Here is a 144179-nt window from a genome sequence, read left to right as displayed (position 1 = left end):
AGACATGGCGAAACTATAAGGGTTCCTAGTTGACTACGGAACCCTAATAAAAGAAAACGAGTGGTTAATACACTCGATTCTCAATTACGAGTAAAATCACTCGTATTTCAAAAACAGAATCGGACAGGCAATTTAAAAAATGAAATGTGTTGCCAATTGAGTGTCGTCCCTTTCAAGTCAACATATTTAATAAGAAAAGAGGATGACACTACAATGTTGTCAATTTTTAATTTAAACAATATTTTGCCAATCTGAAGCACTTCAAAATTTTATCGTTTTCTCCATGGAAATTAGAGAGACAAGACAACATTGAAAAATTACCCGACAGGAAATTGCTTTCATATGATGATGACATAAATGTTTCTTAAGCTACTACATACAAAAACAATTAAGTACCTTTAACCATGTTTTATTTCTGAAAATGGCTAGAAAAGGAAGATCTACTTCCAAGTATAACGTCCCAGCTAAGTATGTTTTAACTTTTTTTGGGTTTAATAAGTCGTCGTATACACCTGCCACCCCTGGCGGACTACTTTCCCTCCGCATATATTAGGCAGAGGCTTCACACTTGCACAAAGGATCTTTTAGCAGTTTTCTTTGTGTGCACTATATGAAGCATATCTTATACTTTTAAACGAGCAATTCTTGTATATTTATTTATTTATTTATTTGTTTATTTATATATATATTTATTTACACTGACGATCTCGGAAACCGCTCTAACGATTTCGCAGAAATTTGTTATGTGGGGGTTTTTGGGGGTGAAAAATCGGTCTAACTTATCCTTAGGTCCCGGAAAACGCGAATTTTCGAGTTTTCATGCGTTTTTCTTCGCGCGCCATCTCGTGTGCAGTAGTTGTACTGTTAAGACAGAATTCTTTCGGTTGATGTAAGTACTATTTATTGCAAACACTAGATGGCGACACAGGTCAAGGCTAAAACGAATAGAAAAATACACTATTTGAGTTTTTGTGGCGAAATGCGCGCCATCTCGTGTGGAGTAGTTGTGTTGTTAAGGCTGAGAATTCTTTCGCTCAATGTAGGTACTATTCATTTTTGAACTAGATGGCGACACATGTCAAGGATACGAAACAGAACCGAGCGAAGCTCGGTTGCCCAGATATTAAAGATAAAGCAACACATTTAAAACTACAGCATTGCTCGTCACTAATTTTCGTTACAATGATTAAGTTATATTGTGAATAAAAACAAATATAAAAATATAATTTTCGTTATGTGTATTCCATTCATTTTTAGGGTTCCGTAGTCAACTAGGAACCCTTATAGTTTCGCCATGTCTGTCTGTCCGTCCGTCCGTCCGTCCGTCCGTCCGTCCGTCCGTCCGTCCGTCCGTCCGTCCGTCCGTCCGTCCGTCCGCGGATAATCTCAGTAACCGTAAGCACTAGAAAGCTGAAATTTGGTACCGATATGTATATCAATCACGCCAACAAAGTGCAAAAATAAAAAATGGAAAAAAATGTTTTATTAGGGTACCCCCCCTACATGTAAAGTGGGGGCGGATATTTTTTTTTCATTCCAACCCCAACGTGTGACATATTGTTGGATAGGTATTTAAAAATGAAGAAGGGTTTACTAAGATCGTTTTTTAATAATATTAATATTTTCGGAAATAATCGCTTCTAAAGGAAAAAAAAGTGCGTCCCCCCTCTAACTTTTGAACCCTATGTTCAAAAAATATGAAATAAATCACAATAGTAGATCTTTATAAAAACTTTCTAGGAAAATTGTTTTGAACTTGATAGGTTCAGTAGTTTTTGAGAAAAATACGGAAAACTACGGAACCCTACACTGAGCGTGGCCCGACACGCTCTTGGCCGGTTTTTTAATGAAAACTGTCAATGTGCACAAGTCACTTTTGGATTGAAAACATAATTTTCAACTTGGATATTTCTTTGATGAACTTTTTTAGTGCACGGATATAGATTTTAGTTATATAAGTGTATAATAAATATTAAAATAATATGCAGATTCTGATTACAATTTTATATTAAAATACTTCTCCATAATGCATACGATTTTAGAATGTCAACTAAGAGATGGAAGTTACCCCATTTCTTTCAAGTAGTTAGAGAGTGAAAATGTTACCTTTCACGCGAGTTAATTACGTTATTTTTAATTTCGAATACGCTTAAAGTAAAATAAAAATGTACTTATTTTTTCTACATTTTATTTTAACGTTGTGATTTACCTCTGAAAAATATAATTTGTAAAATAAATCCATTTAGAACCACAATTTAAGCGCAATGTCTATATCAGAAACGTAAAAAATTCTGCACACTTCAGAACAACGACCAACTATCAGAGAATGAAAAAATAAAAGAAGTGTTTTACATATATACTATGTAGTACTAGATTGCTGAGAACAGCTGCCCAGGTCGTCGCCATAAGTCGATGACTTGTACATGCCAGAAATTAATAGGCAGCCAATGCGCCTAGTAGCCATTACAACCGCTTCAAGGTCTATTCTAGTTACCGCCACTTCGTATAAATTATATAAAATAAGCACATCTAGACAAGGACAGAGGTATAGTGATTGAGGTGGGGTAGACAGTGATGGGTGAAGTAAGGGCAGGTGTCACGACACATCTGCTGGCCGCACCGGCACGTGGCCAACCCTCTAAGCCGACCTCGCTGCTTCCAAGTGTGGAAAAAGTGAAGAAATCCTCATATCGTTAATTAATTCAAATGACCCTAGTGATTAGCTGCAAAACTATAAGTATTTCTTTGACCTTCACCTTTTTGAACATCAAGGAAAAACTAATTTAGCCAATCAAGAGAAATAGTTACAGGACGAAACTAATAGTAGAAAATAAATACCTAAGCATAATATTAAGTTACGTACATACCGGTCACATTTTTGGTGTACCCAAAATGAATTAACATGGCAACAGTTTTGTTTTGATTTTTTTAGTTACATTTAGGTAATTTAGTTTTTACTAGGTACCTATTTCATGCCACACCTTAAGTAACCGTAGCGTAGGCTACACCATGCTGTCATCATAATATCTTCGCAGGTACCTACCAGAGAACAACCATTATGAAACAATATCATAAGTACATCATTATGTACCCATGTCACTTATTTTTGCATTTATAACCCTTAATTGGGCAAGACAATGTCAAAATTTTGTCAATTTTGAACACTTTCAACAATGGATAAAGTTCAAATTAGGTTGGGAAACATACTCCTGAAGCCCAATTAAGGGATAAAAAAGACAAGTAGATACTCCGTAGATACTTACAGTAATTTAAAAAAAAAATTTAAACCTTCAAGTACATACAGGTATAAGAAATATGAAGGAGTGATAGATTTAGTGTAGCTTTTTCGATTAAAAATTACGAAAAAGAAATGGACACAACTATTTTACAAGTATGCATAACATCACCATATTGCACCATTACAATTTGCCAAGTATTGAATGTTGATCGATATTGTTAAAATCCAATTTAAATGCATGTAACATGGCGAGATACTGCATAAACTATGCCTGGTAAAAATTGATTGGCTATGAAAAATTCATGTGATATTATATTGTAAACAAGATTAAAAATATTAATAAACTAAACAGCTCTGCACAGCGGGAAGTCTCGGACTATAATGACAAAACTTACGTGAATATAGACATTTGAAATACCTAAATTTAAAAGGATCGCGGAATGTTTTCCAGGTTCCACCTATACGTAATTACGTATTAGAAGTAGACACTTATTAATAAGTGTCAACTTCTAATATATTTTTTACTTTGGCGATTTAGAAGTAATTTAAGAAAAACCGGCCAAGAGCGTGTCGGGCCACGCTCAGTGTAGGGTTCCGTAGTTTTCCGTATTTTTCTCAAAAACTACTGAACCTATCAAGTTCAAAACAATTTTCCTAGAAAGTCTTTATAAAGTTCTACTTTTGTGATTTTTTTCATATTTTTTAAACTTATGGTTCAAAAGTTAGAGAGGGGGGGACGCACTTTTTTTTCCTTTAGGAGCGATTATTTCCGAAAATATTAATATTATCAAAAAACGGTCTGAGTAAACCCGTATTCATTTTTAATTACCTATCCAACAATATATCACACGTTGGGGTTGGAATGAAAAAAAATATCAGCCCCCACTTTACATGTAGGGGGGGTACCCTAATAAAACATTTTTTTCCATTTTTTATTTTTGCACTTTGTTGGCGTGATTGATATACATATTGGTACCAAATTTCAGCTGTCTAGTGCTAACGGTTACTGAGATTATCCGCGGACGGACGGACGGACGGACGGACGGACGGACGGACGGACGGACGGACGGACGGACGGACGGACGGACAGACAGACATGGCGAAACTATAAGGGTTCCTAGTTGACTACGGAACCCTAAAAAAGGCAAAAACTTACCTCCCCCCCCCCTTATCTCCAAAACTACTTAACGTAAAATTTTCAAAAAAATACACGAGATAGCCCGCTACCTGTACATTACAGGCAAACCTAAGTAATCTACAGTCAAGCGTAAGTCGGACTTGAGAGAAAAAAACTCAAATTAAGATTTTCACTCACTGCCGCTGCAAGTACTTACTAAATGTTTTAAAATTTTGTCAGCGCGTTTGACAGGTAGAAAGAAATTCATTTCTGTTTAGAAATTGTTTAAAATTTCGATCATTTGCCAAAATGACTTAAGTTCCTACTCTAAAAGGAGGCGCTTACGACCATTTATAGGTTGACTGTCCAAATCGGTCCAAAAAAGGGTCTATATTTACGAAAACATAAAATTTGTGCCACCGAAAGCCCAAATCTGAAGTCCATTTTGCTCTATCTCTTATCGTGTAGCCGGCTAGTCAGCGGAGAAAATGAAACAAAGGTTCTTCAAGTAAACAATATAATATAAAAACTAATATATACAATAAAATGGGTACTATCTGTCAGTACGCGAGTAGGTATTTACAAGTAAATGATCGTCACTGGCCTCAACGTTCCTTCTGCTGGTCTTCGTCGAGCCGTATAACGTGGTTTGTCCGCGGGTGCCACTGCGCGAGTTGTACAGAAAGCAGGCTGAAGATGTTCCAGCGCTGAGTAGTATAGGTACATTTAACAAAGTTCTTAAATTTTAAAGTAGAAGAAAGGGCTGCAACAATCGTGCGTGCTTAGATTTGCAGTCGGAACCTAGCCCAAGCCTTATTCGCTTTCGCGAAACAGTGACGTACAATAAGACTTGGATTAGGTTTCAACATTAAACGAAACTTAGAACTATTTACACATTATACAATTATTATTATACAATTATAAGTACCTGCATAAGAGGCAGCCCAACACAAACACACTGTTTTTACAATCGAAGTATTTCACAAGTTTTAAATACCGCTACAATTAAATAAATAGCACTTGAAATGTATATCAGCCTTCCCCGGAAGAGAAAATTTTGTGCAAAAAAAACCGGCCAAGTGCGAGTCGGACTCGCCCACCGAGGGTTCCGTACAAACTTTTAATGGTCAAAATAATCTAATACTACTCATACTCATTTATTTGTAACGCCATTTTCACGCCAAGATTTGATTTAAAAAAATAATATTCATACAACAATAATACTTAGAAAATAAATAGACAGAAGATTGAAATTACAAAAAGTTAGGCAATATTCACATAAAAAATTAACAAAAATATTTTTCTAATTAGGTAATAAAAAAATTGTCATAAGTGTAGAACGGGTGCTCGACCAGCCAATTTTTTAAGCAATACTTAAAGTTCGACACTCTAGGTACTTCAACCACATATTGCGGCAATTTATTATAGACGGCAGGGTCCATCACATACATGTGTTAACTTGTTGGATTTCGCCAATATACGGTCGATACCTACTAACTTTCCGGCATTTAGAGTGTTGTACTTGGAACACATGTTGTTAGTGTTGTCACAGAATATATACAAGTACAGAAGGCTCACTCCTTTGATGTTCACAAAATACCGCCATTCTAAATTATTACCTTCATTAACAAACGGACCGTACGCGAGCAGCCAACATTGCATTTTATTTCGCCGCGCGAAGGTCGTCGCCAATGAATGGGCCGCGAACTCGCGGCCGCTGACATGTACTTGTAGCGCGGCGATAGAATCGCGGAGTCAGCCACCCCTGGTTTTGTATGCTTCCAAGTTCTCTCTTACATAAATGGCTACCCGCATGATAATTATTGCAGGCAGTCTCAGGATTCTTATTTTTTAAAGAGTTCTTTGGCCGGGGTGTCTACAGGTACCTGAGTAACGATCCTGATAGCTCGTTTCTTAAAGTGAAAGACCCTCTTCCATTCAGCACAACGCGCAACGTCCCCAGGGTGGCTAGCCGAATGGCACAATCGCTCACGAAACGCTCACGAAACGAAGCGCTAGTAGATATCTATCTCTATCGCGCTTGCGTATTGGCGCGACAGAGCCAGCGGCGTATCGCTTTCGTTTGGCGTCGGAGAAATGCCATTCGGCTACGGGGCCTGAGCTCCACACCGTACTGTATTAATGAATGGACAGTGGCGAAATAGGATGTCCAGGCTACTTCTGGAGCCACAGACTTTGCAACTCGACCTAAGGCAAAACACGCACTGCCCAGACTATCACACAGTTTATCTACTTGCTGGTCCCATTTTAAGCCGTGATCTGTAGTCGTGGATGCCATCTATAGTCCCGTCTGGCAGAAAACATGAAACTTGGCATGTATATAGCTTATAGGATTATAAGAAAAAAATGAAGTAGAAACACGCCGAGGTGTCAATGTTTCTCCTCCTCCCCACTTTTGTATCCCTGTTTTCAGTTTTTTTTATATTTCCATGAAAACCGTAAAAGCTACAACAATAACGTCTAAGAGAAGTATATTCTGTATAAAATTCTCTACAATACTGTCTTTGGAAGTATATAGCTAGAACTTATAATTTTCAAACTATGCTCATTTTACCTTTGCCATATTTGTGTTTGGTGACCAGTAGGATAAGTAAGGCCAGCGACTTTGCACTTTTGCCTGTGGCGATGCTGCTTGGCAAAATTGTTCCTTGGGTCAAACTGATCCGATTTATCCCAATAGTCATGAAATCGCACGTGACTACTCCCCACAAAGAGAAGGGGAAGGGGCCGGTTCCCTCGATGAAATCTATGCAATACTTCTTCTTACGCCGCGTCTTGCGTGAGCGACGAACCCGCGACGGCGACGCGATGCGATGCGACGAAATCAAACCTTCTATCTCTATGGACTTGTCTTAGGTGGGCGACGGAACGCGACGGCGATGCGACGCGACGAACTAGCGATGAACATGCGAATGTTAAGCGACGCGATGTGATCAAACCGCTGTGTTCATATGGGAGTGTCTTGCGTAAGCGACGGCCCGCGACGGCCCGCGACGGCGATGCGACGCGATGCGATGGCGATGGGCGCGCGATCAAGCTATTTGATTTTTAGAAGCAAATTCAATACGTAGAGAGGTCGGACTAGAGAAATAACGATTGATTACTAGTCTCACATTTCATTCTTTATATTTACTTATAATAAAAATTCAAAATATTCAAATTAACATAAGTTGACCAAAGGAGTAATGTGCCTAAAAAGTAAGGAAATTACAACTTTTGTAACTTGTATTGACAGCCTTTGATTATGTGCACGGTGATACTAGATTGTCTGCGTAAAATATTAAAATTTAAGTGTGAACTAAAAATATGAAACACTAGTGCGATGACCTTACGATATATGTACCTACTAGCACTTGACTTTGGTGAATAGGATCACAAAATTAACTGGTTATTACAACGGGCTCGTAGCCTAGCGGTTTCGACGTCTGGACGCCGCGCCAGCGGTGTGAGCTCGAACCTCGGCTGAGGCGTGCTTTTGCAGTTTTATTTTTGTTTCTTTTATTTTCTATTATTTGATTGTTTACTTTTTTCATTCTGTAAGAATCTACATTCTTATTTTTATTTTATTTTTAATAACTCCGGCTTTTATACTAACAAGGAAAGGTACCCATACAAAAAAATATAATTAGACTACTCTTTAAGGGGCGTTCATTGTAATTCCTGCGATTCCTGCATTTATTGTAACTCTTAAATAATAATATTATCCTAAACCAGAACTTCTTGTTGCCATATAAAAAAAAACATACATATAAGACATACCTTTGTGTCGATAGATATTTTTCAGTACAGATGGTGTTTTTTTACGCACTAGTGCGAGAAGTGGTTCATTATATGCCAGGTCGAAACTTCGAAGGCTCATCTGTACTGAAAAACGTCGTACGATACACGTGCGAAAAGGAAATTCGTAACTCGTGTCGATTTAAAACACTCCCTTCGGTCGTGTTTTAGTTTATCGACACTCGTTTCGAACTTCCTTTTTTACGTACTTGTATCGTAATGTACTATTATTTTAAAGCACATAAAATTCGAATAAAATACACTGCTGACACGGGCCCGCTCACTGCTCAGTTCAGTCTGCGCCCAGCGCTCATAGACAGTGGACCTACGCACGCTTCGATAGTCCGGCGCACCATGCTCTCGTAAGCGTAAGCAGCTAGATAGTTCTGAGAAGTGCTGTACCTATAGATACTGCGACTAAACAAATTTTGATCCTGTTGGTGGCAAACAGGCATACGGTCCGCCTGATTTTTACACATGCAATTTTATCCAAGAAATTTTACTTGAAATCTGATGAGAGTTTGAATTATTATTGTATTTCGGGACCAGGGGACCGATTTTTGAGTCTCACGCGTTCGAATTCAGAAACTTGTCACTGAAAATACTAAGCAATTCACTGTTTTCAACCGGTATTTTAGTGACAAATCCCATATGTGAGATTCAAAAACCGGCCCCCAGGATGAGGTTCTGGTTTTCATGGTGGAGTCAGGATATGGTCAACAAAACTGCTATTTTACTCATTATAACTCCACTATGTTTGGGCTTATTACATTTGGGCTGATGAGCAGCGTCGATCTCGATGATGTCCAAGGTCACATGATCGAGTCAGGAAATGAATAACAGAACTGGCCCCGTAGCCGAATGGCATTTCTCCGACGCCAAACGAAAGCGATACGGCGCTGGCTCTGTCGCGCCAATACGCAAGCGCGATAGAGATAGATATCTACTAGCGCTTCGTTTCGTGAGCGTTTCGTGAGCGATTGTGCCATTCGGCTAGCCACCCTGCTATTCTACTTATCGTAACTCGACCATGTTTGATCTCATTAGCCGGGCCAATAACACATGTAATTTTAACACATGTAGTTGCACACAGCTCAGCTCTTTGAAACTGTTTATTTTAAGTTACTTACAATTAGTAGGTACCATATAATAATAATATATTCTTATCTCTTGTAAACTTTACAAAAAAGTTAACACATGAAACCAAAAGAATTGTTACTAGCAATTAAATTCAAAACTATCAAGATCATTCTTGCCTGTGTGTTGCGTTACCGGTGGCTCGCGTACCGAGCGCCAACGCCATCTATCAATGGCTATTTCACGAAATTGATGAACGCTCTAAGGAATAAGGGCTCTTAGTGTAGTGGTTATGCCAGTCGACACTAGATGGCAGCATTAAAAAACACTGGGTTACACTGTATGACATTTTTTCATTTCATCATTAAGTAAATAGCATTCGTTATAAGTAAATAGTATACGTTAATTCGTCGCTCAGTTTTGCCGTGAAGGACGGGCAAATAAATAGACACACATACATTTTCCTGTTTATAATATTAGTATGGATTAAAATAAACATTAAGTTAATAAAAACAAAATGCAGTATTATTGTGTGCTACTTAAAACTTTCCTTGTTAGTATAAAACCCGGAGTTCTTAAAAAAAAAAAAAGAAAGTAGAATCTTAGAGAAAGAAATAAGCAGGTAAATAAAATCAAATAATCCATACTGATTAAACTGGAAAGTGTGTGTGTGTCTGTTTGTTTGTCCGTCTTTCAAGAGAAGCCGCGGGCAAAAGCTAGTAGAACATAAAAGAAAAAAGTAAATAAAAATGCAAAAAGATTGCGTGAGCCGAGATTCGAACTCACGACACTCATGGCGCAAACGATTCCACCTAGAAGTCAAACCCGCTAGACCATTTGCACATCAATTGTGAAAGACGGCGAATCTTCTGATTCTAATCACCAAATGCTAGTGCCGAAGTTTCGCGCGATGGATACGCGATGACCTTGAGCCATCGCCGTCGCATCGCGTCGCGTCGCCCGTCGCTCACGCAAGACAGAGCGTAAACTCATTGTTCCTGCCGGTGAGTAAGGCAGCCAGAGCTCAACGAGGGAGGACCTACGGAACTAATTAGGAGAATAGATTGTCCTTTGAGTCGTCGGCACCCAGGCCCCTTCTAAGTACCTACAGGTTTGTACAAGTTTCTAATGAGTCGGCAACGCACATGTGCCACTCCTTGAGTGGCAGGCGTCCATAGGTTACAGTGACCGCTTTCCATCAGGCAGACCGTATGCCTGTTTCCCACCTACGTGGTACAAAAAAAACTGTCGTCGAATTCACCTTAAACATTAAAAACTAAGTCAAAATCGATTGATTCGTTCGGGAGCTATGATGCCACAGACAGACATGTCAAGCGTCAAACCTTAAATTATTATAAAACACTCCGTCGTTTTTGCGTTGGTGGTTAAAAACAAGAAACTTCCTTCAAAACTATAATAAAACACAACTTTCTATGAAAATTGGTCAAGTGCGAGTCGGATTTCGACATTTCCATACAAACAGGTCATGAGCGCCTGACGAAATGTAATGGCAACGTACATTAAATTTCGTACTTAGATTTCGCGTATATTTCGGAAACGATAAGAGATAGAGCAAAATGGACTTCTGATTTTGGTTGTCGATGGCACAATTTTTTTGTTTTCGTATATATACACCTTTTTTGGACCTATGTGGGCAATATTATGGTCAGTGAAGTTCTAAACGGTCTTAAGCGCCTCTTTTTTAGTAGGAACTTAAGTCATTTTGGAAAATGATTTTTTCTTTTTAACAATTTCTATAACAAACGAAACCGAAATTAATTTCTTTATACCTGTCCAACGCGATTACAACATTTTAAGACGTTTAGTAACTACTTGCAGCGGCAGTGAGTGAAATTCGTAATCTGAGTTTTTTTCTCTTAAGTCCGACTTACGCTTGACTGTAGATTTCTAATAGGTTTTCCTGTAATCTACAAGTAGAGGGCTATCCTGTGTATTTTTTTGAAAATTTTACGCTAAGTAATTTCGGAGATAAGGGGGGGGGAATGGTCATTTTTTGCGTATTTTCTTAAATTACTTCTAAATTACCAAAATAAAAAAAAATAAAAAATATATACTTCAAATGCTTATAAAATGCTCTTTCATTTGATATGTAACACAATATAGTTTTAATAACTTTGATTTTTAATTTTCAATGTTACCCCCCAAAAGTGGCCCCTGTGATTAAATTTCATTTAATTAAATTACATGTCCGTCTTTGGGCCACAGGTTTACATATGTGTGCCAAATTTCAAGTAAATCGGTCCAGTACTTTCGGAGAAATCGGCTGTGACAGAGGGACAGACAGACACGCGAGTGATCCTATAAGGGTTCCGTTTTTCCTCTTTGAGGTACGGAACCCTAAAAAAACAAAAAACGCGCGATATGGCCGTACTTTTTCTTCTTAGCGGCCAGTGCGCACAGCGACTGCAAAAGTACGAAATTGAGTGTACTTTGCCATCACATATTTTAAGGCGCTCATGACCTTTTTGTATGGAAATGTCGAAATCCGACTCGCATTTGACCAATTTTCATAGAAAGTTGTGTTTTATTATAGTTTTGAAGGAGGTTTCTTGTTTTTAACCACCAACGCAAAAACGACGGAGTGTTATAATAATAATAGGTTTGACGCTTGACATGTCTGTCTGTGACATCATAGCTCCCGAACGAATCAATCGATTTTGATTTAGTTTTTAATGAGGTAATGAGTTCTTTGTACCGCGTAGGTCGCAAACAGGCATACGGTCCGCCTGATGGAAAGCGGTCACTGTAACCTATGGACGCCTGCCACTCAATGGGTGGCACATGTGCGTTGCCGACTCATTAGAAACTTGTACAAACCTGTACTTATTTCTAAGGAGGGTCCGGGGTGCCGACGACTTAATGAACAATAGACAATACTAATTAGTTCCGTAGGTCCTCCCGTCGTCAGCACACCGCACCCTCGTTGAGCTCTGGCAGCCTTATTCACCGACAGGAACACAACACTATGAGTCCCTACTCAGTGCTATTTGACTGCGGACTTTTGTAAGGCGGAGGTACTTCCCCAGTTAGACTCTGCTCTACCTTAGAGTATATTCAATTTAGTATGGTATAGAGTTATCAGTCAAGATATTCAAATGCAGCGCCATCTATTATTAGTTTCGACAACTTTTCATGTGACTTTCCATGCCTAAAGGTTCGCACAAGTCACAAGTCACGTAAATTACTTAGTAAATTTTGCCGAGAGATGGCGCTAAATACTATAATGCTCATTAGAGTACCTATACTTCTAGCACACCTCGGACACTGGCGATCAAATATATTGAAAGAGGCGCATCCCTAGCACACAGTCTTAGCTCGTGTAGGTGAACGCGTACTATGCTAGTATGAGTGAAATATGACAGGTCGACTGTTCGTGTTTTTGACAGGCGGTAACTGTTAGGTAACCGAGAGGGGGTGGGCGGCACTTTCAGCGGGGAGCGGGAGTGGCCATACTGTACGATAGTACTCTTTATTATACTGTAACGTGCTTCTAGACAAGTCTTATATGAGAACCATGAGATTATTTTAACCATTAAAAGTTTGTACGGAACCCTCGGTGAGCGAGTCCGACTCGCACTTGGCCGGTTTTTTTTTCTACTGATATACCTAATAATAATGTATATGTATACAATGGAGCAGAATTAAGACCTTGTTGAAATGTTTCATGAATAGAAATTTTATTACCTACTAAAATTGCAGGGTTGCAGGATTGATATTATTGACGCGAATGGTGACAAGAAAATATAAAACCAGATAAGGTGTACCAACATGTAGAACACTATGTTCCCTTCAATAGACATCTAAGTAATATTGCAAAATACTGTTCATTAGCTAATGACATTCATCAAATTGTAATTGTAGAAAGGTCACGCGCGGTATGATAATTAAATGAAAAAAGAAATGGAATCAATACTTAAAGTTATATTTAGCAAACCTTTTAAACACTTTCACAACCACCTTATCATTAACATATTCACTCTTCGGCCGCTGGTTCGCGGTCTCTCTCTAGGTTCGCGCAAAAGCGGGTTTTAAATACTGACAATCTGAGGGTAAAAGCGCCAACCGGAAGTTCATCAGCAGTAACGCGTTTATAAAATTATCACCCTGCCTGCTAAGCCGCAGTCCCGGGTTCGAATCCCGGTAAGGGCATTTATTTGTGTGATGAACACAGATATTTGTTCCTGAGCCATGGATGTTTTCTATGTATATAAGTATGTTAATTATCTATATAAGCATGTATACTGTCGCCTAGCACCCATAGTACAAGCTTTGCTTAGTTTGGGGCTAGGTTGATCTGTGTAAGATGTCCCCCAATATATATGTATATAAAATCTTGAACACACTATTAGTGACTAATATTACAGGAGGTATTTAGGTTTAATAATATTATTCATAATAGACGCTTAAAATATAACAGGCACATTTAAAGCGAACTTCCGTTATTGGCGCCACATAATGTATTATCGAAGGTGGTCAATCAAAATGGCGCCAACCGGAAGTTCGCTTTTAGTACAAGATTATGAATCGGTAGTTCATCAAATAAACATTTGGTATACTAAAATTGTACTAAACAAACATCTGATAATACCTACAGTTTTAAACAAACATATTATACACCTACATAAGATTGTTTTGAAAATCCAGTTTTTATTTAGCTTTTTTATTTATCTGATAATATTTTTGCGACATGTAGTGACTTGGTGATATTCGGAAAACGTATGCTTCCTCAATTTTAAGATAATGAACATGCTGGTTTAGAAAATATGAATTTGCAAAACGAAACAGACTGCCACCGATTGACGATTGGCGCCTAACATATTTCTATAGGCAATGTTGCGTCTGAATATTGGTGTAAAATGAAAGCAGTAGGCCAACCACTGCAACTCACTTCTTTGCCTTGGAGTATGTGTCAATGGCTGTATTGGTTGTGTTGTGATAACAATATGGCTTGATTAGAAAGTTTGAGTTAGTGTTGACAATATTTCATATTTTTGAGTACTACTTTTTATTGTTTGATGTTGTTATTGTTTGTACTTAATGCTGTTAATAAAATAATTTCCCAGCGGTTGTACGATTACAATACAGATCTGCCACTGTCAAATGAGAAATGTCATTCAATGTGTGGACACGAGTAATTTATATATTCAGAAATCCCGTTATGACAATATTATATTATCTGACATTTTCAATCAAATAAGGAATTTTCGATTGTCGATAACATCGATTTCTTATTGAAGATTTATTAAATAACGCTTTTGTGACAACCGACTGTAAGTAGTTATGAGTTATGACTGCAAATGACACATTTCAATTTCATAATCTGAAACTATTATTGATTTAACTTTTTTAGTACCTCAAAAGTGACAAATTGAAACATAGTTTCAAAATATCAAGATAAATCACGTATCAAATCCAAATCACTTCCCTAGCTAAGTATTTCGGATAATTCTAAACCTAAACTTAAATGTGACAGTAAAATCTATTATAAGCAGGCACTTGCTATTTTTTACAACATAAGTTATTTGTATTCTAAGGGGGTAAAGTTGTTGTTTAACCACACTTGCCAATATTAATGCCTAGCAAGCGAAATATTCCAATATTGAATCGCATTGAACACACTTGAATATTATTAGAAGTTATAAAATAACGGGAATAAATAGTCAAAATCAGCTCAAAACAATCTTAAAGTTCGAAGAGTGTCGTTCATTTTTAAAAATAATTCCTATTTCCATTGGCTCAATAAATCAATATATATGCAATAAATCGATCAAAGTTATATATATATCCGACAATTGCTCTGATTTTACGATCAGGCACATTTTAATTATTGTTTTGATTAATAATTATAATAGAGCTAGTTATTATAACATGGCAAAGGTGGAGTTAGCCAACACATCTTATAATGGAAGGTAAATCTTATTTTATTGATTCCCTTAATTACATAAATACTTAGTTAAATTTTATTATAAATGTTGATAGACAGAACACCACCGGGGTGAAGGTAATCAAATTTAAATAGCGCTTGTGTTTGCACTACTGTCGCTTCGCTAATAAATTATGCACAATGTGACGTACCATAAATTATGATTGAGTTTTAACAATATTTTACTGAATGCTGATGGCAGTTAAGGCGCAGTGATTATTTCACTTGCCCTAAGTGCGCTTTCACATTATCCGATCCGATATCGGATGTCGGACCGATATTCCATACATTACAGGCGCCATCTTCGATTTTTTCAATTGAAATGCTTCCGACATCCGATATCGGATCGGATAATGTGAAAACGGACTAAGAGTGATCGTGACGACTGTGCCTGCCTGGGATCGCGAATAAAATAGACGTGATTTTATTTTTATTTTAAGCTAGTCTGGTATAGGCAAGGAAAAAACGATGTTCAAAAATTCATTAAAATGTATTTTTTCCGGTTGGTACATATTTGTCGTTTTATTTCATACATTTAACAAGCTAAAAATAGTAAGAAATCCTGGTGGGTTAATTTAATTAAGAAGGTATAGTAAATACATTTACTCAAAGACAAAAACGTCCGAGTTGCGCATTTCAGATTAGCTTGCCTTTATTTTACAATACTTACCAAATATGACCATGCAAATATGACCACGTGTCTCACTTCCGTTCTCAGCTCAAATGGCTCCCTATTCGTCGCCGCCGGGACTCTCATATACTCGCCCTTCTTTTTGGCATTCTCTTTAACCCTGCTACTCCGCCTTATCTCAAAGAGCGTTTCAAGTTTCTCTCTTCTATCAGATGTTCTCAAACTCATATTCTTGCTCCCCCACCATCTACTTCTAAATTCTATAGCAACTCTTTTACCTTCCGGGCTGTACGGTTGTGGAATTCCTTACCAGTAGAATTAAGACTAGCAAAATCTCTTCCAATTTTTAAAAATCAGCTTAAATTATACTATCTATCTCTATCTTAAGTTGCCATTTTTATTTATTGTATTTATGTATGTATGTATGTATGTATGTATGTATATGTATGTACCTATGTATGTATTATGTGTATGTAAGGTATATTTATTTATGTATTCGGTATATTTATGTATGTGTGTTTGTGTTGGTTTTCTCTATATTTTTTGTTCTTGCACTGCCTGTTAACTTTTGTTTCTGTTCCGTTTTTCCAGCTACCCTAAGGTTGTCTGGAAGAGATCGCTTTTTAGCGATAAGACCGCCTGTTGTTACCTAGTTATACTCTCACTAAACATTCTGTATACATATAACATGTAAATTGGTGCAATAAAGAATATTTACTTACTTACTTACTTACTTACTTACTTACCTATTAGGAATTCTGTCAGACACTATGGATATAAAAGTAAGCTCAACAACCTTTGGTTACCACGAATGCGATACAAAACTTTTTCGCAAATTATAAATGCAGACATCAATCGCAATGAAAAAATCAACAGTGATCGACTCTGGCCAACGTGGGACTCGAACCCACATCCTTGGATTGCCGGTCCAATGCGTTACCAATTGCGCCAGCCGACCATCCGTCCATGACTGCGAATTTAACTATTGCGACTGTGATGCACGACTACGTCACCGTGACGCAGTCATGCATCACCAGCGACATCTACATTTCAAGGTTTACAACCCTAGCCAACCCTGAGGACTAGCATCGGCGCAAGACTAACCTCCCGACCACACCACACATAGTAGTGTTAGGCCGGCTGGAGAGATGGCGTTATTAACTTAATGTTAATAATCCATATGTTTTTTTAAATATAAACATATAGATTTTTTTCCTTTTTTATTGTGGAACGTACCACTTTATAAATCGCAAATTATAAATGCAGACATCAATCGCAATGAAAAAATCAACAGTGATCGGACTCTGGTCAACGTGGGACTCGAACCCACATCCTTGGATTGCCGGTCCAATGTGTTACCAATTGCGCCAGCCGACCATCCGTCCATGACTGCGAATTTAACCATTGCGACTGTGATGCACGACTACGTCACCGTGACGCAGTCATGCATCACCAGCGACATCTACATTTCAAGGTTTACAACCCTAGCCAACCCTGAGGACTTGCATCGGCGCAAGACTAACCTCCCGACCACACCACACATAGTAGTGTTAGGCCGGCTGGAGAGATGGCGTTATTAACTTAATGTTAATAATCCATATGTTTTTTTAAATATAAACATATAGATTAAGAAAGGAAAAAATCTATATGTTGATGTCTGCATTTATAATTTGCGATTTATAAAGTGGTACGTTCCATAATAAAAAAGGAAAAAAATCTATATGTTTATATTTAAAAAAACATATGGATTATTAACATTAAGTTAATAACGCCATCTCTCCAGCCGGCCTAACACTACTATGTGTGGTGTGGTCGGGAGGTTAGTCTTGCGCCGATGCAAGTCCTCAGGGTTGGCTAGGGTTGTAAACCTTGAAATGTAGATGTCGCTGGTGATGCATGACTGCGTCACGGTGACGTAGTCGTGCATCATAGTCGCAATGATTAAATTCGCAGTCATGGACGGATGGTCGGCTGGCGCAATTGGTAACGCATTGGACCGGCAATCCAAGGATGTGGGTTCGAGTCCCACGTTGGCCAGAGTCGATCACTATTGATTTTTTCATTGCGATTGATGTCTGCATTTATAATTTGCGATTTATAAAGTGGTACGTTCCACAATAAAAAAGGAAAAAAATCTATATGTTTATATTTAAAAAAACATATGGATTATTAACAAAACTTTTTATTAGACACCTATTAAAAATGTGAAAATGTAGTACGCTAAATTTAATTGGTCAAGTCAAAGCTATAAATTTTTTGACGTCAAAAAGTATCAACAGCACAAGATTTACGATGTTGATAATTAAAAACATTTGATTCGTCGCCGGGCACATTTAATGCGGATTTTATTATCAGCCTATAATAAAACCATAACGATCCCATTCAGCCTCCGATGATTATTGGTAGATTTATAGTTTTTGTAACTTTGTACTTATTATTCAACTCGAAATTTCACTTTTAAATCCTTAAATGTCAATATTGTTAAAATAAAGGGTCTCGAGCAATAGTTAATTAGATACGAGTAGATTAGATACCTATCTAATTTTTTTTTGTCAAGTGTAAGAAAATGGTAATCTTTTTATATATACTATCAATATTAAATACTTGTACTTCTTTACAGTATCTATGTGGTACTTTCTTGCACTAGTGCGAGAATGGGCAATTTTGTGCCCAAGTCAAAATATGTACAAACTGTAAAACGTACTAAATTTAAAATACTTTTTTCTTTTAGTTAAAAATAGGTTTATTTAGAAGCAACCCGATTCCACCACCAAAATTAAGCACATGGATAAAGAAAATTATTAAAGAGAACAAATAATCTTTTTTCAGTCGTACAGTTTTTGCGATTGATTTCTGTAGCTAATTTAATTTTGAAAGAAGAACTTTTAATCATAATTGGTACCCGTTAATTTCAAAAGATCCTGGGACCGGAATTTCAGACATCTGGTTTTTCTTGGATACAAATCAGCAATCTGAGATTAAATCAGGTGCGAGCAAAAAATAAAAAGTCCTGTTTGATTAGAAAGCAGATGATGAGGCTTAATGAGTCTAATGGTGGATACCTTTATACGAATGCAATGAAATATGTTGCGGTGAGTTTCTACCTATAAATCAACAACAAAGTAGGTAAGTACATAAGTACGCAGGTAATGCAAATGCCTGCTTACGCCGTGGCTTGCGTGGGCGACATTCGCGCGATGGTCGCGCGACGTCGATGCGACGCATACGAAATCAAACCTTATCGATATGGAAGTATGAGACGCGACGGCGACGGTCGCGCGACCGTCGCCCACGCAAGACACGGCGTTAGTGTTGTAGAGACGGACAAGTCGGACAAGATGTTGGTAGAGTGTGGGTATAAAACTAGAATGTACTGAAAGATGTTTCAAATTGGAAATGTGTATGAGTAAAGTGAATGATAAGGACGATTTTAACTCTGTGGGGAAAGAGAAGAGTCGTGAATTCTACGAGAATCATTACATTCTATTTACTTTTCGCAAAAATTCGTTGATATGTATAAGATTACTTCAACTTAACTTCTTTCGTACTTTAAATGTCACAAATTTAATTTCTATTCACAGTAAGTAATCACACTTACTAATTATATTTTGCTTCCGTGCGAATCTGTTAATAATCACTGGTTGGAAATAGCCGCGTTTCCAATTTAGGCCCAAACCACCAGACCGCTGGCCACAGATTGCAGATAGATCCATCTCCTTACACGCGTAACACGGTTAAATAATGGCATGTGTAATAGGTTCTACGTAATGTGGACGCAAAAATCTATTACACAGAATACACACACAATTGTAATACACAAATTATGAATAAATGTAAAAACTAAATATTTTATGACGTACCTATTCTGTTTTATGCTTTTTTATAGAATATTATTGCCATTATTTTTGAATGCTAATTTATATACAGTTACAAAAAGTAGTCTTCACCGTCATCAAGCAAGCATATTTAGATGTGTGTTAAGTACCGCCCGCAGCCGCACCATTATCATGTACTTAATGTATTTAGGAGTAAGACTCTTGGTCTTGATGGTGGGTGGTGGTGGAATTTAATAGCGACTCTTGGCGTTCCGTTCATGTTTTTGTTAGGTTAGCGCACGATACACGATATGACGATAATAGCATTTCACTTCTATTGAAATATTACAAAAGCCTCAAAATGTAACAACAAGAACTAGAAAGAGTATTTTTTTCAAATTAGTTTATTTTATAAATCCTTTATTCCATCCTATTATGTAGATGTTTAACAAGTCTACAAAGCTTCTTAAAAAATGAATAGCAGGATAGCTATAAAATCGGAGGAAGAGAAGAAACAGAAATTGGAAACGTGAGAAAAATCTTCCATTTTTATCTTTGTACACTAGCCTAGATGCACCGCATCGCATGCACGTCATACATACCAAATAATTAAACTTGCTTAATACTTAATAGTTTCTTCCTGCATACTGTTGAAACTTTTGGGTGGATTGTTGCTGTTGAAACTGGTTAGGGGAAAGGAGCTGCACTACACGCAAGTCTAATAGAAGCAGGGTACTTAGGGGGGTTTATAATTACCTGCTAAGCCGCGGTCCTGGGAGCCGATTTTTGAGTCTCACGGCGTTCGAATTCAGAAAATTGTCACTGAAAATAATAGGCAATTCACCGTTTTCAACCGGTATTTTAGTGACAGTGAGACTCAAAAATCGGCCCCCTGGGTTCGAATCCTGGTAAGGGCATTTATTTGTGTGATGAGCACAGATATTTGTTCCTGAGTCATGGATGTTTTCTATGTATTTAAGTATGTATTTATCTATTTATGTATGTATATCGTCACTTAGCACCCATAGTATAAGTTTTGCTTAGTTTGGGACTAGGTTTATCTGTGTAAGGTGTCCCCAATTTATGGCGTATGAGGCCCCGTAACCTGGGAGGAGTTTTAATCATTTTTCAGTACAGATGGTGTTTTTTTTACGCACTAGTGCGAGAAGTGGTTCATTATATGCCAGGTCGAAACTTCGGAGGGCCATCTGTACTGAAAAACGTCGTACGATACACGTGCGTAAAGGAAATTCGTAACTCGTGTCGATTTAAAACACTCCCTTCGGTCGTGTTTTAATTTATCGCCACTCGTTTCGAACCTTTTTTACGCACTTGTATCGTAATGAACTATTATATGCTAACATGGTACGTTTTTAAATAACTTTGGGGCATGTTTATATCAACCTAAAACAGATAAGTTGTCACATAACAACATTAGGTTAAGTAGGTAGCCGTGATAAAAAAATACAAAAGTGTCACTCTGTGATGCAACTTTTGCATATTATATGGTTTCCGGTCAATTGCCAGGTCGCAGCTTTAATTTTATTGCTTTAAATATTGATGAGGTGCATTAATTATTTCCTAACATATACCATAATTAATTAACTATAACTTTTTACTTTTAAAAATGTGTTAGGATAGGTTAGTTACTACATAGTTCATACTTCGTAATCGTATAGTCAGAAACTGTTAAAAGGTATAACCTATTGTACCTATATACAAATATGTGTATGCCTTTTATTATATATACATATATATATATATATATATATATATATATATGTTGGAGGCTCGGAGACCAAAAATATTTTAAAGAATGCAGTGCAGTTGACTGCGATACTTTCCAATTCAAATCTAACTGACTGTTCCTCTCAGGATGCCAACTCACCACGTCTGTCATTAATGTCATCTTAACCAGCCAGTAACATGTTGCGACATATATATATATATATATATATTTATAAAATTACCTAAATTATACTTGACGCGGGCTATCAGGAGCAGGACTTAAAACTAATTTAAAGATTATGTTATGACATTGGTTTTTACAGTTTACTTCATTGTTAAATTTCTGTATGAATGAACATGTTATTAGTTACAAAAACGAACTGTCATACGGATCAATATTGCCCGCCATAAGTTTAGTATAGCTTTACATGGCTAACTGTGCATTTATGTGCAAGTTATTTTCGGCATCAGTTTTCATCCTAGGCAAACGGAACTACTAGGTAAGGTACAGCGGGCCAAATCTCGACTGGGGGGCAATTGTAACTAATCCATTTTTTCCATTATTACACTATGATGTTGAGTTTTACAGGTATCCACTGAACACGCCTACCATATATAACCGGTGGACACTCTTTAATAATGCAAACATTGTAAAACATGCAAAAAATGGACCAGTTACATTTACCCCCCAGTCGAGATTTGCCCCGTTGTACCTTACATTAGTATGTTGTGTGAAAAGTAGTTTTATTTATAAATATTGATTATATCTTTGGAGGTGTTGGTATCCGGTCATTTGCTAACCCAAAGCGTCCGCAATTATTTAGCTACAATTATAAATATTTGCATCAGACAGGCGAGTAGCAAAACAATAGCACAGGGACCTTATGTTTTGGTTCTGAGTTTGGTTCAAATTGAACCCTAGGACCTACCTAGTAAGGCCCTTAGGCAACTCCTCACAGAAGCGACCCTCATTAGTCCCCAGGGTTTCAATCCCAAACACCGCAAATATGTAGTTACTGGCCAGGGTGACATACTTGCGACGTTTGGTGGCCTCGGTCAAGAATGCACCAACATTAGGACCAGTTATAGTGATTGGAAAAATGGACGGCGCCGAACCATACTCCAAGGTCATTCCATGAGGCCTCTTGCCCTCAACCCCGGTCAATCCGTGAGTTTCCAGCACGGCCGGCACCATTTCCATTAGGCTACTGGTGGCCAAGACTATTCACCGCCGCACAGGCGCCGATGTTGATGCCCCGATTACTAATGACAACATCGTCGAGAGATGAACGTAGAATCTATGCTGCTATATGCTTATTGGTATACTTACTTACTTCTACGCAAGTCTTAAGCATATAAGAGCAACATGAGATAGGTAATTTTAAAAATTGAAAGTTTGTACAGATGGGCAATTTAAATTTCTGTTTTTTTTAAATTTCTTTTTGTAAAATACATAATCGCTAGTCCGTTACTAAAAAAGTTAACTTCGTTAATCGTTAAAGCGATACATTTCAACAAATTTAACGGAAGTTAAAGTTAATCGATAATCCGTTAATCGTGATAAAAAATAATTTTACTGTAGCCAGTTGCATCAGTTATCAACTATTAAGTTTTTGGGTAAGTTTATTATGTTACTGTAAAAGACCGAAGATCGCCAAAATCTCTTGAAAAATCCCAGCTGCAAAATGGTAAAAGCGAAATGTTAGTAAATATTGTTCTCTTTGGACTTATACCGACGTTGTTTCGGTAAGTCCTAGGTTTTACCTTAGACCCGTAGGTATTGGGTCATTCATGCGGTCGTAGTCATGGTGGGTAGGTTCCTCGGATTGAGACACCTCTAATCGAAGTTGTGATCCACGGTAACTTGGTAGATAGCGCGGCCCGCCGAACTCTGGCTTGATGTGTCGGTTGTGCGATTTATGTGCCATGCGTCGTGCCTGATGATTCACATTATGTTTCGCAGTTAGTGATGGGTGCAGTAGGACTAATAAACTTTAGCAGGTCTCGAACAAGTGATCCAAATCATCCAAAGGCACCAATTGATATGTAGACTGTGAATTTTCGGGAAAATCCTAGGTTTCGCCGTACTCCGGGCTTTTACAGTAGCAGTCAGAGCAAGTTTTACTCGGCGCGTGCGGAACTAGATTAACGATTAACGGACTCGAAGAAATTTAACGGAAGTTAACGAATCCGTTAACATTTTTTAAAGTTAACTTAAAAGTTAATGCGTTAACCAAAATGTTAACTTCGTTAATTAACGATTAACGGATTAACGAGTTAATTCCCAGCTATGGTAAAATATTAGACTTGACAAAACAATTGACAGTTCCTGTACGTAATTATCGATTTATCATGCAATGGTCCTTTGTTATTCTCGATATTTATTACCAATCCGTCCTTGAGTTTAAATTTCTTCGCGCTAACACTAACCGATGTAATTATAGACTTGTAGTTATCGTAAAACATAGCGAAGACATTCAGTTACGAAACCGCTCCACTTGTGAAAAATCGTGTGTTATACGTACGTACACGCCCAAACTAGTTTTAAGTATATAGAGTAAAGGTGCCAGTAGCTGAAATACTTCATAATTCCTTATTAAATTATTTCAATACGAAATTGGACATACTTAAAACGAAAATGTTTAGTGATAAATATTTTTCACCATGATATACAGCAGTTTAAATCGTTTTTTTTTTTTAAGTTTATTGATGAATGTCAAGCGTTTTAGAGACTAAAGAATACCGTATTATGCGTATGCGTTTCTCTTTTTAGGGTTCCGTAGTCAACTAGGAACCCTTATAGTTTCGCCATGTCTGTCTGTCCGTCCGTCCGTCCGTCCGTCCGCGGATAATCTCAGTAACCGTTAGCACTAGAAAGCTGAAATTTGGTATCAATCACGCCAACAAAGTGCAAAAATAAAAAATGGAAAAAAATGTTTTATTAAGGTACCCCCCCTACATGTAAAGTGGGGGCTGATATTTTTTTTCATTCCAACCCCAACGTGTGATATATTGTTGGATAGGTATTTCAAAATGAATAAGGGTTTACTAAGATCGTTTTTTGATAATATTAATATTTTCGGAAATAATCGCTCCTAAAGGAAAAAAAAGTGCGTCCCCCCCTCTAACTTTTGAACCATAAGTTTAAAAAATATGAAAAAAATCACAAAAGTAGAACTTTATAAAGACTTTCTAGGAAAATTGTTTTGAACTTGATAGGTTTAGTAGTTTTTGAGAAATATACTGAAAACTACGGAACCCTACACTGAGCGTGGCCCGACACGCTCTTGGCCGGTTTTTTTATATTTATTGTGACTTAAACCAATTTTATAAATATAAGTAGATAATTCGTTTTAGTTATCAAAATGCAAATATTGGTCATATAAAAACTCGACAAATCATTTTATTGGATGACCCAATATATACATATTTTGATAGTCATTGTTCAACCAGCCGACGCTTTCAAATGTCAATTAACCAGGAAGGAACAAGTCAATAATAAATATAAAAATAATAATATAAATTCCTTTAATATAAAAATGTTTAGAATCGTTAGCAGACGTTTCTGCTTAATAAAAATTAAGGAAGGAACAAGTCAATAATAAATGCCTATGTTTATAAAAGACAAAAAAGTACGGTAAAACCGAGAATGGTCGAGCTTTACCTGTCGGCACGCTTAGGTTTTACCATATCGGGTTTTTACTGTAACAGATAAGTACAACAATTTATAAAGTTGGAGAAACGAAAGGCATGCAAGGAAAACCGAAAAGTGCATCTTTTTTCCTCGAATGAAGTCATAACACTTAAAAGTGTTTAATAAAGATGCTCGCAATTAGCAATAGTTATTTGTTTTACAAGGGGGCAAAATCGTTGCTCAAACACGTGTGCCCATTGATACCTGAGCAAGCGAAAAATTCCAATATTGAACCGAGAGTGTAGCGAGTCTTTGTGGTAAGAGCACAGAAACTAACAACAGAAATGATGCCACTACATACTTTTTATCAGGGGTCCATTTCTCAAAACTGAAAATTACAAGTTACAAGCGTTAGTCTCTTTCCAACTTGTCATATTAGATATTGACACCCACTAGTAAATTGTAACTTGTAACTTTGAGAAATGGGTCCCAGGTCCCAGGTAGGTGAAAGGTAATCTGTGATTCCAGATTTCAATGGTGTGCCAGTAGGCGTCGGTAATAGCAACAAAAAAACCTTCAAGTGTGACATGTGCGACCATCATTACAGAGTTTTGTTTGGATTTTGGTTATAAATGGTTTCTAGTAGATCTTCCTTTCACATGAATGTTATGTAGCCATAACCGTATCAACAACTATTCTATTCGATAAATGTTTACGTCCAAAACAAGGCAGTTTTACCTCAGTAAGGGTATCGTGCTATCAGTTATCAGTGCACATGCCGAAATACCCGTCACGTACTTGACTTCATTATCCATAGTTCACTTTACTTGTATTGTTTGCATATTTGTGCAATAACGGTGCACTGATAAGACTAACCCGATTTCACTTATAATAATTATTTCTAACTTAACGATCACAATAAAATTTAGGGGTATGAAATTAGAGCCAGAGTAGAATGTTTCTACACTAAAAATGAGGAAACGCTGTACTGTAAGTACATCTCGTGCGCAGAGTGCTGGCTAGTTCCAGCAGCATCTTGAGGGCGTTGACGGAGAGGTTTGACTGCCAGTATCTGAACCATTGTCACATGATTCACATGCTGGTGGCAAAGTCCTCTGGACTATTGTAAATTTAATTAAGTTAATCTTATAAATTGACATAGATACCATACACTAAAGAAATAGCGATCAAGCCCACTGGTGGCGAAGCCGGGAATCGAACCCGGGTCTCCAGCTAACGCGGCTGACGTGATAAACCGCTACACCACCCCGACCGCCGAGGTACCCGTCGAAATTTCTCTAGTGTATGTTATCTCTGAAGGCTAGGCGCCTTTGACCAACTCTAAGGGCGAGCAATTTGTGCTTGCACCTCCTATATGAATCCTTTTGCAGGATTACGATATAGCGAGAGAGATGGTGCTGCCATCTATCGATGTAGGGAACAAATCAAATTATTTTATTAAATATTTTTTGATTTGTTTTTTTTTTAAGTAGTAACACTACTATATATAATTTATAAATTGAAATAGATACCATACACTAAAGAAATAGCGATCAAGCCCACTGGTGGCGAAGCCGGGAATCTAATAAGTTAATCTTAATTATGATAATTATAATTTAGATCCACTTGTATTTTAATTTTTAATTAATTAAATTATTATTTTAACTCTAATCTAGTGGTAATGTTATTGTAATATAATTATGATCCTATGATCATCGCAGAATAAATGAAACGAAATGAAAATTAAATTAAAAGGTCAAACGTGTTTCCTACGCTAATTTTCAAACTTACACGCTAGATTTCTCTAGATCTTTGTACTTACAAAAGGGCTGTAATTGGTATATGGGAGCGGAAGATAACATTCAGCCGAGCTGACTATCGTCGCGATTCTAACTTGGAGAGAACATAATAATAATAATTCTAGTTTTATCAAACTAAAACGTCACTTTTGGTATCCGTTCCACATCGTATTTAGGACAAATATTTGATGTACAAACAATACCATTTGAAAGTTTCACGCCTCTCATTGGTGTTTTTGGGTATAACATAACGACCGCAGCCCAACGCGTTGATCCGACCAAATAAGAAAATCGCTATCCGTCAAGGTCCACGGAAAACTGTCATCTGGAGTCATGTGGTCCTCCTACCTGGATGTCACGACCCTCAGCAGTGAGGAGAGCGAAGTAAAAAGGCGAAGCTGTAACGGGTCGATAGAGGAATCTGTCATCCGTAATCATGTGGTTCATGTATGAGGTACGATTCTGAGCATTGAGGAGAGCGATGCAAAGAGAGGGGAGGTTGTAACGTGTCGACAGCAACGTGCTGATGTTTTAAGTGCATTACAATCATCAATCACTACGCCGAAACCACTTGGTTACCAACGGGATCTTCGCGGCGTGAGCTCCAACGAACCGTGCCATGATGCTCAAGCGATTATGTTGAATTATGTTAGCAATACTTACATTTATTTCAAATCAATTCAATTATTAGACAAAAACCTTAAAAATACATTACAGCAATAAAAAAAATGTTTACGATATTTAGATTGTATGTTCTAAAGTACTTTTAAAAATACGCGGATTTATATTAGGTATATAAATCCGCGTAAATTACTTTCGAGTTTCTGAACCTGATTATGCTAATTATTTAAACAAAAATTGAAAAATATTTTTCATGCTTGAAATCAAATGTCGAACTTGATTTACCATTGCACCGTTTGTATCAAATCGTCACTACTTTGAAAAAATCTCGTATCTCACGCTGCTCCTCAAAGTTAAAACGCAGTAAGTCTATATGCATTCCATACATACTTACTTACTACAATTTTCTTTTCATTGACAGACGAAGATACAAGTTTTTTTAAAAGTAGTGACGAAATGTAACATGCGATTTTATGCAAGGGCTGCGGAATCATTTTAAATAAACATGAGTAAATTTAATTTTCTTCGAGGAATCAATTGGACACATAATCGGGAACTCGCACCCTGCACGGGTGTCGTGCGTAAGTTTTGGCTGAACGCAGGAATCGTTCGTGCTTGTATTCAGTTCAACTATTCGCACGAATTAATTTTATAGGTATACGCTAATATTGCGTTTAAAGAACACGGGTACACCAGTTTAGAGTATAAAATCAAAAATGTGGTGACATATTAATTAACTAGTTTTTGTACAACATAATAGGCTAGTTTCCTATACTTAAAATAAAATATTTTTTAATACAGTTGCTCAAAAAGTGCCTGTTTAGCGTGCGAGAAGTTGTATTTTACGAACTAGTGCGTAAAAAGTATATACGTTCCATTTTACGACTACTTACCGAGCTGTTTTCATATTAGTCTAGTTTACTAAGACAGAATAAAACTATAAACATACTATTAAGTGATTAATATTTAAAACGTTAATATTTCATATGTAATTGTTTACTTTTAGTCATACTAAACATAATTTATAAAATGGTTTATACTTTGAAAAATCGGTCATAATGAGTCGTGTAAACAGAACATGATTGGAACGAAACGCGTCTTCTACTGTCAAAGTAGAGGCGTCTACCATGTTTTAACTTAATGCACGTTCAAAAACCTCAATATGTTACGCAATTTGTCATAATTATTTTACGTTATTTGCAATACGTCGGGGCATAAATGGATCGATTAAATTAAAATGTAGTTGTATATTAAACAATCGTCCCAAATCGTAAATGTTTATGTTTTTATGGCACCCAATGAAATAAATTATGTTAGATGAATAGCAAACTCGAAAATATGCACGCAAGTTTAAAAGCTTCAAAAATACGCCTTTGAATTGTCAAATAATCCGTCAATGTCCATGGGAAAATTGATAGTTCGGATTGTTTTATTTCGTAGTAAGTAGTAGTGTTTTTTCGCAACTGCATTAAAAAACGTCGTTCGTCACACGTGCGAGAATGTCATTCTTCTCGCACTTATAACGAAATGTACTATTATGCAGTGCACAAAATAAAGCACCACATAATTAGAAGAAAAATATGGACAGTAGTTATTTTTAAACATAATTTATATTTAATAAGTCAAATAGAAAGATATAAAGTAAATGAATTGACCGTGACGTCACTCCTCAGTATTTCATAGTAATTCCATATTAGCAAATCGTTTTGACAGTTCTTAAAAAGAAGCTGATTTGACTAGTAGGAAACTAGCCTATTAGGTACATATTTAAAATCAAGTGTAGGCCGTTTTAAATAACTATTTGGTCTTGTACATACAGTATGTCCGTCATGTAGATATTACAAGTAAGTATGCATGGCTTTCAATGTCGCACCATAAATTATTGACACCATGAGCGATTACATTCGCTCTCGTTGATTATCAAACGCAAATGTTGTTTGTTGCCAAGCTTCTAAATGGTGGGCTTAAGAAATAAATTGACATGTCGTTGCCTAACACTAATATTTCATAAAGTGTGTAATGTAACCTTAAAATCGGAATTAAAAAAATAAGATAAGAAAAGTGTATTAAATAATACGTATCAGCTCACAGGGATAATACCTAAATACATTTTCATTTGTCATCTCTAGGTATTTACAAAGCCTAAAATTACTATTGGACAACTTAATACATCAGGTCGAACTAGTCTAATCTAGCCAAATATAATTATATGCGATTCAATTGTACAGAAAAATCTTGGATGTTATAAAGACTTGATGCCATCCAATACACTTGAACCGCCTTATTTGACAGATAATGGTTTGTTATACACCCTGTTTTAATTGAATTCCGTTAACTTTAAGAGAAGGTTCTTAAGATCAGCGGCGGCGTGGAGCCGAGAGTTACGCGTGGCGATGTAGAGCACTCGGGCGCTGACGCGGCCGCGGCGTTTGCATCTCACTTCGCCTCCGTTTTTCTACGCGAGGAACCAGTTCTGGATCCAAAGGTCGCCAGTGAAAGCCTACCTGTCGATGCTAGGAGCATTGACATTCGAGGCTTTACAGAGAGCGACGTGAGGAGAGCAGTAAAGAAATTAAAATCTAGATCGGCGCCTGGACCTGATGCGATACCGGCTTATGTGATCAAGGAGTGTATCGATAGTCTTGTGGGTCCGATAGAGTTTATTTTCAACCTCATTCTTCATTCGGGGGTGTACCCAACAGACTGGAAAGAATCTAGAGTGACGCCGATCCCGAAGAAGGGATCTAGACTTAAGGTTGAGAACTATCGTCCCGTTGCGATTCTGAACGTCCTGGCTAAAGTCTTTGAGTCGGCGACACATTGCAAACTACTACCGCAATGTCAGTCGTACATCACCAGTACGCAGCATGAATTTCTTCCCAGAAGATCAGTAGCTACAAACCTGCTAACTTTGACCCACACTCTGTCAAGAGAGCTAGACGGGAAAGCTCAGGTGGACGTAGTTTACCTAGACTTTCAAAAAGCATTCGATCGGGTAGATAATGACGTTTTGCTGTTAAAACTTGGAGCCATGGGGTTCACACCCAGGCTCCTAAATCTTTTCGCGAATTATCTATCCGGCCGGAAGCAGTACGTAAAGTATGGTCCGTACGTTTCTGAAAGTTACCCCACGAGATCTGGCATCAGTCAAGGATCTAACTTGGGGCCTTTTCTTTTCGTGCTGCTGATAAATCGTCGGGTGACAAGCAAAAGTCACTAAGTACCAAATTGACACAAGGGAGATAATCAATGTTTAGATATTTTTCGACTTAATAAATCCGTATATTACTTAAATCAAGTGTAATGCATTTTTTTCAGTATTTAAAAATGTGGCAAATATATGATAATGCAAATATTAATAATATCATCTGTAGTTTAATAGTTATTATGCATAATGAGTTTTTGCTGCCGCAGTTTTGAAAAATCAGTGTATATAGTGAAACATTTGTATGAACAGCGGTGACCTTTATTAAAACTTTACACCAACTCGGTAATAGAAAAAAATAGTTTATCTTGGCAATTAAAAGTACTTATATCTCAGTCTCGGCTTCGGAATCACTTCTTTCCGATTCGTCGTAATTTGGCTCCGGCAAGCGATTTTGGAGCGATTTCACCGTTTTAAGATTCTTATACCACGGAGCGAATTCTTCTGGTATGCTTAGCTTTAACTAGCTTGATGAGATCTGCCTTTCTCTGTTCTGAAATAGGTTGCAAGTTTTTGTACGGTGCTTTTAGTGCTACCGGTAATGTCCGTTGATGACCTTTACCCCTGATATTTATCTTTTTGTAGTCGGAGGTATGGTCATAACCGTAAAATATTACCGCGGGGAGTTGCTTTTCAAATTTGAGGCATTTTATTTTAAGCCATGATACTACAGCTCCAGTTTCGTCTTTATTCCTGTTTTTTATTGTTTTTTTTTGCCAGGTCATGTAAATCGTAAAAATCTTTAAAATTTAGAAGATGTGTTATATAGGGCCCGTTAGATTTTCTTTCTTTCTGTGTTCGGGCAGATTTAAATCGTCACTACTTTTAAAAAGTCTCGTATCTCACGTTGTTCCTCAATGTTAAAACGCAGTAAGTATATATGCACTCCATACATACTTACTACAATTTTCTTTTCATTGACAGACGAAGATACAATTTTTTTTAAAGTAGTGACGAAATATGTCCACTCAATCATGCATAGTATAAGCACATCTGTACTTTTTTGTAGACTCAAATCATTAACTGCGAGCAACTTGCAAACTTTAGGCAGGACAAACTCATTAAATGAAACAGTGAGTTTTTGCTGCCGAGTGTTATTATAGCGTTAGTATTTAATGATTTTTTGTAAATCGTAAGATAGTTTTAAATTGTTTTTATGGCATTAATGTGTTTGCCATTAGCAAATAGACGAAAAAATATTACATTGTACCCAAAAAAAATGGCTTTTTTTAAAAAGTGTACTTAGTGACTTTTGCTTGTCACCCGACGAAATGATCTTCCGGATGACGTGCATCACTGCACAGTACTAATGTTCGCGGATGATGTAAAGCTGATTAAACCGATTCGGAGGCGGGGGGATTGTGAAGAGCTGCAACGGGACTTAGAGGCAGTCCATCGCTGGAGTGTTGAAAATAAGCTCTGTTTTAATGCCAGTAAATGCGAAATGATGTCATTCACCCGGGCTCGCACAGTACAAATGTTTAATTATACCATAGGCGGCGTTGATGTGTCGCGTTCGGAACAGGTACGCGATTTAGGGGTTCTTTTTGACTCAAATATCACGTTTCGTGAGCATGTCCAGGCCGTGACCAACACTGCGTACAGAAGATTGGGCTTCGTCCTGCGCAATTCCGCGCCTCTGACAGTGGAAGCCACACGCGTGTTATATGTGGCACTCGTGCGTAGTATACTCGAAACGAACGCAGTGGTATGGAGTCCGCATGAGAGTAAATATATCCTCATGCTGGAACAAGTCCAAAAGGCGTATCTCAGAGCATTATACAAAAAAATACACACGTGCTATCCGTATATGTACCCCACTTTGTTTTTGCAGGGACATCTGGGATACGACTCGCTTCAGTTACGGAGGTTACTCTCTCTGGCGAAATTTACGATCGGGGTTATTAGAAGCACAATAGATAGCGTGGATCTGGTCGAAGCCTTCATCTGCTTATTTGTGCCTAACCAGTACACTCGCGCGCGGCGCCATCCGCTGCTGGCGGAGGGCGCCACGCGCACACGGGCGCACGCGCAGGCGCCGGTCGCGCGCGCGCACGCACTGCTCAACTCCGTGCTAGAAGCATACCCGGAGTGTGATTTGTTCGCTAGTGCAATTGGACGATTGATGATTGAATGTAAGAAGGTGATTGAGAGAGAGATGCCTGTAAGTAGTATCACTATTAATTAAGATAATTTTGTAAAATATACTTGTGTACTGGATGTATAAGTATTATCGATAACAATTTGTGCCGCTGTGGCCTTAGCTGTTAAGGTACAATTGTATACTGTAAGTAAATAAATAAATAAATAAATAGATCAAATACAATTAATTTCTCTAAGAAACTAGCATCTTAACTCTTATGGTTATCGAGTTATTAAAAAAATAAAGATAATTACTGAACACGTGTACCTACACACCTTTACCAATTCCTAATGTTATTTGTTTTGACATGTCCCGTCAATCACTTGACACTTACTTGAATGTTATTCTTAAGGGTCTCTCTCACTAATATATTCATTTATTATGTATGAAAATGATGAAAAAAATTTTTTTGGGAATTTAATTAAAAATTATTTACGTAGGTACAGGGTGGTCCCTGATAATGAACCTCTAGCTGCGTGTCGAATGTAACGGAAAACAAAAAAAACACGGTGTATAACAACTAGAAGAATCGTCCGCGCGTCGTATGTACAGTCTAAATCTTGTTAGCTCTGCTATTCAAGCCTAAACGGTCTTGACTTGACCACAGACAAATTTCCAAACATTTTGATAAATTATTAATTCATTAACCTTCGCAGTTGACACAGCGCTGATGTAGTGGTTACCGGCCTTACAACAAAGGAAAATCTTAGGTCCGGTCACGTTTTTTTCGCACAATTAAGCATCCGGCATGTGGACGGCCTGTCGCAAGAAACAAACGATAAACTAGATTTATACAACAACTGCGAAAATCAAAATTTGTTAATTGAGGTTTTTCCCTTTTTTTCGGACATCATGAGATTCATAAGGGTATAGGGAACAAATCAAATTATTTTTTTAAATATTTTTTGATTTGTTTTTTAAGTAGTAACACTACTAAGTATATATAAATTATAAACTGAAATAGGTATGGTATCTATTTCAGTTTATAATTCATAAGGATGACTGAGAATGACGCTCCAAAATTTTCTATTTTATGTACGTCGGTGACAACAAATATAGGGCCCACCTGATGGTAAGTAATCTCCGTAACCTATGGACGCCTGCAACTCCCGAGGTGTGACATGCGCGTTGCCGGCCCTAATAGTCCGCACCCTCCTTAAGTTCTCCCGGTCTTCCAGGTATTTTATAGCCCTTTAAACAAAGATGTTTATTTGGTTAGACGCCTTTAAGTGCGGGTACTAATAAAGACTTGTGAGATACACAATGTGTTCCAAATTTCATAAACGCATCTCAAACCGTTTTTTAGATTTTAAAGACCAAAAATAGTCATCGTTGTCTGATCTAAACTGTTATAAATAAATTTCAGGACTGAACTTGGCACTCATTTATTTAGATCTCACTTCGTTTGTTGTTGAAGTCAACAACTAAGACATAACTTCAACTTGGCTCTCTTTTCACATTTGTGTTTTTGATGGATATTAAGAACAAAAGTTATTATGAATAAGTTCGATTGTGCGTACAGGTCATTCATACTTAATCCATACTAATAATTATTATAAATGGGAAAGTGTGTGTGTCTGTTTGTTTGTCCGTCCTTCATGGCAAAACGGAGCGACAAATGAATTGTCATGATTTTTTAAGTGGAGATAGTTGATAGTTAAATTCGAAAATTGCGGAATGCTCCACACAAACTTCCACCCCCCATTTTAGGGAAGTGGGGGGTTAGAAAGAGACATAAGTAGCCTATATATATCTCCATACTTTCAACTATCTCCACTTAAAAAAAAAAGGCCTTTCGTCGCTCCATTTTGCCGTGAAAGACGGACAAACAAACAGACACACACATTTTCCCATTTATAATAAAGACTGTATCGTTAAGTATGAGGACAACTTTAAGTAGCCGTATTTATTTGCTATTATATTTTTTTCTTAAAACAAGACATAGGCTTGATAAGGCACATAATAAGGTTCACATTTTGTCCTAGAAACTCGACGTGAAGCAAGTGGTTTAGACAGTATTGACTTAATCCTCCCGAGTAACAATTACGATTCCGGACAAATGCTACTAGAAAATTCACAAAGTGCGTAAAAAACGATACGATTGCGAAAAAAAATTGTACTGTGTGAACCTCAACGACATATGATCCACAAAGCAGAATATCTGGACATAGTCTAGCCATAGTTATTTTTAAGAAATAAAGTTCAGGATCTGTGTATGGCGGCCATTTAGAGAATGTGGCATGGTGCTTCCTCTAACTCCGACTTTGATGTCGAATTTAACTATCATACACTGTTTATATCGATTTGGTTTAGGCACTGCACTGTTCAAACACCGTGAATGTCAGTTAGACTTTGGCCTATGGCTAATTTTTTTATCTGTTTCTCTCATCCTGCTTGCATCAAAAATTTACGACAATCCGGAACGTTGCTCAAAATAGCGTTTTTTTTAGGGTTCCGTAGCCAACTAGGAACCCTTATAGTTTCGCCATGTCTGTCTGTCCGTCCGTCCGTCCGTCCGTCCGTCCGCGGATAATCTCAGTAACCGTAAGCACTAGAAAGCTGAAATTTGGTACCAATATGTATATCAATCACGCCAACAAAGTGCAAAAATAAAAAATGGAAAAAAATGTTTTATTAGGGTACCCCCCCCTACATGTAAAGTGGGGGCTGATTTTTTTTTTCATTTCAACCCCAACGTGTGATATATTATTGGATAGGTATTTAAAAATGAATAAGGGTTTACTAAGATCGTTTTTTGATAATATTAATATCTTCGGAAATAATCGCTCCTAAAGGAAAAAAAAGTGCGTCCCCCCCCTCTAACTTTTGAACCATATGTTTAAAAAATATGAAAAAAATCACAAAAGTAGAACTTTATAAAGACTTTCTAGGAAAATTGTTTTGAACTTGATAGGTTCAGTAGTTATTGAGAAAAATACGAAAAACTACGGAACCCTACACTGAGCGTGGCCCGACACGCTCTTGGCCGGTTTTTAATTATATAAATTCACCGCATTTATTCTGCAAGCACCCAATTGAAAAACCATGAAGAGGACTCTTAAAGAATATATTTTGGCAGCATATTAACCTTTGTTTGTTGAAATCGTACAAACAGTCATTGAAATATTCTCAAATTAAGCCAGATAGGGGTTGTCCAAAATTTATTTGCTAGACCTTAATGAAAGTACCATAAAGTCTCTAAAATAAAAAAAAAATTGACCTTCTTATATCAAATAGTGCTTACCAATACCTTCAGATCATACTCTCGGAACATAATAATATAAAATTATGCACATGTCAACATTTAGACGAGGTTTGTTTTGTCCTTATACTTATCGATACAGTCCTTATTAGTATGGATCATTTGTAGATTGCATATTTTACTACCTAGTATTTTTGTACAAACTCATGTTGACAACTGCAATTTAATTTAAGTAGTGAATTACAATATTAGGCACAAAACATAAAAAAAAAACATTCAGTCGAATTGAGAACCTCCTCCTTTTTTTGAAGTCGGTTAAAAAGAGTTTTACTACTCAGATTACGCCTTCAAGAAAAGGCCTATATGAAAACATTATTCATTCGGCGGGATGTTTTTATGGCTAGCACACAAGCCTTTTTTGACGGAGTGGGAATACTGGGAATGCAGTTACGCACGATGTGTGGGACTTGCCGTTTCTTTTTTAGCCCTACCAGGACCTACCCACTAAAACTACTCCACTACATATGGACATAAGCATCTAAAAAACACGATATACATATATAAAATATAACTCCGAGTTCCCTAGGTACTGACTGCAAAAGCGTGACGGTAAAGCCTACGGTAAATTCTACGCGATGTAGCGGGATTTCAATAACATACAGTGTAGTTTGTTCTATTTATAGTCTATTTTTTTATAGTAAATTGAAATGTCACCACATACCTACATACCTACATAAGTTTAATATAGCCCTCTTGTCAGAGTTCATATAGCTAGGTCAGGCTTTTTTTTTATTTACATATTGAATTAACCTAATGTTTCTCACATATTTCATAATCTTAAGTTTGAATAGTTGACAGACGGGATCAACAAACCACTGTAATGTTGGCGTGATTACAACTCAACGATATGGAAAATATACGAAAGGAGACCTTCAAGTGAGCGTGACACAGTAAGCCATAAAACTCAAAAACACAACTTATAATTACCTACTCATGACATGTCATGTTCTAATGCTTACTTAGTAAATTAACAAATGTATTCTGTTAAGGTTACTAGTTTTGGTCATGTTTTTTCTTCACTTAACGGTGAAATTAGGACATGTAAAAAAAAACAAATGAAAGTTGAAGAAATGAAAATTTTATTACCTAACTTTCATTTTTAAAACAAAGAGGAGTGTTATAAATTTCACTCGTTTAACATAATTGCCTATATTTCTTTTCAATTTAATAATAGACGGTATGTGTAGGTGCCATTATTTTTGTGACACAACTCTAAAAATACACAAATATCTTTATCATAACAATATCAAAGTTGTATGTAAGAATGTGTGTGAACACTCACAAACACACACACGTGTGGTGTGTGATGTCCTAAACGTCATCGTCGCAGCTTTGCTACCGGAAAATGTCTAATATAAACTTTGATGGTCCGTTTATGTAATTGATATATTTTGCAGCAAAATACCGAAAACTTTAACGTCGGATGTGCTTTAAATGTTAAGTCATTCAAAACCATATATTTAACAAACATAAAACGGAAATTGACGAATCATTGTAGGTATTAAATTTGTGTGAAATATCTCTGTGGTATGTCGATACGGTGCATCTGATGGTGTTTCCTCATCGCGCACTATGAGCAGATTTCCAGCATTGTATACCTATTTCTTAGTTCGTCAATGATAATACAGTAAACTAGGTAGTATTACGTTCCATACATTTCACGACACTTCTGTTTCCGAACAGTATCTAAAGATTTGTGATAATTGATACTATTGGTAGCGAAACACCGCGTGTAACTGTCAAATTTTAAAAAGTGACCTCAATCAGGGTGATAATTTATGTCACTTTCAATTAAATTTCCTAGTAAAGTAAAAAATTGACCTCGCCTCCGGCTTGTATCTTAATCACCACTTATATTTGAATAAGTAAGTACAATTATAACCTTATAAATTCCATTAATGTTCAGCCAAAACGATAGATGAAATAGATAAGTAGTTTAGTGACTTTAGTAGTTCAGTTGTTACATAACAAGTTCTTATCTGCTACTAATAATTATATTTTTACGCGGATTAAAGTTGTTAGAAGCAGTGAAAGCTGCAACATCTAAATCTATTTATCAACAAACCTAGTGGTTGACAGTGACACCCACATTTTGGCACAAAAAAACAAGTATAGCCTATGGCTAAGAAACAAGTGTAAGCTAACATGCTGTTGGCCACGAACCCAAGATCACATTCGACCCGGAATTATGCAATGAGCTTCTATTAGGCCTAATTTTTGAAGAGCTTTAAATCTTGTAGACATGACTTCTATTATTACTATTATTAGCTAGAACCAGTGTAGCATGTACGATCATTATTTTTTTCGCGCATGAGCATAAGTAATTATAATTATATGTCGAATCTGTTTTCTCTTATTTTATTTATTTGAAGGTTCTCAATGTCAAACAACAGGATTATTATTATTTGCTTACCGACCCACAGAACATAACAAATAATAAGGAAAATTTTGAATTCACAAATAATGTTTGACACAACTTCTCAGATTGCCATCTGCTAAGTATTACTAAATAGGTTACTAAATCCTAAGATTCTTCTTTAGTATCCTGCAAAGTTAAAAATCGGCTACATATTAGCCGCCAAATACATACTCTTGTAGGAATACAAGTAGCATTCTAAACTTTTAATTAACCACCAGACAGGTCTATAGATTCGCTGGACTACGTTCGCGTACTCGCGGTGTCTGTTGGTAGGAGTCTTGCAAACTTTTATATTGATGAGGCTAGTGGATCGAACCCCTAGTCCACCTCCAGCTCTCGTGTGTATCGTGTCTTTGGATGCCAGTCTGAAATATGTACGTAACAATTTATTATATTTAAAGTATACACAAATATTATGTGTTGATCGATTACGCCTATGGAAGTGCCCGATTAGAGTGAGTGCTAAAACGGAAGAACTGATTAAAGTTGTCGGCGATATCCTAATAGTGGTATGGATGGAAGTGTGTTAAGAAATTTATTCGTTTTTCTTTACAAGTTGTTTTGACCTTTGTTCAACCTAATTAAAAAGCAGACGGGCATTTCCTTTAATTATGACAATTATGCAATTAATATCAAACGGTACAAATTGTATTTACGTTAGTCTATGTAAAATCATAATACGAAATTTGGTTTAGAAACAACGAGGCGTTATCATAAAGTATTTGTTTTACAAAGGTTTTGTGGGATCGCACTATTATTTTTGTCTCTAATTTATGTTATATCAGTAAGCTAAGTGCGAAGGAGACAAAATCTACTTTTTGACATAAACTGATTACCTATCCTGTTACTTACGGCCTACTGACATCGGATGCTTAATAACAAGGTCGCACTGTTACTTAAAAACACTAAATACTAATAGAAATATTGACTTATTTCTAATTTTCCCCCTAACGACAGTAGTGAAGTTTTTATAGTTTCATTAATCATTATTAGTTGAATTATAATCCATACTAATAGTACAAATGGGGAAGTGTGTGTGTCTGATTGTTTGTCCGCCTTTCACGGCAAAACGGAGCGACGAATTGACGTGATTTTTTAGGTGGAGATAGTTGAAGGGATGGAGAGTGACATAGGCTACTTTTTGTCTCTTTCTAAGGCGAGCGAAGCCGCGGGTAAAAGCTAGTATGATATACCTACGAATGATTATTTATCTATTTTATTTATTCGAAAACGTTTAATGACATTACAAATAAGTCCAATGTGTCATGAACGACTTAAATTTAAACACCACCATCAAGTACCTACTTAAGATTTGTTGACAGAATTAACTAGGAATAAACTTCATCCTAAAACTTATCATGTCTTTAAAAATATCGCTTATTACTTAGTTTTCAGGAGCGATTATCTTATAAATACAATGAAATGTTCTATGAATATATGGTAAATTGTCTACCTTTTGTTACAAAGTACATACATATAATCACGCCTGTATCCCACAAAGGGGTAGGCAGAGCACATGAACTACTAAGTTTCAGTGCCACTCTAGGCAAAAAGGGGTTGAAAGAAATCCAAATTGTGATATGACATTAACACAATTGTAACACAATTTAACCCACATCCCACAGTCGACTTCTACGACACCCACCGGATGAAAGGGGTGGTGAAATTCTTTATTCGTCATCACACGGGGCTACAAAATATGGCGTCTATACCGAAATATACGGAATCATAAATATCATAACGGACACTACTGTTTATAATTGATGACAAGTGTAGGTTTCTTGTGCAGCGATAAGGAGTAAATCACTGCCATTACAGGTTTTCATGTAAGACTCCCAGTTATTGGAGGCCAAGCAAGCCGGTTCTATAGCTCAACGATCCAGTGATTGTGTACAATACCGCACGTCATTATTGCACACACTTCCATTAATCCTACATTGTTTTTATAGGCACATGAAATATGGGTACAAGTGAGGAATTAATTATGTAATTATAATTATTACGTTTTGTTTTGAAGTATAAAACGTTTGGAGGCAAGTATACAATTAAAAGGCGCTTCCTGTATTTAATATTTCAAGAAAATTTATATATTACGTCGAATGAGAAAATAATATGTCGCGATATCAAAAGATAAGTATCTGACACAAACATTTATTCAGTTCAGTTTTTAAAATTAAATGGCTTCAGTCCATTGGGACTATTTCGCCAGTGTCAAGGTGATATGAGCTAATATTAGTAATTTTTGTACGGTAAGTACGACATTGTACGGTGACTTAGCACTTGTAAATTTATAGCTAGATTTTACAAGAGTACGTAGACTACCGGCCGTTTACGACAAAAAAGAGGCCAAACGCGTTTCGAAAACAATTCTTCATCAGCTTCTCACTACACCATTAGTTTACTGCATAATACGCTATCAATATTACACTTTAAACAACATTAATGAGTAAAGGAAAAATAAAGTATTCACGACACGAAACCGCTATGATGGCGTCCCAACCGGAAGCCCAAACATTTATTGTGAAAGTCCCCCGCTGCATCTGTCTGTTTATACGCGGAAAACTCAGAAACTGTGAACGGATTTTCATTATATTTTGACCTATAGATTTATTAAAGTCATGTTTAACCCTACAAAGCCAGGGCGAGTAGTTTTTTTGAAAATAAAAATTAATTTAATTTTTTTTTCCACAGAGCAAAATGTCGGCACAGTTTTTCATACTGTGCGCATTGGTTTCCATTGCGTCGGCCGCAGTGAAACTTCAGGAGCTGTATGCCTGGAACGCTCTGGACTGGAACTATCCAGATGATTACACCAAACAACAAGCCATACAAACGGGCGCTCTGATCCCTGAGAATGCACTGCCCGTGGGCATCGAGAGGTGGAGAAATAAGCTATTCGTCAGTGTTCCCAGATGGTTTGCAGGTATGGCTTTATTATAATACAAGCTTTTGCCCGCAGCTTCGCTCTCGTTAGAGAGAGACATAAGGTAGCCCATCCCTTCAATTATCTTGAAAAATCACGTCAATTCGTCGCTCCGTTTTGCCGTGAAAGACGGACAAACAAACAAACAGACACACACACTTTCCCATTTATAATATTAGTATGGATATGTAAATTATATTTTTCATAACAACTAATTTTCATAGTTTGAAATGAAAACTAGTAGAAATTGATAAATTTGCACCTCCAGCAGGACTCGAACCTGCGACGGTATTGGATGGGGCCGTTGTTTAAAGAGGTTGCAAACAGCTAGAGGCGCATTGTTTTCTATTTTTCTTTTAGTTAAAAAAAACTGTATGTAATGAATAATAAAATATCGCTAGAAGATATTTCGGTTACAAAAATGTTTAATTAAATAAATATTTGGGACACCTTAGGCTCCTTATACAGATCAGCCCAGCCCCAAACTAAGCAAAGCTTGTACTATGGGTACTAGGCGACGATAGATACATATTTGTAGGTATAGATAAATACATACCTACTTAAATACCTACATAGAGGACATCCATAACTCAAGAAAAAATATCTGTACTCATCACACAAATAAATGCCCTTACCGGGGTTCGAACCCAGGGCTTTAGCCGGCAGGGTCACTACCGACTAGTCCAGGCCCCGTAGCCGAATGGCATTTCTCCGACGCCAAACGAAAGCGATACGCCGCTGGCTCTGTCGCGCCAATACGCAAGCGCGATAGAGATAGATATCTACTAGCGCTTCGTTTCGTGAGCGTTTCGTGAGCGATTGTGCCATTCGGCTAGCCACCCAGACCGGTCGTCAAACGTCAAATTAACGATGATCTAATCTTAATACACGGACTGGTATAATGTTGCATAAGCAAAACTTTAAACATAAACGTGACATTAACCTAGTCAGGTAGATGAAACTATAAAGTGACATAATTAGAAACATAGAAAGTGAATAATTAAATGCCATCCTTATAGGCTATAAAAACCGGTCTTAGTTTAGTATCCGTTCCTGACGTCTCGGATAAATATTATTAAAATTGGTAACATGATGCTCTCCAGCATGCGTTTTTTTTAAGGATTTACTTAAAATAATTTTCCCAGTTAACATGTATGCAATTAATTACAAACATACGTACACACATGTAAATAATATACGTAACTAATCAACAACTTGTCCAATGAAGTGTGGTAACACCGTAGCACAAATACCCGGCCTATTATAGTCGGTCTTATCACGCATGACATACATCATCATCATATCGAAGCTGTATTGTATTATATCGAGTGATAGTGATAGCACAAGACAGCCGAGTAAAAGAATGCCCCCGACTCCTTATGCGGCATCGACGCTGGGCAACACGGCGTTACCTCTCTGTACTGTCAGCAACATACGCTGGGAGAGGTAAACCTCAACTCTATGTCTTCCAATGCGTCGATTACCCGTGTGGACAAAAGGCCTCCATAAATTCTTTCATGCGCCGGCCAAGGTCCCCTTGTATCCACTCCTGGCGTCGCAAAATCATAGTTTTGCAGTAAAGACGAGTTTTTGCCCTTGTATAGTCATGCCTGGTCGGCTACATTACCGGCCAAAGTATGTGCACGGGTAGTATGGGACCTGGGACTCCGCAAAGATATCCACGCATGTGGCCTTCCACACCCACACTAGAGGCCTACCTAGCTTAAAACTAAGTCATTAATATATTGATATGTATTTAAGTCACTTGTAAGTAAACATAATATTTCGTAACTAGTAAATAAAACCGGAAATATTATATTCGTAATGGCACTGATGGAGTAGGCGAATTACGAAGGCATTTCCACACGTGGGTAGATACACTAACTCACTATGTACCAGTGGCGGCGCGTGAATATATTTGGAAGGCAACACAGAGCAAAAAATTAAAACCGGCCAAGAGCGTGTCGGGCCACGCTCAGTGTAGGGTTCCGTAGTTTTCCGTATTTTTCTCAAAAACTACTGAACCTATCAAGTTCAAAACAATCTTCCTAGAAATTCTTTATAAAGTTCTACTTTTATGATTTTTTTCATATTTTTTAAACATATGGTTCAAAAGTTAGAGGGGGGGGGGGCGCACATTTTTCCTTTAGGAGCGATTATTTCCGAAAATATAAATATTATCAAAAAACGATCTTAGTAAACCCTTATTCATTTTTAAATACCTATCCAACAATATATCACACGTTGGGGTTGGAATGAAAAAAAATATCAGCCCCCACTTTAAATGTAGGGGGGGGTACCCTAATAAAACATTTTTTTCCATTTTTTATTTTTGCACTTTGTTGGCGTGATTGATATACATATTGGTATCAAATTTCAGCTTTCTAGTGCTAACCGTTACTGAGATTATCCGCGGACGGATGGACGGACGGACGGACAGACAGACATGGCGAAACTATATGGGTTCCTAGTTGACTACGGATACGGAACCCTAAAAACCGCAACCTACCTTAATATTAGGTACCATAGGCGCCCATCCAAGTGCATTTATCATACAGTCCGCTATGAAAGCGCTTAAAAAAGCCATCTCTCCGCTTATAACTTATATTTAACTCTGGACGATCACGGCCTCGCGTGACAATACTTTCTTTATTTCAAATGTTTGCGTCGAAAAACGTGTTGATTCATTTAGTAAGTAATCTATTATACAACATCAACAGTCATTACTAAACAAACCAAAGAAAGTCCTAACTATCTCTTAAAAACAGGTAGTATCTAACCTTGAAACTCTGGCTTGCACTGTCACTAAAACACGACACCGAAACACTCCAAATCATTTAAATTTCACTGATATATTGCACGTAATGAGCAAGTTAATAAAAAAACTGAGAGCATAACACAAAACATTTGAAAGCACACGAAACCTCGGTAACAAGCGGGACGCAAGTGTTGCAGTGATATTATTCCATTTTCACCCACGAATTTAAAAACCTTTTCATACAAAGTATATCTGATGAAGAAACGTTCATTATCACATTACTAAACTTAAATTAAATAAGATTCTCGGTTTTTTAATAGAAACTATCAATATTTAAAGGCTTTTATTTAAAATAAATTTATGTGCGATAACAAAACACAATAAAATTTTACCCATTAATACATTTATAATTTTAGTATGGCAATATTTAGCATGCAATTATTACACTGTGATATCAATCTTATTTGTTTCACTCGAAGCTTTAAATTCAAATGAACAAGTGCGAGCCATCGAATGTTGTGCGCTTGTCTGTTTATGTGTTCGCAAATGGCCGTCACCCTTCTCTGTCATCTCAATCCTGCTATGAGTAGAGTAAAAGAGATAGTTGCGCCCAAATTACGTACATAGGAGTTCGCGATAGGCAAACACTCACACGCGCGGACTTTGTGAATGTGTATGTGCGTGTTTTCAAATATAAACCTTATAACACATTGTTTACGGTTTTTATTCAAATGAATAACTCGATAAGAAGCCGAGTTGCTTTGGAGTTTAGTTGAGCGGGCTGTCTTTATCAGCGTGTGCGTGATTTTTGTATCTGTGTGGAGTGACCATGAATGAATATGAAAGCTTAGGCATAAGTAGCTTCACTTCGCGTTCGCGCGCCCGATAATTTTAGGTACATATTTGAATTTAAGCAAATGGTGTTATTATTTGTGAGGCAATACGTAATGTTTTAATTATAAGTATGTTTTTTTTATTTCAATGGTGGTTTGTAACTTTGGTATTTGTTGCGGAACATCTAGGGCAACTCGGTGGGAATTGGATTGTATGAGCGCGCCGCCACTGCTATGTACACATAGTAAGTGTGCACTACGGAGTAGCGACCATGCATTATTTAAATTAGAAGCTAATCGGTTATTGCACTGGTAGCGTGCAGAGAAATGCATATTATTATTCGCATGCATCCAGCGAGGTAATCTCTACGTAGTAAGAAGGACTGAGGTGTTACGGTTGCGTTATTACTTAATCAGAAAAGCCAAGTGACAAGCTACGACCTCCAAGTAATCCTTACTTACCATAATTTAGTCTTGCGGATTATACTTAAAATAAATTAGATGCAATACTTCAATACCTACTTAATCTTTAATTTCATAGAAATAACAAACAGGTTTAGAATATTAGATTAGCGCGTATCAAGGATCATTTAAGTATATAGGATTTACAGTCTCATACTAAGAATCGTACCTCATTTAGTGCCACCTATAAAATACTATCACAACTACACTAGAATAGAATAGAATATTTGTTTATTTCATTCACCACAAAAAAAATTAATTTACATTAATTTTATATTAGCTAAAATTAATCAAATACATAATTAAATTTGATTTGTGGTGAAGTCCGGTGCCCGAACTAGAATAAACCTGTGTGTCAGTCTGTGTGACACTGATGATGCCTACAATTTTTTTTTTCCCTCACTAACTCGGAAACACGTGTTTTGTCCTTTAATACCAGCGGGTAAAAACACATTTTATCCACTAGTGGGTAAAGTAATTTGACCTTGAATAAAGTCAAATTAACTGCTTTAAAATTGATACAAGTAGGTGAATCTAGTAATAAAGATGATTTACCACCTGTGGAACTACTGGAAGCAGTGATAAACGCATTTTTTGCGTTGTAGTTTCCTCGCTATAGTGAGGGGAAAAGTTTTGTGTTACACTCGGGTGCAAATGTATTTTACTTCTCGTGTGTTAAAAAACTCGCAAGTTCGGGATTCTATTCTCGAACCACTCGCTTCGCTCGTGGTTCAACTATAGAATCCTTTCACTTGCTCGTTTTTTAATTCCACACTCGACGTTAAAATACAACTTTGCCCCCTTGTATAAAAAAATAATTGACGTGATATCATGATATTAAAATAATGAAGCATGTCATTTATTCTTATAAAGAGTAAAAACACGCAAAAATATTAAGGGAAAATATATTTTTGGCCACTTCCAGCCTGCGAAACAGCGCCATCTAGTTTTAAGCCCAAAAGGCCCATACATTTCAGGGGTACGCTTTTTTTTTATGGGCTTTATCTGTCCCGTATAATTACCTATTACTAAACATTACTCAAATAATGAATTATGTATAAGTATTCATAGATCGTTTAATTTATGAAACCGTGCCCTGGTTCGTTATGTCATACTGTTAAGGTTATATTTGCCTTGCCAAATCTGTACGTCATCATGAATGACTAATTAATGATAGTAATGATGTACTATGAACGCCTTGCGTTTGACATAAATTCGCCAACGTAAGGCTACATTGCGCAGGAGCGGGCCTAGGCACTTAAAATAATCAATCTACATTTATCAATTGGAGCGATCGATAAACTAACTGCGCCTACTCAAGGTTTGCTCAAGGCCCAAAGCCTACTTAAGCCAAACATTGTATTGGGCGCGGTGCAAGTGTTACTGAGTAGAAACATATCCAAGAGTTTTGAATGGTATAGGGACCTGTTTATAAATATAATAAGTACTTTTATCGGTAACTCTTATTTTTTCATCGAAAAATAAACCTGCTCGGACGTTTCTTTTAAATTACTGTTCATTTGCATTATTTCATAATGATATCTATATTTTACACGAAAGAAATGTAGGTTGATGTACATAATTAATATAATTATCATGTATTTGCATTACTGTTAGTGAGAGCATAAGGGCCGTCAAAACGCCATACAGGGGGCCGATTTCTGAATCTCACTTTCACTAAAATACCGGTTGAAAACGGTGAATTGCCAATAGGAAAATAATAATATTCTGTGACAATTTTCTGAATTCGAACGCCGTGAGACTCAAAAATCGGCCCCCAGTTTATAAATTAGAACTTACGTGTATCGGGTAGGTAGTGTTGACCAACAGGGTGGCTAGCCGAATGGCACAATCGCTCACGAAACGCTCACGAAACGAAGCGCTAGTAGATATCTATCTCCTAGCGCTTCGTTTCGTGAGCGTTTCGTGAGCGATTGTGCCATTCGGCTAGCCACCCTGATCAGTGTGCGTAGCCGAATGCACAAACGCTCACGAAACGCTCACGATAATATCTCTTTCGTAGCTATCTATCTCTATCGCTCTTGCGTATTGGCGCGACAGAGCCAGACTACATTTCTGCGGCGTTTCGATGGCGATTCGTTTCGCAGAAATGCCATTCGGCTACGGGGCCTGATCTGAGTTCAGAATTATCAAAGTATTGTAGATGACTAATGATATAGAATATTAAACACAAGTTAACCCAATTGACTCCCGATAATTTTTAAACATTTATCTAAATAACAATATGACGACAACTCACACGAAACTAATCTTGTCACTTGATATAATAATATATTTGCATATAATCGGAAGCCTCCAGTAATATACAAACAGTACCCCCCTTATTCATAAACGTACTCTTAAGTTATTAAGCCGATAAAGTTCGTCTGTCCTTTTCTATCACACTAATACGTCGGATAGGGACAAACGAACTTTATCGGTAACTATAATAACATAACTTTAGAGTACGTTTATGAATAAGGGGGTACATGTTTACATGATTCTTTATAACAAGACTTCGTAAATTTTCCAACAATTTCGGTATTGAGGAATAAGTTAGGGAAGAGTTGTAACTCCATACATCAGTAAATGCGAGTTATTTCTATAGGCATAGTTATAGTGACATCTAGCGACAATCACGCGTCAATCACGCGTCAGCCAGCTTAAATTACCAGTACTCCTACTTGTCAATAGATGTCGCGACGAACGAAGAGTCTAATGCTCACCAATTTTTAGCTAATATTGCAATAGTAGATATTACAATACAATACAATACAATACTCTTTATTGCACACCTCACATAGTTTACAAGTAATACACAAGAAACAAAACAAATTAAACAGAGGTAACAACAGGCGGTCTTATCGCTGAAGAGCGATCTCTTCCAGACAACCTTTGGGTACTGGAGTTAATATAATCAGAATATATGGTAGGTGGCTCTAAAAATATGAGAAGTAGAATTTAAATACAACCAAACAACACAAAACACTCATTCAAATAGACATACATAAATAAGTATAACCATAAACATACATAAACATACACACATAAATATATATATAAAAAGGTTTATATTCATAGAGAAACAAACAACAGTGTCATTCATAAAATCTAAGGTAGGGAAAGATAGTATTCTTTAAGGTTTGATTTAAACGAGGCAATAGATTGAGAACGTCTTAACTCAACAGGGAGAGAGTTCCACAGTCGAATAGCTTGGAAAGTAAATGAACGATTATAACATTTGGAAGATGAAGATGGCACAGATAGAAGGAAATTTTGAGAGGATCTAATTGAATTAAGATAAGAGAAACGCTCCTTGAGATAGCGGGGAGTTGCTGGATTAAAAAGTATAGAATAAAGAAGAGAAATTATGTGAGAATTCCGACGACGACGGATGGGGAGCCATTTTAGTTGAGATCGAAAACTGGAAACATGGTCGTATTTGCGCAGCCCAAATATGAACCGAATGCAGACATTTTGAATACGTTCAAGCTTACTTAGCTGATTACTTAGATATTAATCAGTATTCTGTTTTCAATTCCTTCTGCTTGTAATTTATAAATTTTAAACTGTTCTAATATTATTTTTTTGGCAGACGAGACACTGTTGACACCTAGTATCGAGTAGTGGTACTGATAATTCACGCTATTTGACGCGTGATTGACGTGTGATTGTCGCTAGATGACACTATTATAATTATGCCTATACAAATAACTCGCATTTACTGATGTATGGAGTTACAACTCTTACCTTACAGCATAGTAGAAATAAAGGAGTATAAATTATACAAACATTTTCTAGGCAGTCGTTCCTATTTGTAATATGTTATTTACAGTGATCGGTTTTTTGGATTCACCCTCGCGGGATATCAAGTAGAAAAGTTAATATTGATACGACGAAATTATCTCTAAGGAACTTTTTACTCTTACATGGCAACCAGTTGAGACAAAAACTTCTATTCTTTTCCTAATCTCTACACTCTATTAAGCAAAATATATTAGAACCTCCACAAAGTATTTCCTTATGGAAAAAATACTTCAAAATCTTGACTTTGACATTTCATTATTAGCTAAAGAGTTCACATTTTTAAATTGTTGGAGAGATTTATAGTGGTTATGAAATCGCATGTTAGTAAGGCCTATTACGTTATGTACTATTTTTAGTTTAAGTTTATAATGTTAATGTTGTTGCTTTATATTTTTGGTTGAGCAATAAAACCATTTGGCATTGTGGATATTGTACATATTTTTTTGCCTTTTCTAACAACATTAAGTCCGGATTCCCGGGGCATATCCATACTAACATAATGATTGAGGTCGTTCACCCCATGTCGAATCCAAAAAACCGATCACTGGTTATTTATTGCTATTGTAACTGCTATTTTTGGTACATGAATATTTTTTTTATAATACAGTGTCGAGATACCTACTCATAATTATCTAATATGTCAATATTATATTCGGGCAAAGGGTCATAAGTACCTGACTTCAAAATATGTTTTTTTTTCCAGGTGTCCCTGCGACTTTGAACTACATCCCATTGGATGCGCCTTACGAACCATCACCAAAACTCAACCCCTACCCGAATTGGGCAGGCAATGCGCTCGGCGACTGTGAAAATGGCCTCAACACTGTCTACAGGATCAAAGCCGACAAGTGCGACAGACTTTGGGTGTTGGATGTCGGCACCTATGGATATGGTAAGTGCAATATACAAAGTATAAAACATAATTCATCATGATTAGGATAGGACGCAACTGACTGCACGAGCACATTCTGTTCAACCTTAGAGTTGGCAGAAGCTAAAATAAATAAATAAAAATAAATATAGGGGGACACCTTACACAGATCAACTTAGCCCCAAACTAAGCAAAGCTTGTACTATGGGTGCTAAGCGACGATATACATACTTAAATAGATAAATGCATACTTATATACATAGAAAACATCCATCACGGGAAGCATGGTCGCGCGATAGACGATAAAATATCAGGCCGTCCCTATCGCACTTACTAATAGTGCGATAGGGACGGCCTGCTATTTTATCGTCTATCGCGCGACCATGTTTCCCGTGCATGACTCAGGAACAAATATCTGTGCTCAGCACACAAATAAACGCCCTTACCGGGATTCGAACCCCGGACGGCGGCTCAGCAGGCAGGGTCACCCACCACCGACTGAGCCAGACCGGTCGTCAGCTACCTTAGTTATTAGATTATTACACAAGTATCATTCAAATTTTGACTGATTTAAGAATGACTGTAGTGCTAGCCAAACCTAACCTTCTGTGCAGTACCATTTCTTGACTGTAATGAGAATCAGTGCGAAAAATTGGTTGGAGCCATGTATCTTATTTTATTTATTGCAAAATTTTAACTATAAAGTTAAATTTTAACAGCGTCAAGGAATTTTCTCTATTTAAACATACAATAAACCGACATAAAAGATTAAAGGCAGCAAGATTTATCTTTTCTGATAAGGTGGTTTTAACTTGACTCGTGGACTGATGTTATTTTCCAACACTAAATCATGATACCTACTACATTATATAGTTTAGAATGAACGAAAAGATAAGTATCTACTTACTTCTAAAAACCAAAAGGTATTTGTTAGAATTATTCTGTGATTTGATGTTGGAAACTTTTTTATTGGAATATTTGGAACGTGATTTCCGAAAGAAAATGCACAAGAGATCCATGAAATTGGGGAAAAGAAATCTATTATTACGGACAACCGCTCTGAAATAACAAAATACATTCCTATTAAATCCTGATATTTTACTGGAGGGTCTTAACTAATAGGAAATAAAGGAAGATCTAATAAGGACGAACCACAACGTTGAAAGGTAGACGGTGCCCCCCACCTGTCGTCTACTGACCCACTCAAACTCCCTCACTTATTTCAACTAAATATGTAAGTAAAGCGGACCGTGCCACAGTATTCAATATAATACATTTGCTTTCTTTACAGATCCAAACGTTACAAACCTCTGCCCGTACAGCATTAATGTTTATGACCTCAACACCGACCAGCGAATCCGACGTTACGTGTTTCGACCTGATGACATCGTGCCTACCACTTTCATTGCCAACATAGCACTCGACGAAGGTCCTACCTGTGACGACACCTTCGCATACTTCTCCGATGAACTCGGATACGGACTCATCGCTTATTCCTGGAGACTGAACAGATCCTGGCGATTCAGTCACAGCTACTTTTATCCCGACCCACTCCTTGGTGACTACAATATTGCGGGTCTCAATTTCCAATGGGGAGCCGAAGGAATTTTTGGGATCAGTGCGTCTGCTGCCGGTGCAGATGGTTTCAGAACTCTTTATTTCAGTCCTCTCTCAAGTCATACTGAATTCGCCGTCTCTACTCGTATACTGAGAGACGAATCGAAAGTCAGTGATTCATATCACGATTTCAAAGTGGTCGGGAACCGTGGCCCCAACGGCCACACAACTGCCAAGGTTATGGACGAGAGCGGCGTGCAACTCTTTAATCTGATCGATCAGAACGCAATTGGATGTTGGAATACTTTCCGGTCATTGAAGCCAGAAAACGTGGCCGTCGTGGATAAAGATGACGTGGGTTTAGTTTTCCCCAGTGACGTGAAAATTGATGCAGAACGCAACGTGTGGGTTTTGTCGGACAGGATGGCGGTGTTCTTAGAATCGCAGCTAGATTACAGCGACATCAATTTCAGAATTTATACGGCACCTTTAGACAAACTGCTCGATGGAACGGCATGTCAGTTGCCATTGCAGTATTATAATAACCAAAATACTCAGCTAACAAATTATTATGATCCTTTATCGAACCCGAACCCCCAACCGTTGTTCCCTTATGTAGCGCCCGCGATGCTTCAGAACAAGAACCGACTGTCTATTCATCGTCAGATAACGCAAAATATAGTTCCTGAAGTTTCAACATTCATCCCATACGTCAACACTCCCGTTCTATCACAGATCCCTAACAAATCACCTAAACTGAATAGATGGTGGCAAAGAAATTATGATGTATATGAAAACTCTAATTAATAAGTTACAGGTTAGCTTGGATGATAACTGATAAAGATGCATGCACTAACTAATTCCTATAATTTAAAATGAGAATGATAGTGTGATTATATTTTTAAGTGTCAGATGTGTGTTTGGGTGTGTTGCTTTGATTTGAAACAATGTGCGATGTAATAATCTTATAAGTAAAAAATACAATAACTAGATATTATATTATAATAAATTTATGTTGAATGATGTAGAAATATAGACGTCCGCGGCATCAATTTAAATTAACCACCTCTACTTATGTATAAAACAGTAATAGTATGCTGTTTGCTGATATATAACTATAGGTACTTACATATCTGTTATATGTATACCTGTTGGCATAATTTGATTGTCATGTTTTATTTTAAAACTTGAAAATAATTAAGAGTAACATATCTTATGACAATAAATATATGTGGCTTTATTATTTTATTTATACTTACTCACCCGGTATACAGAAAAATTGTCGGATACGACATCGACATAGAGGAGTACTATAATTGCAATAGTGTACATAATAATCATAACTACTCATATAATAACTACGCCTGTGGAAGTAAACATCAACTCAGTAAATTAGCATGAATAATTTGACAGTTTGCACAAGTGATTCAAGTTACCTACTCGTAATAATATCGCTCATACTTGCAAGACTAAGTGAGTATCAAAATTATTTTTGACTTTGAATGTGATCAAATGTAAGAGCAGGCACGGACTGCGCAGTCGGAGCGCAGTAAATAAGCGGATACCATAATTGCAGTCGAGGTGCAGTCAAGATGACAATCGCTTCACCTACCGTCCGATCGCCCGGTAGGCGCGAAAACCTAAGACAGCCTACCTATTCAATTATTATTTATCCAGGTTTAAATTTAAAGTAGATATCAATAATTCCTAAGTTATTTATATGGTCATCGGCAGGCAAGCATGGTCGCGCTATAAATGATAAAAACATCAGGCCGTCCCTATCGCACTATTTGTAAGTGCGATAGTGACGGCCAGATGTTTTATCATTTTTTCTACTCCCGTACTGTTATTCGTGAGTTACAAGGTCATGCATAGAACTTTAAAACCCTACATAAAATATGTCAGGATAAGTCTATCTAGTCTATACCCTGAAAACATTTGTAGCAGTAGCACGTTATAGCTGTTAAAGTTCTGTAATTTCATTGCTACCAACTTAACAAACCAATCACTTCATCGTAGAAAATTAAAATATTGTATGAAATACATTGTTGCCAACCTTAGAATGTCAGATAAAGCCTGGCATTCGCAGAGTCGAGTCTCCTTCGTTTTCTGCTGCGTTCATTGGCGACGCGTCGAATCGCATTCAAATGTATGGGAACTCGATTCGACGCGGCTCGATTCGTCTTAAGTATTAGTGGCCAGGCTTCAGAGAACCATACCATAGACAGTTTTATATTCATGTTTGCACTCAAACTGCATATTCAAAATGGTAGGTGGTCCACTACAAAGATAACTAAGATGACTGAAAGTAGGTATTTGTTGAATTTATAATTTTCTTTCAAAGTAAGTGCTTGGTCGTAGAAAAAGTATTGTATGCAACGGTGTTTAACTGAGTCAAAAAATATTCGTGGCGTCTTTATTATCGGACCGGTAAATGACATGCACCAAATAAATAAATACGTGAATGGAAAAGACGGCACAACGAACTAAAATAAAATTACTTAGTTTTAATTGTAGATCTATAACACGTTCTGTTGACTGTGTTAGGTCGTTGTGTGGACAGGCGGACATTATCGCACTACAGGAGACTTGGCTGACACCTGAAACTATATCATTTTTAGGTGATATTGATATGAACTTTGCCTATTTCGGGAAGTCGGCGGTAGACACGGGAGCCGGCCTTTTGCGAGGAAGACCGTACGGGGGCGTCGCGCTGCTGTGGCGTAAGAGCTTGTTTACATCTGTTGTGGTAGTGCCGTGTAAAAGTGTGAGGATATCGGCTATTAAAATAGTACTGCCGGAGCGAGCTCTTTTAGTGTTTTCAGTGTACATGCCTACCGACTCGGCGGAAACATTAAATGAGTTTACCGAGTGTTTAGGTGAGATAGCCGCGGTAATAGAAGAGTGTCAAATAGACTCCGTGTTCATACTTGGAGACTTTAATGCGCATCCTGGAAGACGATTTGGCAATGAACTCGATTATTTTTGTGTCGATCAAAGTTGGAAATGTGCAGATATAGAGACACTGGGTTACGATTCGGACTCATATACGTATCTTAGTGACGTTAATGGTGCTAAAAGCTGGTTAGATCACTGCGTAGTGACTGAAGCGGCATGGAAAACAGTGTCAGATGTTAAGATTCTTTATAATGTTTATTGGTCCGACCATCATCCATTAGAAATAACATGTAATTTAGAACTAATTATTACCAAAAATGATATAGACTGTAATATGAATAATAATAATAATTTTGTGGGGGACTAGAACACCTGATCAGGTGACATTATTTAATAATTATTGTAATGATAGGCTCAAGTTAATTGATTTTCCGAATGATCTTATAAATTGTACAGATGTAATTTGCACTACTTTAAACCATAGACTAATAATTGACAGGTTGTATTACAATATAGTAAATACTTTGAGAGACGCAGCAATTTTCAGTTCCCATAAAGCGGTTTCTAGGCGGAAAAAGCCAGTCGTAGGATGGAATAGACACGTTCGACAGTCTCATGGAGAGGCGAGACTGGCATTCCAAAATTGGGTTGCCTGTGGTAGACCTAGGGCTGGTGCCATGTATAACGCAATGGTTGAAGCTAGGAAAGTCTTTAAGCGGAAGCTCAAGTGGTGCCAAAGTAATGCTGAACAAATAAAAATGGATATTATAGCAACCCATCACTTTAACAAGGACTTTCCTAGTTTCTGGAAACAGACTAGTAAGCTGAATCCCAGGGCTGCTCTCCCGGTGAGTGTCGAGGGTGTTAGTGACCCCTTTCAGGTTGCCGAGCTTTTTAGAAACCGCTTTCAGGTTCGGTCAGAAACAGGTACTGGCGTTGAGGAGCCTCACGTGACGCGGGCAACGGAAGGCCTTCGTGTGAGAGTCACAGCGGACGATGTAGCAGCAATTGTGAAAGGCATGCGGCGCGGTAAGTCTCCGGGACATGATTCTCTTAGTATTGAGCACTTGCAGAATGCCGGAGCGCATATGTCCAGAGTGCTAGCCATGCTTTTCACCGTCTGCTTGAGCCATACATACCTACCTGACGACATGATGAAAACCGTGGTGGTGCCAATAGTCAAGAATCGAACGGGAGATGTCGCTAGCATAAACAATTATAGACCCATTTCTTTGGCTACCATTGTGTCGAAAGTGCTGGACGGTGTTTTAGACAGGGAACTGGAAAGGCATTTGATGCTGCATGATGCACAATTTGGATTTAGAGCCGGTCTATCTACAGAGACAGCAGTTCTCTGTCTGAAACACACTGTGCGGTACTACACAGACAGGGAAACACCTGTATATGCATGTTTCCTTGATCTGTCCAAAGCCTTCGATTTGGTATGCTACGACAAACTTTGGCAGAAACTATATAATGATACGCGCTTACCCGGTGAGTTGATTGAATTATTTAAATATTGGTACAGCTATCAGAGAAATGTTGTCAGGTGGGCTAATTCGCTGTCAGTCTCATACAGGCTGGAATGCGGTGTCAGACAGGGAGGCTTGTCGTCGCCCAGGCTCTTTAGCCTGTACGTTGATGGGTTGATTAGGGAGCTTAGTGGTACCATGGTAGGATGCTCTGTGGATGGCACTTTTGTGAATAACATTAGTTATGCAGACGACATGGTGCTACTGGCCCCTTCGATCAGCGCTCTCAACAAGATGCTCAGTGTCTGTGAACAGTATGCGAAATCACACGGGCTTAAGTACAATACATCTAAGAGTGTTATGCTGATTTTTAAGGCAGGTACAAAATATTATCCACGCGTGCCGCCGGTAAAGCTGTACAACACACCTCTTAGTATTGTTAAGGAATTTAAATACCTGGGACACTGGGTCACGGAGAGTCTGAGCGACGATAAAGATGTGGAAAGGGAGCGTAGGGCGCTTGCAGTAAGGAGTAATATGTTGATTCGTAGGTTTGCAAGGTGTACTAAAGAAGCTAAGGTTACCCTTTTTAAGGCGTTCTGTCAATCATTTTACACTTGCAGCCTATGGATTAACTATACACAGAGAGCTCTTAGCGCCCTACGCGTCCAATATAATAATAGTTTTAGGATGCTGTTGGGGCTGCCGCGTCATTGCAGTGCATCAGGGATGTTTTGCGAGAGACGTACGGACGGCTTTCATGCCATAATGCGCAAGCGCGTTGCGTCCTTGGTGAGGCGCCTGCGCGGCAGCCCGAACAGCCTCCTTCAGACGGTGGCAGAGCGCCTGGACGGTCCTTTCCAGCTTCACTGGGATAGGCTGCATAGGACGTCTAACTGACGGTTTGTGATATTTTATTTTGTTTGTTAGATTACTTATTTATTTATCGATGTAATTAGTGTTTAATTTTAGTGTATTATTCGTTTTTGTGTGTCATGTCTCAATTATTTTGTTCTTTGTTGTTTAAGTGTATTATGGATTATTAATCTGAAATAAATGAATTATTATTATTATTATTATTATTTATTAACAATTTTCGGCTTCGCCTCAAATTGTTACCCACGCCACTCACCTTTTTTGACCTCTTTTAACCACCAGTTGCATAAAATACTATATCGCGCGACCATGCTTATACGCCTGTTATCACGATATATCTAAAAGGCAACATATTGCTCCACGTTTGTAACCGTAAATAGTACTTGACTACTGATATAATTACGCTGCGTTCCATATTACAAATCCCACCTAAGTCACCCTAAGTGCATAATTATCCCAGAAAGCGATGCACACATAGACAGCACCTGCCTATAGATAACTATATCAATTATATAATATTTAGATAACTATTATTGCCCTTTACAATTACTACTAATTCAATAAATTAGACATATTAATTCAATAAATCTCTCATCTCGGACGGAGTTGATAAAAAAAAGGAAAAACGGAACCCTTATAGGATCACTCGTGCGTCTGTCTGTTCGTCTGTCACAGCCAATTTTCTCCGAAACTACTGAACCGATTAACTTGAAATTTGGCACGCATGTGTAAAACTGTGACCCCAAAGACGGACATGTAATTTAAATTAAGAAATTTTAATTATAGAAGCCACTTTTGGGGGGTAAAAGTGAAAATTAAAAATCAAAGTTTCTATGATCATGACATGACATATCAAATGAAAGAGGTTTTTATAAGTATTTCAAAAATATTTTTTTAATAATTTTTAGTAAGCTAATTTTCAAGTTATTTAAGAAAATAGGCAAAAAATTACCCCCCCCCTTATCTCTGAAACTACTAAGCGTAAAATTAAAAAAAAAATACACGAGATACTTTTTAATCTATAGATTACAGGAAAACCTATTAGAAATCTACAGTAAAGCGTAAGTCGGACTTAAAAGAAAAAAACTCAAATTTGAATTACACTCACTGCCACTGCAAGGAGTTACCAAATCTCTTGAAATTGTGTGAGCGCGTTTGAATATTACATAATTATAAACTCATTTCTGTTTCGTTTTGTTCAAAATATCGATTGTTCGCAAAAATTACTTATGTTTCTACTAAAAAGGAGGCGCTTAAGCCCTTCTTGTAGTGTACAGAACCCTTACAACGCGAGTACAACCCGCACTTGGCCGGTTTTTTATTTATAATGAATTATATCACATTTTAATGGAGGGCAAATTGCATTACAGAAATTCATACGTAAACTAAATTAGAGTACGAGTTACCTATATTTCCCTGGGCAGATTTTAAAATAAACCAAAGAAAAAAAAGTTCAAAGCACCTCAGCTATAAAGAATGAGCATACGATAACTTCTGCAAATATGCAGCGTTGACACTCACTAACTTGTGGTATAATGGTAACTCAACAATCAACATTGTTACGATATAACATGTAACTCGAACAAATACCTTTTTCTATAGAGCTATTTCATTCTATACATGAAAATTCGGTAAATAGTCATACTACCCATATAACCATAATCGGTCGCCGTTCCTACGCAAATCCTCCTATTTTGTGTACACACAGGTCTTCGGGTCTCAATGCTTAGTCGCAGTACGGTCGACGTTTAGTCGCGGCGACCCAAATGGGGACGATTGGTAACAGGCACAAATGGTCACAGAAGTGACAGAAGTGTGCACTACGCGTGCACACATTGTTACCGTTTGGCGACTACTTTCCCAAAATCATTCGTTCATTTCATTCTTTTCAAATGGCGACTGTCAGAAACGTCAAAGTAAAAAAGAAATAAAATCATTTGACATTAAAATGTAATGGCGTAAGAATTTGTTAAAGATAAATATTATTATTATTATTATTATTTGTATGTCTTACCATATCTCGGGACCATGGGGTCCCGGACTTTTGGGAGGCATGTGTGGGGCCGAAGCCAACAGCACAGAGGCCCTTTTAGACACTTTAATCTAAAGGCAAGGGATACACCTGGCGGATACCATCCCCGAGCGCACAATATGATACATCCGGAGATGGTCCCCGCCAGGTGTAAAGACTATTTCAGTGCAGCACTTTTGTGTTGCGATGGGAACTAAGGTCATAGGCTATTGTTGTGCAAGTTGGATGGACTGGATAATGGTCTATGGGGGGAGACTATCGGACACCTGCCATGACAACTAGTCTCAAGATTGTAAAAGACAGGCGGTGACTCGCCAACTCATTGAGTGGGCCCTGCAAAACGGCCGCACGCATGGTGCGACAACAGAGCAACACTTGAAGAGTGGCTGAAAGGATGTCGAGAGGTGAGACTGCGGTAGCCAGATCCCGGTGATCCGTTCAGCAGGCCGCCGGCGTTATGACATTTTACACTTCCAACCTGGAGCATAGGTCCCGCTCTTGCGAATCCACTCTGGCCGGCCGGTTAAGGCAAGCACAGAGGCGAGGGCTAGATGGAAGTGCCCTCTGGAATAGGGGTCCGCGGTGTCGCCACTCACCGTCAGCTCGCCACAAGCTGCCCCTGCGGGCTTATTATTATTATTATTATTTATTTGATACACTAGCAGCTCTTCGAGCTGATGCGTGTATATCACTGCACTTGTGTTTATTTTGCACTCTTCAAAGTTCTAATATAATTGTCCAGTCTATTTTTGAAACAGTTCACTGACGGCGCGCTAATAACAGTTTCTGGTATTGTTTGCATTTGTAATATAATGTGGGCTAATTACCATGGCCAATTAAATTGCTCGAGTGATTTCATAAAATAAGTCTAAATTTATCAACGCGCCATCAATTTACCTCAGTTTAATAAATAATAATAAAATAAAAAATAAAATAAAAAAGCCTTTTATTTCTTGCATACAAGTGACTAAATTTTTACTTAATAAACTATATACCTATTTAATTTTATTATTATTTATTTTTTTAAATTGGTTTTGCAAGAACCCCTCTGCAGGTAAAGGCCTCCTCCAAAGTTAGCCAGTCTTCCCTTATTTGGGCTGTTTGTAGCCAGTTTCTTCCTGCTGTTTTTATGATCTCGTCTTCCCATCTTGCGCAAGGTCGTGCCTGTTTTCTTTTCCCTGACGGGCCTTTCCATTTTGTCAGAATTTTCGTCCATCTTAGGTCTCTGATACGTGATACGTGGCCTGCCCATTTCCATTTCAATGACAATGCTTGCTCCAGAGCGTCTTTTGCTTTTGTAATATCTCTAATCTTTGTATGTCTAATTTTCTGTATTTTATTTATACTTAGCATGCTTCGCTCTATTGCTCGCTGACATGTGATTAATTTATTTCTAACTTTATTGTCATATTTCCATGTTTGACAGGCGTATGTTAGGCATGGTATAATACATGAGTTGAATAATCCATTTACATTCATTCATTCATTCATTTATTTATTGATAAAATAATATATTTTACATGTCAGTGTTCTTACTTAACTTAATTTTAATTAAGTTTAAAATAGGCACTTATTATTATTATTAGTGTTTTACATAAATAAGTAGGTAGATACATTATAATATTCTAGTTTTAGGTCATCGACCGCTATCAACAAATTCATCTACGTCGTAGCACGCGAGGTTTGTTAAAAATGATTTAAGTTTGTTTGCAAACAGTCTATCGCTCTGTATTTCTAATATTTCGGGTGGAATTGAGTCGTATAATTTGGCCCCAATGACACTGAAATACTTCCGAGACTTGGCGAGTTTACATTTTGGGATCAATAAACGATCACGCCTACGAGTACTTCTGGTGTGAGCGCGCGACGCGGTATAGTTATGTAAATTGGCGCGGACGTATTTACAAGCAGATAAGATGTATACTCCCGGCAGTGTAAGTATCTTTGAATCTCTAAACAAGTCTTTAGCGGGGTGGTCGTAGGGTTTTCGGGTAATTATTCTTATGGCACGTTTTTGCATTTTGAATGCTTTTTCACGGTCAGCCGCTGTTCCCCACAGATCAATCACTTGGATGAGCAAGGCATGAAAATAACCATAATATGCCTTTTTCAGGTTTTCAAATGATAATGTTTTTGCAAGTCTTGAAAGTGCAAAGCACGCAGATGCCAACTTATCACACAGTGACTGGATATGAGGGGTCCATGTTAGGCCAGAGTCTATTATACAACCCAAATACTGAACCTGATCTACTTGTGTAACGTTGATTCCGTTAGTTGATATATTTAGAGTATTTGTATTTGCTCTTAACTTGAAATGCATGATGTTTGTCTTGTCTATGTTTAATTTCATACCATTAACAGAAAACCAATTTGACAAGTCATACATTGCCTTCTTGAGTCTGTGCTCTAAGGCGTCATAGTTATCGGCGTCCACCAGTACACATGTATCATCGGCAAAAGTTATGAATTCAAGGTCAGGGCAAGCCATGGGTATGTCATTTATTAATATTAAAAATAGAATATTTCCCATTGATGATCCTTGGGGGACAGATCGGTTGCCGATTTGTTCAAGATCCGATAACGTATCAAGGACATATGTACACTGCCTTCTATTATTTAGAAATGATTCTATCATTTTGTGAAATCCTGCCGCCACTCCGTATTCCGATAACTTCTTTAGAAGAAGCGTGTGGTCGACCATTTCGAAGGCACGCGACAAGTCGCAGAAAATTGCTGCGACCTGTCGCCCGCCCTCGAGATGCGACAACACGCGCGTCACGACGTCGCGACATGCGTCCGCCGTCGACCGGCCCGGCTGGTATGCGTACTGTTGGCCATTTAGTAGGTTATTACCTACTAAATAACCCATAAGTCTTGAACCGATTAAATTTTCAAATAATTTAGAAATAACGGGTATTAGGGATATGGGGCGATAGCATTTCTCTAAGCTCATTTCACCTTTACCCTTGTAAACTGGTAAAACTTTAATTAATTTTAAATTATCGGGATATACTCCATTTATAATGCACTGGTTAAATAGTAAAAGGAGAATTGATATGACTACAGGTGGTAAATAATCAAGTAAATGAGTCGACATGTCATTAATGTCTTTTGATTCTTTTCTCTTTATAGTTTTAATTGCTTTTATTATTTCTGTAAGAGTAAATGGTACAAATTGAAGGGTGGGCCTGTCAAGCGGTAAGTATCGAAATAAATAATCGAGCGCGGACTGTACGCACGGCTGTTTATCAGTGACATTTGTACTCACGTAATACCGGTTTAGCCGGGACGCAGCGCTGCCCGCGCGCTCCTTATCGCAGTTACCAGCTGATTGTGACATAAATATGTTGATTGCACTATTTTTGATGTTATTATTTCTACAGGTCTCAGAAGATATAACCCGCCAAACACTTCGACACATATTTATATTTGGTTGTGAAATTTGACTGTTGATATAATCAGTACGTTGGTTTTTTAACATAGACCAATAATCTATTTCCAATTTTTGCAAACTGAGAAGTACTTCGCCGTCACTGGGGTGTTTGATATTGACAAGTCGTGTCTTTAGTTTACGTATTTTATCGCGTAGTTGCTTGATAGCGTCGCTGACCCAAATAGCTACCGGTTTTTTTAACAATACTTTCTTTACAGGAAAACATATATCGAAATAATGTTTGATTACATTTATTACTAACCCTAATTTGTCACCTGGACATACACATTTCGATAGCACACTATTCCAATCGTAACCGTCCAGGTTTGACATGAAGTTAGTTATATTGTTTTTAGTGAACTTTCGTCTTGGTACATGGCAGGTTAAATTATAGTTCTTGTGAATAGCTACACTAACATTTATACATAAATGATCCGCGAGATTGAGGTCAACGCACGAGATGTTAACTATGTTAGATTTAGGTATATTTGAGAATGCATGGTCAATACATGTACTTGTGGAGTTGGTTATTCTTGTAGGCGTATTTATTAGTTGTTTAAATCCAAATTGCTTTAGAGTATTGTTAAGATTTTTACATAAGTTACAGTTTTCTAGTAAATTTATATTTATATCACCTATTATTAATACCTGATTGTTTTGTATTACGTTTAAGCTTAATAGTTCTATGAGTTTCGTAATATATAGTTGTAAGTCACCACTTGGAGGTCTGTATATGCATACTACAATTACATTTAGGTTTATACACTCAATCGCGCAAAGTTCAAAGTGCATTTCGATGGACAACTGTGTAATTTCCGGTCGCTCAATGGTCACCATATCAGATCTAGTATAGATGCAGGCCCCGCCACCTCGTCGCGTAGACCTGGAGTAGTGGGCACGCAGATTGTAATTTAGAATGTTGACTGATAGCAATTGGTATGATTGTAGCCAGTGTTCAGTTAGGCACAGGATTTGTGGTGGTTGGTCACACTGTTGCATTTCAGCTTCTAGTTTGTGAGTTTTGTTTTCGAGGCGGTTTATGTTTTGATGCATTATGTGTAATCGCGTCGGGGTCGGGTGAGCTATTTTGTTCTCGTCAGGTACTTTTTTCTTCGGGGACCTTGTTTTCCCTGGGCCGAAGAAAGGGCTGCCATTTTGATATGCTCGTATTTACAGGCCACACTGACGCATCCATGAATTTTTCATACGTTGTCGCTGGAATACCAATTTTGAAGGATCTGTAGTGGTCATGTTTTGACGGTATCATTTCCACTTCATATTTTTGACCACTGCACGTCATTTCTAGGTGTTTTATGAGATCTTCACAGGTGGTCTCTTTTTTGAAGAAACATCCATGTAGGTATTTTATATTGTTGGTAGGTTCTGCACCTTCCAAGGCCGTGTTTGTTGCCGAGCCTTTTATGACTTGAGATGTTTTGTGATTGTTTCGTCGTCGTTGACGGTTTTGGGCTATTTGCCATGGTTGGTAAGTGTTTATAGTGTCAGCACTTTCATCGATTTCGGTATCGTGATCGTTACTTGGTTTGTTTACATCACTCGTCGGTGGCAGTGTAGTGTAACTGGTGTCATTTCTACTTACATTCGTTGGACATTCTTTTTTATTTGTCACATTGGATTTATTTGTGGTTGCGGCGGCCGTTATTTTTTTTGAATTATTCGATTGCAGGTTGTGTATTTTTGATTTAGAGTGTGACGCCATCTTCTCTTTCGCACGCATTGCCGTTACCCGCTTCGTGCGGGCTGGCTCGGTAGAGGGAGCGGGATGGCATGTTGGCGTTGACGTTGCACTGGAAGCGCTCGCGATTGGCGTAGATAGCGCGCTTTTGTCACTAACCGGATTTGCTGAACACTCTGGGTTTTGCACCGATTTGCATGATTTTATTTTATGTAATTCCACTAATATCACGTCAATTTTGTCCGATAAAGCATTGACTTTCACTTCAATTGGTTCTATTAATGTTTTTAACAGGATTTGGAGTTCATCACGGTCCTTTTTTAACATTTTTGTTATATTTCACACACAACGCGATGGGTATATCGTCAGTGATCTTTTTAGAATTATAGATGAGAATAGTTTATATATAGTTGGTAACAGGCTAATTGGTCTATAATTACTGATGTCGTTTGGATCTCCCTTCTTATAAATGAGGATAATATTCGATTCTGACCATTGATATGGTGTTACCCCCGTGCTTATTATCAGGTTAAAAAGATTTGTTAGCGGCAGGACTAGATTCCCAATAGCAAGTTTTAAGACGTCTGTTGTGATACTATCTGACCCCGGGCTTTTCCCCAATTTCAGCTTTTTCAGTGTTTCTATAACTTCTTTAGGTTCGACTACTGGTATTTTTATGATGTTTTTCTCAATAGTAGTTTCCTGATTCCTGTTGTTCTCCTTTGCCCCATCTCTACTTGTGTATAGTTCCTTGTAGAACTCAGTAGCTATTGTGATTATGTCTCTTCGGTTACTTTTTCTTTTATCTCTTTGCGTTAGACTATCAATCCAGGGTTTATTTGTTGCCAGCTCTTTGAAAGCCTTTTTTGTGCTTCCAGTTTCCAATAAATGTCTTTCAATGGTGTTGTTTCTATAATTGTTGTAGTCTTTTTTAATATTTTTACTTATTAGTTTGTAGAGGGCTGAAATTTCATTTTTGATAGCTCTAGTTTTATTTTTTATTCGATGTAGTTCCTGTCTTCTCTTTATTAGTCTCATTGTGTACTCGGAGAGAATTTTTTTATTGTTCAGCGATTTTTCTGTATTTCTGGTACTAAGGCTGTTTGTAATAATTTTGACAAGATTGTCATAATATTCTTGTACTGATGAAGTTATTTTTAAGTCCAAGAGGCCTGAGGATACATAAGAATCAAGGTTTTGCTGGAATTTTGTAATGTCTTCTTTGTTCTCGAGTGTTATATTTTTATAGTTGTGAAATTGTGTTCGGCTTCTTTTTTTGGGCGCAAGTGTGATGGTTGCTCGTACCGGTCTATGGTCTGAAGGATATATTATGTTTAATACTTCTATATTTTGTACCTTATGTGATTTGTTTGTGAGTATGAAATCAATCTCGTTCTTATGTTTCCAGTCGGGTGATCTCCAAGTCCATTTTTTAACACTTTTTTTCTTGAAAAATGTGTTTAGTATTACTAGTTTATTCTCTGCTGCGAAATCTATTAATTTCTGTCCTCTGGCATTTCTTTGACCATATCCATTTGGTTTCATAACCAGATATTCTTCAGGTTTGGGTATTCCGATTTTTGCGTTAAAATCTCCCATCAACACATATTCTTTGTGTGATAGTTCTAAAGCTTTCTGCACAGTCTGATAGAAGTCATTAATTTTTTCTTCACTTGCATTTTCTGTTGGTGCATAAACTTGTATGATAGACAGATATTTTTCTTCAAATTTCAAATTTAATATTGCTACTCTTTCTGTCAGGCCTATATAACTTTCTATTTTATTTTTGTGTGATTTGTGTATTAAAAACCCAACTCCATACAATCCGGCCGTTTGGCCAGTGTGGCACAGTATGAAATTTTCATATTCTTGTATCTGGTTCCCAGTTAGTCTAGTTTCCGCTAGTCCTATTATATCATACTTCACACCTTCAAGCGCTGTTGTCAACTCGATAAGTCGCTCATATGTGGATAGTGTTCTGACATTATAAGTTAATATGTAGAATTTTCTTGGCAGACTTGTTTCTTCATTTTCATTTTTGTTTTGATTCTTTGGAGGGTGGTGGTCATAATCCTCCTCGGTGACCAGCCGGCTTGGAGGATGTGTTTTTAAGTTATTGCTTTTCACATATGCTTGTTTTGAGAGGGGTGCGGCTCGTTGCTATACAGATTGAATAATTTTGTCTTCGTCTTGATTTCCATTATTTGTTTGTTTATTCACCAAGAATTGAAGTATACCTGGTTTGACCACTCCTTCTGTTGCATTTGATGTACTACTAGATGTTGTGCGTGGTGCATATGTCTTGTTCTTTTTTGTTGCTTGAACATTGTGTGGACTTTTAACACTTTTACTACCGCAATTTAAGTTGTTTGGTGGTGAGACGGAAAGGTTTCTTTTCCTGTTGTCGGTTGTAGCTTCTTCTGTCTTCTTTTCTAATACTATCAGCTGGTCATATTTGATTAGTACTTTATTTCCTTTCTCTTTCTCTATATTCGCTAGTTTTTGTAGTTCCTTTCTTTTTTCCAATACATGATGAGGATAGTCTTCTTTGATGTAGTGTGTGGTGTCGTTTAACAAGTTTTTTTGTTTTAAAATACTAATCTTTAAACCCAGTGTAGTGAATGTCACTGTTATTGGTCGAGGTTTATCTGATTTTTTACCAATCCTTCTAACTTCCTGTATATCAATATTGTTTAATTTCATTGAGAAATGACAGTTTATGAAGTTGATTAAGTTTGTTTCTAACTGTGAATAAGATGTTTCGCTTTCTTCAATGCCAAAGAACACTAAATTTCTCTGTCGTGCTTGTCTCTCTAATGTATGTAGGCGTTGTTCCTGGTTATCTAGTTTTTGACGCAGTTTTTCTTGACTATCTTCCCATGATATTATTTTTGAGTCTAAGATTTTATCAATATTTTCTGTAACTTGTTGTGTCACTTTTTTGCAATTGTTTTCAATGGCCATTTTTTGCTCGTCCAAGTCCATTTGGATCTTGTTTAGTGCGTCTAGTATTTTGTCCATTATTTTTCTATTTGCGGGCGTTAATAGATAAAATTTAATAATCTCGGTTTATAAATTCCAGTTGCGATTTGTTTATATCAGGTCTCTCAGTCGGTAAAGCAGGTTAAACGTCAAAATCACGCGTTTCCTGCGCCCTCTATTGATGAGTAGCGAGACTAGTTGGTGGAACAGTGACACAATGAATTTGCACTTTCCTAGGTTATAATTTTGGATTTTCGTTTAATTTTTTCACTTGTTGTGTACTCAATATTAACAAATCGTTCGATTTTGTGCTTAGTGTCCGCTGAAAGTGCTATTTTTTCACTAGATCCGTTTGTTTTCACTCGGATCGTCACTATCACTGTCGTAGTTTTTGATGCAGTTTTGGCACAAAATCCTCACTTTTTATTTAAAACCACAGTTGCTTTTAGCGTTTTATCCATTCCACTTGCGTCCACACTGATTTTTAATGTAAAACACTTATTCTTTGTATTTTTATTTGCGAATATATACGGAGAACGATGTTACCAGCGGCTTAGCAGCGCCCTCTACCTCAGTTTAACCAGTAATAATATTATTGACTACTCGGTGTTTGCGTGTTATGTATATTGATTGGTGAAGTTTTAGTGCTCTGTACCGTTACCATGGGCTGCCCAAGTGAGAGCCGTATTACTTTACTTAGAAAGTGAGTGAGTTTACGTTTGTATACATTATATTGTACCTAACTTCACTCCAAAGAAGCTGCTTCTGTCCCTTTCTAAGTTTATGAATAAACGGAGAAAGAACTATAGACGAATGCTACGCCTCTGGTGTTTACGCGATGGAACTAAAATCATAAGTAAATGTAATTTACCCAGGGAGAATAGAGGTAAGGAGGAAAATCTGTCGAAGTAGAACAGTCGCAAAAATGACCGGCTGATGCCTTGTAATTGAGGTTACAAATCTCTCATGTCTTGCTCAATGATCAGCGACGTGACATGACATTAGACGTTCTATTCTCTAGGCTGATTTCGTTATACCGAACGATGTAGTCCCGTGGTAGTGTGCTGACTTCGTATGCAGATGTTCTCAGGTTCGATCTTGACAGCGTTCTTTTTGATTTTTTTTTATTTTCATTCTTAGGTAATGTTGTAAGTCTTGCGAATGAAATTTCGAAAAGTTGTAACAAAACAAAATATTTTTTGATATTAAAATTATAAAATATGCCGTGTGGTGATGGGTTAAGAATTTCATCACCCCCTTTCTTCCCGTGGGTGTCGTAGAAGGCGACAGTGGGATATGGGTTAAATTGTGGCGTAGGCGAGAGGCTGGCAACCTGTCACTGAAATGTCACAATTTCGTTTTCATTCAACCCCTTATTTGCCAAAAGTGACACTGGAACTTGAGTAGTTTCATGTGCTCTGCCTACCCCTTCATGGGATACTGGCGTGATTGTATGTATGTATGTATGTAAAAATATAACATAATCCAGGAAAAGATATTATGTAGTAGAAAAAAATAAAAAAGCTCTTATCAGGATTTGCACCCGGGACCTCTTGCTCCGTAGGCGGGGTCACTACCGAGAAGGCTAAGAGATTGTCAAACCCTTATGTACCTGCTATTCCAGTGCCACCTATCTTTTCTTTTATATGTGCACTTCTGATACTTAAAGCTTTCGCTCCTTACCTCTAATCTCCATAAATTTACCTATCGAAATCTGTCAATATAGGGTCTACTGCGAATTCCGAAACATACGCATTGTGGGACTCTTCCTCTTTCACTTCATACTGATAAGAGTAAAAGAGACGCATGCCCACATTTCGATAACTTCTGTATTCGGTAGTAGGCCTCAAACCATAGGCCAAGTTATTCTGACGTGACATTTCTGTCAACTTAAGTATACAAAAATCACACGGAATTTCCACGATTATTTTTGCAGTTTAAATAAAATTATGACTAACATATTGTATTAATTTATAATATTACGTGAAATTCATCATAAACCAGTAAACAAATCAAATAAGGTAATGAGTTATTTTTGGCCATAATTTTGTACTATTTACAGTTGAGATGATTATATTGCTCAAAGCAGTTTTTGGTTTCAGAAAGATGATGGAGGCTATTATTGAAATCAACATTTCCGAACAAACCCGTATGGTATTCAGTCAACATGGAAGATAGTTCAATTAATATGAATACTGTGGCACTGTGGCAGATACGCTACTCATTACCTTCGGAAGCAGTACCAATTTATATGTGTTTTTGTTCCGCGATGCACTTAATGGTATTATTGGCCATGACCATCACAGGTATATGTATAGAAGTGCTCCAATAAAGGAAGGAACCTCAACTCCAAAAAAATAATCCTGTTACTAAAATAAAGTATTTCATTAATTGACTTTGTTTATTTGTGATGTTCTCGAGTAGTAAAGAAATAGAAATATTTTATTTGCAGAAAAAGGGTACATAGCATCATATATAGAATTAGCTTTTGCCGGCGGCTTCGCCCGCGTAATAAAAGAATCCTTATTCAAACATGTACAAAAAATAAAATTTTCATTTGGATCCGTAGGTTTCTATGCATACGTTTGTCTGCGTTTTTTTCGATTACTCATATTACTATTGTCTTTAAAAAAATGCTTGCAATGATTGTAGAAATGTTACACAGCGACCACAGCGTAGGTAGTAGGTACGAGTAGATATGTATTCTATATGCACTGGGGAAACTACATACAACAGAACTCACATAGCCCGTATCTCGACACTATTGTCGGTGGGTAAAAAGTACTTTCTCGCATTATCGCTTACAATTACCGCTTGCCGACCGATTACCCCTATCCCTATCCCTATCCCTATCCCTAACCCTATCCCTATCCCTATCCCTATCCCTATCCCTATCCCTATCCCTATCCCTATCCCTATCCCTATCCCTATCCCTATCCCTATCCCTATCCCTATCCCTATCCCTATCCCTATCCCTATCCCTATCCCTATCCCTATCCCTATCCCTATCCCTATCCCTATCCCTATCCCTATCCCTATCCCTATCCCTATCCCTATCCCTATCCCTATCCCTATCCCTATCCCTATCCCTATCCCTATCCCTATCCCTATCCCTATCCCTATCCCTATCCCTATCCCTATCCCTATCCCTATCCCTATCCCTATCCCTATCCCTATCCCTATCCCTATCCCTATCCCTATCCCTATCCCTATCCCTATCCCTATCCCTATCCCTATTAGAGTTTGCTCCCGGGAAATACCGGTACCTACCGAAAATACCGAGAATTCCCGGAATTTTCAGCCAAGAAAAGAACCGGGAAATCAACTTGAAGGCTCTTTTAAAATATCCAAAATTATACCCTGTAATTTATGAATTTATTATGCACACTATTGGCGCTTTGTAAATAATTTAGTAATTGTTCAAAAATACTTCTTTTCATTCATAAAACATTGTTTTGTGTAGTTACTAAATAGTCATAAGTTTAGCATTTCAATATGTGCAATTATTACTTTTATGTTAAACATGGTAATTGTTATTCCTGTTATTTGTATGTTGTATTAAATATTGTATGTTTGAGCTGATGGCCAAGTTGCCAATGCTCCCAATAAATTAAAAAAAATTAGCTTTGACAATTTTGACACAAGGACTTAGCTGAAATGTCAATCGTTGACGCTAGACGCCGATCGAAATTCAGTCTAGCTCTGTCACGTCAATACGGAAAAGTGATAGAGATAGCTAAGCTACGATAACGATGTTATCATAATCGTTTGTGCATTTGGCTACGTGCCCCGCCAAAAAATGGGATATAATTTTTACTTGTTTCAAAATTCTTTTCACTATGCTCTCACTTTTGTATCAAATTATAATCTTCATATACATTACATAATGGCCTTCAAAAGTTCCATACCTTACCTTAGACTTTGTCGCTATGTCGATGTCGTTGTAATTGATGTTTGATATGTACGGAAACGCTGAATTTTAGGTTTTAAGTTTTCGTTTCACGTCAATTTATTAAATACTTAGCCTGTTACTCAAGAATATCACAAAATAAACAAAGTCACAGAATGATAATAATATACTTTATTTCAGTAATAGGATAATTTTTTTGAAGTTTTTTCCTTTGGTTCACTTCTAATTATGTATAGGTACCCACGAGATATGGTGTTATGGTGACTATGGATGGGTACACGTATTGTGCATTGAGGAACAAAAATGCCTATGAACTGGTACTGCCTGCTGCTGTAGGTAATCAGTTGATTCGTAACTGCCTCATTCCTTATCAATTTGAACAATCTTCTACGTTGGGTTTGCTGAATACCATACGGCTTGCATGAAAATATTGTTTTCAATAATAACTTCTTTTTCTGAAAGCAAGCAATATAATCATCTCAACTGTAGCTAAACAGTACAAAATGATGAATAAATATAACTCATTACCTTTGTAAAAGTATCAAACACTGGTTTCATCACTGGTTTATCTTTTTATCGAACTACTGGCTCTTAAATGTAGCAACATTTAAGAGCGTTATAACATTTCGGCGTCGGGCGAAATTAGGTATTTTACCCGCCGCGCGAGCCCAATATGCCGACCCTTTCTAGCACGTCTTATCACTCGCTCGCACTACAATAATGGACAAAATAATCTTGATCCTTCCTATGGAATTTTGATAACAACCACAATCTACTATCTCGATACAAACTTTTATTTTTTAAACATTATTTTGTACGAAAATACTGGAATATAGCGCAAAATAATATTAATTATGTTAAAATTTATTTAAAAATTTAAAGTAATAATTATAAACTGTGGTGTACCCCTTACATTTCATTAAAGTGTCGAAAGGGCCTCTACGTGTTGGCTTCGGCCTCGCGCACGCCTCCCAAAGGTCCGGAATACCATTGTTCCGTGATGGGAAAGACATACAAATAAACTGTGATCATATTTAAGTAGATCCCATTCCAAATATTTGCTTTTGTTATATGATAAGTATTAGAGTAAAGTATATATTAATATGATGATAAGTCAAATACAATTCTAATTACTTTAAGGTGGTACTCAGGGTCTGATGATGGAGTCAGATGGTGCATGGTCACCTGTACCAATGAACCATGTAACTAAACCACTTCGTGTTTAGGCTCGTTGGGTTCATCTCAACAAGACCTTTGACAAGAGGTGGTACTCAGGGTCTGATGATGGAGACAGATGGTGGTCACCAGTACCAATGAACCATATGACTAAACCACTTCGTGTTTAGGCTCAATGGGGTCGTCTCAATAAGACCTTTGACAAGAGGTGGTACTCAGGGTCTGATGATGGAGACAGATGGTGGTCACCAGTACCAATGAACCATATGACTAAACCACTTCGTGTTTAGGCTCAATGGGGTCGTCTCAATAAGACCTTTGACAAGAGGTGGTACTCAGGGTCTGATGATGGAGACAGATGGTGGTCACCAGTACCAATGAACCATATGACTAAACCACTTCGTGTTTAGGCTCAATGGGGTCGTCTCAATAAGACCTTTGACAAGAGGTGGTACTCAGGGTCTGATGATGGAGACAGATGGTGGTCACCACATCAGACCCTGAGTACATGGTGGTCACAATGAGTCCAAACACGAAGTGGTATAGTCATATGGTTCATTGGTACTGGTGACCACCATCTGGCTCCATCATCAGACCCTGAGTACCACCTCTTGTCAAAGGTCTTGTTGAGACGAACCCAACGAGCCTAAACACGATGTGGTTTACTTACATGGTTCACTGGTACTGGTGACTGGTGACCACCTTCTGGCTCCATCATCAGATCCCGAGTACCATCTTGATGTGTCTTATCATCTTGACCGTATTGTAATTTTCACATATTTATCATCATAACGTTGTAATACTTTAACATTCAAACATAACAAAATATTACAAAAGCAAATATTTACGGATCTAGGATCAAATTCGTTGGTCGCTGTTTACACACACACAATGCGAGGATAGCCCGTGTATAAACAAGGCGTCCGACCCACACAACAATAAATATTCTCGTCGTTCGCGATCAAACTCGGAGAGCGGAGTGACATACGTCTTACCTTCACGAGCTCCGACGCGGTACTGAAATCGCGAGCGTCCGTCACCGGTAAAATAGCGACAGGAAGGCTAGTTTTCAAAAAATTGCCAAAAAATCATTATACAATATTATAACGACAAATGAATAACAGCAATTTAAGCAGATTGTGCAGATTATTTATACTAAAATAACTTCGATGACATGTACGAGTAGATTTTCGGAGAAATGATCGCTTGTTTCGATGTATTTTCAAGACAAAATTGAGTTCGTTTTACTTTCAATTTCTCAATTTCAAAGTATTAAATGATAAATATTGTTTAATGCGACTAAAATACAAGATATTAGGAACTTAAATTTACCGCATTTATGGGAGTGAGCTTATCAAATTGTACATAATAGGAGCTCCGAAATCTGTGCTTCACGCGGTTTTTTCTAAACGAGGATCAGAAAAAAAATCATTACTAATTGGAAAAGCTTTTTCTTCCTTATGTTTTTTAATTAACCGACAGTTAATAAGATGTTCTAACTGAAACAAGTACTTTTACTGTCTTTTAGTATGAGTAAAGTGTACAATTTTGTCGATAAATATTGTGCATTTTACAATATATCGCCTTTTTTTGTCATAGCGCTCTTAAGCTGTTCTTGAATTTCACGTAATATTATAAATTAATACATATTAGTCATAATTGTATTTAAAATTGCAAATATAATCGTGAAAATGTTGTGGGATTGTTATATAATTTGACAGTAATGACACATCACAGTGAATTGGTGGTTTACTTTTACGCTAGTGACTGTCAATGATTACTCACGTAAAGTATTGAGTTTTCACTAGAGACTGTCAAATAGTTCTGGTTCTATTGACTTCATACAGTTAGAAAGAGAGCGCCTTAGCTGTAAAGTTAGGCACGTATTGAAAACTCGGAGTAAACACGTTAATAACTTATGGTACCGATGAAAATTTTAGTACGTGAGCGTTTCCGCTTGGAGCGCTGTTCAGTTTTTCCATACATTTTCCGTAACTCTCACTGAAAACGTAACGTATTTTTTAACTCAAAAAAGTCATGGTAAGGCTACTGGTGCATATACTATACTGAAATAATAAAAATAATGCCTAGAAAACCAATAAAGTTGTTAAAATATGGATTAAGACGGTAATATTCCATGAAAAAAACAGTCGCCAAACGGTCACCAAACGGTCAACAAACGGTCGCAAAATGGACGCAGCGTACACGCGTGACCGAAAGCAGAATGGCTTCTTGTATTCATTTTTTTCAGGTATCCTCAAACTTTATAAACAATTAAATATGCCGTCGTACTCAGTTGCCCTCACTAAAGAAGATTAAAAAAAAATTGTAACGTGCGTACCGAGCTGCTGGGTTGTAAAGGATCGGGGATCATATTATTATGGTCTTCTATAGAGCAACTAGTATTGTGCGGCATTTCACAATTGACACTTGTTGAAGTAGTCTTCATTAATATTACTATCAACATTCATTTCAGCGATCTGTACTTCTTTTGTCAAGATTTTTGTATAGATAAGTGTCTACAAATTTGTAATGTTAAAGAGACATAAATAAAACGTAGTAGAGTAAATAATGTGTTTTTTTTGTAACCCAAACAAAATAAATTAAAACCGAAATATTTTCAATAGATTATAATTTAACTTGTGTTCATTAGAACCAAACAAAATACTTGTAGATACGAGTGCGGAAAAGAGGAAAATCGATACGAGTAGCAATAAACTAATACACGAACGAAGGGAGTGTTTTAAATCGACACGAGTTGTGAATGTCCTTTTCGCACGTGTATCGTACGACGATTTTCAGTACCTAAATCTAAGCTAAGAGTTTCGACCAGACAAGAAATGAATCATTGCTTGATTTGCTCGCACTACTGCGTTAAAAAAAGCAGCATCTGTACTGAAAAAAACTATCATTGCGCAACAGAAATTCTATTAATATCACAGTAAATACTCTATTTCATTTGATTCCTACTTTTATTGTGTAAAGCAACACTACACTTCATTTTTATTAATAAGAATTAAAAAGTATATATTTAATACATTAAGTAACTATAAAGTGCTTATCTATTTGTATTATCATTCTGCACTTTTCTTAACTTTCCCACATTTCTATAAAATGTCGAAGAGTGCTTAAATGGTCGTCGTCGTTTATTATTATTTAATTCGCTCATATTTAAATGATTCAAAGCAACCAGTCCACAACTTCACAAGACAGTTTGAGAAACCTTCGTATTTCAGATTGTCATTTGCGGATACAGTGGTTTAGGAGCAGTTCGGTAATCAGACCTACACATGTGTGTACAAATTCTGTCAATGTCACTGTCAGAAACCGTTCTGACAGTGACAATGACAGCCACAAATTCGTCCACATGTTGTTACCGTTATGTGTGCAAACGTCGACTAATAAAGTGTCGTTAAAAGTCATTCTGACAGTGACATTGACAGCCACAAATTCGTACACATTTTGTTACCGTAACGAGTGCACACGACGACTACATTTTGTTATTGTATCAATACGGTCGCATTGTTTGCACGCCGTTACCACGCGTTATGTCACATTTGACAGTTAGTTACTGATTTGAAGATTTTGCGACTGAAATGGTTGTATGGGTAGTTATGAAAAAAAAGCTGCACTTTTGGATGGAAGCAAGCCGCTTTGCATGGTGATAGTAGACATCATAGTAAACGATTTTTTCCGAGGATATCGAAATTTCATCCCTTAGGAAGCCGAGCGTAGCGAGGTGTTTTATGAAAATTAAAAAAAATCTATCTTTTTATTGTATCGTCCGATTTTGACAAAACGTATCTCAAATGAATGGTATTGATTTGTGTAATTTAAAAAAAATACAAAGAAAAAAAAATTTGAAAAAAAGTAAGAAAAAAATAAAAAAAGTAAATTTACGTCTCGCACTGAATAACTTCAAAGAATGACAGACAAAATGTACAATGTCGATATACGAGTTTTTTTAAATCGAAGACAAATAAATTTTTAGTTGAAAACTGAAGACCGCATCGAAATCAGATGAGCATTTTTTAAGATACAAGTTGCCAAAGTTGGGAAAGATCGCTTTATATGGCCACTTTGAAATTCCTTTGCCAGAAAGTCAGAAATAATATGTTTTTCTGACACAGAAAAATACATAGTAACAGTACACATCAAAATAAAATTAAAAATTTCGAGGATATTATAATTTCATCCCTTAGAACGACGAGCGTAGCGAGGTCGGTTACGAAAACCGAAAAAAAAATCTCATTTTTTTGTACGTCGTCCGATTTTAACAAAACATGATTCATTTGAAAGGTATTGCTCTATGTAACTTAAAAAAAATATTTGATAAAAATTGGAAAAAAAATGTAAGATTTTTTTAAAAAAAAACCTTAATTTTCGTATCACACTGAATAACCGCAATCCTTTATTTCTGACTTTCTGGCAAAGGAATTTCGAAGTGGCCATATAAAGCGATCTTTCCCAACTTTGGCAACTTGTATCTTAAAAAATGCTCATCTGATTTCGATGCGGTCTTCAGTTTTCAACTAAAAATTTATCTGTCTTCGATTTAAAAAAACTCGTATATCGACATTGTACATTTTGTCTGTCATTCTTTGAAGTTATTCAGTGCGAGACGTAAATTTACTTTTTTTATTTTTTTCTTACTTTTTTTTCAAATTTTTTTTTCTTTGTATTTTTTTTAAATTACACAAATCAATACCATTCATTTGAGATACGTTTTGTCAAAATCGGACGATACAATAAAAAGATAGAATTTTTTTAATTTTCATAAAACACCTCGCTACGCTCGGCTTACTAAGGGATGAAATTTCGATATCCTCGGAAAAAATCGTTTACTATGATGTCTACTATCACCATGCAAAGCGGCTTGCTTCCATCCAAAAGTGCAGCTTTTGGCCAAAAATTCTCCATAACAAGTATGACTAAAAGAGTGACGTCAATACTCCATCTATAATACTACTTAGGTACTTAATTAGTGCCGCTTTAAACATTGTTTGCCCATTCAATGTCAAAATATGTTTTCTGACTTATACTTACCTCACCACTGCTTACTGCAAAACACAGTTGCTTGCGACCCATGACTCACGCAGGTTATTTTTTACAAAAATATTAATATAATTCTATGTTAACAGTGGTTCCATAAAATAATGCCTTATCAGTATTATCTTGTTGATGCAAGATTTTCTCTTTAGGTACTTGTAGATTAATTTACTCATAAAACCTTTCAAGAATATTGAGTTGAGAGTGAGGCCGCGCTGAATGGCTCAACAGTTGTAAACCCGTGATAGTCTTGTATTGTCATCGTTATTACTATGATTATAGTAGTTAGTTCCACATACAAATCGGACTTTAATAACTGTTGAAGTGGTTTCCGCGGTTTACTGTGAGTTGTTGATTTAGACCATAGCTCGGAATCTGTCCATGCAGTATGAACGTGGTAAAGGCGGAACACAACAAAGACGATAAAGGGGGGCCTATAGAGCAGTACAACCCCTTCGAACATCGGAAAGTCGAAAAGCCTAATTCGTAAGTAACCGAACATATTTCGATTGTTTAACTTTCAATTTAGAATAAATAAATTAAAATTTTATAGGACATTCTTACACAGATTTACTGAGTCCCACGGTAAGCTCAAGAAGGCTTGTGTTGTGGGTACTCAGACAACGATATATATAAATTATATAATATACATAGAAAACATCCATGACTCGCGAACAAATATCTGTGCTCAGCACACAAATAAATGTTATATTTCTTCTGCGAAATTTGCAGCTCTTCGAGCTTCTAAAATCGCAAAAAGAGGGGTAAATTCTCCATAAAAACGCTCTCGACTATTTCCTCTCCGTTTTTTAAATCTAGAGCAATGACTTCTTCAACACAGACCAAGTATTATTATTTTTAGGCTATTATTTAAATGAGCACCAAAAAAAACTGCGACCCACACACAAACGAACTGCTACCAAAAAGTAGGTTAGGTTAGGTTAGAACTGCGACCCACACACTAACGAACTGCTACCAAAAAGTGGGTTAGGTTAGGTTAGAACTGCGACCCACACACAAACGAACTGCTACCAAAAAGTGGTTAGGTTAGGTCAGAACTGCGACCCACACACAAACGAACTGCTACCAAAAAGTGGTAGGTTATGTTAGAACTGCGACCCACAAACAAACGAACTGCTTCCAAAAAGTCGGTTAGGTTAGAACTGCAACCCACACATAGAGGAACTGCTACCAACAAGTGGGTTAGGTTAGGTCAGAACTGCGACCGACAGCACACAGACAATATTTAGGCCTACAGTATCCGAGTATCATTTTGTATTAAAATGCGGCAGCAATATTGGTGCTCATTAACGATTATTTTGGGTGTTATGTACTTTAATAGGACGGCAAGATGTTAAAATTTTGGTTTCCATTTCACATTAAAATGGTGTTTCAATATTGGTGAACATTTACAATTTTTGGGTAATGAATTATTATTTCTTTAGCAAAAGTTACCATATTTGGTTACCATTTTTCATTAAATTGGTACACTTATTTTGGTGCTCATTTACTAAAATTGGTGCTAAAATGTATTTTAAGTATTTGGTGTGAAATGTTACTAAATTTGGGGCTCAGTTAAACATGAGCCTTATTTTTATCTGTGGCGGACTATTCAGTTTTTTTGATATTCTTATTCTTATTTTTCAAGGCGCTAGCATACGGCTTAATTAAAAATAAATAGCCAACATAACTAAATAGTCCAACACAGATTATTTAGTTGTTTTTTAGATTCTCTCATTCCTATTAAAGTTTTGGAGGACGAAACAAAAAAGCAGAATTTAGGAGGGGGTTCCTCTCCATTTTCACTCCTGTGGCGTCATCAAGGTCTCACAGCTTTACCTACACATTGTCTAACTATATGTATCATTATATTGTACTCGTTTTATAGTAAGCATTGTATGGAATAATGTTCTAGATCAAAACATCGTTAATTTTATCCTACACCAATCATTTATGTGGTAACACAATATATACCCCGGAAACATCGTCTCCATGTCACGTTTTTAAATTTAATTTCACAGATATTTCTCTATAGCATAAATTTCACAGAAAATAACATTAAGTCCCATACACATAATTAACAGTTTCGTCAAGGAGATTAACATCAAAAAGACAATATATTTATGTAGAGGCTAGAAAATGTGTCAGACAATCATATCATATACGCACACCACTGTGAAACTACGTATAGGTAGATGGTTAAAGATTTAGACATATAACGTATATGTAGGTATTGTTTGAGAAATATTTAACTTGTTTCCGTCATCTTTTGACTCCGTCCTTACGTTACAAGGGTTCTTTGTATTTTAAGTATTGGTAGTTTCTTACATGTCAATTTTAATATTCTGACAGGCCCAAGGCTCAGTGATTCCTACTCTAATCTTGACTTTGTGTTGTAACAACAATGTTAACTGCCCTATACCGATAACGATAGTACTCTTTATTATACTGTGCCTATACCTACTAATAGGTAAGATACAGCGGGACAAATCTCGACGGGGGGCCAAATGTAACTGGTCCATATTTTCAATGTTTTACAATGTTTGAATTATTAAATAGAGTGTCCACCGGATATATATGGTAGGCGCGTTCAGTGGATACATGTAGGACTCAACATTATGGAAAAATTGGATTAGTTACAATTTCCCCCAATCGAGATTTGCCCCGCCGCACCTTAATTAGATATAATAATTAGATATGTCTCGTTTATTTCGAAAGGACATGACATGAAGGTACAGCGTTGAAATTGAAACTATATAGAGACTCAACTTGTCAGTCTTTATAGGTAAAATAAAAGATGTAAAAAAAGTTAACGTGAAAAATAAGGTATACCTAATTTGATAACTTCGACACTCCTCAGGAAATCATCTAGTTACTTGTGGTTAAATGGTGCATGTAACATTCCACATTATTTTATCAAGATTACTTACATCGCACATTATCAAATATTTAAACTGCATAAATAAACGATATACGTAACCAACTTAGCCTAACATTTTATGATAATATACTATTTTTGTTCATTTCACTCTTATGTCATTTACATAATAGATCTGTCTGCACTGCTTGTAGTTTCCATGTAGTTTTTAACTACCTACGATTTTTTGAGGAGTGTATTTTCATGTAGGTATTTAAGTAGACAGTAACATTGTGTATAAACTATCAAAGTTGAGACTAATTAATTGGGTACCTACTTAATAAAAAAAAAACTCGAAATTTCTGAATAATTTCTGGTTTGATATTAAGAGGTTTCACATGAATGCATTTTTTTTTTTCAGAGACATAAGATCAACGGCTAACTTGATCAAAGCTTCCCTAGGTTCCGGCCTGCTAGCGGGACCGCTGGCTTTCTCCAACGCAGGATGGGGCATAGGAATTCTTGGAACTATACTAGTAGGAATTATATGCGGACACTGCATACACATTCTGGTAAGTTCCACATTTCTGAGATTATATAATTAGGTCAGGAAATTAATACCCAAAAAAGGATATAAACACAAGTGTAGTTTGGATTCGGACTAGCTAAAGTTAAGTTTTGCAATGTTGGGGTTGCTAATTCAGTATAACTTTTTTTTACACTCCGTTAATTATTGATTATTGAAGATCTCTAAATATACATCCTATATTATAAACTTCTATTGTGAGTATGTAATACATGAGATTGTATAGTCAGGAATTTGCACTTTGTGATAATAAATTACAGGTGAAAACATCGCGGGGGTGTTGTATTGCCGAAAGAAAACCTCTACTGGGATATGCAGAGACGTGTAAATCAGTTTTCAAAAACGGGCCTAAGCGTGCTAGACCATTTGCCACCACTGCAAGGTAAGTTAGAAATATTACAACAATCATTTCCAATCTTGACTTTTCACTTATTTATTATTATTAATAGTCTACTTACATAGTGTCCCATTGATGGGCAATTGCCTCCCCCTGAGCAATCTCTGGGCAGTCGGTAACATAGGCATCCAGATCGTCCCGCCATCTCCGCCTGGGTCTGCCAGATCCTCGCCCGTCTTGCGGCACCCAAATCGTGGTTATTTTTGCCCACCTTATCATAATTTTTGCGTGATGATATTTATTAAATTTTGGTTTAGCGTGACGTACCTAAGTGAGTCTTTATGAATCATGTGACAAGAACCTTTTCTTCAGAAATTCGACCAGATGCTGCAGCTGCCGGGTCAATCCAAGAAACTGTGTAAATACTAAAGTTGATTCTTGATCTTCTTATCTTTTTCTTTTTCAGCATATTTGCGGAGTTTTCGCTGATGTGCACGTATGTGGGTGTATGCTGCATATACACGGTACTAATAGGAGATTCCATTAAACAGGTAAGTTACTAGCAAAACTAGTGGAAATAGCTGTAATAGCCCAGAACATACCTATACTATCTAGTGCGCCTCGCAACTCTGTCTAGTAGGATCCATTATCCCTATCCGCCAGTGTATACCAGGATGAAGCTCACTGAGATCCACCAATAAGCTGGATGGATCCTGAGGTATCTATTAATATACTCCACCAGTAGATCGAACAGGTTCCTTTTGTACCCAGTGATATAATTCATATACAGCGTCCATCCGGGAGCTAGATTACGTAAGTGTTTTTTGGAAAGTGACCTTACTAATTGTACTGGTTGGTCGAGATAGTGAATTCCACTGGACAGCTTTACAAAGGACAACATCTTTAGGAAGTTTTAGACGTTATGCTATGAATTAAAGTTGTATTCGCCCTGTACAATTTATTGAATAATGCTAAATCTCAATTTATTTCAGCTTTTTGACAAATATGTGCCTTCAGTGGTCTTACCAGTAGAGTATTACTGCCTGATCATCCTGATACCACTGTGTCTGATGTGCCAAATAAAGTATCTCAAGTGGTTGGCCATTTTCTCAATATTGGCCAATATTCTGCTTTTCGTGACATATCTCCTCTGTTTATATTATATCTTCAATGGAGAAATGAACTTTAGTGACAAAAAGGCTGTTGGAAATCCTGCGAGATACCCCGCATTTTTATCGTAAGTTAATACCTACGTCTCCATACCGATCTTTAGTGGTAGATAAATAATTAGAGATGCACCGAATATTCGGTTACTATTCGGTATCCAGCCTATTCGGCCCTTATTTTAATATTCGGCCGGATACCGGATAGTGAAGTACTATCCGGACGGATACCGAATGTGCAATTTTTTATTGAATGATTTTGGGGTAAACAAATTAAATGTAAAAAAGTTACGACTATAATACTTATAATCATAGCCCTTTATTATTAAAAAAATAAACATTTACTTAAACAAAAACGGACTCCGCGCGAAGTTCACTACGAAACAAGTCAAAACCTGCACCACGCGACGCGCCCGCTCCCTGCTTAAATTGTAGGTATTGTAGGTAAAATTCAGCTGCTGAATATTCGGCGGCCGGATACCGAATATTCGGCCGATGGTTGGGCCGAATATTCGGTATCCGGTATCCGGCCAAACAACTATTCGTTGCATCTCTATAAATAATATACAATTTTACTGTAATGACGAAACACAAATACGATTATTACATCAAATGACATAAATATCGGTTATATAATTAACGATAACCATCTGTACTACAATTTTGTAATTTCCTGAATCCAAGTCCATGTTGCCCCTAATGCATTATACGTATAATTAAAGTTACCGGTGTTTTCTAGGACAGTTATTTTCGCAATGGAAGGTATCGGAGTTGTTATGCCAGTGGAAAATGCTATGAAGAAACCGAAGCATTTCCTTGGTTTCCCTAGCGTGCTCGTTGTTGCGATGGGGGTGATTGTGTTTCTCTACGCCTCTTTGGGACTTTTTGGTTACTTCCGCTATGGTGATGTTCTCAGAGGATCTATAACACTAAATCTGCCAATGGATGAGTGGTAAGTTGATTTGACATCATAGGAAACAAAGAATAAAACATCCATTATAGACAAAAATGAGATGGTTAACTAGGTATTTATTCACGTTTTCGTATCTGTTAAAAAACATCGTCCTTATCCCGGCATGCGCCACGGCTCATGGGAGCCTGGGGTCCACTATTGACAACGTATAAAACATTACATAAACGTCAATAGTATGTTTCTGGAGGTGGCAGTAGTAGCTGTGTTTATATATGTATATGTATGTATTTTGAAAATATACATGTAGGTTTATGTATATTATGTATATTTATTATGTAACTTTTTTTTTTTATGTAACTTATGTAGGTACTTATGTAAAGTTTTGGTAGTATCACCGCCCACAATATCTCTGATTTGCCTAAAGGTTGACTGGTAGATAATGCTGTCTGGCATTAAGTCCGCCTTTTGTACTATAAGTTTTTCTTTCTTTGTGTAAAATAAAGATTAAATAGATAAATAAATAAATAGTATATTTATTTATATCCGAACTCATAATATGATTTTGTATTACAGGCCAGCGATATGCGCAAAGGTGTCCATAGCGCTATCTATTTTCTTCACTTTCCCGCTTCAGTTCTACGTCGTGATCGACATATACACCAAGTACACTGATACGCACGTAAATCAGAAGTATAAGATTGTTACACAGGTAGCTGCACGTGTCATCGGAGTATGTTGTTGTGGTTAGTATTACTATAGGTACTCTGTCATTTTACGTACTTAAACAAACGTAAACAAATAATTTGCACATTTTCTGAGTGCTTTGGGGTAACTTTGACATATTTTTGGGTGAGTGTAGAGTATGTAAGGGTTTGAGCTCGTAAGTCACAATCTAAGAAGTATGCTTTCGAAGTAGTGAAATCTTTGCGAAATTACATATATTCACCAACGGTTTCTCATACGTTGGTATAATAAGTTACTTTATTTCGGGAGAAAAATGTCAGTAAAAAGTGAAAAACTTTTGAATGCCATTTTTTAAGGTAGGGATAAATTCGAAACCCAGTGGGGTAATGTCGAAAGTCGGTAGAAATGATTCTAATGCAATATATGCGTTTAAGGATCAAATTTATTTTTCGTTCTAATTTAACCCCCCTTAAAATCGCGCTGATAAATGGTACAAATGACAGGAATTAAAAAAACGCACAATCTATAATAATAAGCGTAGACATTGTTCCCAGTTTAGTAGAAATTTGGTATTTTAGAATGTTCCCCAAATTCGAATTTACCCCAAAGCTAATTACAACTTTTCACGGCTACCAATACCAACCAAATGCAAAATCTCACTCAGCGACTCAGATCTCTCACTAAGCGACCTCTCACTCTCACTCACTAAGTGGCTTAAGGAGTATTTTGAGGATGGATTTTGTTTTCATTTATTTAAATACCTAAATATAGAATCATAGTAATCTTTAGCTTTGCAAACTATGTTATGCCGTTTAGAGGTCATCCCCAAATGTTAAAAAATAGTATAATGTTTTAACTTACCCTCAAGTGGCTTAACGAGCTCTTTGAGGGTAGATTTTGTTTACATTTATTTAAGTACTTTAAGATACAGACTATATATTAACACCAAGTTTTTCACTATGTGGCTCCAACTTTAGACACAATAAGCCCCTTAATCATAAACGTACACTAAAGTTAACAAGCTGATAAAGTTCGTTTGACCCTTCCGACGTGTGATAGGGACAAACTAACTATATCCGCTTGATAGCGTTAGTGAACGTTTATGAATATAAGGGGGTAAGTGTTTTTATTTTTATATTTAATGAACATTTTTTTTTAAATTCTAAATGGGCTTTTTAACTATAAAACTCCCGTGAGACTCATACATATTTAAAATATTTTAAGCGGGTTACTCACGTATTAAGTCGATATAGCGTTCGACATGTTTCGGTTCAATTTCGAGAACCTTTCTCAAGAGTAGCGACCCCGCCTTTACATGTCGAGAGCGCGACGCATACGTGAGTAACCCGCTTAAAATATTTTTTTTTTAAATATCTAAATGGGCTTATTTATGGCCACAGACAGTCGCGTCTAAGACGTGGTCAACGACGGAGCGAGCTCGCCCAGAACGTGCCTGTTCAGCCTTGATTTGAAGGTTGCTGGGTTACATGAGCTGGGAAATATAGACGCCGGCAAGGAATTCCACTCCTTGGTAGTGGTTATAAGATAAGAAAAGAAGAAGCTTATTTTGAGCTAACTTGATACCATGTAATAATTAATTAAATCGTTGAATTTACTACTAAATCATATACTAAAACAATACATTTATAAGTGCATCTTACTTAATACAATACAATAAAAACACCCTTTATTGCACACCTCAATACAGAAGCAATACAGGTAGTATTACACAGCAACAGAAGAGGTAAACCAGCCGGCTCAATAGGTAATACATACATACAATCACGCCTGTATCCCATAAAGGGGTAGGCAGATCACATGAAACTACTAAAGCTTCGGTGCCACTCTTGGCAAATAAGGGGGGGGGAACGAAACTGTGACATTGCAGTGACAGGTTGCCAGCCTCTCGGCTACGCCACAATTTAACTCATACCATATCTCACAGTCAATAGGTAATGTACTAATATTATTCAATCCAAGCCGCCGCCCGTGGTAAAGAGGGACTAGGCAGGGCACATTTGCCGAAAGCACCCAGGACACTGCCACAGAATGGGTCCCAGAGTATGGATCCCGATGCAGAGAAATGCATTACATCTTAAAAGTTTATACGTATAGAGTCCAATAATATGTCAGTTTCAAGTAGTTCAAATTTAGAAGTATTATAATTTTAGATATTTTTAACCAATTACCAACGTATTTTCACAACTATACCGCCATGCCGAAAGCACCCAGGACACTGCCACAGAATGGGTCCCAGAGTATGGATCCCGATGCAGAGAAATGCATTACATCTTAAAAGTTTATACGTATAGAGTCCAATAATATGTCAGTTTCAAAAAGTTCAAATTTAGAAGTTAATTATAATTTTAGATATTTTTAACCAAGTACCTACGTATTTTCACAACTATACCATACTAGCCTTTGCCCGCGGCTTCGCTCGCGTTAGAAAGAGACAAAAAGTAGCCTATGTCACTCTCCATCCCTTCAACTATCTCCACCTAAAAAGTCACGTCAATTCGTTGCTCTGTTTTGCCGTGAAAAACGGACAAACTAACAGACACACACATACTTTCCCATTTATAATATTAGTATGGATTTTAAATTGCATCTAAACTTGGCAGTGGATTGGATTTCAACCCTTTATGTTTGTTCTGGTTACACGTGAGTATTTCAAGTAGTTACCTAATGTAGGTAATTTATAAGTATTGAATCTGATAGTTCTGGTTTATCTATATAAATACAACGCCCAAATGTAATGTGAATTGAAAGCTCTCGTGATTCTTTAAAAACATGAGAAAGTTATATTTGCCACAAGAGTCCAAAATCTATCCATGTGCTATTGTTTGCGTGTTCTTTTTCTAGTATTATGACGAAAATAACCTTAACAGAATATTGTCTTCGGTTACCGCGATAGTTACTTAGTTAGTTAGTTGACCACGAACGCTGTAAAGAGTTCGAAACGTCGGGATGAATTTTAAATTCATTATACGCGATTTAATCCGTTTCCATAGTTTTATTTCATAACCTTAACAGGCCGGCAATCGGCCATAACTGAAACCATAACCGGTTACCAAATTTTGTCGATAATCGCATTCCCTAGGGTAAAATAAAACATTCGTCATTCTTTTTTAGGGTTCCGTAGTCAACTAGGAACCCTTATAGTTTCGCCATGTCTGTCTGTCCGTCCGTCCGTCCGTCCGCGGATAATCTCAGTAACCGTTAGCACTAGAAAGTTGAAATTTGGTACCAATATGTATATCAATCACGCCGACAAAGTGCAAAAATAAAAAATGGAAAAAAATGTTTTATTAGGGTACCCCCCTACATGTAAAGTGGAGGCTGATATTTTTTTTCATTCCAACCCCAACGTGTGATATATTGTTGGATAGGTATTTAAAAATGAATAAGGGTTTACTAAGATCGTGTTTTGATAATATTGATATTTTCGGAAATAATCGCTTATAAAGGAAAAAAAAGTGCATCCCCCCCCTCTAACTATTGAACCATATGGTTAAAAAATATGAAAAAAATCACAAAAGTAGAACTTTATAAAGACTTTCTAGGAAAATTATTTTGAACTTGATAGGTTCAGTAGTTTTTGAGAAAAATACGGAAAACTACGGAACCCTACACTGAGCGTGGCCCGTCACGCTCTTGGCCGGTTTTTGAAGTATCAAGAGGGCCTCTTTACCAGCAAGAAAAATCAATCATACAAATCTGTTTTCGCAGGGTTAGCACATGATTGCCGCGAGAGTATATCGCCGCAAGATAGATGCCACGTCTTCTTCTAACTGTATGGATGACATAAGGACGGGTAGTCTATCTCGCGGCGACATACTCTCGCGGCAATCATGTGCTAACCCAGCGAAAACAGATTTGTATGATTGATTTTTCTTTCTATCGAGTTTTTTATACGGGGTGCCTAATATATTATGCAATATATAAATATTTAAAAACCTACTTTTTTTTAATGTAAAAAAAACTCCGCTAACTAATCCTATGATAAATAAACGGTAGGCCGATAGCAAAAACCTGTAAAAAGAGCAAAGAATATTTCCACGACTTTTCAGTTAGTGATAAGAACTGCCATACAAAGTGCCAGCCGATGGGCACGTTGCCAGTGTACGGCGATTTGGGGCAAGTCTTTTATTTATAGTTTATTTATAAGTTTAGATTTTAGTTTTAGTTTGTAGTTTTATTTAAGGACTACGTTATTAGGACTATTTTATTTTTTTATTATTATGTATTTATAATGTAATTTTATATTATGAAATAAAGAAAAAAAAAATACAACGATAAGAACTTATTTGCAGTAATGATTATGAAAGTCGTTGATCTTTGCATTTTTACCTAAGCCCATTTCGTTGTCCTACAGTAACTATCTTTATTTATAGATATAAGTCTAAATTAAAAAATATATAAATATTGCATAATATTACACACGAACAATTAATTCTTCATATACATGTGGGGTATAAAATCAATGCTTTCGGGTCTGATCTATAGTCCCACAAGGCAGAGAACTATTTCTACCAATGAACACAGTCTAAGTTATCCATCTACATATTTATTAGGTACTCACCTATTGTACGATATCACTCTTTATTATACTGTGGTAGAAGTTAGGAGCAAAAAAAATATTTCGTACAAATTATTTTTATAATAATTTAATAATATTGAAATTCTCCTAATTACATCATACAAATAAAATTCTAAAAGAAATATCAAACGTAGCATATACATATTAAAATCTACAGCTGCACCTTATATAAATTGGAACTGTTTTGTCCTCAGTTGGTATCGGCATAGCTCTTCCTCTTCTAGAGCAGATCATCAACATCGTCGGCGCAGCATTCTACTCAATCCTGGGCCTCATCATCCCGGCCACCATTGAAACAGTTTTCCGGTGGAACGACCTCGGAAAATGCAACTGGGTGTTGTGGAAGAATTGTTTCATAATTTTATTCGGACTGTTTTGCTTAATCTCTGGATGTACGGTTACAATTTTAGATATAATCAAAATTCAAAATAGTAAAACTATGTAGATTGCTTCCAATTTTGAATCATACAAGCAAAAAGAATCCATTTATATGGCATGGCGACAAAAGTATTTTCAGCATAAAACACGAAACGAATGTTATACTTACCTATATGCTGTCTTCTTTTCTTAGAATATGTATTTATTGATATTTTTAATGTGGAATAATTTAACTAGGAGTGTAAAACTAAAGTTGACTATATAGCTCTACAATAAAATTGATTTAGAAACATATTGTATAAAAAACTTCATTCTAAACATTTTATCGGTCTAATTCGAACAACAATATACATCGTAATTAACTATATGTTTTGCTTATATGTAGATATATTATAATAGTAAATATTAACATACGTTAAAAATTCTAATTAGGCCTAATTATTCAGGAAGCAGAACCTTTAAGGAATTTATCACGAAACGGTTCTTAGACTGACATGTTTAATGTTAAAATGTATGAAATGAATGTGACTAATGTGAAATAATTAGCAGAAATGTATGTGTTTAGGTCAATAAAAGTAACATAATGATTGATGTACGGTATATCTCTTAAAAATAGCCAAACGTACCTAAAACGAAATATTACTTAAAGTATTTATGTTATATTTTAATGAAATAAACGATGACATGAACGAACTGTTTTATTTGCCATGTAGGATAAGGATAATCTAAGCTATGTAATAAACTGTGATTAATAACCGAGTAGACTTAAATAGCTTAGTTTTAGTATAGAAACACAAACAGTTAACAGATTACTAACTTCTCCAGGTTAAACAAAACCTACCAACCAAAACATGTTAACACCCATATCAAATGGCTGCAAGAAATTTAACGATTCGAAGTCAAATCAGGCTCATTATAAGAGTAATAGTGTTCATAGAAAGTGATACGTTTCCGCACAATTTTAATAAATATTCCATATTTTATGCGTATGTTTGTTTACGAGCATGTGGTTATACAAACAAATATTTCAAATCGATAGCATAGTATTGCAGTCAATTGCGAAAATATGTATCGAAAATATTGACTCTTAAATACGGTTCTACTTATTACACCGGACTAAGATGCTATGGGACATATTTTTACACTTGACTGTACTTCACTGGATATTTATTTATGTGACAGACAGACGGACAGAGTCGCACCATAAGGGTTTCTTTTTGTACCGTTTGGTACGGAACCCCAAAAACCAATCCGCCAAGCTAATACCTACCTCAAAATAAATAATTAAATGACGCATAGTTACACTGTTGGCAAAGGTGCATATACCTGTATCTACGTTTAATTCAATGCTAACTAATTTACTTTATCTTAATTTTATCAAGACTGCCGCCTCAAGGAGAAAAACCATAACTGACAAAAAGTAAGTTTCGAGAAAAAGCCAAAAAACTTTGCCCTCTTTTTAAAATAGGATAGATTCAAAAGACAAAGTTGAAACTTTTGTGTATTAACGTAGCAATAGGGCACATATTTTCTGCTTTGTGAATAATTCGAATATCTATTTATTTAAATTAATTATTTAGAAAAAACTGTTTCTGCCTCGTAACATAAAATAATAAAAAATATATTTACTATTATAAAAGACACAAGTGCACACTTATGCTTTTCGTATTCATTTTACACTGCGATATCTAAGAAATAAAAACACAAGTGCACAGTTGTGGCTCTGTCAGTGATCGACCTCGAAGCTGAAAAAGCACAATTGGGTAAGTTGTGTTTTTTTCTCTTCGTTAAAGTTTGGTTCATCTCGTTATAGGGATTGATAAAGAACATATATATATAATTATTCAAAATTATAATATAAATCTCATCTCATCTCTTCGTGCATGGAATTATAACACAAAACTAAAATTAACCACATTTAGATTGCACTTACTTATAAAATAATAATCAAAAGGCAAGTACAGGTTGTAACGGGTGTACTTACAGGCCATTACGGGGTGAAACTAATCTAGGCTGATTGTCGTACGTGTAGCAAAGAAAAAGGGAATGTTAGATAGCTAAAGAGAGAATGTTATGCCCTCAGCAGACAAAGTGTAAAGAATTTTAGAGCAGGTTACCTGGGACCAAAAGGAATTCAGAACTAGTCATGACCCTCATCATTTAACATGATCGAGAAGCTCTCGAACAGCTGAAAAATCTTAAGATTCTAGGGGATAATTGCATAGAAGATCCTCATTGGTCAAAAAGTATCCGAAATAAACCCCACAGATATAAACTAAAAGAAAACACCTCACTGATCTCACTGAATAATAAAAATTGAACCGTACCAAGATTGCCCTGCCGCATCATTTTCATTATTTTTTATCATCCGTTTGGTAGTATAATTATATAACAAACTATATATTTTTGTAAACGACATAAATGTGGCTTTTTGCTGCTGTGTTGTGTGGCTGTTGCACATAAAGAAAAAGATAAGATATTTGACAAAAAAGTATCCCCTTTTTTATTGCGGTAATTTGTTTACGTTTAGAATAGGTACAATAAGTCCTTAATTTATGCGAAAATTATAACTTTATTACTTGCAAAGGCTCTCGATGCCTCCCGGTTCGAATCTACGCAAAACTATAACGCTACAGTCCCGGGTTCGAATCCCGGTAAGGGCATTTATTTGTGTGATGATATTAGTTCATAGTTCATAGTTATTTATTCATTAACAAAATGATTGTGTATGAAACAAATACTTATACAAAAGAAAATCACATACAATATTTACATTACTTAACAATAAAATATCTGAAGATTATTCATATTTACAATTCCATTAATATTATACATAATGTCAAAATAATTATAAATCGTGATAAAGAATCGTGTAATTTAAACAATTTAATTATTAAACTAAAAATTATTAAATTATTATTTCTTCCTGAGTCATGGGTGTTTTCTATGTATATGTATAAGCGTATATATTATACATATAGTTGCCTGCCCACAAGACAATCTATCTTGGGCTTACCGTGGGACTCCATCAATCTTTGTAAGAATGTCCTATAATATTTATTATTTTATTTTATTTTTTTCTATTTTAACACCAACCAAAGAACAACTATGCCAAGTTTCAGAGCTTAATAAAAAGTGCTTTGCAATAGCATCCCTACTAATACGAAGCAGACAGGAGTAATAAATACGTGCGACGTACGCGCTACTTACTCCAGACGAAAGTAATCGATCGAGCCTCGCGCGCCGAAAAATCCGACCAAAATCTGCACTTGAGGGGCGCGGAGGGGGCTCCCTACTAGCCTGATAAAGCATAAATGACTGTCGCTTTTAAGAAATAAACCACAACTTCCCGTTTTTGAAACCGTCGCTAAGCAGGAAAAGCATAAAAAAGAGTCAAACGAGTTAGAAAAGACATAACGTGCAAGTTGTGTTTTTTTACATTCCGAGAGGTAAATACAATTCTAATGTAATACTAACTTTAATAAACACATAATGTACATTTACGGCTTTTTTGCATAGAAATTGAATAAAACGACAATATATGGTTTTTCTTCTTCTGAATTGAACGTTGGACTTGAGAGTAAGGTATGAGTAAAATAGCACAAGAGCATTACTTAGTACCTTTCTGTCTATGAATATACACTTATGCTTTTTCTTTGCCAAAAATCAGGTAGTTTTAACGAAATAGCATGCAGTTATGCTTGTCTAAATCGTGATTGGTTAGAGATATCGCTACAGCGACTAGATAGAAAAATCACATTTCTCTTCCTGATGTCAAGGGTGTCAATAACTCAATTTCGTAAAAAATGTCAGTTATGGTTTTTCTCCTTCAGACGGCAGAGTAAATTTTCCTATATTTTGGTTTCTGTACTGTATAGAAAGGACAAGTACAAAATGTGCAGTAAAATGCGAAGTTTTACTATTGCATTCATTTTAATTACTTATGTAAAAGACAGTAAGTAATAATAGTTATTTGTTATACAAGGGGGCAAAGTTGTATTTTAACGCCGAGTGTGGAATTGAAAAACGAGCAAGTGAAAGGATTCTATAGTTGAACCACGAGCGAAGCGAGTGGTTCGAGAATAGAATCCTGAACTTGCGAGTTTTTTAACGCACGAGAAGTAAAATACATTTGCACCCGAGTATAACACAAAACTTTTCCCCTCACTATAATAGCGAGGAAACTACAACGCAAAAATGCGTTTATCACTGCTTCCAGTAGTTCCACAGGTGGTAAATCATCTTTATTACTAGATTCACCTACTTTTATCAATTTTAAAACAGTTAATTTGACTTTATTCAAGGTCAAATTACTTTACCCACTAGTGGATAAAATGCGTTTTTACCCGCTGGTATTAAAGGACAAAACACGTGTTTCCGAGCTAGTGAGGGGAAAAATAACTATTCGTAGTATATGAGTATGTTTTGACTTATGGATAGGTTACAGATTGTTCCTATTTAGCGATTTGAGTAATTGGTCTTATTATTATTTTCTTATAATTTTATCTTGCTACTGGAGATGACGACTAAATCAAAAGTACGAAATATCTCTTTAATACTACATGAGTACTTCATTAGTGGTTACTTCTCCAGCCAAGTGTATACCTACCATGTATGTAACTCCAGATGTACCTAATTTCAAACTGGGATTTACAGTTCCAGACTGCGCCTATCGAGAATTAACACCCCTGTTTAGCTATCCTTACACGTTTACCAATACATTAACCAATTTGTCTAGTCTATACCGGAAAAAGACCTTGTTTGAGGAGGCGATGGTCCTGGGTTCGAATCCCAGTAAGGCCATTTGTTTATGAAGCTGATAGTCTGTGCCTATCTCACAAATAAATGCTTGGGAACATAAATAGGTCCCCAAATCATTCTTTATAAAGTATTTGTATTTTATATTTCGTTGTCTGAGCCTGTGCCTGAACTTACACATACCACAAGCTTTCTTTGGCTTACTGTGGGACTTAAGTTTATGTACGAATATCCGAGTAATATGTAAATACTTATATTTACAGAGATGGCAGAGCCCTCGCCAATCTCCTCAAGGCGTCGCTGGGGTCTGGCCTGCTGGCCATGCCCGTGGCATTTGCCAATGCTGGTTGGGCGGTTGGCATCGTTGGCACGATCATCATTGCTTTCATTTGTGGTCACTGTGTTCACATATTTGTAAGTACCTATAGTACGTAATGCCAATAAAAAATAAAAAATGATGGAAACATAGACATTTTTTGCTAGCATTTGACATGTATCCTTAATTATACCTACACGAAACACCGATATATATATTATATATTATAGCCTTTTTATTCCTTAAAAATTTTACACATTCTTACACGTAGTTACATGCTTTGCTTACATAATTTTCATTTTTCATTATTAACGAAACACCGATACTTTTACTTATTTATTGCATGTTCATATTTTAATAATATACTTAAAAGTTCAAAGTTCTAAGTTGTTTATTAGCTTCATTCTGTTAACTGTTGCGGTTCTCAGTTCACTGCTGTTAAAAATATTTGAACCAAAATTATTGAAAACAGTTTTTGAATATAACCTTGTTTCGTCACTTGTAATTCCAGGTGGACACTTCCCGGGGTTGCTGTAAGGCGGAACGGAAACCTCTCCTCAACTACGCCGAGACCTGCAGAGCTGCATTCGCTAATGGTCCTAAAAGTGTTAGACGATATGCTAAAGCTGCAAGGTATGTTGGTAGATAAAATAGTCATTTTCACCACATCAACTGGTAAAAGTTCTCCTGATGCTTCAAAAACGAATAACAAAATTACATTTAATTATTCTGAATCATGCGCTACACTTCCGTATTGGAATATTTCGATTGCTCGGGTATCAATATCGGAACAATAACTTACCCTCACTCGCTACGCTCGCGGTTCAAATGTGAAACCTTGAACGTTGCGAGGGTTTCAAGGTCAAACTTATGTGAGGTTAAACAAGTTTTGCCACCGAGTTTTGCCACACTACATTTTTCACCACGCGAGGAAAATATTAAATGTTCAAACTAATTCAAATTAAGTATGCAATTTCTTTAACGTTTATAATTCAAAATCATCATTTACATGTCAATTTTATTGCTGTCGGCAGTGTCGGCATCAATTTCGAATTTGTATGAAATTACTTTGTACTGTTGTGGAAAGAAAAGAGAAGTAGCAAGAGAGCCTTGACCGTTGGTGTGGTGAGAAATTAATTATTTTTCATCAGTCTTGAACATTATGAGAGGCTTTCTTAGTGTGTGATGTAAAATCTCTACTTCTTATCAGTTTATCGAAGAAATTAAACGGATAGATATCACAGCTCGGCCTTTACTTTCCACAATACGAAAGAATGCCTTTTGATTATGAAGAGCAAACATGCAAACTTTTGCTTTGTTGCAGTAAAGTAACACCGACACAAGACAACACGGATGACCATTACAATTTCTTCAAAAAATACGTGACATGTCGCACTGACATTTAAAATTGTAATAATAAAGATTATCGCTTTAAAGAAGAAAAAATATGACTAGTTAAATATGTAGTTACTCAGAGTACGCCTGTGTCTTGGTTTGTGTTATAATACTTATAATTTCCAGCCAATTTTATTAGGCTAAACAATATTCTCAGACAGACAAAAATTTCTTAATCTTAGTGTAAAAATTTGGTACCAAGCAAATTTTCATCAAAATGATTACCCAGCAGTATTTTACTGGAATCTAAATATTTTGATGCTTGATCCTACTAGTCAAATCAGCTTCTTTTTAAGAACTGTCAAAACGATTTTCTAGTAGGTATGGAAATAATATGAAATCATAAGGAGTGACGTCACGGTCAATTATTTATTTATTTATTTATCTTTCTCTTTGACTAATTAAATAGGTAAAAATTACGTTTAATAATAACAACTGTTAATATTTCCCTTCTTCGGTGCTTTATTTCGTGCACTGCATAAAATATTTTATTTTAATTGTAGGAAACTAGCCTATTATCTCACCAAAAACTATTTGATCCTGTCTTACCTAATCCTTTACATAGAAATATATCAGGCATATACCTATCTGACCTCACTCTTTAATAAACCACCTCGTATTTTTCTTTACAGTGTTTTTGCAGAGTTATCTTTACTTTGCACATATATTGGTGTCTGCTGCATATTTACGGTACTGATAGCGGAAAATATTAAACAGGTTAGTTAGTTGTGGTGTCCTATTATTCATAAAACATAAATGGGATGCGTTTCACATGAAGCTGCAGCTTTATAGAATACTGTACCTACGCAGTCAAATAAAATTGGGCACCTAGGTACAGAGAACCGTACATACAACAACTCGTACCGATTTATTCGATAAACTACCAAACGATCGACTACAATAAGCTCCTCCGGATCACAAATCCTAATATTCAAGCATTATTGAGATTACTATACAAGATCTAATTGTGTAGGTATTAATTATAATGTGTTCAGGTGCCGTAGCCGAATGGCATTTCTGCGACGTCAAACGAAAACGAAACGCCGCGAAAGTAGTCTGGCTCTGTCGCGCCAATACGCAGGAGCGATAGAAATAGATATCTACAAGCGTTTCGATTCGTGAACGTTTGTGCCATTCAGCTACGCACTCTGATTCTGACATGGGTGCATAAATAGTAATTGTTATACAAGGGGGCAAAGTTGTTTTTTAACACACGAGAAGTAAAATACATTTGCACCCGAGTGTAACACAAAACTTTTCCCCTCACTATAGCGAGGAAACTACAACGCAAAAACTACGTTTATCACTGCTTCCAGTAGTTTCACAGGTGGTAAATCATCTTTATTACTAGATTCAACTACTTTTATCAATTTTAAAGCAGTTAATTCGACTTTATTCAAGGTCAAATTACTTTACTCACTAGTGGATAAAATGCGTTTTTACTCACTGGTATTAAAGGACAAAACACGTGTTTCCGAGCTAGTGAGGGGAAAATTTAATTATCTTATTTTTTATTTTCTTTTCAGCTCTTGGACACATATTATCCTGTCGTAACACTTTCAGTGTCATATTACTGCCTTATCTTACTAGTACCCTTAAGTATTATGACACAAATAAGACATCTCAAGTGGCTGGCGCCCTTTTCCTTCCTAGCGAACGTATTATTGGTCCTTACATTCGCAATATGTCTATATTACATATTCAAAGATCCGATATCTATCGAAGGTGTAAGCGCTGTGGGACACATATCGAGATTCCCTGCATTTCTGTCGTAAGTATATTATGCTGACAAGTTACTGTTTATCGTTACTAATATTATAAATGGGAAAGTGTGTGTCTGTTTGTTTGTCCGCCTTTCACGGCAAACGGTGGATATAGTTGAAGGGATGGAGAGTGACATAGGCTACTTTTTGTCTCTTTCTAACGCGAGCAAAGCCGCGAGCAAAAGCTAGTATCTTTTATATTTTTAGATATTAGAAGCATACAACAAAATAACCTCAATAGTTAATTTTCAAATTATTGTTGCCGCTTAGCCACAGAACAACCTTCAAGCTTTAGTTACTTAAAATTGTTTTTTTTATGGACCATACAAAGCAGTTAGGTTTGGTAAAATAAGTCTTATGCATTTATGTCTGTTTAAGGAATTCAAGATGGTTTATACCCCCTTATTCATAAACGTACTTTAAAGTTCCCGGCTTCGGCTTGATCGCTTTTTCTTTAGTGTATGGTATCTAAATATTTCAGTTTATAATTTATATATAGTAGTGTTACTACTAAAAAAAAAAAAAAAAAAACAAATCAAAAAAATATTTAATTAATAAAATAATTTGATTTGTTCCCTACGTCGGTACTTCAAAGTTATCAAAACAATAAAGTTCGTTTGTCCCTTTTCGACGTATTGGTGTGATAGAAAAGGACAAACGAACTTTATCGGCTTGATAACTTTAGAGTGCGTTTATGAATAAGAGGATTTGCCTATACCCCTTTTTAAAATACTAATTAAAACATGTTTACTTTTTACAGGACAGTAATCTTCGCAATGGAAGGCATAGGAGTTGTGATGCCAGTAGAGAATGCGATGAAGAAGCCCGAACACTTCCTCGGATGCCCGAGTGTCCTAGTAATAGCTATGAGCTTTATTATGGTGCTGTATACCATACTGGGTCTGTTCGGCTACTTTAGATATGGCGATTCTGTGATGGCCACTATAACGCTCAATTTGCCTGTCGATGATTGGTTCGTATAATTCACACTTGCACTTCGAATGTAATTCTTGAGATATAACGTACTTCACTTTTTTTCTCATTAACGCGTTTAGACGCATGGCATATTCTAGGTTTAAAAAATCAATAATTTAATTTTTTGTTTGTTTCAGGCCTGCAATATGTGCGAAAGCGTTCATAGCATTATCGATTTTCTTCACGTATCCTCTTCACTTCTTCGTAGTGGTAGACATTTTGACAAAATACATCGACCCATACGTCAAGAAACAATACAAGAACATTACTCAGATTTGCATGAGAATTTTTGTCGTTTGGTTTTGTGGTATGTATTCTGTTTACTGTGTTCTGTTTCTTGTGGAGGTCGAACCATAGGTACTGTTCTACCTTAGAGTTGGCAAAGAGCCCCACAAGCCTTCGAAAATTGTTATATACTTGGAATTTTCGACCCTTGCCACCGTGACCCGATGGCCGAGCAATTTAGGTATCTGTCCGGTAAACGGAGGACGCTGGTTCGAATCCAGCTCGGGGCACTTGGAGGCCTTGGTCACTTTTTTTTGTACTCGTGTATTACATTAAAATTTCAGTAACTTTTATAAATTTCTATGTATGTCATATCTACTAGTTTCTAATACATAATAATTTTGCATTTCAGGTGCGATTGGTATAGCTTTACCGATGTTAGAGCAAATCATCAACATTGTCGGTGCTCTATTTTACTCAATCTTAGGCCTCATTATTCCGGGTATCATCGACACCATTTTTCGTTGGCCTGATGTAGGGAAGTATCAACATATTCTCTGGAAGAACTTTCTCATAGTGCTGTTTGGATTCATTTGTTTGATTTCCGGGTGTGCTGTAACCATAGGAGATATTATACAGAATTTGCGTGAACAAAGCACGGAGTGAAAAACAAAACACTGGTATTATGGGATTCAAAAATAATAACGCCAAGATCTTAAGTTATACTGGCAATAATATGGATTCCGCAACGAGTAAGGTTGGAGCCTCTGCCCTTCTCAACTTCTTGCCAGACATATTTAAGGGTGATAACTGATAACAGTTAGAAAATCAAATCCAGGCGTAGTTTATAAACTCTTTCAAAGTCAAAAGTCTCATTTGTAAAATACGATGCATCTTTTAGGATTGACGTGATGCCAAGTAACTATTACAGTTCTTACTCGTACTTAATTTGTATAATTAATTTATTATTGTTTTTGTCAGCGTTTTAGCGTCAAATAAATAAACAGAATTTAAAAGAAGTTTTCATTAATTACAAATAATCATTTATTAGAGCCGATTTTAAGTCCCGTAGCTACATGTCTAGTTAGTATTAAGAGGAAGTCGTGGAAGAGGAAGAATAAGGAATAATCAATTGATAAAATAATATAAAACAGGGGTACCTACGTTCGATCGAACGAGAAAATTTAAGCTTCTATACCCCGTTTTTTTAGCATAAGAGAGAACGTAAAAGCACGAAGCACGAGGTCTTTTATATTATGAGACATTTTTGCCACAACTGTCATTCATCAACTGTCAGTATCATAAACAGACATTTTAATAAAATACTCTATTGTTTTCTACACTTAAATTATAAAAGTGTCTTAAAAAATTATAAAAGTACCGTTATATATAAATAATACTTAGAATTATACATTTAATTAGAAAGTATTTGTTTTAATCTGTATTATTTTAAATTTCCTAATTTAGTTCTGGAAAGGTTGCATATTAAAAAACCTAAAGAAGCAGACATTTGGAACTATCGGTTCATTTTATGTTACGTTATTTTATATAATTTTATGATACGAGCACTTATTTTATTTCTTTATTATTAATATTCTATTTTGTGCTGTGTGTTTGGTGGCATTCGACTGTGATCACTGCAATGGATCAGCCAGAGGCAGGCCCAAGTGGCTTCCAAAAACACCGTCACGTAGTCCTCTGAATGTTAGTTTTTCGAATATAATCACTCCAATTTTGCTTCGCAAATAATCAAATGATGCGGTTGATATACCTACGAGTGCAATTAAAAAAAAATCTAAAAATACCTAATATTGACCCCTGTTATGTTCTCGTTCTGGTTAAAATTGTTAACATTTAATATTTGTCCTAAGAAGATAGGTTGACGACGACTGCTTCTTTGCTTACCAAATTTCTAATTCTAAAAACAAACGAGGTATATGTTAACGTAAATAAAAATACACTCCTATCAAAAGTAAAATAAAATGTAGGTAGTAGGTACTACTCGTAATGGCACATAATAATGTCTTACACTATAAATACAGAGAGAATAAAAGTATGTAGTTAAATATTGGGTTGGTAAGAAAGTAATGAGCGAATCATAACCAATATTGTAATTTTTATTTAATTTATTATTTTAATCATTTATCAAAAATATAACGGCCTTCGTTATCTACTACTTGTCTCCATCGTTCTGGTAAAGAATGAATAGCATCGGCGAAGAAGTTTTTAGGTTTAGATTCAAAAAACTCAGCTATGTACTGTCGTAGATGGGCTTGATCATCGAACTTTTTTTCATTCAAGGCATTGCTTAGCGATCTGAACAATGCGTAATCCGTAGGTGCCAAGTCTGGAGAGTACGGTGGATGAGGTATCACTTTCCAACCTAGCTCCAATAGCTTTAGCCGAGTCACTTTTGCAATGTGTGGGCGAGCATTGTCGTGTAAGAAAAAAACTTTAGCATGCTGTGGACGATTCTGACAGATTTTTTGGTTTAAATTTTCAAGCTGATTACAGTATACTGATGCGGTAACAGTCATTCCACTTGGTAGGAGTTCCCAGTGAATAATACCATGAATATCCCACCAAACGGACAGCTTTAACTTTTTTCGGGTGAGGCTCTCTTTTTGGTGCCTCTATTCCTTTTTCGTTTGGAGCTAGCCACTGACGTTTGCGTGTGTGATTTATATATAAGACCCATTTTTCATCTCAAGTGATAAGATGGTCCAACCAGTTGAATGTGCGGCGAAATGACAGAAGTTGTATGCAGATATCGGCACGGCGGTTTAGTTGATCTCTATCAAGTTCGTGCGGTATCCAAACACTGTATTTGTAATTTTTTCCCAACTCGTATAAATGTGTTTCTATGGTGACATGAGAGCAGCCTAACTCGGTAGCAAGAGTACGACTCGTTAGCCTCGGATCTCCTTCAATTAAGGTTTTTAATTTGGCTACATCAATCTTCACCGGTCGACCAGACTTAGGTTGATCTGATAATGAAAAGTCGCCACTACGAAACCGCTGGAACCATCGTTTCGCCGTGGCCTCAGACACAACTTCAGGAGCAACACGCTGACATATATTACGCACTGCTTCGGCGGCTGAATGGCCAGACTGAAATTCATATAGTAAGCAATGCCTTACATGCACTTTTAATTCGTCCATTTTCTTCCTTATATTAGCTCGACGACAGCTAGTGAATGACTGACGAGAAACTGTGCGACTCGCCCTTTATATACTTTCGACCATAGAAGATTCTAGAACTCTCTCAAAAATTTTATGTGGAATTCAATCGATCGCTCATTACTTTCTTACCAACCCAATAATTGAGGATGTACATTGTCCAGAAACGTCGGTGTGAGAGTGTGAATCGCGCTTAACAGGTTTCTCCATACGTCTGGTGGTTAAATGGTGCATGTAAGTTTATCAAGCATTTATCAAGCATAAATGATAATTTGATAAACGATAAGTTAATGTTATTAACCTAGCCTTATTAAGCCAATATACTCACTACTTGTGTCGCTTAACTTCAAAACTGGGTAAATTCATTCAACTATTATAAGGTTGATTATCTTTCATATCATATTATATTTTTTACATATTCAACCTTAAAGCAGAATGGATTTACCCAGGTTTGAAGTTAAGCGACTCACTTTTTGTATGATTTCACTCCTTTATGACTTTTACGTAATGATGATGGAATGAATCAATAATAACCAACTAGGTATGTTGCTAACGAAATTATTTTTATGATTATTACCTATGCTTATTTCTTTTTCTTTCGAGAATTTGTTTTATAATTTTATATATGTAGCGTTTTATTTGTAAATACGGTTGTTATTATTTTTAAGAATCTCTGCTAGCTAATACCTACCTATACTTAATTACCATTATTTTAAGTTTTACCTAAAAATTCAAGAATTTGTGTATATGTCTCGCAGAAAGCTGAAATGTGGGTAACAAGTGCTGTATTTACACATTCTCGCATATCATGCAAGTGCAATGTAATGTACAATATGTACATACCTAGTTAATTAGATCTTAGCAGAATTAATATTTTACAACGTAGCGATACGACGGCGTGGCGTCTACGTGCACGCGCACTTACAAGTAAAGTCTAGGTAGCGATATGCCGTTTCCGAAATTTTCCGAGAACAGAGAAATCTATCGGGAACGTTCTCAGAAATTTCTGGAAATGATTTATCAGCAACTTTCTTTTCACAAACTCGACAAATACATACAACATACAATCACGCCTGTATTCCCATAAAGGGGTAGGCAGAACACATGAAACTACTAAAGCTTCAGTGCCACTCTTGGCAAATAAGGGATTGAAAGAAAACGAAACTCGACAAATACTTATGTTTAATCACTTAGTGAAATATAAGACAAATGCCAATAGAAACCGACTATGTAATTTTCGTTAAAGAAATATAGTGATTGAAAAATGTCATTATTAGGTTTTTTACATCTTTACAGGATTTAAGCAGCGTCTCTGATCGAGCGACAGCGCCGTTTGTGGATATACCCCGATTTGTGATCGGCATGATCTACCATAATTATCTGTCACAAATAAAACTACTAAACTAAACTACACTAAACACTACTCATTACTAAACTAAACTTAGGGTCCTCACGAGTGCTATCGTTATAACCTATCCTTAACATCAGCAAGTAGGTAATACTAAGCTGAGCGTTGGCCTATCTCAATTTATCAACTACTCTCGTCCAGTTCCTGACAATAATTTTGCGAAGACTATCAGTATATAATGATATCAGTAGGTATACATACAATTTAATAATTAATTTACACCTAGTGATACTGTTCGCAAACACGCATATACAGTCACGTCCATAAATATCTATACATATCGAAACTTATTACTCGGGAAGGAGGTTCAAAATTTAATACAGGTGTATACATTTTATGTAGCTCACCGTACATAATTATACTGTAGGTAGTTAGGTACCCACGTTTTACATTGATGACATTTCATATTTACTGTCAACTCATTCATTTTATCTTAATTATCAAGAAGATAAACGGGATTATGATCATAAAATGTTTTAACTAATTTGAAACAAGACATATGTAAATAGCTTAGTCACTTTAAAACATAATTCATTTAAATAATGTAGCACTCTGATACTGCCAATTTTATTAAGAAAAGTACAAAAAACTTTATAAACGCAATCTTTAAATAATAGTGTTTTGGAAGTACGACAACTACAAAATAAAGTATTGATTAACAGGCCATCTGTTCCAAATATATTGATTTTGATATGGTTGAGCCTGGTAGATATTGTAAGTAGATGTATAGTCTAATACATATATTACACGTAGTTAATAGACACTTAAAACAGTTCACTGTATCAGGACTACTGACTTGATTATATTTAATATCTTGATATCCTGAGCTTAGCTTGCACTTGTGTTTAGGCGTCGTGGAAAACCAAAGTTAATCGCCTACCAGGAACAATAGCAAGGACTGAACTACATTAGAGTGTTATATTTTAATAGTAAATTATATAGTTAAATAAATAAATTATAAGTATGAAAATGAACGGAGACCCAGTCGAAAAAGCGGAAAAAGATTACAACCCCTTTGAGCACAGAAAAGTGGAAAAGCCTAATTCGTAAGTATATTTTCCTATTCTTAGTTTCTGCACTGTATTGGAAAATAAAAGCTTAAAAGTGTAATACATAAATGTATCGTTTATCGTTTTTTTTTTTTCCTTTTCTAAGGCAACGTCAAAATGTTGCATTTATTTTAAATACTTGTGCCAAAAGGATATCTGCTTGTGAGATAGGCGCAGAAACTGTTCAAGGTCCACTTGCACCAACCACTTAACTCAGAGTTAGTGGGCTATCATCTGTCAAATTCCATATAAAATGGTGGGTTAACCCTCGGATTAACCTCCATTTTCGTTTGTGCAAGTGGTCCCAAGAGTCATAATTATTTAAGTATTTGTACCTATTATTTTATGATTCGTTGTCTTCACCGTTGTACTTAATGTATGTAGTTAACACATTCCCTACATTTTATATAATATATTTACAGAGATGCCAGAGCCCTCGCAAATGTTCTCAAGGCCTCACTGGGGTCTGGCCTGCTGGCTATGCCCGTGGCATTTGCCAATGCTGGTTGGTCGGTTGGCATCGTTGGCACGATCATCATTGCTTTTATTTGTGGCCACTGCGTTCACATATTTGTAAGTATACCTACCAATCGTATACTGAATATATTTGAAGACTGCATGGTCTGGACTGACCTATTGTCTGGTGACGGGCTAAGAATTGCATCACCCCCTTATCTCGCGTGGTTAACGTAAAAATTGATTTTGAGATTTGGGATAGGCTAACCGACGGGTTAGCCTATTCTAAATCTCAATAAGATCTCGATTTCGGGTTAAGGACATTTATTTTTCTCAAAATAAATATACATTTCACTTATTGAGACTTACAAACTAGTATTTACATACATGCCATGCAGTTTTTCCCGTGAGCGCTGAGTTTATACATAAGTATATTAAAGGTACGTTATTTTATTAGGTACATTTACATTAAAACTTATAGTAAAAAAAAATGAGATTTGGTGTAGGCTAACCCGTCACTGCAATATCAATATCTGTTTCTTTCAACCCGTTAATTTCTAAGAGTGGCAATGAAACGAGCAGTTTCATGTGCTCTGTATATCCTTTTGGGAAAGAAATCAACGCAGTATTACTGCAGGTTAATATTTTCAGAAAAAAACTTGTTTCGCCATTCCAGGTGGACACTTCCCGGAGCTGCTGTAAGGCGGAACGGAAACCTCTCCTCAACTACGCCGAGACCTGCAGAGCTGCATTCGCTAATGGTCCTAAAAGTGTTAGACGATATGCTAAAGCTGCAAGGTATTTTTGTTTTTTACATGGGGCAAAGTTGTTGATCCTGTCATGTCGTGCTGACTTGACACCAGAGCAGACGTGGCGCGCGAAGATTCTGCCTACAAGCGTGCAAACGATTCCAAAAGAGGAATAGAGTTTCGAGAGTTTCAAGGCACTATTTTGCTCCTAAGTGAAACTCAGGTTGGTGTGATACGTAGGATTTTTTTTATTAAGTGCCACTAAGTATATAATTCTTGTCTATTGATTAATTGATTAATTAAACGAAATTAAACACTTACAAATAAGGTCAATCAATTTGAATTTCCGGCCAATATGGAATCTCGTCTTAATGACACCGTGATTTATTTGCTTTGCCGAAGTCACTTTGACGATTATTGTGAAAAGCTTCTACAACGGCCTAGTGTTCAAATACCCCGGGTTGGTAAGGGATAAGTGCCTTTTCACATTATCCGATCCGATATCGGATGTAGGACCGATATCCCATACATTTAGTAGTTTTTCCTCTCAATTCGCTCAAAGGTTGACTGGAAGAGATCCCTTATAGGGATAAGTTCGCCTTTGTACACCATAACTATACTGTATTTCTATGTCCTAACTTGTTTTAAGTACAATAAAGTGTTTACATACATACATTTAAGCCGCCATCTTGGATTTTTGCCTTTGAAATCCTTCCGACATCCGATATCGGTTCGGATAATGTGAAAACGCACTAAGGCACATATTACGCAACGAAACGCACATATTAGTACAAGTACTAAGGGTCACTTGCACGCTCTCCTTATACTCTGGAATATAATGTGCTTGTATTTTTTTTACAGTGTTATAGCAGAGTTGTCTTTATTTTTCTCGTACATGGGAGTCTGCTGCATATTTACGGTACTCATAGCGGAAAATTTTAAACAGGTATTTCTATGCGCAACTATGCTAGCTATATCTCTAGCTATATGGTAAACCTGTAAAGGTTTAGTATAGGAGGTGCAAGCACCTACTGCTTGTCCTTAGAGTTGGTCAAAGACGCCTAGTTTTACAAAGATGACAGTCATATACATAGAAGAGAAATTTCGACGGCTTCCGCTGTGGCGAGGTGGCCTAGGGGTGATGGCGTTTGGCCCGGATTGCTAAAAGACGCCGGTTCGAATCCGGCCTTCACCACTGGTGGTGCTCGTCATTTTTTCTTTAATATATGACATCTTATTTCGATTTTTAAGGTATTTCCATGATTTTAAACTAATAAAATATAAGTATATATATTGTCACTGGTTTAAATGAGTTAAAAACCTGAATAGTCGATGAATTGGATTTTCAGCTATCAGAATATTAAAATTTAGTTGTCATATGCTCAATTACCAGACGCAAACGAATCATTATTCCACCCTCATTGATATTACTATGGGAATAATGATTACCTAATCCTGTCCTAAATTATAAGCACTAAAAACCATTTTTTTTTTTCAGCTCTTCGATACATACTATCCCGTCGTAACTCTTTCAGTGCAATATTACTGTCTTATTTTGCTAGTACCTATGAGTATCTTGACACAAATAAGACATCTCAAGTGGCTGGCGCCCTTTTCCTTCCTAGCGAACGTATTATTGGTCCTTACATTCGCAATATGTCTATTTTACATATTCAAAGATCCGATATCTATCGAAGGTGTAAGGGCTGTGGGACACGTATCTAGATTCCCTGCGTTTTTGTCGTAAGTATATTATACATTGACAAGTTTATTATTTCTCTTATACAACTAGGGAACAAATCAAATTATTTTATGGAATATTTTTTGATTTCTTTTTTTTGTCGTTTTCTCTTTCGTGTATGATATATTTTTCAATTTATCTCTCTTATGTTTGAGAATAAACTAACACAAATACTTACTGGTAGGATAGTTTGATGAAATCGTATTTCCTGAATTTCTTTTACTTTGTTTTAAGACTATAGATAAATATTTTTTCTTTTAAGGGCCGTTTAGATTTTTAAATTCAGATATTATTACCGTCGAAGTACTTTAACTTCATGTTTTCGTAAATAGATGAACTATTCTCGATCATACAGTCCTGGTGTTTCGGGTGTCCATTGGCGGCAGTGATCGCTTACCATCAGGCGACCTGTCTGCTCATTTGCCTCCAATCCCATAAAAAAACACAAAGCTCATTTTCGCCTTTACATGCCACACAAGATATGGGACAATGGATTCTCCATACAAACCTAGCCCTCAAATTCCTTCCTTTAGGCCGATAAGCCACTATCATATTATGTTTATCGTAGAAATATGATCATAGGTCTGTACTCTGTACGCCTCCCTTTTTCTCCAGCGTGAAGAAAAAGGATGGCATGTTGCCTATGATCATATTTCTATGATAAACATATGATAGTGGACTATCGGCCTTATATTAACATTGTCTACCATTTTCATAATTGTAACTCCTCTACGTTTCATAGGTTTCATTAATCTTATTTATTAATTTAATAGGAGTGTTTTCGCCTCTTATTTTTACACTAAATAGCTAAATAGTTAAATGATCTCAGTTGGTCCTTGAAATTGCAATTGTAAAACGTAAACTAAGTAGGTACAGTCGCCATCAGATATATAAGAGCGCCCGAGGTACTCAAAAATATCGGAACACGCCTCTATTGCCTAGGCGTTAGAGGCGTGTTCAGATATTTTTGAGTACCTCGGGCGCTCTTATATATCTGATGGCGACTGTACTACTTTTTCTCAGAACCACTATTTTTTCACAGAACGGTAATCTTCGCAATAGAAGGCATCGGCGTAGTGATGCCAGTAGAGAACGCTATGAAAAAGCCCGAGCACTTCCTTGGATGTCCAAGTGTCCTGGTGATAGCTGTGGGCATCATCATAGTGTTATACACTACACTGGGCCTGTTTGGCTACTTCAGATACGGCGATTCTGTGATGGCCACTATAACGCTCAATTTACCTGTTAATGAGTGGTATGATTTTATTCGATACTAGCTTTTGCCAGCGACTTCGCTCGCGTTAGAAAGAGACAGAAAATAGCCTATGTCACTCTCCATCCCTTCTACTATCTCCACTTAAAAATCACGTCAATTCATCGCTCCCTTTTGCCCTGAAAGACGGACAAACGGATACACACACACTTCCCCATTTAGAGATATAATATTAGTATGGATTGAAGTAGACTTTGCATGTATCAAGTTTTTGAGATATAAATGAGTACAGCATCTACTCAAATAAATCACTAATCAATGAAATTGTGTTTCAGGCCTGCGATTTGTGCGAAAGTGTTCATAGCTTTATCGATTTTCCTCACGTATCCTCTACACTTCTTCGTAGTAGTCGACATTTTTACAAAATACGTCAACCCACACGTCAAGAAACAATACATGGACATTGCTCAGATTTGCATGAGAATCTGTATTGTTTGGTTTTGTGGTATGTTTTCTGTTGACAATATATGCACGACCTTGCCAGTTTGGCTATTTAAAAACTATGTGTTAATGGGCTTCTTAACGGAACATAATTATCACTGTACTGGCCGGCCAATATTGGTGTCCTACTCTTACTTACGTGTTAGAGAAAGACACAAATTGTTGCCCGCCTCATAGTACAATTTATTACATTGCATTTTCAGGCGCAGTCGCAATAGCCTTGCCGATGATGGAACAGATCATCAACTTCGTTGGCGCTCTATTTTACTCAAGCTTAGGCCTTATCATCCCAGCTATCGTGGACACCGTTTACCGCTGGCCTGACCTCGGGAAATACCAGTACATCCTCTGGAAGAATTGTCTCATAATGCTGTTTGGATTCATTTGTTTAGTTTCTGGATGTGCTGTAACTATAGGAGACATCATTCAGAATTTGCGTGAGCAAAGTACGGTGTGACAAACAAGACAGTTTAGTATTATGGAATTAAAAAAAGCACCAAACTATTAAATCAAACTGGCAAAAAAAAATGATAAGAAGAATTAATAAATAACCTCGTACGACTACATAAGGTTTGAACTTTTATATGAATAAAGAAAGTTCTTAATTTAAAAGCACAAAAAACTACCAGGGCTCCACGAGGCTGAAGGTTGTAAAGGTGTGGCTTTCAAATGCAGACTTCATATTTCGCTGTCCGCTCATTCAACGCTGCGTTTATCGCGTATCATCAGATCAGAAAACGTAAGAAATGTAAATTTCTTATATTCTGATTTCTGTTCTCCACGCACGTTGAACACGTTGAATTTGTCGCCTTAACACACCGTTGGACACATAATGGATAGATGTGATGAATTGATGATATATACCTTTTGGGTTGTCTCGTTCGTTTTTCGTCACGTTACTAAATTTGTCCGATTCTGCTTACATCAGCCATTCTTTATTCGTCACGATCGTTGATGGTCTTTCTCAACTACGGTCAATTTCGTTGTTTATCTTTATCTTAATCCGTCTCGTTCTTCACTCGTCATAATCTTCTTTCGGTATGTTCGCTGTTAAATCGATGGTTTTCGTGTTTTTTCGCGGTCTTAGGTCGATACCAACTTACTTAGAAAACAACTTAGAAATACGAAATAACTAAAAACGATTAAGTCGAAATAAGAAAAAGGCCTACAACTCATTATGGTCAAAGACGATAATGACGCAGCCTAAATTGACGAATGAAGAATGGCTCACGAAAGCAGAATCGGGCAAATTTAGGAACGTGACGAAAAACGAACGAGTCGTATAATCGTAACGAACGACCCAAGAGTATACCGATGTGATTATGATGTTAGATGGAACAGACATGTTATTTTTATAACCTGTGATATAACTTACTCGTACCAGTACGTAATATGAACATGATGAAATTTTAGGGAAATGACTGCGAATTAGGTACTGTCGTTGGCACGGGTTCAAAATCTATCATCATTCCGGTCATTAAGCGACGTTCCTGTTTGCCGTAAATAATTCGTCAAATATTTAAAGTACCTGTTTGGAGTGCCAATGCCAACGCCAATTCATAAATAATTCTTTAGTTATTTCAGTTCACTGACTGTGCTTAAGCTTAAATAACTGAAAACATTGTCGTCTCAGGAAATTAGGAGGAACAGCTGTACAGTGTAATTAATTTTACTAATTCTGAATACTTTCTTTTATGAATAGTAACGCTTGTGTTATGAACAAAATCGAAAAAATATGTAAGTTTGTGTTTATTATTATTTTATTGTGAACCAAATGTGTTTTTTTTTATATTTGCATGATATGAGTATGATATAAGTTATGCACATAATAGGCTAGTTTCCTACTAGTCAAATCAGCTCCTTTTTAAGAACTGTCAAAAGGGTTTGCTAATATGGAATTACTATGAAATACTGAGGAGTGACGTCACGGTCAATTAATTTACTTTATGTCTTTCTCTTTGACTTATTAAATATAAATTATGTTTAAACATAATTCTGTTGTTTTTCTTCTAATTTTGTGGTGCTTTATTTCGTGCACTGCATAAAATATTTTATTTTAAGTATAGGAAACTAGCCTATTATGTGATAAGGCAATTGTTTTTTGACTCTGTGAATAATATTTACAATTAGATGTAACTTTGATTCTTCTGCTAAATTATAAGATTTAGAATAATGAAATACATTTTTATTTTCTTTTTATCACACTCCCACAGTAAATTTTCAATAACACGCAGGCGGAGCGGGAATTATAGAAAATTGTTCTCTCTAGGTAGTTATGAAATTTTTAGTACAGAATTTAACTTTTTACATATTTCTTTTAAAATGTTATAAAAACATTGTAACTCGGGGCGTAAGAATATTGCAAACTCGAGTATGTTAATCGCTCTGCCAATCCTTCGCGACATAACTTATTCTCGTTGGCAATATTCAACTTCGGCCCTATGTTACACATTGTCAATGTACTATTTTCTACGTCCGACGACGATAGTCCCGTTGATATGCAGCCAATCTTTTGGTTACACAGGAGAATAATATCATATGTATTTAGAGCCCCAATAATACTTGTATTGTATAGCTTATGAGCATATGTACCTATTCAATAGATGAGCCAATTTCCACGCGGTCCGATCCGAAACACGTAGACTGCAAATAACGTACAAATTGGGGTACACACCTAGCCCCAAACTAAGCAAAGCTTGAACTATGGGTGCTAAGCGACGATATACTTACTTATATGTATAGCTAAATACATACTTATATACATAGAAAACATCCATGACTCAGGAACAAATATTTGTGCTCGACACACAAATAAATGCCCTTACCGGGATTCGAACCCGGGATCGCGGCTTAGCAGGAAATAAATAAATAAGAAATTAGATTCGTTTTCTAAGTGAATTCATCAATTCTCCTATTCGGTTTTTAAAGTAAAACTAAGGGTACGTTGGTTTTGGAATAATTGTTAAACGTTAGTTTCCTAACTCTTATTCGCCGAATGGTGACTGTCTCCTGACATCAGTAGCATTGGTAAATTATTATGTTTTTATTTTATGCAATTCCAAGCTTGCATAGCCAAATCTCACAGGAAGGCAGCCAAATGCGCATTTCACATCATACAATTTAATGACACAAAATATCGTTTACATAGTAATAAAATATGTATGTACTATTTGAATTCAGACCTATTAGATACTTTTAGTGCAACGAGAGCAGTCAGACTGATATCAACTTTATGCACAAGAACTGTGTTTTAATGCGTACACAATGGGTGAACGACTAAAACAATGGATAACCGAATTAATTGGGCGATTTTACCAAAATTTGTGAGTACAAAAAACCTTTATTAAATGTACCAATTAGATAGTAATTTGACCTTGAATAAAGTCAAATTAACTGCTTTAAAATTGATAAAAGTAGGTGAATGTAGTAATAAAGATGATTTACTACCTGTGGAACTACTGGAAGCAGTGATAAACGCATTTATTGCGTTGTAATTTCCTCGCTGTAGTGAGGGGAAAAGTTTTGTGTTACACTCGGGTGCAAATGTATTTTACTTCTCGTGTGTTAAAAAACTCGCAAGTTCAGGATTCTATTCTTGAACCACTCTCTTCACTCGTGGTTCATACAACATTGCCCCCTTGTATAACAAATAACTATTAAATGAGTATCTTCCAGACTGGGGAACTGTCATAATGGGTTATCATTATCAGCATATACATTGTAACTTTTCCAGCAATTTTAGTATAGCATTGTTACCGTTAAAGAAATACACATATACTTATGTCCAAAACCAACTGGAATATTGAATTAAATTAGGATTAATAACAGTAATGACCCTTAATTAGAAAACATATGTGTAAATTCCTTTATGTCAACCATGCTGCACCGAAATCGCTGGAAAAGTTACGATGTCTGGTTATCAGTTTTGGCGTCACTTATACGTGAAGGTGTGGCCACATACACGGCACTTGTCTTCAGTAGACACAATCATAAGACACAGATGTTAATGATTAATATATTTTTCTAGCACGAACGAAGTGACACTAGTGACTTCCTTCCGATATTTAGTTCATCAATAACTTACATTATACATACATACATACATACATACATACAATCACGCCTGTATCCCATAAAGGGGTAGGCAGAACACATGAAACTACTACAGCTTCAGTGCCACTCTTGGCAAATAAGGGGTTGAAGGAAAACGAAACTGTGACTTACATTATAATATGTCATTAATTATTGCCGTGGCACTGGATCTTGAGTAGTTTCATGTGCTCTGCCTACCCCGTTTAGGGAATATAGGCTCGAATTTAGGTGTATATAACATTAATATTTTATACAAATGTCACATGTTTGAAAATAAATGGACAATAATAATAAAACGAAGCATACTTTAATAGTTTACATAAGTTCTTAGATTAAGTATTCTTCAAGATTTTAGAGGTTTTATTTACCTTATGTAAGGCTATTTTATCGATAAAAGGATAGGCTAGCTTCCTACTAGTAAAATCAGCTTCTTTTTAAGAACTGTCAAAACGATTTGCTAATATGGAAATACTATGAAATACTGAGGAGTGACGTCACCGTCAATTCATTTACTTTATATCTTTCTCTTTGACTTATTAAATAAAAATTATGTTTAAACATAACTACTGTCCATATTATTCTTCCACAGAACTATATTTAGATAGAAGAAACAAGTTCATCTATTTGTATAGGGGCCGAGCGTGTCAAATTTTGTACTGAAGTTGTTTCTTGCCTGTAATTTTAAATATGTCTCAGGCTCTTGATTGTTCATAATTTTTGTGTTGTTGCAATTGAATATCACGTAACGAGGCATTTTTAGGGTTCCGTAGCCAAAATGGCAAAAACGGAACCCTTATAGTTTCGTCATGTCCGTCTGTCCGTCTGTCCGTCTGTCCGTCTGTCCGTCTGTCACAGCCGATTTACTCGGAAACTATAAGTACTACAGTGATGAAATTTGATGGGAATATGTGTTGTATGAACCGCTACAAAATTATGACACTAAATAGTAAAAAAAAAGAATTGGGGGTGGGGCCCCCATACATGTAACTGAGGGATGAAAATTTTTTTTCGATGTACATACCCGTGTGGGGTATCAATGGAAAGGTCTTTTAAAATGATATAAAGTTTTCTAAAAAACATTTTTCTTAAAGTGAACGGTTTTTGAGATATCAGCTCTCAAAGTCGTAAAAAGTATGTCCCCCCCCTCTATTTTTATAACTACGGGGTATAAAATTCTAAAAAAAATAGAGGTGATGCATGCTAATTAACTCTTTCAACGATTTTTGGTTTGATCAAAGTATCTCTTATAGTTTTTGAGATAGGTTGATTTAACTGTAATTTTGGTTAAGTTATTGGTTTATTATATTTGCTGCTACGGAACCCTTTGTGCGCGAGCCCGACTCGCACTTGGCCGGTTTTTTTATGTTTTGATTGACTTCAACTTACAAAAATTGACGCCCGAAAGCTGCAAGCTGCGATTAAAGACGGACAACTCAGTGGATTTCACTGAGTTCATTTGACACGCTAAGTAGATACGTTTGCTTGATCTATGGTATATATGACATCTGTGTATTCTTCTAATTATGTGGTGCTTTATTTCGTGCACTACATAAAATATTTTATTTTAAATATAGGAAACTAGCCTATTATCGATGTTTTTATTTGGTCAAGCACTTACAACTGCCGATACAAGGGGCAAAGGCTCATAGCCTTTCTTCAGCATAACCCTGAACTGAACACTTCGTTACAACAAATGTCACGACCAATGCTGTGCCAACGCATTCCGCTACTGTCTACTTATAAAATTAGACACCGCTGCATAAGACCAGGTATTATAGTAATGCTGAAATTAATTTGGTAGCAATTGTGGCATAATGTCTGTATAGATACATTTTGAATCAAGTCATAAGACCTAGCACAAATATTAATATTTTTACTTTTACATAAGGTTACATAAACATTCATTCTTGTTTCGTTAATCGATATTAATTTTAGTATAGCAGTAAGTAAAGTAAAAAAAGTATTTATTGTAGATACAAAATGAATAGAAATAGAGTTATCTCTGGGTGGCTAGCCGAATGGCACAATCGCTCACGAAATGCTCACGAAACGAAGCGCTAGTAGATATCTATCTCTATCGCGCTTGCGTATTGGCGCGACAGAGCCAGCGGCGTATCGCTTTCGTTTGGCGTCGGAGAAATGCCATTCGGCTACGGGGCCTGGTCTTACAACTAAGGGACAATTATGTAGGTACATTTAGCATTTTAGGCATTATCATTAGGTTTTGCTGGTTCCTACACTAGGCCAAGCTTGTCTGGTAGGTGTCACGCCGATTTTTTTTAAATTTCGGGTTAAGAATATAATATAGAGAGCTTCCTCTATACATTTTATTCTCGTAATAAGTATACTTAAATAATTTAAACGCTATTGGTAAACGAATGCAGATATTTAGTAAATATTAGGTATTTAATATGTTAACTTGGACACCACAAGTTAAAAAGTACTATTTTTCAAAAGGACAAGAATTATTTTCGCAGTTTTTAATTTATATATTTAGGTTATAACTGTTCTTTATGAAAAAGCATATGTAGTTGTTAAGTACGGCTGACTACTTTGTTATAACATTAATGACCTGCGTCGCTAAACACGTGCCAATAAGTGGGCTTAAGGCGATCAAGATTTCCCTGGTGTCGTGAGCGATCATTTAACAGCCCGTGGCGCACCAAACATGCCGCTTGTGCTACACTATGAACTGAAACAACGGACTTAGTGCTATTCATGATAAATATAGAAAGAGTGTTGTGATCCAGCTATGTCGAACAGCTTCAGTATGAAAGAATTCAGTTCCACGTGAGTAAATAGTGCTAATGATTATTTTACCGATATTAAACCGCCACAATATTAAAACGTTGAACAATTAGGTTACCTAACTTTCATTTAGAATATTTATTAGCCATATTAAACATGTAATCACGTTAGTTCAGAACAGAATTTTGAAACCAAAACGTACATCAGTAAATAATTTGTAATTCTCATGAATAATTATTTGATTAGGTATACGCCTTCGGCATCACTCGAGCGTCTCGAATATAAAATGATAAAATGATTGCGATATTTGGCTCGTATTTCAGGAATACGTTATTTTTAGCTACTGAAGACTTATTAAAATCGACAATAGGCAATTATTGACAAGATAGATAGGTGACAATTTATGATCAGTTCACCTAGCTATTGCAGGTAACACACCAATCTTCTACACTCCGTAGCGAACGAAACTAAGCATTAGATGGAGATAGGAGAATTAGAGAGACACTAAGAAGCCTTCGCCACACATAAAGCGTTTTGATAGCGTAGCGTTAGCGGAGCGCAATGATAGCGGTGCGCCGGACGAACGCTGGCGTTCCGGTCGCAATTAGGGTTTGCAATCCGGATATTCGAATATCCGAATTATTCGAATATCCGCCAATATTTTTATCCGAAAATATTCGAATAATCTAAGTGAAATTATCCGGATAAACGGATAATTTCTATAAACATTATTTTTTATTTATAAGTGATATATTTAATAGGTAGACGTCACTTGAACCAATTTCGATCAATTCTTAATACGGATAATGTTATTGCTAACAAGTTAACACCTATTTATCTTCAAAATCAAACTAATATTTACAAAACAAAGAAAGCATTCGTGAACAAGAAGTAAGCAGAATGCCTCACCCCACGCACTCAGTTCTTATCGAATATTCGATTAATTGGATGATTAAAAAAAAAAAACAAAAATGTTCAAGTATTATTTTTTAATATGAAAACGTTACCCCAACCTACTTTCATTACTGCTAATAGCTAACGTGAAGTTATCTGTAAAACCATACTTAATAAGGGAGATTTATACCTAGATTTCCTGGTCCCTTGTTTTTTTGAAATTGAAATTTAGCGCCTCACTCCGAATTTAGCTGTTGTCAGTTCCATGGCAATTTAGTACTCCAGAATTCCCTCCACTTCACTAAGAAATATAAGGCATTTTCCTTTTAAGTCTTTAGTTACATGCATACACAAAAATCGGTCTAATTACTACTTATACTTTGAAATCTTAGCCGATCTACTGATCAGCTTGGAAACTAAAACCCATCAAATCGCTGCCGATCAATTTGAGGCGTTTTGGATTTGAATGTTTAAATAAGTTCGCCTTTGTACCTCCTCCTTCTTCATTCTTTTATATTTTATGTCTGGTAAGTATATTTTATGTTGGTGGTACAGTAAAGAATTTACTTACTTATTTATCACCTCTTCCCTTCCAGTGGTACTTTGGTACCAGCCACTGTGCAACTAAGGTTTAAAATGATCCACACCTGGATAGAAAGTGTCTTCGACTAATTGCTTCTCTTTTTTTGGTTATTCTGTTTTGAACAAGTACCCATATCTTTGCTCATTCCTGTTCTAAGACCCTAACCAGGACGCTTTTGTTTAGAGCCTACGAAAAGAGTTTTCAACTTTTTATATTAAGTATCCGATGGCATTTGGTACGGGCGTAGGCATTTATGCAAATGACTAGTGACTACAGTGGTAGTATCAGCATGGACAATTATGCCACTGTCTTCCAAGCCGAGACATACCCAATAATTACCTGTGTACATAAGAATATAGTTAGACAAACCCAAGGAAAGAATATCTATATACTCAGCGACAGTCAGGCGGCACTCAAAGCCTTCACATCGCCCAGAGTTGACTCTAGACTGGTATTAAACGGCATCCAAGCTCTTAACAAGCTTGGAAGGCAAAACAAGGTGCAACTGGTATGGATACCGGCGTACGAAGGCTTCATTGGCAATGAAAATGCTGATGAACTTGCCAAGGCCAGGCCAGATCTGTAGACAACTTCACAGATCTGAAGGAACCATTAAAACGGCTATGAAAGACCAAGCAAAGGCTAATCACCAAAAAGAGTGGGATGCCCTGCTAGGTCTGAAGCATTCAAAGCTCTTTATGCGGAGGGTTGAATCTGGATGGAGCAAAAAGTTAGGAAAGCTAGGCAAAAGACAACTCCAAATTATAACGGGGGTGTTCACAGGCCATTACGGGCTCAAAGGAATTTTGGCCAAGAAGGGACACGCTGACTGTGTAGTCAGCGTGTCCCATCTTGGCCAAAATTCCTTGTCGCATGTGCGGCGAAGAGGAAGAGACCATCAGACATCTAATGTGTGAATGTCATGCCCTCGCCAGACAAAGAATGAAGAACTTTGGAGCAGGCTACCTTGTACCAAAGGACATCAGAGAGCTACCCATGAGCCTCATCATCCGATACGTGGAGATGGTCGAGAAGCTCCTGAATAGCTGAAGGATCTTAAGATCGAAGGGGTAATTTCACAAAAGATCCCGATGGGTCGAAGTGTATCCGGAAGGGCCCCCGCAGATTTAAGATGAGTATCCGATCCGATCGAGCGGAGGACCGACTCCTATACATTCTCGAAATCATTCAAGGCGCCATCTTTGATTTTTGCCTTTGAAATCCTTCCTACATCCGATATCGGATCGGATAACATGACAACGCTGTATGGTCCTATAACCATCATTATATCCAATGATGTTGTCTCACGTTCCACTCTCAACAAGCCATCCTCTCTACCATCCATTTCCAAGATAAAGGTGTTGTCAGAAAAACTTCTCCTTATACCTTACACCTAACTAATTACTACTACTGTCTTATATCAACAGCTCACTATCTGATTGCAAGATTCTAGTCATAGAACTAAAGATAGAGAGCTAGGTGTGTTTTAATTTCTACAGTTTGCTGATTTACGCAAAAAATAAATAAAATATGTAGGTACATTTCGCATTATGGCGCTCATCTATCTCAGCCGTTATCAATTTCACGCATATACGCACCTGGAACATTAATTTTGTTCCGTTTAATAAATTATCCGAAATTATCCGAATTATTCGAATATTCGAATAATAAAAATGGTATTATCCGAATTATTCGAATATTAAAAACTCGTCGGATAATGCAAACTCTATCGCAATCCGCGCGCATTCCGCTCGCAATCCGCGCTCGTTAGTTCCCGCCGGCGTCCGCTGAGCGCAACGCCAGCGTTCGTCCGGCGCACCGCTATCATTGCACTCCGCTAACGCTCCGCCTACGCTCTCAAAACGCTTTATGTGTGGCGGAGGCTTAAGAGTTTCGTTACCATAGCGCAAACGATCGTCACCTTGGGAAAGCCGGAGCGTAGATGAAAGTATAGACAAGTGGCATTTGTCTGTTTGAATTACACGTTTTCGCAGATCTCAGGAGTTAGGATAAAGAAGTTAAATTATTATTCCTTCTGTACTTTGACTACTGCTCTGGCCTTGTGGATGGTGACCCTGCCTGATAAGTCGCAGTCCTGGGTTCGAATTCCGGTAAGGGCATTTATTTGTATGATGAGCAGTATTTGTATATTATTTATATCGTTTTCTGAGTACCCAAAACACAAGCCTTCTTGAGCTTACCCTGAGAGTTAGGACTCAATTATGTGTAAGAATGTACCATAACGCACTTATTTTATTTTATTCTTGCTTATTACGCTTTGTGATTGTTATACGAGTTCTCATCAAGTGCGCGATTGGTCGCAGCTGTTCAAAGTCTTGAAGTTCAATCTGCGTAGCCGAATGCACAAACGCTCACGATAATATCTCTTTCGTAGCTATCTATCTCTGTCGCTCTTGCGTATTGGCACGACAGAGTTAGACTGCATTTCTGTCGGCGTCTGGCGTCGCAAAAATGCCATTCGGCTAGCAGGCCAGGCCCCGTAGCCGAATGGCATTTCTCCGACGCCAAACGAAAGCGATACGCCGCTGGCTCTGTCGCGCCAATACGCAAGCGCGATAGAGATAGATATCTGCTAGCGCTTCGTTTCGTGAGCGTTTCGTGAGCGATTGTGCCATTCGGCTAGCCACCCTGTTGCGTTAGTCTGCACGCTTGGCTCGTACTCGCATGTCAGTAACACCGCTGTGCTAGCGCCATTCTTGGTGCAAATAAGTATGAGTGCACGCTCATATTGAGCGGGCGTGCAACGTTCATGTCAAGCAATTGAAGCTCATACGAGTATCCTGAGTCGGCGCTGCGTATTAGGGCCTATTTAAACGGTACGAAAACTCGCATACGTTTTATTACATTGTGATATTTGATGGCTGTGCAAAATTGTATGTACCCTCAACAGCGCGCAATGTAACTAAAATCGCATGCGATTTCGCACGCCGTCTAAATCAGGCCTTAGTCTGTACGCACGCTCGCCTGCCCCGCTGCACGCCCCGCCGAACGCTCCGCTTCGAGCGTCCACTCAGGCCTTACACTAAGACGATGGGCCTTTACCACAGTATAATAAAGAGTACTATCGTACAGTATGGCCACTCTCGCTCCCCGCTGAAAGTGCCGCCCACCCGCTCTCGGTTACCTTACAATTACCGCCTGTCAAAAACGCGAACAGTCAACCTGTCATATAATGTCACTCATATAATAAGCATGGTACGCGTTCACCTACACGAGCTTAGAATGTGTGCTAGGAACGCGCCTCTTTCATATATTTGATCGCCAGTGTCCGAAATGTGCCTTTACGATCACTGCTTGGCTTCAAAACGCAAGCTCCGTGTATGCCTGTGGTGTATGCCTACTCAATGCGGACATAATAGGCAAAACAGCTAAAAGACTTCTTCTGTTGTGTGATATCAGATCACTTCTCTTCCTCTCTAGGAGGGACTCCAAGTATTTGTATTCTATTAAGGACCTACTTGATGAACATGTATTTATATACCTTAGATATAATAATTCTCAAAAAGTAAAGTGAAATGCCGTAGTGCGTCACATACCTAGTAGCAATAGTTATTTGTTATACAAGGGGGCAAAGTTGTATTTTAACGCCGAGTGTGGAATTGAAAAACGAGCAAGTGAAAGGATACTGTACTCGTAGTTGAACCACGAGCGAAGCGAGTGGTTCGAGAATAGAATCCTGAACTTGCGAGTTTTTTTACACACGAGAAGTAAAATACATTTGCACCCGAGTGTAACACAAAACTTTTCCCCTCACAACAGGAAACTACAACGCAAAAAATGCGTTTATCACTGCTTCCAGTAGTTCCACAAGTGGTAAATCATCTTTATTACTAGATTCACGTACTTTTATCAATTCTAAAGCAGTTAAATTGACTTTATTCGAGGTCAAATTACTTTACCCACTAGTGAATAAATTGCGTTTTTACCCGCTGGTATTAAGGTAAGGACAAAACACGTGTTTCCGAGCTAGTGAGGGGAAAAATTATTTAACTACACCATAGACGTAACCTAACTTCAATTATGTAGGTACTCACTGCGCTTGTGATTTTACTTTCTAATGTTTTATTACAAATTCCATTAAAATACGCCCACAACGTAGATACTTACATTATTTTGCACTCTTGTGAAACAATCTACTATTCGCTTACCGTCGTTTTGACGTCCAGTTTATATTTTCGCATTATGAATCCGCACCAGAATAAGCGCCGTAATAATATCGGGCGTAATTTGCAAAGATTATGGAGAGCTTATAATATTATTTTATCTAAAGTATTGAATGTACAATTGTATATAATTACGCATTAAATGATGACATGCACATATTGCACATGGTACATAATGATGAGTATGATGACTTTCAATTATAATAGTCATAAAAGGTAAATACCGAACTATTACTTATTTTACAAAATACATTTTTTTCTACAAATAGCAACACTATTTTGTTTACCTTTTTTATGTACCCGTATAGTAACCTCTATATTGTTTATATTTATAATGTCCCACATAACTATCACACAAAAACTATTCGCAGCGCGCGTAGGCGGTAGTCTGACTTGTCTGCTGAAGCGGCGCCAAAATTGAGCAACATTCGTAACTTTTCACGCGTCATTGAAAAACATCGCAACGAATCGATCCATAACGAAATATACTTTTTTTTTACTAACGCCTTAATGATTGAACCGTGCAAAACTGTGCATAAAAATGAGGAAATAAGTTTTCAAGACAGATGGCCCTCTGAAGTTTCAACCTGAAGAAATGAACCACTATGCTTACCAGTGCCGCAAAAAGCACCATTGGTACCTACTGAAAATATCTGGAACACGGTCAAATAAGTCACAAATGCAGATTTAAGGTGCGATCACACCGCTGCTGAGACAAGGGTGACATTGGTGACGACTGACGACTTAGTGACGCCTTTTACGCTGGTCCTTCTAGTAGAGAGTAAAACTTGTAAGGTATGTCACTACGATACCTAGCCGTAACTTTAAAACAGCTGTTGTAAAGCATCTGCAAGCGCGGATCCAGCTTCGTGCCCAGGGGGGGGGGGGGTCACGTGGTAAAGGTCCGGGGCCCCAGGGGGGTCACGTGGTCTACCCCCATGACTCCCCCCCTGGATCCGCGCATGAGCATGTTAAAATCTAATATGCGTCACTGTGATTCCGATGTCTGATTGTACTTATTTTCATGCAAGAGTTATTTAATTGTACTTAATCAAAGAAATATCTACCTCTATTTAGCAGAAGCCAATTCAATTAGACTTTTAATTTTAATGTATTTTGTATATTGCAAAACAGTAGTATTTTTTTATTACTGAATAACAATATAATAACCGTGTCTATACTACTGACTGCCTGCATTGAACGATACGTGCATTGAACCATAAATGGATGCAATTACATACAACAAGAGTACCTAACCTTTAAACATAAACCAAGTATAATCTATGCTTTAAAGTCATTACGTATTAACAATTTTTATGTGATAGTCGCTTAAATAATGTAAATCCTTGTTTGCCTAAAATACTTGGTATTATCGTTACCTACCTACATAATATAATAAGTACATTGTATAGATGGGCTTGGCTGGAAGCAACCAGGGCCAGACTTGATTTTTTTATTAAGTGACCTGTACTCAACCGATTTGGATGAAATTTGGTAGTTTAAGTCTAATTATTATTTATTTTTTACTCGTCAACTAATAGTAGGGGGAAATTAGCTAAAATTACGGCATAATTAATGGAAAGTTTTTTTTAATTGAAATATGGACCTTATAGACCGAAGTTATTTTTCATCAACCCTCCCCACCCCTCCCCCCTCTGCGTCACCCTCTACCCTCCCTTAAAGTGCCGAAAATGCGGTTTTTCTCGATTTCTGACAAAAATGTTGAAGATACAGAAAAAGCGCGTAGGAACAAAGTAATCCTTAATAAATTTACTACAAATCATTCATTAACACTTTGGTTCTAGCACTTATAGTTTTCGCGCGATCCGTCACGAAAGTTGGTCCTTTGCTGCAATTTTCTTTAATGAATGTTAAGTTTTCGCCCAAAATGCTTACGAAATCGTCGAAATTTGTTTGATATGACTAAAATATTGTAACTCATGACTAAAATAAAATTAAGGGGGAAAAATCACTACCATGGGTGGAATTTCCAATATGTCTTGGAATTCCAGTAACTATTTAAGACGTAATATTTTCACGGTAGTAGTCGCTAGGAGTACCATTGATCCATATAGTATATCGATGACTGGGGATGAGCTTTTGGTAGCTGTTGGTAGAGCCCTGGAGTATCAATCCAGAAGCCGTGAGTTCAAGTTCCACCCATGGTAGTGATTTTTCTCCCTGAAATTCATTTTCAGTTTATAATATTTTAGTAATATCAAACAGATTTCGTAAGCAATTTGGGAGAAAACTTAACATTCACTAAAGAAAATTGCAGCAAAGGACCAACTTTCGTGATGGATCACGCGAAAACTATAAGTGTTAGAACCAAAGTGTCAATGAATGATTTGTAGTAAATTTATTAAGAATTACTTTATTAATACACACTTTTTCTGTATCTTCAACGGTTTTGTCAGAAATCGCAAAAAACCACATTTTCGGCTATTTAAGGGGGGAAGAGGGGTGACGCAGAGGGGGGAGGGATGGGGAGGGTTGATGAAAAATAACTTCGGCCTATAATGTACATATCCCAATCAAAAAAAATCTTCCATTAATTATGCCAAAATTTTCATACATAACTTTCCAGAAGCAACGTACTATAAGGTATAATGTATCCATGCGCCCTTTCCCAGATAAAAGAATTACAGTTTACAGAAAAACCCCAAAAAAGATTTTCTTACCCGTTGTAATTGTTTAAAATTTCACCTAGATTTACTTACTAAAATGCTTAAATTTCAAAACATAATCTTTTCTGTATCTCAGAATGCATATTTTTTTTCTATATCCTAAAACTTTATACTAACTTGGTGCTTTTACCCAAGTCTCAAAATACCAAAATTTTAGTGCTAAATTACATACATACCTGTATACGTCATACACTCATGCTTGCATTCCCAAAAGGGGTAGACAAAGCACATGAAACTGTTTAAGGTTCAGTGGCAATTAACAATTTCAGCGGTTGAAAGAATGCAAAACTGTTGCATTGCAGTGACAGGTTGCTCCCATGCTCCCATCTTCTTAAAACAATAGAGAAATGCTACTTATCGCATAGTGACACGTTTAAAAAAAAAAACCGGCCAAGTGCGAGTCGGACTCGCCCACCGAGGGTTCCGTACAAACTTTCTTTCAAACTACCTAGTAAAAATAATCTCATATTTTCATATATAACTCTAATGACTTGACTAGAAGACAAAAGTATAGGCACTAATGAGTATTATAGTGTATAGCGCCATCTCCCGGTCAATTTGCTAACTAATTTGCGCGACCTGGTTTTTCAGGGATAATTCTTTATAATGTTAACCGATTTAAACAGTTTTTACTTTATTGGACAGAAGATGGTTTACGTAACATCTCGTATGATATACATCATTTGAAGTACGATATACATCCGCAAGGGTGGGTAAATTGAAAGTAAAAATCTGAAAAGTTTTTTGTGAATTAAAAAAAAGTATTCAAAATACAAACACGATTATATTTTTCCTGTAATATATAGCATAAAACCAATGTTTATTAAAATTTTCATAATTTTTCGTTGGTAAACTTCGGAGATAAGGGGGGGAACGGTATTTTTTTTTACATTTTCCTTCAAAATTCTTTTTTTTTCCACAACAAAAAAATTATAAAAAATAGCTTATTTACGTTCAATTTGAGCTCTTTCCAACGATACCCCACTTGACCTAGTAACTTGAAATTTACAGTTTGCCCCCTTTCATTTTGGCCATTTTCTACAATTAAAATTAATATATTTAAAAAAATTATACTTTCTATTTGTAGAGGTTTACAATGTTCACAACTATTCCAAATTTCAAGTTGATAGCATTAGTAGTTCTCGAGATATTTAGGAATGTGACAGACGGACAGACAGACGGACAGAGTCGCACCATAAGGGTTCCTGTTGTACCTTTTTGGTACGGAACCCTAACAAAATATTTTTAGAGGGCATCAGCAACTTTAGTAACTTCATACAAAATATCCCCTTCTAAACACTGACAGAGGATACCTACCGGATCGATCGATACCTTGTTTATTTCATTTTGAAATCATTTTCTTTGACTAGTAAGAATAGTTATTTGTTATACAAGGGGGCAAAGTTGTATTTTAACGCCGAGTGTGGAATTGAAAAACGAGCAAGTGAAAGGATTCTATAGTTGAACCACGAGCGAAGCGAGTGGTTCGAGAATAGAATCCTGAACTTGCGAGTTTTTTAACACACGAGAAGTAAAATACATTTGCACCCGAGTGTAACACAAAACTTTTCCCCTCACTATAACGAGGAAACTACAACGCAAAAAAATGCGTTTATCACTGCTTCCAGTGGTTCCACAGGTGGTAAATCATCTTAATTACTAGATTCACCTACTTTTATCAATTTTAAAGCAGTTAATTTGACTTTATTCAAGGTCAAATTACTTTACCCACTAGTGGATAAAATGCGTTTTTACCCGCTGGTATTAAAGGACAAAACACGTGTTTCCGAGCTAGTGAGGGGAAAAATATAATTTTGACAGTTAAGTACCTATTTAAGAGCAGTCGCATAAAAAGCTTATAAACAAGGTCGTGCCGAATCATTATAGGTAGTTCATTACACCGCTATGCTAAGTATCTTGGCATTCTTGGCATTAAGATAACTAAGTGATAATTAAATGTTGACTGGGCTTAGCCTAATTTGTAATTTGATGACTGTAAAACATTTAAAAGGATTGTTTATTTAATTTAAAATACAGAATAATCTTATCTGTCACCAAATGAGTTCCTGGTGTTGTAAATGTTGTAATTAACTACTCCAAAAAATAGACATCAAATTAGCACATTGAAATAAAGCCCAATATCATGGTAACCCATTAATATTTATAATATTAATATTTTAAGACATCCCCGATCCTCCGATTGAATAAGCTCCAGGGTAAGCTCAAGAACGCTTTGTGTTGTGGGAAATCATTACCTACTGATTTGATTACTCAGACAACGATAATACATAATATAATTAAATAAATACATACATAAAAATAGCCATAACTCGGAAATATATATTTGTGCTCATCGCACAAATAAATGCCCTTTCGAACTCAGGATCAACGGCAGACACTAGCACGGCAGAGTCAATATTAGGACAGACCGGTTGTCAAACCTACGAGTATATAGCCAATATGACTAGCGGATGAAAAGAGTTTTGTGTTCGTATACCGTTTACTCATTTAGAACCAAAGTCTTAGAACCGAAATTAAAGGATTTTGTCGGGCATAGGGTATCATGTCATAACTTAAGCGTTATGAAAACAAACAGAGCGAACCCTGTTGAAAATGATGTAATTGAAATGGCATTATATGGATTATCATAATTATGGGTTATAAGATTAATGAAAATTATGTTATGGATTTGGTAATAACCCATAAAAAATTGTACTGAGTCATTAATGATTCCTAAACACTTTTCAACTAACCGCCGGTATTTATGATTTCAGGGCCGTTATAACAGAAAATGGTGTCTTCCCGTCAACAATATCCATCAACACAATCAACACAAAATGTAAAAACAATAATAATGACCCGGAAAAAAATGAATATGATCCATTCCAGAATAGAAAACTACAATATCCTAATTCGTAAGTACATAAATATATTTTAACAATTTTCAGTCGGCGACATATTTTAAGATTTCTAAGTAGCATTCTTTCGAGCTCCGCGTATAGCCGACGGCCCAAAACATTCTCCAGCGTATGTCAGCTCAAACATACAAAAAAATGCATTTCCATATGTTGGCGAATTCACTAGACCCCAGTACGCTACACTATATTCCTTAATCCCAAAAATGGTTTGTAAAAATATACTTAAGACTGAAAAACCAACCAATTTATAAATTTACACTATTCTTTAACAATACATTTTAATGCTGATTTTTTTTTTACAGAGATTTAAGGTCATTTGCAAATTTACTCAAATCGTCTCTAGGGTCCGGTATATTAGCCATGCCAGCTGCTTTTAAGAATTCCGGAACTATTGTAGGGATATTCGGAACCATCATCCTGGGCTACATCTGCACACATTGCGTGTATTTACTGGTAAGGAATAGTCATTCATTCACTCAAACGACTTCTGTTATTAAATATTAAAGAACTAGATGTATCTACTGCATTTATCTCTTTATAATCTTTTTATGCGACTTTTGCATAAATAACCTACTAAAGACTGTATCGCTAAGTATGAAGACAACTTTGAGTAGCCGTATTTATTTGCTATTATATTTTTCTCTTATAACAAGACATGGGCTTAATAAGTCACATAATGAGCATTTTGCACGCATTTTGTCCTAGAAACTCGACGTAAAGCATATGGTTTGGACAGCATTGCTTATTTAATCCTTCCGGGTACCAATTACGATTCCGGACAAATGCTACTAGAAAATTCACAAACTGCGAACAAGACGATACGATTGCGAAAAAATATTGTACGGTGCGAACCTCAACTACACATGATCCACAAAGCAGAATATCTGGACATAGTCTAGCCACTGTTATTTAAAAAAAATAAAGTTTAGGATCTGTGTATGGCGGCCATTTAGAGAATGTGCCATGGCGCTTACGCTAACTCCGACTTTGATGTCGAATTTATCTATCATATAGTGTTTATATCGACCTGGTTTAGGGACTGTTCAAACACCATGAATGTCTATTAGACTTTGGCCTATGGCTAATTTTTTTGATCTGATTCTCTCATCCTGTTTGCATCAATAATTCACGGCAATCCGAAACGTTGCTCAAAAATGCGTTTTTTAGGGTTCCGTAGTCAACTAGGAACCCTTATAGTTTCGCCATGTCTGTCTGTCTGTCCGTCCGTCCGTCCGTCCGTCCGTCCGTCCGTCCGTCCGTCCGTCCGTCCGTCCGTCCGTCCGTCCGTCCGTCCGTCCGTCCGTCCGTCCGTCCGTCCGTCCGTCCGCGGATAATCTCAGTAACCGTTCTAGTGCTAACACTAGAAAGCTGAAATTTGGTACCAATATGTATATCAATCACGCCAACAAAGTGCAAAAATAAAAAATGGAAAAAAATCTTTTATTAGGGTACCCCTCTACATGTAAAGTGGGGGCTGATATTTTTTTTTCATTCCAACCCCATGTGATATATTGTTGGATAGGTATTTAAAAATGAATAGGGGTTTACTAAGATCGTTTTTTGATAATATTAATATTTTCAGAAATAATCGCTCCTAAAGGAAAAAAAAGTGCGTCCCCCCCCCCTCTAACTTTTGAACCATATGTTTAAAAAATATGAAAAAAATCACAAAAGTAGAACTTTATAAAGACTTTCTAGGAAAATTGTTTTGAACTTGATAGGTTCAGTAGTTTTTAAGAAAAATACGGAAAACTACGGAACCCTACACTGAGCGTGGCCAGACACGCTCTTGGCCGGTTTTTAATTACCTATATAAATTCACCGCATTTATTCTGCAAGTGCCCAATTGAACAACCATGAAGAGGACTCTTAAAGAATATGTTTTGGCAGCATATTAACCTTTGTTGAAATCGTACAAAAAGTCATTGGAATATTCTCAAATTAAGCCAGATGGGGGTTGTCCGAAATTTATTTGCTAGACCTTAATAAAAGTACAGTCAGCCAAAAAAGTGGTTTACCACTTTTAGACCGTATGTGTTTAAAACTAGAGTCGAAAAGTGGTAAACGACTTTCTTGTCTGACAGTACCATAAACTCCCTAAAATAAAAATAAAATATCAGACCTTATATCAAATAGTGCTTACCAATCACCTGATTATCTTCGTTCCAAATTTAAATTTGTTTCTCCGCGTCCCGGCACTGATCTCCGAACCACCCGTAGTCTTAAACTTATCGTCCCCCAGCATCGCACAGGCTTCATGTCTAATTCCTTCACTGTGCAGGCGATCCGGCTGTGGAATGATCTTCCGCTCTTCATCAGGCAGGCCCAGAGCAAATTGTCTTTCAAGCGCATGTTACGCAAGCACCTGTTAGAAAAAGTTCAATAGTTGTCCTCATGATGTTTCACAATGGTTACTTTATTTTATATATGTATTTTATGTATATTTATTATATTTAGCATTATTTATGTATGTATATGTAGATATAACTAGTTAGGCAAATTTAGGTATATGTATATAATTCCTTGTTATTTCACTACTTAACTGTTTTATGACCCTGCACCAACATGATCTCTCGGTTTAGCCCATGGTTGACTGGTAGAGAATGCCTGCTAGCATTAAGTCCGCCATTTGTACTTTTTTTAATTGTGCAATAAAGTTTAAATAAATAAATAAATAAATAAATCAATACCTTCAGATCATACTCTCGGAACATAATAATACAAAATTATGCACATGTCGACATTTAGACCAGGTTTTTCTTGTCCTTATACTTAACGATACAGTCCTTAACATAGCTGGGCACCGTTAATCAAATAGTTAACTTCGTTAATCGCTAATCCGTTACTAAAAAAGTTAACTTCGTTAATCGTTAAAGCGATACATTTCGACAAATTTAACGTAAGTTAAAGTTAATCGTTAATCCGTTAACACGTGAAAAAAAATGAACTTTTCTTTAAATATTTAGTTGCATCAGTATCCACTATAACGTATTATATTTCTGTAAAAGGCCGAAGTACAGCTAGCCTATTGAACTCTAGGCTGCACGTGGAAGGCAGTGATCGCCTGAGCTACTGCCAAGAGCTGTGTCAGGAGAGATGCTGGCGGTGACGGGACTGTTGTGGCACTTTGGGCGGTAGAGGCTAGGGAAGCGAATGTGGTCGTAAATAGGGCTCGAATTTGCTGCCCTATCACTACAACAGTCGCCATGGTAAAGCTTAGGATTCACCGAATCAAAGTTAGTAAAAGCAAATCCACGTGAAGAATACTTTTTAGGTAATATTTCGGACTTTTAGCAATCGACATCGGTAAAACCTAGGATTTACCGGCAAATCGTAGGATTTGCCGTACTTCGGGCTTTTATAGTAGCGTTCAGAACTTGTTTTTCGCAGCGCAGATGGCGCCTGTGCCCTACTAAATTAACGATTAACGGACTCTGAGAAATTTAACGGAAGTTAACGAGTCCGTTAACATTTTTTCAAGTTAACTTAAAAGTTAATCCGTTAATCGAAATGTTAACTTCGTTAATTAACGATTAACGGATTAACGAGTTAATGCCCAGCTATGGTCCTTAATAAGAATATGTGGAATATGTTGTTTTCGATTCTTACGTAGATGCACACATGTACATATTTATCCCTACATTGAAGACGTGTTTCAAATTTAAAGATCTTACCTAAGCTATATTACAACGAGTCATTCATTTTAATCAAGGTATATAGTTATAATAAGGTATAAAGGCTGGTTGACTGGTAGAGAATGCCTTAAGGCATTAATTCCGCCACATGTATTTTTTTTTTTCAATTGTGCAATAAAGTTTAAATAAATATATGATTATCCTCTGAAACTCAAAAAAGATACACATATAGTACCTAATTACAATAGTAATTAAAATACACATATAAATAACTATATTCTTATTTCCAGGTCAAAACTTCACAAGACGTCTCAAAAGTAGCGAAGATGCCATCCTTGGGTTATGCAGAAACCGTAGAAGCGGTCTTCGCGACAGGACCAAAGTCTTTTAGAAGACTGTCGAAGGCATCAAGGTAAATTATTTTCGTAATTTTGTTTTGATACGTAGTTGTGGGCAGTTTAAATTAATTATTAATTAAAATGTAGTCTTTATTCCATAAAAGAAAAGCTTCATTCATCAATCTCATCATGCTTGAAGTATCTACCATTTATTAATATACAGATATACTCATATGATATATGATGTATCATCTGAACACTAAAGAATTCTTGATTCAATATTTACTTTGTCATTGACTGAGCATCAACGTAAACAATCACGATATAGCAGAGTGATACGCTGCTACGCTAAGTGGTTATGATTGCTTGTATTTGATTTTCTGAGCATCTAAACTACCGAAATAGCGCTTAATGTTTTTAAATATGTAGTAGGTATATAATAAATTAATAACCTACTATTTAAAAATATTCTCGTGCGTAATCTGTCAATTAACAGATGTTAGTGCATATTATAATAATACAGAATGTACGTATTCTATTACTGGCACAGAATAGGTATATAATAGTGGGTCAGTAAGGGCAGCTACCGTCTAAGAAGATATTCCCTCGATGATTAGCGATTACAATTTTCGAAAGAAAGATATACAATGCGAGAAAAAGGTCATTTTTGACAAGCTTTTTAACCGCCGCCCCAAATCTCAAGGAAGGGGGTTCTCAATTCGTCTAAACTAATAAAATTTTCACATTTTCATACTAGGCCCTATTAGGGATCACGACTACATTAAAAAAATGGCATTCTGTTTAGTCCGTCAGTTAGACCGTCCAAAAATACTGAACACATATTTTTCGCTCTTTCTAATTAATGAAAAAATACAAAAATATAGAGCATAAAAGTTACGGAGTGGGGGCTTGTGACGTCACTTCTAAGTAAAAATTGTACCTAGGCGTGACGTCACGCGAAACTTCAACGCACTGTACCGACGTCATTTTTCTTTTACGAGAAAAAAGAAAAAATACGTGTCTAAAATTCTTTGATAATCTAACTGACGGACTAATTAGTTTTTTTTAGTCGTCTCGCATATTGTTGAGGAACATATTTTTTTGCGGCCTTTCTAATAAAATTGGATCGATTTGGACCTATAAAAATAGGTTTCACAAAAATTTCCTTTTCCTCAATTTCGTGATCTATATCTATGCCCACCACAGGCCCCTATATCCGCCCCTGCTGTGTCTACGTTAATAATCATGAGATCTTTAAGTTTGTCTCTACAAAAGATTATTTAGTAACATATCACATGTTTATACATCTTTAAAAAGTTGGACATTCAATTGATATTGTCAGGAAATGACGTTTCTCTCATGTTACAGGATATTTATAGACTGGGCGATGGCGTTTACCATACTTGGCGCCTGTGCGGTGTACGTCATCCTACTGGTGGAGTCTGTGAAACAGGTATTGGAACCGTGACAAAGTCAATTCCTTAACAAAAATAAACGGACTAATAATACACTACTTCTTTCGTTTATAAGGAAAAAGAAGAGAAAACAAAGCAATTGTATTTTATGTGTTTTTTTTTATCTGGCCAATCATGCAATGTTTGTATGCGTATTCATTTTGCAAGCTATATTTTATGTTGCGTACATGTTCCGATTATAATAATTACAGTAGTAACATAAAAAGACCTACTTGCGCATTTATCCCGAGTGACTAATTAATATAAGTTATGCAACATAATGATACCTACCGATGGTTCATAATTAATCTTACTAGTCAATTTCTTTTTCTCGGACTATCCCAACCTAACCTTATTGTAGGTTTGGTTCTCATTTCACAAAAAAAGACTTACTTAGTTGTTAAATATAGTTCACGCTCTCATTTTTTTTCTCCAGGTTCCTCCCGTAACCACTTCACTTTTGCACGCCTTTGTAACAGGTTTTATTATCTTTTTCAGATGATCGACTTCTTTTTCGAGGACAACAACTTGAACGTGCACATGTATTATCTATTATTCCTCGTACCACTGTTAGCCTTTACTCAAATAAGGAACCTCAAGTACCTGGCTCCGTTCTCCGGTGTCGCAAACGTTCTTCTTATAGCAACATTCCTCATTTGCTCCTACTACATCTGCTCAGACTTCCCAGAACTAAGCTCAAGACCGTTGTCTGTGGATATTGGAAAACTACCGCTATTTATCGGGTAAATTATTTCACCACCTTAATTATATACTTAGGTACATAAAGTGGCATAAATTAAAATTGATGATTGATGATCTACGTTAATCGATAGGAAGAAACTATAGCAGAGAATATATGAAATGTTGGTTCTGTGCCGTCTTTGTAATGCAAAGTAATTGTAATGTTCTGTCCACGATGCTGTATTCTATGACTATGCTAGTTTTGGAACTCGGATGATTTTTATTGTATTTTCTGCTCGTAACAAATTCAGGCAGTTAGGACACCATTTTGGCATTGGCGGACACGTCGTTTATCTATAGGTAATAATTCGATGGCGATTGCATAGTTTTTTTTTTCTTTGAGCTAGACGTCCCATACCGTCGGCTCATTGGCCTCTTAATATTTTATTCAATTAAATTTAATTATCAGCTTGGACACCGATATCAATATCATTACTTACATACCACAAAAATATAACGACTCCAATATTTTTGTCTTGTTACATTCTGCCATTACCATAAATGGGCTGATGCGGTTAGTAAACAATACATTGTATTTTAAAAGAAAAGTACTTAGGTATATTTTACTATTCTACATTGGAAGACACTTAATTAAGTATGATGTTTGAAGCTTTTCTCTAAAAACATATCTACCGCGGACCATAATAAATAACGAACGTTTGTTGACATTTACCGTGACTCAACTTTTTTTTCCTAAAAATAGAAAATATTATGGAGGTTGCTCGGTTAACCCTATGTAGAGAACTAGAAAATCTTATTGCACTTCTTATACATATTCGCCTGATTGCATAAATATGCCTGTTAAATTTAAACAGGCGTTTTTTTCTGTTACGCTATTTGCAGTTCCATACTGACTGAAGTGACTGAGTTCCACAGTAATAAGCTCAAGAAGGTTAATGTAAACTCAATAAAAAAGCTTAATAATAACTAATGATCCATTGGTCGTACATTCAGCCTTACATCACATGAGGTAGATCTAATTTTTATACATATAACAATACTTAGATGAAATAGTGATGTCAAATCCGAGTTTTCTACCTCGAAAGCCCATCGGGTCATTATTAAATACTTGAAAAACCATAACATTTTAGGACTTTTTTTTTCATATTTTACCACCAAAAACTTTTTTAAGGGCAACACCTTGCCAACCAGTTTTCACCTACCCCACACCTTTCGATTTCAAGATGGTGGAGAACCGGATCGATATGGTGCATGTTGGTGAGGTGCACTTTCAATGACATTCTCGTATTCTCTTTTCTTTTTCGTTTCATGTTGTTGAAGGGTATGGGGTGGGTGAAATGATGCAAACCAACTCCTCCTGAAACATACGGTTTCAATGGATCATAAATAAAAAGAAGTAAAAATTTATTGAATCCTTTACCTTCTTATAATAATTATGTATAAAATCAAATTAACAAATCTAAATGATATATCATATGTAATATAATCAATGAATGCATCTTTCAATTAAATATTCGAAATTATAACTAGACTGAAATTGTAATAATCTTAATTTAATTGCTGTTACATAATTTTATTCTATGTCTATGTCTTTGTACATTTTTACAAGTTTTACATTATCCCCCTCTTAACTCATTTTGCGTTTATTTCAGTACAGTGATTTTTGCCATGGAAGGCATCGGCGTAGTGCTGCCGGTTGAGAATACCATGGCCAATCCTCAACACTTCCTGGGTTGCCCGGGAGTCCTCAACATCACAATGACGGTCGTAGTTCTACTGTACATGGTCATGGGTTTTCTGGGCTATGTTAAATACGGAGACGCCTCAAAAGGCAGTATAACGCTAAATCTGCCTACAAGTGAAATGTATGTATCCGTTAATAATGTCATTCATTACTTACTGAAACGTCAATACTCTCTACGAGTACTGCAAACTGCAACCTAACTGAAACGATAACCTGCAGTTCCCATGTACCGGCCCTAAAGCCGTATAGATAACCATTTTTAACCCACGCAAAAACGACGGGGTGTTATAAGTTTGACGTGTCTGTCTGTCTGTTTGTTTGTCCGTCTGTGTGTATGTCTGTCGTGGCATCGTAGCTCCCGAACGATTGAACCGATTTAGATTTAGTTTTTTTGTCTGAAAGCTGAGTTAGTCGGGAGTGTTCTTAGCCATGTTTAATGAAAATCGGTCTACTATGTCGCGGTCGGGGGTTTTTTCCAAATTTTAATTTTGTTAATAACAACTCGATAACCGTAAGAGTTAAGACGCTAGTTTAATTAAAATTTAGGAGGATGATCAATTCATCTAATAATTAAAGCATCAATTTTCTTTTTCTATTAATATTTTTTAAATCGAAAATACCATGTGTATTGTGAAAAATAATGTGTGAATATTTTTCAGCCCAGCGTTAATGGCAAAGAGTTTCATTGTAGTTGCCATCTTCTTCACCTATACTCTTCAATTTTACGTCCCCATGGAAATCGTGTGGCGTAACACTCAAGGATATTTGGCGCAAAACTACCATAACTTGGCGCAAAGCGTCATGCGAGCAGTGTTTGCAACGCTTACGGGTAAGAGCCTATAGTTATTCTCGAATACAGGTGCCGTAGCCGAATGGCATTTCTGCGACGCGAAACGAAAACGAAACGCCGCGAAAGGTAGCCTGGCTCTGTCGCGCCAATACGCAAGAGCGATAGAGATAGATATCTACGAGCGTTTCGTTTCGTGAGCGTTTCGTGAGCGTTTGTGCCATTCGGCTACGTACCCAAGAGACTGTATTGAATAGACTGCTCGTCAACTGAACTTTCCATATTTCTATATCAATTATCTTTATGATACCTTGTTGTACAATTGCTGCACTCAATTGTGAACTGGTACAGATCCTTTGAGGTATAAGCCATTTTACTTCACTTATATGTCATCATCATCCTCCTTGCGTTATACCAGCATTCGCCACGGCTCATGGAAGCCTGGGAACGACTGTGACAACTAATCCCAAGATTTGGCGTATGCACTAGTTTTACGATAGCAACTACCATCTGACCGTCCAACCCAAAGGGCCTACCTAGGCCTTATGTATTTCACTTTTAAGTATTTTTTTTGTACAATAAAAAGTTACCTACTGCAAATTCAGTCCATCTTTATAGGAACAACAATTGTCGGAACCTATACCTGCACCGATAGCATGGTCGCGCGATAAGTAAACGATAAAACATCAGAGTACGTAACCGAATGGCACAAACGCTCACGAAACGAAACGCTCGTAGATATCTATCTCTATCGCTCTTGCGTATTGGCGCGACGGAGCCAGACTACCTTTCGCGGCGTTTCGTTTTCGTTTCGCAGAAATGCCATTCGGCTACGGCACCAGGCCGCCCCTATCGCAGTTACAAATAGTGCGATAAGGACGGCCTGATTGATGTTTTATCATTTATCGCGCGACCATGCTTGCCTGCCTGTTCTAATATAATAATTATCTAACTAAATGTATTGGTCATCGATAATGGTATCAAGATGCTTGTTACCATACCTACTTATAGTATTATCAAGTGGCAAGTAGCACATTTTTGTACTTTAGGGACTAATATTGTTTTTTTTTTTTCAGTGATAGCGGCAGCAACATTGCCTCGACTGGACCAAGTGATCGGCCTGGAAGGAGCATTCTTCTATTCCTTCCTTGGCCTAATCGTTCCATCTTTCATTGACCTGATATTCCACTGGGAGAGAGGGTTAGGCAAATACAACTGGATATTAGTGAAGGATACAGGTCTTATCATATTTGGATGTTTCGTGTTGTTTACTGGAGTTACACAAAGTATTAGAGAAATTGTCAGAACTATTCAGTGATTTGTGGTTGCGTAATTTTATTAATATGTATACATAAGTATGAATAGTCTTAATGAAAGAAAATAAAAGTAATAATAAATATGAGCAGGTTAAGATATAAGAACCTAATAGGTAGGTAGCTAAGTGAATGAATTTAAGGAACATATTTTATCCTAAGGTTCTGAACTAAAAGAACCGCGCTTTTTTATGTGGCATAATTTAAAATAAGCAAGTATAGAATATATTGTCTTCGGTCCGTTTTATTTCATAAGCAAGTATAAGTTTAGTGTGCTACTTTCCTTCCAGTGCTAGTTTTAGACCATTTTACGACATTTGAAAATAAGTAAAACCTCCCCCCCCCCCCCGCTCTCTTCCTCTCCCCCAACACAGTCATGTTCTACTAGAAATGATATTTCTCCAGTGCCATACTTTATTAATAATTAATTTAATTATTTGCTATTGGGTGTGGAGTATGGACAAAAACGAAAGTAAACAGACGGAAACTAGCACAATAATGATACTTAGAGACTCGTCGTAAAGACTTTTGATAATTTTAATATAACAATATATGGCAAATATTTAGAAATACGTATACATTGTAAAATAATTGTCATAAACAAATACCTACAACTACACTAACGCCGTGGCTTGCGTGGGCGACGGTCGCGCGATGGTCGCGCGACGGCGATGCGACGCATACGAAATCAAACCTTATCGACAAGGAAGTATGAGACGCGACGGCGACGGTCGCGCGACCGTCGCCGACGCAAGACACGGCGTAAGGTAACTAAGCTAGGAACATACTACGCGGACGTCCGTCGTAAATCGACCGCGACCGCGAACGATCAGTGTGCACGGTCACCAAAACATCCAGCGAGCCAGATTTCGATCGGACGTCCATGCGCTCAAGGCCACGTCCACGTCCGTCGACCGATAGTTTGCACGGTTAAAGCTAGGAACACACTACGCGGACGTCCGTCGTAAATCGACCGCGGACGGGAATCTGGACAATGGAAATACACATAACCGTGCAAACTATCGGTCGACGGACGCGGACGGAGACCTTGAGCGCACGGACGTCCGATCGAAATCTGGCTCTCTGGATGTTTTGTTCCGTGCACACTGATAGGTCGCGGTCGCGGTCGTTTTACGACGGACATCCGCGTAGTATGTTCCTAGCTTAAGTGTATATTCATTGTCCAGATCCCCGTCCGCGGTTGATCGACGACGGACGTCCGCGTAGTATGTTCCTAACTTAAATTATTAAGGATGATTTACTAGTAGGTACTACTTATATTAAATGCTGTACCTTTATATTTTACTTTGCCTTTGTTTTATTTAAGTGCCCTGAAATACTTTACTGTGGGGGTTTTACCTACACATTCGGTGCCGCCTGTACCCAGTCCCTATAGTCGGGTTCACTGAACATAGGCGTTAGTCGCTACAATTTTATTATCGGTTACGCTCGTAGCGCGTAGCACGCGCCGGCATTGAATCATCGCGAAAGTACACGCTCATGGTGATAAAACTTCGTCGTCGGCCTAAGGCGAATGTGCTACACTGAAATCGACGTGTTACCTCACTGCCACACTAGATTACAGGTTCACAGTGTTCACCATAATTGTGGTGTTCACACACAGGTTCACAAAGTAAATCGGAGACAGAAGAGCCCTGATAGGACAGTCCGGGCTAGCCAATCAGAAAGGCAACGCCTCCAATCTCCTTTCCGCAATTTCTTGAGCAAAACGTGTATTAGTTATTTTCTCCTCACTAGCTCGGAAACACGTGTTTTGTCCTTTAATACCAGCGGGTAAAAACGCATTTTATCCACTAGTGGGTAAAGTAATTTGACCTTGAATAAATAGAGTCAAATTAACTGCTTTAAAATTGGTAAAAGTGATGAATCTAGTAATAAAGATGATTTACCACCTGTGGAACTACTGGAAGCAGTGATAAACGCATTTTTTGCGTCGTAGTTTCCTCGCTATAGTGAGGGGAAAAGTTTTGTGTTACACTCAGGTGCAAATGTATTTTACTTCTCGTGTGTTAAAAAACTCGCAAGTTCAGGATTCTAACTCTCAAACCACTCGCTTCGCTCGTGGTTCAACTGTAGGATCCTTTCACTTGCTCGTTTTTCAATTCCACACTCGGCGTTAAAATACAACTTTTCCCCCTTGTATAACAAATAACTATTGCTCTACAAGGGTGCAACTCCCTCCTCCCCTCACTATAGCGAGGAAAGTACAACGCAAAAAGCGCGTTTATCAATGCTTCCAGTAGTTCCACAGGTGGTAAATCATCGTCATCCCTAGATTCACTCACTTTTATCAATTTTAAAGCAAAAAAAATATATGGTAATTTTTCAAGGTCAAATAATTACTTTATCCCCTAGTGGATAAAATGCGTTTTTACCCACTGGTATTGAAGGACAAAGTAAGTAGTCCTCCTCACCGATTTCGGCGATGGCGACCTCAGCAACTATGGATTACGCCTGTTATGGGCTCTAATATGGCTGGCCACTGGCCAGGCCGAATTTCGTCTTAAAAACTCTTTGGCAAGTGCTACAATAGAGTTGGCCAGAGGTATTGTATGTATATACGTAGGAGGGCTTCGGTCTGTCTTTGCGTTGCTGGCGTTTGGCATCTAAAGTATTGAGGCGTCGGAAGTATTGAAGGACAAAACACGTGTTTCCGAGCTAGTGAGGGAAAAAGGTATTTGCCCGCTAGACCGTGCCAAGAGCGTATCCGTCAAAAAAATATATTCTTTGTATGAAAACGTATTCCGTGCCGTCACCGGCCATGCACGGCCCGGCCACAGAATAGGCCCGGCCACTATTGTCGGCGAGTATATTTTCGACGGTGCGGAGACGCGCCGTGCAGGACACGCGACGGACGCGAGCCTGTCTCTGCAGGTGCAGGCGGCGAACCGGGGAGCAAACGGGTTGTAACCGCGTATGATATGATGACCGTTGCATACCCGTTGTAAACGCGTTGCTTTGGTTTAGAAGTGAAAATATTAATTGAGTGGAAAATGTTTCAATTGATTTGTGGCTATTTGATGCATTGCCATAAGTTGACCTCTAATAACCTGTTGCATACGGTGTTCAAACGGGTATGGAACGCGGTCGACACGTTCAGTGGGCAAGGTAGAACGTATCGCGTAAAATTCCGTGCCGGATACGCTCCTGGCACGGTCATGGTATGGTACGGTCTAGTGGACAAAGCAAAGATCTTAACACTTTCGCGGACGCTCAGTCACCCCTCTGGGACACTAATATTTTGTACTAGCGACCCGCCCCGGCTTCGCACAGGTACTATACCTACATGTAAACCTTCCTCTACAATCACTCTATCTATTAAAAAAAACCGCATCAAAATCGGTTGCGTAGTTTTAAAGATTTAAGCATACATAGGGACATATGGACAGAGAAAGCGACTTTGTTTTATACTATGTAGTGATGGGAATTTTTCGACTGCTATATAGCATACCTGTCCTTAGACAGCTTATATTAGGGTTATTATGTGACGAGGAACGCTATAGCATTCGGATGCTATAGCATACCTGACAAAATACAGAGTTAAAATGTGATCTTATGTGACACCGTATGCTATATTAGCATACAATGCTATAGCATACCGTGACACAATACTGAGTCAAAATGTGATCTACCGTATGCTATAGCATACGATCCATAGATGGTGATACAGCAGATTCATTCTGTAGAATCATGTCAAATAAAACATTTAGTGTTTCTGGCTGCGGGGATAATGCCGACAAATTAAAGTATTAAGCTTGTTCACGAATACAGAGTTTTTTTGGTACAAGAAGAATTGTCTAAATGTGTATCTCCTACAGACTCTTTTGGAGTACCTAACTTTCGTCAGAACTGTAGTCACCTGTTTCGTCATTGAGACTAGAATAATGTTTGTTCAAACCTGCTGTTGTGTAGGTGCTAAAGGCCTCCGTTTGGTGCGATGATTTCTGGGTAGAACTCATCCACTACCTCTCACTACACGATGATTCGCCCAGCTTTATATACTTTTTTACAAGCATCTAAACCAAGTTCAAGGAGTCAAACACCAACAAAATTTACTCAAAAATACATAATAAACAGTCAGTATCAACCAGAAATAGGGTTTAATTCACAAATATGAGCAAAGCAATGACTAAGTACGGAGGAAATTACGAATAATAGGTATAATCATGCCTTGGTTTTCTTAATTTATCGTCATGTTTGTTAATAAAACCGCAACACAAAAATATATAGAAACTGTAAAAACTTATGATTTTTAAACAATCCGTAAAATTGCGTTTGCGCTCGAAATTTGGCCACATTTCACGGGCCAACTCCCGGTGACACTCGCGGGGCTACTGAAGAAATTTCCATATAAAGACGTATTCTATAGCATACGCGTCACAAAAAGGCGAACTCGATTTGTGACGCCACAGCATATTTTTTAACTGCGATAAAACTATGTAATGTTGCAGTATGCATACTATGATTCTAGTGAATGGTAGAGGAAATGTTGGTGAATAATATTATACTGTGAACAAGCAGATTACTAAGCAAACAGACGAAGAAATTCAAACCAAATAACGGATTCTATAGCATACGCGTCACCAGAAGTAGTACAAAAACGTATGCTATAGAATACGCGTCTGATTGCCGGTCAGACGATAGACACTACCAGCATTATCTTCAAGAAAGGCTACTAGAGAGAGTAGAGAGTGACCTACTGAGTCTTAGTTTTTCGTGAGTATAAAACTAAGCTTGGGGCTGAGAAATCAGTAAAATAAAGACTTACCCACATTGAGGTATATGTACTACGTACTAGAGGCGACGTTGCCAAGCGAAAACACTGCACATGCTGACAAATGCGCGGGGTGGGGGGAGCGGCCATTTACGCATAGAGTAGGTCCACCATCAGATGTGACACATTATTATTATATTCTGCCTAACGGAAATTTTACATTTTAAAATACGGCTATTCTAGTCAAAATGATTTATTTATTTACAACTTAAACAATACAAATTAATATAATTGTGCTGTACTTATCTTCTTCTTTAAAATACAATGAATGAACATATATATGTGTGGTCAGTTGGTAACCATGTTTCCTTAGCTCAATTTTTGGACAAAGCGTATCCATTGTTCCCTTTTTTCATGACCAGGCCAAAGAAAACCGCAAAAAGTGAGCGTTCTAAAAATACAATTTCACTCAAAAAATATTAACAATCATTAAACAAATAAACTTTTTTTATATTATAGTAACATAATTCATGAAGTAGTAATTAGACACCTAAAAATTTTCCAAATAGAAATATATATATTTCGCAAATATATTAGAGGTGAAACACATTAGTAGGAACAATGTAAATGGCACATCTGCGCGGTTAGTCTATGATTGCGTCACCAAAATGGCGGCAGTCCCGCTCCCGCTCGCGTATTTGTAGAATATTCAATCTTAAACTATTATAGACGAGTTTTTTGTTTAATTTACCGATGAAATGTCACACCTTGACTTTTATTTGATTTTTTCGAGTGATTAGAACAATTTTTAAGCACACAAGAAGGCATTATTCATGTGGAAAGTAAATGGATCACGGCACGTCACTGCACTGCAAGGACCAGGCGAGGACTGGCAACGCTGCGGTCCATGGACCGCAGTGGGGTGTGTAACATTTTTTCTTCGCAACGTCGCCTCTAGTACGTAGTACATATACCTCAATGCTTACCCACATCAAAGCGAGGCTGCAAACCTGCGGCAAACCCAATGACACACTCCGGCAAACTTTTCTTTTAAAATCCCATTATCACACCACAACACATCCAAATAAGTTAGTTTTAGCAGGATAAACATAACACACACAAAAATGACGACACTATAAAAACGCTAACCGAAAACGGAAAAAGCCGTTAACAGTATTTTTTCTCTCTTTTGTATTTTTTTTTCTAACATACTTTGGTTTAGCCTGCCAGTGCAGGTATCATGAATGTTGTAGAAGAGGATCGGTCAGGAAATAATTTATAAAATAACTTAAATTAATAACTTAAGGTTGACTGGAAGAGATCCCTTATAGGGATAAGTTCGCCTTTGTACACCATAACTATACTGTATTGTGAAATTTGTGATATTAAATAAAGCCATTCTATGTCTATGTCTATGTCTATGTCTATTTCTATGTCCTAACTCGTTTTATGTACAATAAAGTGTTTACATACATACATACATATTATTATATATTGTTATTTCACTACCTAACTGTTTCATGACCCTGCACCAACACAATCTCTCTATTATATAAATAATAACTAATAAGTTTTATCGCCCCAAAGATTTTATCTACTGACAAACGGGTTTCAAATTAGTAATTTCAGTGCTTTGGATATCAAACCCTGAGGAGATTAAAGCTAGGAACAAATAATGGGACGCGTCTGTGGACGCGCGTCCACTGCCGCGATCTAGATGATGAATATACACCGAATTGTGCAAACTATCGGACGTACTTGAGCGCACGGACGTCCGGGCGTCATCTGGCGAGCTGGATGTTTTATATGACTGTACACACTTATCAGTCGAGGACTCGAGGTCACCAACCGCGTCCGTGTGACGCGTCCCATAATTTGTTCTTAGCTTAAAAGGGGAATGAAAACTTGAATGAACATTTGAGCAGAAAAAAATATAGCTTAGGTTAAAAATTAAGCGGCACATTTACATAAAAAGGCAGCTGCGAAGAGTTACGCCGTAGCTTGCGTGGGCGACGGTCGCGCGATGGTCGCGCGATGGTCGCGCGACGGCGATGCGACGCATACGAAATCAAACCTTATCGATATGGAAGTATAAGAGGCGACGGCGACCGCGACCGCGACCGTCGCGCGACCGTCGCCCACGCAAGACACGGCGTTAGCCTGCCTCTTTTTCCCTGGGCGCACACGGAGGCGACAGTTGCACGGCGACATTTTTTGTCTCTGTCGTTACTACTTGCGTCCAAGACAGAGACAAAAAATGTCGCCGTGCAACTGTCGCCTCCGTGTGCGCTCAGCCCACGCTCAGCCGTGCCGTGACATTGGTGCTGTGGATTAGATAGTCTGTTAGCGCTGTCATGTGTAGAGGGTTTAATAAAGTCTATAGTTTTTGGTTTCTGCCGCCATAATACAATTTGACTAATATACCTTTTAAAAATACTTTTATTTATTTAAATAATAGCGAGACGTTGTTTGTATTATAAAATAAATGATATTGATAATGTGAAAGGTAAAGGTTAAAGCATTAATGGCATGCCGAAGTTTTATAATACCTAACCTACCTAAATATGAACCTAACCTATCAAAACATCACCTAGCCTTTCATAGCCTTTGAAATTCCTATTTTTGTTTGTTAGAACGTCATCGTTAAAATAGTGAAAGTGTAACGTGTTCGAGTTTTGGGACAGTGAACTGTTATTTTCGTATTTATCTGGATTTCTCACGAGTTTCAGTCGACGCTGCTCGACACTAATGTTATAGTGATTTGGGAAACGGGAATCATTGGGCTATTTTAGGGTTATGATTAGTGTTTATAATCGATCAAGACACAGTATAAAACCAGTAATAACTCTTCTTACAAACTTCACGCCGCGCGGTGTGTCCCCCTCCCACCCCTCGCATGCGGCGAAAACATGCGAAACTGGTGATTATTGGGCTGAACAGTCGGGGCCGCGT

At 36.9% G+C, this 144179-nt stretch overlaps 4 protein-coding genes, 1 long non-coding RNA gene and 2 other non-coding genes across 11 annotated transcripts; 6 read left to right on the top strand and 1 right to left on the bottom strand.

Moving 5' to 3' along the window:
* Window positions 1-16691: 16691 nt before the first annotated feature.
* Window positions 16692-16763, bottom strand: Trnaa-ggc. The gene has a single exon. It is a non-coding gene; the product is annotated as a tRNA-Ala (tRNA).
* Window positions 16764-17770: 1007 nt separating this feature from the next.
* Window positions 17771-17842, top strand: Trnaa-ggc. Its single transcript has one exon. It is a non-coding gene; the product is annotated as a tRNA-Ala (tRNA).
* A 20808-nt stretch (window positions 17843-38650) lies between these two features.
* On the top strand, window positions 38651-52882 carry LOC125228912 (protein yellow-like). Its single transcript, XM_048133625.1, has 4 exons — window positions 38651-38805; window positions 41123-41354; window positions 49918-50106; window positions 51377-52882. Exons 1-4 carry the CDS (start codon window positions 38728-38730, stop codon window positions 52447-52449), a joined length of 1572 nt encoding a protein of 523 aa, XP_047989582.1. The 5' UTR covers window positions 38651-38727; the 3' UTR covers window positions 52450-52882.
* Window positions 52883-77187: 24305 nt separating this feature from the next.
* On the top strand, window positions 77188-99131 carry LOC125228942 (proton-coupled amino acid transporter-like protein pathetic). Of its 2 annotated transcripts, none has more exons than XM_048133662.1 (8): window positions 77188-77652; window positions 93706-93856; window positions 94270-94391; window positions 95786-95870; window positions 96680-96924; window positions 97677-97889; window positions 98029-98198; window positions 98529-99131. In XM_048133662.1, the coding sequence occupies exons 1-8, from the start codon at window positions 77555-77557 to the stop codon at window positions 98780-98782; spliced, it is 1338 nt and encodes a 445-aa protein (XP_047989619.1). In that variant the 5' UTR covers window positions 77188-77554; the 3' UTR covers window positions 98783-99131. The 2 variants fall into 2 exon arrangements, with proteins under 2 accessions (XP_047989619.1, XP_047989620.1); XM_048133663.1 differs by lacking the exons at window positions 93706-93856; window positions 94270-94391; window positions 95786-95870; ... (2 more) ...; window positions 98029-98198; window positions 98529-99131 and adding exons at window positions 80445-80595; window positions 80870-80991; window positions 81413-81497; ... (2 more) ...; window positions 83596-83765; window positions 88501-89373 and having other exon boundaries at window positions 77199-77652.
* Window positions 99132-103257: 4126 nt separating this feature from the next.
* On the top strand, window positions 103258-109361 carry LOC125228890 (proton-coupled amino acid transporter-like protein pathetic). Its single transcript, XM_048133594.1, has 8 exons — window positions 103258-103750; window positions 104176-104326; window positions 104886-105007; window positions 105820-105904; window positions 106457-106701; window positions 107742-107954; window positions 108248-108417; window positions 108617-109361. The coding sequence occupies exons 1-8, from the start codon at window positions 103668-103670 to the stop codon at window positions 108868-108870; spliced, it is 1323 nt and encodes a 440-aa protein (XP_047989551.1). The 5' UTR covers window positions 103258-103667; the 3' UTR covers window positions 108871-109361.
* A 52-nt stretch (window positions 109362-109413) lies between these two features.
* Window positions 109414-137236, top strand: LOC125229026 (proton-coupled amino acid transporter-like protein pathetic). 4 transcript variants are annotated; one of them, XM_048133786.1, is made up of 9 exons: window positions 109414-110150; window positions 126376-126516; window positions 126822-126972; window positions 130445-130566; window positions 131861-131945; window positions 132445-132689; window positions 134301-134513; window positions 135052-135221; window positions 136256-137236. In XM_048133786.1, coding segments are annotated over exons 1-9 (1371 nt in total). In that variant the 5' UTR covers window positions 109414-110148; the 3' UTR covers window positions 136498-137236. The 4 variants fall into 4 exon arrangements, with proteins under 4 accessions (XP_047989743.1, XP_047989740.1, XP_047989742.1 ...); XM_048133783.1 differs by lacking the exon at window positions 109414-110150 and adding an exon at window positions 111626-111736; XM_048133785.1 differs by lacking the exon at window positions 109414-110150 and adding an exon at window positions 115140-115295.
* A 141-nt stretch (window positions 137237-137377) lies between these two features.
* LOC125228505 lies at window positions 137378-137797 on the top strand. Its single transcript, XR_007177298.1, has 2 exons — window positions 137378-137421; window positions 137656-137797. It is a non-coding gene; the product is annotated as an uncharacterized LOC125228505 (long non-coding RNA).
* The last annotated feature ends 6382 nt before the right edge of the window (window positions 137798-144179 follow it).

This window comes from Leguminivora glycinivorella, chromosome 8 (genome assembly GCF_023078275.1).
Source record: "Leguminivora glycinivorella isolate SPB_JAAS2020 chromosome 8, LegGlyc_1.1, whole genome shotgun sequence".
Classification (NCBI taxonomy): domain Eukaryota; kingdom Metazoa; phylum Arthropoda; class Insecta; order Lepidoptera; family Tortricidae; genus Leguminivora; species Leguminivora glycinivorella.
The sequence above is the reverse complement of the archived record's forward strand: the minus strand, read 5'-3'. Positions and strand labels throughout refer to the sequence as shown.

Excerpts from the sequence above, each read along its gene's own strand:
- LOC125228912 (XM_048133625.1), top strand. The coding sequence starts at position 38,728 with ATGAGGCTAGTGGATCGAACCCCTAGTCCACCTCCAGCTCTCGTGTGT. Across the intron at positions 38,806-41,122 it reads TGGATGCCAGTCTGAAATAT|AGCAAAATGTCGGCACAGTT; the intron begins GTACGTAACAAT and ends TTTTTTCCACAG. Across the intron at positions 50,107-51,376 it reads TGTCGGCACCTATGGATATG|ATCCAAACGTTACAAACCTC; the intron begins GTAAGTGCAATA and ends CTTTCTTTACAG.
- LOC125228942 (XM_048133662.1), top strand. The coding sequence starts at position 77,555 with ATGAACGTGGTAAAGGCGGAACACAACAAAGACGATAAAGGGGGGCCT. Across the intron at positions 93,857-94,269 it reads GTCACTGTGTTCACATATTT|GTGGACACTTCCCGGGGTTG; the intron begins GTAAGTACCTAT and ends TTGTAATTCCAG. Across the intron at positions 94,392-95,785 it reads CGATATGCTAAAGCTGCAAG|TGTTTTTGCAGAGTTATCTT; the intron begins GTATGTTGGTAG and ends TTTTCTTTACAG.
- LOC125228890 (XM_048133594.1), top strand. The coding sequence starts at position 103,668 with ATGAAAATGAACGGAGACCCAGTCGAAAAAGCGGAAAAAGATTACAAC. Across the intron at positions 104,327-104,885 it reads GCCACTGCGTTCACATATTT|GTGGACACTTCCCGGAGCTG; the intron begins GTAAGTATACCT and ends TCGCCATTCCAG. Across the intron at positions 105,905-106,456 it reads TAGCGGAAAATTTTAAACAG|CTCTTCGATACATACTATCC; the intron begins GTATTTCTATGC and ends TTTTTTTTTCAG.
- LOC125229026 (XM_048133783.1), top strand. The coding sequence starts at position 111,678 with ATGGGTGAACGACTAAAACAATGGATAACCGAATTAATTGGGCGATTT. Across the intron at positions 111,737-126,375 it reads GGGCGATTTTACCAAAATTT|GGCCGTTATAACAGAAAATG; the intron begins GTGAGTACAAAA and ends TTATGATTTCAG. Across the intron at positions 130,567-131,860 it reads AGACTGTCGAAGGCATCAAG|GATATTTATAGACTGGGCGA; the intron begins GTAAATTATTTT and ends CTCATGTTACAG.